Here is a 144,179-nt window from a genome sequence, read left to right as displayed (position 1 = left end):
GGTCCGGGTCCGGGTACTGTTCTGGTACCCAAACCCAAACTTTTTGTAACTGTTCGGCTGAACCCGCCGCACCCGAACATCCAGGTGTCCACCCATCTTTAATGGACATCTATGGTTTGATTTCTTTTCCTGTGTGGATTGGATGAGTTGTTGCAGACGGTGAGAATTTAATGTCAATAAAACCTTTAGAAATATATTTTCTTAAAAAATTGGTGATGTGTTAATACTTATTCCACATGCTATAAGTAAATAGTAATAGAATATGTAAATAACATTAGTTAACGTTATTTTGATCAAAAAAGCATAAAAGCCATCCCATCACAAGGTGTATACATCGGGGACGGTCCTAACCTGTCTAGTATTAAAACCTCTCCATGTGTCATATGACATTAACGTGAATAAGAGCAGAGGACAGGGCCCCAACTGAAACACCCTTACAAGGGAAGCTATATAGATTAATTACTTACCTCAGAAAGGGTGGGCCACGCCACTGTTTGTACAAAGTACAAGACATTACTGCAAAACCAAATAAATCAGCCGGACTATACATACAATGAGAATGGGCACATTCACACTTTGGCCATTTCACAGACTAAACCATTTGTACATAGTGGTTCCACTATTACTCTCCAGCAACATGCCCGCTGTCTTGGGGTCATACTTGACTCCGGGCTTTCCTTTGCCCCCCACAGCCGATCACTGGCTCGCTCTTGTTATCTGCACCTCAAAAACATTTCTAGAATTCGACCTTTTCTTACTTTTGACTCCACAAAAACTCTTACTGTTTCTCTTATTCATTCTTGTCTCTTCTAATCGGTCTCCCTCTTACCAAAATCTCCCCTCTCCAATCTGTCTTGAAAGCTGCAGCCAGGATCATATTCCTCACCAATCGTTACACCGATGCCTCTACCTTGTGCCAGTCATTACACTGGCTACCCATCCACTCCAGAATCCAGTACAAACTTATTACCCTCACCCACAAAGCTCTCCATGGCTCAGCACCACCCTACATCTCCTCCCTTGTTTCAGTATACCACCCTACCCGCACCCTCCGTTCTGCTGATGACCTGAGGTTAGCATCCTCAATAATCAGAACCTCCCACTCCCGTCTCCAAGACTATACATGTGCTGCGCCAATTCTTTGGAATGCACATCCCAGGTCAATACGATTAGTCCCCAATCCCTACAATTTTAAGCGTGCCCTGAAAACGCATTTATTCAGACTGGTCTACCGACTCAACACATTAACCTAATCTATCCCTGTGTGGCACAGTCAAGTTTTATCATAACCAGGTTCCCCGCATCATGTTCCCACATGCTTTATGCATCCATTAGCCCTCTGTGTCTGTATTGTTACACACCAATCAGGGCAATTGTTACCACCCACCTTTCGTGTCTACCTTTTTCCTCATAGATTGTAAGCTTGCAAGCAGGGCCCTCATTCCTCTTGGTATCTGTTATGATCTATGTGATTATTGTTATGCTGTAATGTCTATTGTCTGTACAAATCCCCTCTGAACTGTAAAGTGCTGCGGAATATGTCGGCGCTACAGAAATAAAAATTATTACTATTATTATATACCAGTTTATAGTCTGGCTGATTTATTGGGGTTATAGCCCACTCTGTGACAGGCAGTCCTAACAGCTAGGAACATGGCCGTGGACTTATAGCACCAGTCTGTGTCAGGCAGTCCTGACCGCTAGGACCATGGCTGGGGGGTTATAGCTCCAGTCTGTGGCAGGCAGTCCTGACAGCTAGGACCATGGCTGGGGGGTTATAGCACCAGTCTGTGACAGGCAGTCGTGACAGCTAGGACCATGGCCGGAGGGTTATAGCCCCAGTCTGTGACAGGTAGTCCTGACAGCTAGGACCATGGCCGGGGACTTAAAGCACCAGTCTGTGTCAGGCAGCCCTCACAGCTAGGACCATGGCTGGGGGGTTATAGCTCCAGTCTGTGAAAGGCAGTCCTGACAGCTAGGACCATGGCTGGGGAGTTACAGCATCAGTCTGTGACAGGAAGCCCTGACAGCTAGGACCATAGCTGGGGGGTTGTAGCGCACCAGTCTGTGACAGGCAGTCCTGACAGCTAGGACCATGGCATGGCCGGGGACTTATAGCACCAGTCTGTGTTAGGCAGCACTGACCGCTAGGACCATGGCTGGGGGGTTATAGCACCAGTCTGTGACAGGCAGCCCTGACAGGTAGGACCATGGCTGGGGGGTTATAGCACCAGTCTGTGACAGGCAGCCCTGACAGGTAGGACCATGGCCGGAGACTTATAGCACCAGTCTGTGTCAGGCAGCCCTGATAGCTAGGACCATGGCTGGGGGGTTATAGCTCCAATCCGTGGCAGGCAGCCCTGACAACTAGGACCATGGCTGGGGGGTTATAGCACCAGTCTTTGACAGGCAGCCCTGACAGGTAGGATCATGGCCGGGGACTTATAGCACCAGTCTGTGTCAGGCAGCCCTGATAGCTAGGACTATGGCTGGGGGGTTATAGCACCAGTCTGCGACAGGCAGCCCTGACAGGTAGGATCATGGCCGGGGACTTATAGCACCAGTCTGTGTCAGGCAGCCCTGACAGCTAGGACTATGGCTGGGGGGTTATAGCACCAGTCTGCGACAGGCAGCCCTGACAGCTAGGACCATTGCTGGGGGGTATAGCACCAGTCTGTGACATGCAGCCCTGACAGCTAGGACCATGGCTGGGGGATTATTGCACCAGTCTGTCACAGGCAGCCCTGACAGCTAGGACCATGGCTGGGGGGTTATAGCACCAGTCTGTGACAAGCAGTCCAGCCAGCTAGGACCATGGCTAGGGGGTTATAGCTCCAGTCTGTGGTAGGCAGCCCTGACTGCTAGGACCATATGCTGGGGAGATAAAGCACCAGTCTGTGACTAGCAGTCCTGACAGCTAGGATCATGGCTGGGGGGTTATAGCTCCAGTGGCTGGGGGGTTATAGCACCAGTCTGTGGCAGGCAGCTCTGACAGCTAGGACCATGGCTGGGGGGTTACAGCACCAGTCTGTGATAGGCAGCCCTGACAGCTAGGACCATGGCTGGGGGGTTATAGCTGCAGCCCTGACAGGAAGGACCATGGCTGGGGGGGAGGCTATAGAACCCGTCTGTGACAGGCAGCCCTGACAGCTAGGACCATGGATGGGGGTTTATAGCACCAGTCAGTGGCAGGCAGCCCTGACAGCTAGGACCATGGCTGGGGGGATACAGCACCAGTCTGTGATAGGCAGCCCTGACAGCTAGGACCATGGCTGGGGGATTATAGCACCAGTCTGTGACAGGCAGCCCTGACAGCTAGGACCATGGCTGGGGGGGCTATAGCATCAGTCTGTGACAAGTATTCCAGCCAGCTAGGACCATGTCCAGGGGGTTATATTACCAGTCTGTGGCAGGCAGCTCTGACAGCTAGGACCATAGCTGGGTGGTTATAGCACCAGTCTGTGACAGGCAGTCCAGCCACCAAGGAGAATGGCCGGGGACTTATAGCACCAGTCTGTGTCAGGCAGCCCTGACAGCTAGGACCATGGCTGGGGGGTTATAACACCAGTCTGTGGTAGGCAGCCCTGACTGCTAGGACCATATGCTGGGGAGTTAAAGCACCAGTCTGTGACAGGCAGTCCTGACAGCTAGGATCATGGCTGGGGGGTTATAGCACCAGTCTGTGGCAGGGAGTACTGACAGCTAGGACCATGGCTGGGGGGTTACAGCACCAGTCTGTGACAGGCAGCCCTGACAGCTAGGACCATAGCTGGGGGGTTATAGCGCAGGAGTCTGTGACAGGCAGTCCTGACAGCTAGGACCATTGCCGGGGACTTATAGCACCAGTCTGTGACAGGCAGCCCTGACAAGTAGGACCATGGCTGGGGGGTTATAGCTCCAGTCTGTGTCAGGCAGCCCTGATAGCTAGGACCATGGCTGGGGGGTTATAGCGCTAGTCCGTGGCAGGCAGCCCTGACAGCTAGGACCATGGCAGGGGGGTTATAGCTCCAGTCTGTGTCAGGCAGCCCTGATAGCTAGGACCATGGCTGGGGGGTTATAGCGCTAGTCCGTGGCAGGCAGCCCTGACAGCTAGGACCATGGCCGGGGGGTTATAGCACCAGTCTGTGACAGCTAGGACCATGGCTGGGGGGTTATAGCGCTAGTCCGTGGCAGGCAGCCCTGACAGCTAGGACCATAGCTGGGGGGTTGTAGCGCACCAGTCTGTGACAGGCAGTCCTGACAGCTAGGACCATGGCATGGCCGGGGACTTATAGCACCAGTCTGTGTTAGGCAGCACTGACCGCTAGGACCATGGCTGGGGGGTTATAGCACCAGTCTGTGACAGGCAGCCCTGACAGGTAGGACCATGGCTGGGGGGTTATAGCACCAGTCTGTGACAGGCAGCCCTGACAGGTAGGACCATGGCCGGAGACTTATAGCACCAGTCTGTGTCAGGCAGCCCTGATAGCTAGGACCATGGCTGGGGGGTTATAGCTCCAATCCGTGGCAGGCAGCCCTGACAACTAGGACCATGGCTGGGGGGTTATAGCACCAGTCTTTGACAGGCAGCCCTGACAGGTAGGATCATGGCCGGGGACTTATAGCACCAGTCTGTGTCAGGCAGCCCTGATAGCTAGGACTATGGCTGGGGGGTTATAGCACCAGTCTGCGACAGGCAGCCCTGACAGGTAGGATCATGGCCGGGGACTTATAGCACCAGTCTGTGTCAGGCAGCCCTGACAGCTAGGACTATGGCTGGGGGGTTATAGCACCAGTCTGCGACAGGCAGCCCTGACAGCTAGGACCATTGCTGGGGGGTATAGCACCAGTCTGTGACATGCAGCCCTGACAGCTAGGACCATGGCTGGGGGATTATTGCACCAGTCTGTCACAGGCAGCCCTGACAGCTAGGACCATGGCTGGGGGGTTATAGCACCAGTCTGTGACAAGCAGTCCAGCCAGCTAGGACCTTGGCTAGGGGGTTATAGCTCCAGTCTGTGGTAGGCAGCCCTGACTGCTAGGACCATATGCTGGGGAGATAAAGCACCAGTCTGTGACTAGCAGTCCTGACAGCTAGGATCATGGCTGGGGGGTTATAGCTCCAGTGGCTGGGGGGTTATAGCACCAGTCTGTGGCAGGCAGCTCTGACAGCTAGGACCATGGCTGGGGGGTTACAGCACCAGTCTGTGATAGGCAGCCCTGACAGCTAGGACCATGGCTGGGGGGTTATAGCTGCAGCCCTGACAGGAAGGACCATGGCTGGGGGGGAGGCTATAGAACCCGTCTGTGACAGGCAGCCCTGACAGCTAGGACCATGGATGGGGGTTTATAGCACCAGTCAGTGGCAGGCAGCCCTGACAGCTAGGACCATGGCTGGGGGGATACAGCACCAGTCTGTGATAGGCAGCCCTGACAGCTAGGACCATGGCTGGGGGATTATAGCACCAGTCTGTGACAGGCAGCCCTGACAGCTAGGACCATGGCTGGGGGGGCTATAGCATCAGTCTGTGACAAGTATTCCAGTCAGCTAGGACCATGTCCAGGGGGTTATATTACCAGTCTGTGGCAGGCAGCTCTGACAGCTAGGACCATAGCTGGGTGGTTATAGCACCAGTCTGTGACAGGCAGTCCAGCCACCAAGGAGAATGGCCGGGGACTTATAGCACCAGTCTGTGTCAGGCAGCCCTGACAGCTAGGACCATGGCTGGGGGGTTATAACACCAGTCTGTGGTAGGCAGCCCTGACTGCTAGGACCATATGCTGGGGAGTTAAAGCACCAGTCTGTGACAGGCAGTCCTGACAGCTAGGATCATGGCTGGGGGGTTATAGCACCAGTCTGTGGCAGGGAGTACTGACAGCTAGGACCATGGCTGGGGGGTTACAGCACCAGTCTGTGACAGGCAGCCCTGACAGCTAGGACCATAGCTGGGGGGTTATAGCGCAGGAGTCTGTGACAGGCAGTCCTGACAGCTAGGACCATGGCCGGGGACTTATAGCACCAGTCTGTGACAGGCAGCCCTGACAAGTAGGACCATGGCTGGGGGGTTATAGCTCCAGTCTGTGTCAGGCAGCCCTGATAGCTAGGACCATGGCTGGGGGGTTATAGCGCTAGTCCGTGGCAGGCAGCCCTGACAGCTAGGACCATGGCAGGGGGGTTATAGCTCCAGTCTGTGTCAGGCAGCCCTGATAGCTAGGACCATGGCTGGGGGGTTATAGCGCTAGTCCGTGGCAGGCAGCCCTGACAGCTAGGACCATGGCCGGGGGGTTATAGCACCAGTCTGTGACAGCTAGGACCATGGCTGGGGGGGTTATAGCCCACTCTGTGACAGGCAGTCCTAACAGCTGGACCATGGCTGGGGGGTTATAGCCCAGTCTGTGGCAGGCAGTCTTGACAGCTATGACCATGGCTGGGGGGTTATAGCACCAGTCTGTGACAGGCAGTCCTGACAGCTAGGACCATGGCTGGGGGGTTATAGCACCAGTCTGTGACAGGCAGTCCTGACAGCTAGAACCATGGCTGGGTGGTTATAGCACCAGTCTGTGACAGGCTGTCCTGACCGCTAGGACCATGGCTGGAGGGGATATAGCACCAGTCTGTGGTAGGCAGCCCTGACAGCTAGGACCATGGCTGGGGGGCTATAGAACCAGTCTGTGACAGGCAGCCCTGACAGCTAGGACCAAGGTTGGGGGGTTATAGAACCAGTCTGTGACAGGCAGCCCTGACAGCTAGGACCATGGCTGGGGGGTTATAGCACCAGTCTGTGACAGGCAGCCCTGACAGCTAGGACCATGGCTGGGGGGTTATAGCACCAGTCTGTGACAGGCAGCACTGACCATGGCTGGGGGGTTATAGCCCCACTCTGTGGCAGGCAGTCCTGACAGCTAGGACCATGGCTGGGGGGTTATAGCCCCAGTCTGTGGCAGGCAGCCCTGACAGCTAGAACCATGGCTGGGGGGTTATAGCACCAGTCTGTGGCAGGCAGTCCCGACAGCTAGGACCATGGCTGGGGGGTTATAGCACCAGTCAGTGACAAGCAGTCCAGAGAGCTAGGACCATGGCCGGGGGGTTATAGCCCCGGCCTGTGACAGGCAGCCCTGACAGCTAGGACCATGGCTGGGGGGTTTATAACTTCAGTCTGTGTCAGGCAGTCCTGACAGCTAGAACCATGGCTGGGGGTTATAGCACCAGTCTGTGTCAGGCAGTCCTGACAGCTAGAACCATGGCTGGGGGGTTATAGCACCAGTCTGTGGCATGCAGTACTGACAGCTAGGACCATAGCCGGGGGGGTTATAGCACCAGTCTGTGGCAGGCAGTCCTGACAGCTAGGACCATGGCCGGGGGGTTATAGCCCCAGTCTGTGACAGGCAACCCTGACCGCTAGGACCATGGCTGGAGGGTTATAGCACCAGTCTGTGACAGGCAGCACTGAAAGCTAGGACCGTGGCCGGGGACTTATAGCACCAGTCTGTGTCAGGCAGCACTGACAGCTAGGACCATGGCTGGAAGGTTATAGCACCAGTCTGTTACAGGCAGTCCTGACAGCTAGAACCATGGCTGTGGGGGTTTAGCACCAGTCTGTGACAGGAAGCCCTGAGAGCTAGGACCATGGCTGGGAGGTTATAGCAGGAGTCTGTGGCAGGCAGCCCTGACAGCTAGGACCATTGCTGGGGGGTTATAGCACCAGTCTGTGACAGGCAGCCCTGACAGCTAGGACCATGGCTGGGGGGGTTATAGAACCAGTCTGTGACAGGCAGTCCTGACAGCTAGGACCATGGCTGGGGGGTTATAGCGCACCAGTCTGTGACAGGCAGCCCTGACAGCTAGGACCATGGCTGGGGGGGTTATAGCACCACTCTGTGTCAGGTAGTCCTGACAGCTAGAACCATGGCTGGGGTTATAGCACCACTCTGTGTCAGGTAGTCCTGACAGCTAGGACCATGGCTGGGGGGTTATAGCACCACTCTGTGTCAGGTAGTCCTGACAGCTAGGACCATGGCTGGGGGGTTATAGCCCAGTCTCTGACAGGCAGCAGGGTATAAGTAGCTGGAGGTAGGACTTCCCGAGATTGTGGCTTTGTGATGCTGCTCTAGGTCACCTGCAACATGACACCAGATGCAATAAAAGGAAGGAACGAGACAAAGCAGGGCATCAGACTGGAGCCGGTGCCAGGGGGTATCTGTGCCGGGGCTGGAGGTGCCTGTGCCGGGGGTATCTGTGCCGGGGCTGGAGGTGCCTGTGCCGGGGCTGGAGGTGCCTGTGCAGGGGGTATCTGTGCCGGGGCTGGAGGTGCCTGTGCAGGGGGTATCTGTGCCGGGGCTGGAGGTGCCTGTGCCGGGGGTATCTGTGCCGGGGCTGGAGGTGCCTGTGCCGGGGGTGGAGGTGCCTGTGCCGGGGGTGGAGGTGCCTGTGCCGGGGGTGGAGGTGCCTGTGCCGGGGGTGGAGGTGCCTGTGCCGGGGGTATCTGTGCCGGGGGTGGAGGTGCCTGTGCCGGGGGTATCTGTGCCGGGGGTGGAGGTGCCTGTGCCGGGGGTATCTGTGCCGGGGGTATCTGTGCCGGGGCTGGAGGTGCCTGTGCAGGGGGTATCTGTGCCGGGGGTGGAGGTGCCTGTGCAGGGGGTATCTGTGCCGGGGCTGGAGGTGCCTGTGCCGGGGGTATCTGTGCCGGGGCTGGAGGTGCCTGTGCCGGGGGTGGAGGTGCCTGTGCCGGGGGTATCTGTGCCGGGGGTGGAGGTGCCGGGGCTATCTGTGCCGGGGCTATCTGTGCCGGGGCTATCTGTGCCGGGGCTATCTGTGCCGGGGGTGGAGGTGCCTGTGCAGGGGGTATCTGTGCCGGGGCTGGAGGTGCCTGTGCCGGGGGTATCTGTGCCGGGGGTGGAGGTGCCTGTGCAGGGGGTATCTGTGCCGGGGGTGGAGGTGCCTGTGCCGGGGGTATCTGTGCCGGGGGTGGAGGTGCCTGTGCCGGGGGTATCTGTGCCGGGGGTGGAGGTGCCTGTGCCGGGGGTATCTGTGCCGGGGGTGGAGGTGCCTGTGCCGGGGGTATCTGTGCCGGGGGTGGAGGTGCCTGTGCCGGGGGTATCTGTGCCGGGGGTGGAGGTGCCTGTGCCGGGGGTATCTGTGCCGGGGGTGGAGGTGCCTGTGCCGGGGGTATCTGTGCCGGGGGTGGAGGTGCCTGTGCAGGGGGTATCTGTGCCGGGGCTGGAGGTGCCTGTGCCGGGGGTATCTGTGCCGGGGCTGGAGGTGCCTGTGCTGGGGGTGGAGGTGCCTGTGCAGGGGGGTATCTGTGCCGGGGGTGGAGGTGCCTGTGCAGGGGGGTATCTGTGCCGGGGGTGGAGGTGCCTGTGCAGGGGGGTATCTGTGCGGGGGGTGGAGGTGCCTGTGCAGGGGGGTATCTGTGCCGGGGGTGGAGGTGCCTGTGCTGGGGGTGGAGGTGCCTGTGCAGGGGGTATCTGTGCCGGGGGTGGAGGTGCCTGTGCCGGGGGTATCTGTGCCGGGGCTGGAGGTGCCTGTGCTGGGGGTGGAGGTGCCTGTGCAGGGGGTATCTGTGCCGGGGGTGGAGGTGCCTGTGCAGGGGGGTATCTGTGCCGGGGGTGGAGGTGCCTGTGCAGGGGGGTATCTGTGCCGGGGGTGGAGGTGCCTGTGCAGGGGGGTATCTGTGCGGGGGGGTGGAGGTGCCTGTGCAGGGGGTATCTGTGCGGGGGGGTGGAGGTGCCTGTGCAGGGGGTATCTGTGCGGGGGGGTGGAGGTGCCTGTGCAGGGGGTATCTGTGCCGGGGGTGGAGGTGCCTGTGCAGGGGGTATCTGTGCCGGGGCTGGAGGTGCCTGTGCCGGGGGTATCTGTGCCGGGGCTGGAGGTGCCTGTGCTGGGGGTGGAGGTGCCTGTGCAGGGGGTATCTGTGCCGGGGGTGGAGGTGCCTGTGCAGGGGGGTATCTGTGCCGGGGGTGGAGGTGCCTGTGCAGGGGGTATCTGTGCCGGGGGTGGAGGTGCCTGTGCAGGGGGGTATCTGTGCCGGGGGTGGAGGTGCCTGTGCAGGGGGGTATCTGTGCCGGGGGTGGAGGTGCCTGTGCAGGGGGGTATCTGTGCCGGGGGTGGAGGTGCCTGTGCAGGGGGGTATCTGTGCGGGGGGTGGAGGTGCCTGTGCAGGGGGGTATCTGTGCCGGGGGTGGAGGTGCCTGTGCTGGGGGTGGAGGTGCCTGTGCAGGGGGTATCTGTGCCGGGGGTGGAGGTGCCTGTGCAGGGGGTATCTGTGCCGGGGGTGGAGGTGCCTGTGCTGGGGGTGGAGGTGCCTGTGCAGGGGGTATCTGTGCGGGGGGGTGGAGGTGCCTGTGCGGGGGGGTGGAGGTGCCTGTGCAGGGGGTATCTGTGCGGGGGGGTGGAGGTGCCTGTGCGGGGGGGTGGAGGTGCCTGTGCAGGGGGTATCTGTGCAGGGGGGTGGAGGTGCCTGTGCAGGGGGTATCTGTGCGGGGGGGTGGAGGTGCCTGTGCAGGGGGTATCTGTGCGGGGGGGTGGAGGTGCCTGTGCAGGGGGTATCTGTGCGGGGGGGTGGAGGTGCCTGTGCCGGGGGTGGAGGTGCCTGTGCCGGGGGTATCTGTGCCGGGGGTGGAGGTGCCTGTGCCGGGGGTATCTGTGCCGGGGGTGGAGGTGCCTGTGCCGGGGGTATCTGTGCCGGGGGTGGAGGTGCCTGTGCCGGGGGTATCTGTGCCGGGGGTGGAGGTGCCTGTGCCGGGGGTATCTGTGCCGGGGGTGGAGGTGCCTGTGCCGGGGGTATCTGTGCCGGGGGTGGAGGTGCCTGTGCCGGGGGTATCTGTGCCGGGGGTGGAGGTGCCTGTGCAGGGGGTATCTGTGCCGGGGGTGGAGGTGCCTGTGCAGGGGGTATCTGTGCCGGGGCTGGAGGTGCCTGTGCCGGGGGTATCTGTGCCGGGGCTGGAGGTGCCTGTGCTGGGGGTGGAGGTGCCTGTGCAGGGGGTATCTGTGCCGGGGGTGGAGGTGCCTGTGCAGGGGGGTATCTGTGCCGGGGGTGGAGGTGCCTGTGCAGGGGGGTATCTGTGCCGGGGGTGGAGGTGCCTGTGCAGGGGGGTATCTGTGCGGGGGGTGGAGGTGCCTGTGCAGGGGGGTATCTGTGCCGGGGGTGGAGGTGCCTGTGCTGGGGGTGGAGGTGCCTGTGCAGGGGGGTATCTGTGCCGGGGGTGGAGGTGCCTGTGCTGGGGGTGGAGGTGCCTGTGCAGGGGGTATCTGTGCCGGGGGTGGAGGTGCCTGTGCCGGGGGTATCTGTGCCGGGGCTGGAGGTGCCTGTGCTGGGGGTGGAGGTGCCTGTGCAGGGGGTATCTGTGCCGGGGGTGGAGGTGCCTGTGCAGGGGGGTATCTGTGCCGGGGGTGGAGGTGCCTGTGCAGGGGGGTATCTGTGCCGGGGGTGGAGGTGCCTGTGCAGGGGGGTATCTGTGCCGGGGGTGGAGGTGCCTGTGCAGGGGGGTATCTGTGCGGGGGGTGGAGGTGCCTGTGCAGGGGGGTATCTGTGCCGGGGGTGGAGGTGCCTGTGCTGGGGGTGGAGGTGCCTGTGCAGGGGGTATCTGTGCCGGGGGTGGAGGTGCCTGTGCAGGGGGTATCTGTGCCGGGGGTGGAGGTGCCTGTGCTGGGGGTGGAGGTGCCTGTGCAGGGGGTATCTGTGCGGGGGGGTGGAGGTGCCTGTGCGGGGGGGTGGAGGTGCCTGTGCAGGGGGTATCTGTGCGGGGGGGTGGAGGTGCCTGTGCGGGGGGGTGGAGGTGCCTGTGCAGGGGGTATCTGTGCAGGGGGGTGGAGGTGCCTGTGCAGGGGGTATCTGTGCGGGGGGGTGGAGGTGCCTGTGCAGGGGGTATCTGTGCGGGGGGGTGGAGGTGCCTGTGCAGGGGGTATCTGTGCGGGGGGGTGGAGGTGCCTGTGCAGGGGGTATCTGTGCGGGGGGGTGGAGGTGCCTGTGCCGGGGGGTGGAGGTGCCTGTGCAGGGGGTATCTGTGCGGGGGGGTGGAGGTGCCTGTGCAGGGGGTATCTGTGCGGGGGGGTGGAGGTGCCTGTGCAGGGGGTATCTGTGCGGGGGGGTGGAGGTGCCTGTGCAGGGGGTATCTGTGCGGGGGGGTGGAGGTGCCTGTGCAGGGGGTATCTGTGCGGGGGGGTGGAGGTGCCTGTGCCGGGGGGTGGAGGTGCCTGTGCAGGGGGTATCTGTGCGGGGGGGTGGAGGTGCCTGTGCAGGGGGTATCTGTGCGGGGGGGTGGAGGTGCCTGTGCAGGGGGTATCTGTGCGGGGGGGTGGAGGTGCCTGTGCAGGGGGTATCTGTGCGGGGGGGTGGAGGTGCCTGTGCCGGGGGGTGGAGGTGCCTGTGCAGGGGGTATCTGTGCCGGGGGTGGAGGTGCCTGTGCAGGGGGTATCTGTGCCGGGGGTGGAGGTGCCTGTGCAGGGGGGTATCTGTGCCGGGGGTGGAGGTGCCTGTGCAGGGGGGTATCTGTGCGGGGGGTGGAGGTGCCTGTGCAGGGGGGTATCTGTGCGGGGGGTGGAGGTGCCTGTGCAGGGGGGTATCTGTGCCAGGGGTGGAGGTGCCTGTGCTGGGGGTGGAGGTGCCTGTGCAGGGGGTATCTGTGCCGGGGGTGGAGGTGCCTGTGCAGGGGGTATCTGTGCCGGGGGTGGAGGTGCCTGTGCTGGGGGTGGAGGTGCCTGTGCAGGGGGTATCTGTGCGGGGGGGTGGAGGTGCCTGTGCAGGGGGTATCTGTGCGGGGGGGGTGGAGGTGCCTGTGCAGGGGGTATCTGTGCGGGGGGGTGGAGGTGCCTGTGCAGGGGGTATCTGTGCGGGGGGGTGGAGGTGCCTGTGCAGGGGGTATCTGTGCCGGGGGTGGGCTTCCTCTGACTACTGTCCACACGAGGAGGGGCGCTGGATGCGGCGCCGGGTCCCGCTCCGGACTGAGGCACGGGGCATCACTATGCGGCTCTGACACCGGGCAGTATGGGCAGGAACCAGGGCGCCTGGCGGCGGCAGGTGGTCCGAGCCCGGGTGAAGGCTCCCGCGGTGGCCATCTCCCAGCCCCTGCCGCTATGGATGAGGCTGTATTTCTACGGCATGCACGGCCTGACCCTGGACGTGCTGAGCTCCTGCATCCGGCGCTTCCCTCACCGCCAGGACTACCAGCTGCTGGGCTTCTCCTCCCCGTACCGCTGCTTGCTGCATGCCCTTGCCCACCTGGCCCTGGAGAAGCTCTACCTGCAGCGGAAGAGCTTCCCGGACAATGCCCTGGCTTTCCACTTCGTCTTCTACCCCTCGGTGTTCGTGGGCCTGCAGATCCTGCTCCGGAGGACGCTGCTGCAGTGCTGCCCCCAGGAGCGGGCGCTGAGTGCGGCGGAGCTGGGGCTGCAGTACGCGCTGGCCCTCTACTACTCGCAGGTGCTGCTCCGGAGCGTCCTGAGGCTGCAGTACCAGAGCTGGGGCGGGCCGGGAGGAGAGGGCTGCCCCGCTGCCCACAGCTGGGACGGGCCGGGAGGAGAGGGCTGCCCCGCTGCCCACAGCTGGGACGGGCCGGGAGGAGAGGGCTGCCCCGCTGCTGCCCACCGGCTGCCCCTCAGCCTGCGCTTCCTCTTCTTCGGGATGCATGGCTTCATGGACGAAGTGTTCTTCACGTCCGCCTTCAGCCTGCTGGAGGCGCCGGGCTGCCCGGTGAGCGGCCACACGTCGCTGTGGTCCTTCTTCATGTACGGCAGCTGCAGCCTGATGGTGGAGAGGCTCTTCTTCTACCTGTGCTATGGCCGAGGCTGGGGCGCCTGGAGGAGACTCCCGGTCTACATCCTCTTCGTCTACACCTGGGAGTTCTCCTGGGGTCTGGGGCTCCGCACCTGCAATGCTTGTTCCTGGGACTACTCGCATTACCCTCTGAACTTCATGGGCCTGGTGACCCTGATGTACTTACCAGGGTGGATATTTCTTAGCTTCTACCAGGACCTGCTGTCCAAGGTGCTGCTCCGGATCCGCTATGTGTAACACTGGAGCCTTCTACTACTAGTGCTCCTTCTTTCTGGACTTTCTAGGAGAGATAGAAGGATAGTGACATATTCCTAGAGGAGACCATGTACCTCCTATCAGCCAGGCCAATACAGTTTACAAGCTTTGTGACCTAACAATTCCTATTTTCTTACACTGTGAACCATGCAAACTACTTTAAACAGAACAATGGAAAGGGTTTTCCTTTTGAATTAAAAGTGGACCAATTCTAAACGCTGTTTTATTCCGCGGCATTCAGGTACAATGGGGGTTTGTAGCTTTTATATGGGTATTATGGTGTTAGCCTTCATTATGTAATGGAGTGTGTTACCATTTTCTAATATACTTTTGGTATTAAATCCTTAAAGGGGACCTGTTAGGTCCAATATCATTGATAATCTGTAGACATAGGGTTAATCTGCAGGTGTGGCGCCTGGGACAAAATGAACTTCATTTCTCCTGGGAGCCGCCGACTTTCAGTCATGCCAGTGTTTCCTGCTCAGCACTGACTGACAGCCGGCTCTACGCTGGTCCACTGCTGAGCAGGTTAATAGCGTTATCGGAAATGACATCTTCCCTTTACATTTTTTTAAATCTCTTCTTGCTGTTATTCATCCTTTAGGTCTTAAACTGCATTTACATGCTCAGATCCCCGATCAGTCAGATTAATCTTACAGATTATAAAATTTGTCTAGCTTAAGCTAGTTTCACATTTGCGCTTTTGAGCGCGACGGCCTGCGCACGGCCGCCGCTAAGCCCCGCCCCCTGCTGCGCCTCCGCCGGTAGCTCCGCCTACCGGCGCATGACGCTGCATGCGTCCTGCGTCCCCTATCTTTATCACTGGAGGTGCAGGCCATGCGCAGTATGCGTTTGGCGGCGCATACGTCCTTTTCACGGTGCGCCAAGCGCAGCCAAACTGCAGCAGGTTGCGTTTGGCGCTGGTCGGCGCACCGTGAAAAGGACGCATGCGCCGCCAAATGCATACTGCGCACGGCCTGCTCCCCCAGTGATAAAGATAGGGGACGCAGGACGCATGCAGCGTCATGCGCCGGTAGGCGGAGCTACCGGCGGAGGCGCAGCAGGGGGCAGGGCTTAGCGGCGGGCGTGCGCAGGCCGTCGCTGCGCTCAAAAGCGCAAATGTGAAACTAGCCTTAGGGTCACATGCGCACTGAAGAATCTGTAATAGATGGTTAAGTGTACATAGGCTGCCATTGTTCTCAGCAGCTTGCGTCCTGTTTACACCGGGTGATTTGCTACTGAGAACAATGATCTTCTATGGAGACCAAGAGATCATTTCACCTGATGAACACAAATTTTGCTACTTCGTCAGGTAATTGGTAGCCTGTTAACACAGCATGATCATTGGTAAAGCTGCGTTCCTAGGAACACTTGTTCATGATAATCGTGCAGTGCAAATGGGTCTTCAGCCATTTACACCAACAGATATTCTCTTCTTCCTCATCTGTTGTAATTGTCCTATAAAACAGTCCTATTCCTTATAATGGAGTTGTCTTTCAGATATCAGCTTACGGCTGGGGTCACACTTGCAACTGCAATGCGACAAACTCGCCCGAGTCTCTCGCCTCAATACCCGGCACTGCCGCCAGCACTGGGGACCGGAGTGTGCTGCTGCAAGTATTTCTATGCAGCTGAGCGCTCCGGTCCGAGTGCCGGTGGCAGTGCCGGGTGTTGATGCGCGAGTTTCTCGCATTGCAGTTGCAAGTGTGACCCCGGCCTACCTGTCACAATCATTGTGCTTAACGGACAGTTTTTAAAAGAGAACCTGTCACCATGATCATGCATGTTAAACTAAAACTATGTGCATTAAAGGAACTGTTACAGTGGCATGTAAAAGTTTGGGCACCCCTGGTCAAAATTACTGTTATTGTGAACAGTTAAGCAAGTTGAAATGATCTCTAAAAGGCCTAAAGTTAAAAATGACACAATTCCTTTGTATTTTGCGTAAAAAAAAAAAAATTTCATTTTTTTACATTTCAAAAATTACAAAAAGGAAAATGGGCCGATGCAAGTGTTTAGGCACCCTTGGAGATTTGTGTGCGCACATAATTTTGACTAAAGTTTCTGACCTAAATTAGCCTGTTACGGTTATGGCTTGTTCACTATCACCAATAGGAAAGGCCAGGTAAATGCAAATTTCCCAGCTTTATAAAGACCCAGCCTCCTCTAACACTGTGCCAAAAAGAGCAGTCATGGGGTCTTCTAAGCAGCTGCCTAGCACTCTGAAAAAGAAAATGGTGGAGGCCCACAAAGCAGGAGAAGGCTATAAGAAGATAGCAAAGCGATTTCAAGTTGCCTTTTCCTCTGTTCGAAATGCAATTAAGAAATGGCAGTGACGGTGAAGATTAGGTCTGAAAGACCAGGCAAAATTTCAGTGAGAACCACTCATAGGACTGCTAGAAAGGCAAATCAGAACACCCACTTTACTGCAAAAGGCCTTCAGAAATATGTAGCAGACTCTAGAATTGTGGTACATTGTTCTACTGTTCAGAGACACCTCCACAAATATGGCCTTCATGAAAGAGTCATTAGAAGAAAACCTCTCCTGCATCCTGATCATAAAATTCTGAGTCAGAAGTATGCAAAAGGACAGCTAAACAAACCTGATGCATTTTGGAAACAAGTCCTGTGGACCGATGAGGTTAAAATTAACTCTTTGACCACAATGATCAAAGGTATGTGTGGAGAGAAAAGGGCACAGAATTTCAGGAAAAGAACATCTCGCCAACCATTAAGCATGGAGGTGGATTAATAATGGTTTGGGGTTATGTTGCAGCCAGTGGTACAGGGAACATTTCACAGGTAGAGGGAAGAATAGATTCAATGGAATTTCAACAAATTCTTGATGCACACAGCACCATCTGTAAAAAAGCTGAAGTCAAAACCCACAATAGACTGCCTCAAAAGACTCAGGCTGAAGGTTCTGAATATCACTGAAAATCTGTGACTAGACCTCAAAATAGCAGTGCATGCAAGACGACTCAGGAATCTCACAGAACTGGAAGAATTTTCCAAGGAAGAAAGGATGAAAAATCCCTCAAACAAGAATTGAAAGACTTGTCTGGCCACAGAAAGCGTTTTCAAGCTGTTATACTTGCAAAAAAGGGTGCTACTAGGTAATATCCATGCAGGGTGCTCAAACTTTTGCATTGGCCCATTTTCCTTTTTGGAATTTGTAAAATGTAAAAGATGAAAATATATATTTTTGCCTAAAATACACAGGAAATGTGTCATCTTTACAGTAATTCTGACCAGGGGTGTCCAAATGTTTACATGCCCCTGTATACTGATTTAATAGCTACCTTCAGTGTAGAAATCTGCTGCCTGGTTGTTGTTTCATTATCATTACAGGTTTTTGTGCAATAAGCGCTTTGTATATCGGGATGGGACTGTGGCTCACTCACTGCTCTCGGATTACTCTGGCGTTGTATTATCTTATTGTTTTACATTTCATGAATGCTGGCTCTGTACTAAGCATGGGCGGCATTTGTGCACATTGATCACCAGTGGTATTCTGCAAAAATGGCGCCGGTGGTCACACATGCACAGGCTGAGATCTCGGCTCGTCATTGTGCCAAGATCTAAATGTGCACATGCACCGAAACAGACGCCATTTTCCTGAAGCCCACTGCGAGATCAGTGCACAAGAGTCGCCCACGGTTAGGACAGCGCCAGCATGAAATGTAAAACAATAAGGAGATAAAGACACCAGAGGCATCAGAGGGCAGTGAGTGAGCCAAAGACCCTACCCACAGTCCCATTCCGATGTATGAAGAGCTTATGGGCAAAAAAAAACTTGTAATGACAATTAACAACCTGGCTGCAGATTTCTACACTGAAGGCAGCTATTAAATCACTATAACAGTGCCTTTATGCCAATAGCGCTAGTTTAATATGCATGATCCTGATGACAGGTTCTCTTTATGCACATCCAATAAATTTCCCAACAGATAAGACAGATTTCAATCAGATCAAATGTACATCTACACACCAATTTTGGACTGATTGGACCTAAATTAGTCTATACCAGTAAGTGCACCTGTAAGACGGCCATACACATTAGATGGCTGTTAGCCAGATGTTTTGGCCAACAGACATCTCAGCCGACTCTCCCACACACTAGCTCTCTTTTGGCTATGCGCTTCTGTGTTCTCTAAGAGAACAATGTGATCCGCAGTCTGAAATCAGGCATGTCTGAGCGTCATCTCTCCCCACTCTGTGTCGGCCAAAGTCTTCTTTTGGGTGACCTTATGCCACTCCTGGTACAAAAATGTAAGCAGTTCTTTGTTTGATGGCTTGTAACTATCCATCATCCTCATGATTACATTCCAGGGGTTTTCAATGGGGTTCAGGTCTGGAGATTGGGCTGGCCATGACAGGGATTTGATGTGGTGGTCCTTCATCCACACATTGATTGACCTAGCTGTGTGGCATGGCGCATTTTCCTGCTGGAAAAACCAGTCCTCAGAGTTGGGGAACATTGCCTGAGCAGAAGGAATCAACTGTTTCCAGGATAACCTTGTATGCTGCTTGCTTCATACGTCCTTCACAAAGATTAACCTGCCCAATTCCAGCCTTGCTGAAGCATCCCCAGATCATCATCGATCCTCCACCAAATTTCACAGTGGGTGCAAGACACTGTAGCTTGTACGTCTCTCCAGGTCTCTGTCTAACCATTAGACGACCAAAACTGAAAATTAGACTCATCCGAGATTACCTTACTCCAGTCCTCTATGGTCCCGTCCTTATGGTCTTTGGCAAACTTCAGCCTGGCTCTCCTTTGCTTATCATTGATGAAAGGCTTTTTTCTAGCTTTACATGACTTGAGCCCTACCTCTAGGAGCCTGTTACAAACTGTTCTTGCTGTGCACTTCACCCCAGCTGCCATTTGCCATTCCTTTTGTAGGTCACTTGATGTCATCCTGCGGTTGCTGAGTGACATGACGGTCATCCTGGTCAGTGGAGAGTCATTTTTGCCCTCTGCCAGTCTGTAGCTGTGTTGTCCCCAATATCTGCTGCTTGACCTTGTTGTAATGGACTGCCGTCTTAGAAATTTTAAGGATGGAGGCAACATGACGCTCACTGTATCCCTCTGCTAGTAAAGCCAGAATTGAGCCCTTCTTTTGCTCACTCAATACTTCTCTTTTCAACTCCTTTGGCACAGTTAAAAATTATTTTTTTTTCATTCCTATTAATTTTGGGATATTACAAGCACTTGTTTTACCATCCAGCTTGTCCTATTGCAAGAGGATTGTGAATACCACAGCAGAGTTTTTTTAATAATTTCCTTCGTTAAATAAGATTTGGTTCAGGTGATCACCTAATCAGAAGCACATTAAGTAGAATGAGGTGTACTCTGGTTGGAATTCAACTGACACTGGATGGAATGGCTGTCAGACCTGTAGAGAAGCTGATTTTTTTAAAACTGTGCAGTGGTCTCTTAATTTTTGCCAGAGCTCTATATGATAGAATCTACAACATAGTCTCTGATACTGATGTTACTTTAAAGGGGTTGTCCAGACTGCGTCTGATATTACAACTCTCTCCTAACTCAGTTGAAGTGATGAAGCTAAACTGCAATATCATGCACAACCCATAGTTTGGGGTAGTCCTGTCTCTGAAGCAGCCATGTTTTTAATCCTAGACAATCCCTTAAATTTAAAAGACATTTGCAACTGACTTCCGACAGTATCACTTACTGGGCTTCTTGCTGTAGCTTTGATAAAATCATTGTTTTATTTGCTGCAGCTTTGCTAGTTCTCTCAAAGATGAGCTCCTTTTAATCATCATTAATTGATAACTTTCACCAACTCTAGGAATAGGCAGAAAGCTGCCAATTAACATTGAGAGCAGGAATTTTCAAAAGCTCATGAGTATAAAGGACTACATAGAAGAATCTCATCATCGAGAGGACCAGTATACAGTAGCTGCAACAGATAACACTGTGTTTTATGAAAACTACAGGAAAAAGCCCAGTAATTGTCGCACCACTGGAATGAGGGTCTCTGCCCCTACATTATGCTGCTGTCAAATGGGGCAGTATAAACCTGGTGACAGATTTTCTTCAACCCCTTCCCGATGTGCCGTATATGTATGGCGCTGTAGGAGTAGCGTTCCCACAAACTGCCTTATATATACTTCTTCACGATTGCACAGTCTCATGCTGAGCGCTGCCTTGAACCAATGCGTCGTGTCAGCTCTATATGAGAGCTGACACACTGCAGCAAAGATCACGCTAGCACCGATCGCAGGCGTTTAACCTCTCCTATGCTGCTGTCAATAGTGACAGCGACATTGATGGGCATCGCAGTGGGAGGGAACTCCCTCTCTGCTCCCATCGGCATTCTGATTACGCTGTGCTAATGGTCTGTATGGTGACCCCAGGCCGAAAGATGGCTGCGGGGTCACTGAGGGATAGTGGCCTGTCAGCTCCTGCTCAGAGCAGGAGCTGACATGCTTCCTCCCTGCTTGCAATGCACAAATCTAAGGCTCTGCAATGGAAAAGCATTTCAGAGAATTAGATCAGCGATTAGGCCAGAAAAAGTTGATGTCCCATCCAGGGACAATGTTAAAAAAAGTTATAATAATAAATTTTAAAAATATTTTTAAAAAAAAAAATCACAAAATAACAAAAAAATGAAAAAATAAGAATCAAATAAATATATTTATGCAAATGCAAAAATAAACAAAAAAAAAGTACACGTATTTCATTTTTCTGCGTCCGGAACGACCCGACCTATAAAACTGTCCCACTAGTTAACCCCTTCAATTAACACCGTAAAAAAATAAATACAAAGCGAGGCAAAAAACTATGCTTTATCAACATACCGCCGAACAAAAAATGGAATAAAATGCAGTCAAAAAGACAAATGTAAATAACAATGGTATCTGTGAAATGTCATCTTGTCCTGCAAAAAACAAGCCGCCATACAGTTCGTGATCGAAAAAATAAAAAAGTTATAGCTCTCAGAATAAAGCGCAAAAATAATTGTTTTTTTTGTAGAAAATAGTTTTTAGTGTGTAAAAGTGGCAAAACATTAAATATAGTATCACTGTAATCGTACTGACCCGAAGAATAAAGCTGCCTTATCAATTTTACCACATGCAGAACAGCATAAAAAGCAAAAAACAATCCCTGAATTGCTCGTTTTGTTCATTCTGCCTCCAAAAAGTCGAAAAAGAAATTGATAAAAAAATGTGATGCACCTGAAAATGGTACCAATAAAATAATAAATAATAATAACAATAATAATCTTTATATAGCGCCAACATATTCCGCAGCGCTTTACAATTTAACAGTTTCAAACACAACAGTCAAAAGTAACAATTTTAACAATAATACAATCATTAAAGCATAATAAAACGACCCTGCTAGTGAGAGCTTACAATCTACAATGAGGTGGGGGAGATGCAAGTACAGGTGTGTATTTACAATGATGGTCCAGCCATCTTGAGGGAGTGGGGGATAGATAGAGATAGTGAATGGGCTATTCACGCACACTTACACACAAAATTACTAATTAGGGAACTTGATAGGCCGCTCTGAACAAATGTGTTTGAGGGAGTGCCTAAAACTGCAAGTTGTGGCTGGTCCTAATTTCTTGAGGTAGAGCATTCCAGAGGATTGGCGCAACACGGAAGAAGTCTTGGAGTCGGGAGTGGGAGGTACGGATTAGTGCAGAGGTTAGTCGAAAGTCATTTGCAGAGTGCAGGGATCGGCTAGGCCAATAGACAGAAATGAGGGAAGAGATGTAATGGGGTGCCGCTCAATGGAGAGCTTTGTGGGTGAGAACAAGTACTTTGAATTGGATCATAATGAATGGGCAGCCAGTGTAACGACTGTCGAAGAGCGTACGCATCCGAGTAGCGATTAGCCAGATGGATGATCCTGGCTGCTGCATTAAGGATGGACTGGAGAGGCGAAAGTCGAGTGATGGGGAAGCCAATTAATACTGTAGAGCATTACAGTAGTCCAGGCGGTAGTGGATCAGGGCGACAGTGAGGGTTCTTTTGTTTCCATGGTGAGAAAAGGGTGGATTCTAGAGATGTTCTTTAAATGTAAACGGCAAGAGCAGGCAAGAGATTGTATGTGGGAGGTGAAGGAGAGATTGATGTCAAACAAAACACCCAGACAGCGCGCCTGCTGCCGGGGTGTTATTATGGTGCCATCCACGGAGAGAGAAATGTCAGATTTATGGAGGTTGGTAGACAGCGGGAGTAGAAGAAGTTCAGTTTTGGAAAGGTTGAGTTTCAGAGAGAAAGCGGACACGATGTTGGAGACTGCGGACAGTCACTGGCGTTCTGTAGTACAGCGGGATTAAGGTCAGGGGATGACATATAGTTGTGTGTCATCAGCATAAAGATGGTGCTGAAAGCCAAATTTGCTGATGGTCTGTCCAATTGAGGCCGTGTAGAGGAAGAAGAGAAGGGGGCCAAGGAATGAGCCCTGAGGTACCCCAACAGAGAGGAAGAGGAGATGAAGTGGAGCCAGCGAACAAGAAGCTGAAGGAGTGGTCAGAAAGATAGGAAGAGAACCAGGAGAGAGCAGTGTCCTTAATCCCTAGTGACTGGAGCCTAGAGAGTAGGAGATGGTGGTCAACAGTGTTGAAGGCTGCAGAAAGGTCGAGAAGAATGAGCAGAGAATGGTCACCGTTACATTTAGCTCTCAGAAGGTCGTTGGTCATTTTGAAGACTGCTGTTTCTGTCGAATAAGGAGCGGAAACCGGACTGTGATGGCTCTAGGAGGGACTGAGTGGAGAGATAACGGGTAAGGTGGGAGTAAACCAGTCGCTCCAAGGTTATAGAGATGAAGGGGAGATTGGAGACTGGTCTGTAGTTGTTTGTGCAGGATGGGTCGAGAGCGGGTTTCTTTAATAATGGAGTAATGATATAGTGTTTGAAGGAGAAGGGGAAAATGCCCGAGGAGATGGAGAGATTAAAGATTGTAGTTAGGCGAGTTGTGACGACTGGAGAGACTGGAGGAGATGTGAGGGAATGGGGTTTAATTTTTTAAGGGAATGGGGTTAGTAGTGCATGTAGTCTTCTTCTGTGATGGGAAATGTGGAGAGTGAGACAGGGGAGATGTAGAAAGGGATGGGGGTCACGGCACCTGGTGACTGGGAGCGGATTTCCTGACGGATATTATCTATTTTCTCTATAAAGTGGGAGGCCAGGATGTCAGGACAAATGTCTGTGATAGGGGCTTGTGTTTTCGGCTTGAGGAGGGAGTGAAATGTGTCAAAGAGTTTTTTGGGGTTATTGGATAGTGAGGAGATCAGGGTGGTGAAGTAGTTCTGTTTGGCAAGGTGAAGGGCAGAATTATAGGTTTTTAACATGAATTTGAAATGGATGAAGTCTTCTGGTGTGCGAGTTTTCCTTCATAAGCCTTCAGCACTCCTAGAGCATCGCTGGAGAAGTCGAGTTTGCGATGTGAGCCAGGGCTGTTTTACTCTGTGCTTGGAGGTTCAGCAGGTGAGGGGAGCTACTTGGTCAAGGGTGCTTGTAAGAGTGTCATTGTAGTGATGTACAGCCAGATCAGGACAGAAAAAAGAGGAGATTGGGGACAATGATGAGTGTAGGGAGTTTGAAAGTGTATGAGGGTTAAAGGGGTTGTCCGGGCTTTTCACATAATCTCAGTACATATCTGGGCTGCAGAATTATGACAATAAGTAATTTACTTTCTGTCACTAGTTTGCACGGTTATCTAGATATTCTGAACAGAACGTCCAAGGGGGGTGTGTTATGGCATTGAAATGAGAACTAGTCGTAACCTCCTACTCTACTCCAAACATGCCGTCTATAGCAAAAACCCCACCCTCCATAGCAACAGGCCCTCCCCATCCACATGAAGAAGCTCTCAACACAGTAACAAATCCTCCCCCTCTAGCAGCCTCACTGCAGAGAGCTGCTCCTCCCCAACACACATGCTGAACACTGATCTATGGAAAGTGAAACCAGTGAGGAGGGAAAATCGTCCTGTATTCTGGGCCACTCCATGATTACAATACTCATTATCAGTAATTCCTTCCCTCACTGTCCCAGGCTGCTGGCAGCAGTGAGAACAGACTGTGTGATGGCCAGTGATGGGGGTCTGCAGCTTCTAATCTGCACAGGGGATGGCAGTCACTGATGTAATCTGTTCTGTGACAAAGCCTCTGCTGTGTGAATGAGACAGCTCTGTGTCACTGATGTCTTCACACAGCAGCAGATTTGGTGCAGTGTATGTGTGAGCACTGTGTCTCTAATGACACAAATACTGATGGGAGCAGCCTGTCCAATCAGCAGTGAGGCTGCTAGAGGGGGAAGATTTGTTACTGTGTTGAGAGCTTCTTCATGTGGATGGGGAGGGCCTGTAGCTATGGAGGGTGGGGTTGTTGCTATAGAGGGCATGTTTGAAGTAGAGTAGGAGGTTACGACCAGTTCTCATTTCAATGCCATAACACCCCCACCCCCTTGGACGTTCTGTTCAGAATTTCTAGAAAACCGTGCAAACTAGTGACAGAAAGTAAATTACTTATTGTCATAATTCTGCAGCCCAGATATGTACTGAGATTATGTGAAAAGTCCGGATAGCCCCTTTAATGGCTTGTAGATTTCTGAATGTGTGGTAGGTAGGAGTGTGCTGGGGTGGGCGAGGATTTGTGAGCATGACGGAGAGAATGTTGTGGTCAGAGAGGGGAAGCGGTGAGTTATCTAGGTAGGAGATTGAACAGAGCTGGACAAAGATCAGGTCAAGGGTGTTACCGTCTTTGTGTGTTTCAGAGGTTGATAGCTGTGAGAGGCCGAGAGAAGTGGTTACAGATAGAAGCTGGGATGCAGCTGTGGAAGTGGGGCTGTTAATGAGGATGTTGAAGTCTCCCAGGATAAGGGTTGGGAGTTCTGAGGACATGAAGTGCGGCAGCCAGACTAAGAAATGGTCAAGGAATTGGGTGGGTGAGCCTGGGGGCCGGTATATGACCACTATTCTGAGGGAGAGGGGACGGAAGAGGCTGATGGTGTGGACCTCAAAAGAAGGGAATGAGAGTGATGGAGCTGGGGGGATGACCTGGAAAGTGCATTGTGGGGACAGGAGTATGCCGACTCCACCACCAAGTCAGCTTGTTGGTCTCGGGGAATGGGAGAATTGTAAGCCACCATGGGAGATCGCAGAAGGGGAGACAGTGTCAGAATCCTGAATCCAGGTTTAGATTATCAAAGACACTAGACTTGGCTTCATCTATATGCTACAGAACCTTCCACCAGATAACATCTAGAGCGATCCCAGTCATGAATATAAAGCAGTAAGTATTAAATACAATGCAACAAATGAATTATACCAGAGATTTAGCAGGCACATTAAACTATGTTGCAACATGCTAAAGCAGCAGATGACAGACAGCAAGCAGAGGTGGGAGTTGTACCATTAGAGTATATTACAGCAAATGAGACAGCAAGCAGAGGTGCGGAGTTGTACCATTAGAGTATATTGCAACACGTGAGACAGCAAGCAGAGGTGGGGAGTTGTACCATTAGAGTATATTGCAGCACATGAGACAGCAAGCAGAGGTGGGGAGTTGTACCTGTGTGAAGAGAGAAGAGGGATGTTAATTCTTTGCCATGGAATAACTGCTTCTTCTGGATGCTTAGCTAATGGGATGCTTTGCTGATGGGATGCGCGTGCAAGCACCCCACACTGCGTGCACCCCTTAGAATGCTACTAAATATATAAAAACGGAGCTACTAAATATATAAAAAAATATTAAAAAAATATATCAAAATAAAACCGTCAGCTCGATCTTCAAAAAAGAACACCTCATGTGACTCGGTCAAAATATGGAAAAATTATAGCTCTTAAAATATGGGGATGCAAAAACTTGTATTTGCAATAAAAAGCGTCTTTTAGTGTGTGACAGCAGCCAAACATAAAAACCCACTATAAATCTGGTATCGCTGTAATCACACCGACCTGAAGAATAAAGTCGCCTAGTCACTTATACCGCACGAGAAACAGCATAAAAAAGAAATAAAGCCAATTCTTCACCTCCTGTATATTTTTCCACGCTGCCTCCCAAAGATTGCAGTAAGGCTCAACACACATTTATCCTGCGCTCTGCGCAGAGCGATAACATCTGTGTTTCTGTGTAATTCTCTGAAATACGTCATTTAGACGTAAGGTTCACTATGACAAGGCAGATGGAGGCACTGTGGACGCAGTCTGGCCTGTGATCTGGCGGTGTCTGCTCAGGCAAGCATAAAAGCACGTTCCGCACCAGTTTTGTGCACTTTTGAGAAGAGCAACGCTGATTAGAAGCCAGACGGAGTCCAGAGTAACTCTTCTGCCTCATTAGTGAGTGGCTCACCCGGCGGTCACGTGCACTAGTTCTCTCGATCAACTGATCGCGAGAAGTGAAGTGCACATGACCACCGGGGACGGGGTTATCTCTGGTCACCAACATCGGTTTCAAGTTCAGCTGTGATCTGGATGTCAGGCTAAAGGGCGACATCATGCCACCGCTCAGCCAAAGGCATCCAGATGTAGAAGAGCTGGACTCGTTGTGGGACAGTATGTATATCTTCTCGGCAGACAGGTAAGGAATATTGTTGTTTGTTATTTTAATTATCTTGCAGGAAAGGATGGTGTCACTGAAATCGGAGATGAAGCATGTATAGTTTAATGAAGATTTATTAAAAGGAGTGTGTCATTATTTCTAATAAAAGACTTTATTCTAGCTGTGTTTATTTACAATACAACTATAGGATTAGTAATGGATAGGTGCCTTATAGAGATCTCTCCATTACTAAGCCGTGGGCTTTATGTCACCAGACAATACAAAGATATCAACCCCACAAACATTAACCCCACTTGCCACCGCTACAGGGCAAATGGGAAGAGCCGGGCCCCTGTTTTTAGGTTGGTGAGGGCCCAAATCCATGGGCCTTGCCAGTCCGAAAATACCAGGCCACAGCTTTCTGCTTTTTCCTTGGATGGTTAACAAAAGTAGGGGGATCCCCCTATTTTTGCTAACTATCCAAGGTAAGCAGACTGCTGCGGCCTGGTATTATCAGGCTGGTAAGGTTCATGAATATTGGATCCTCACAAGCCTGAAACACCAGTCCCAGTAGTCGGTTTTACTCTGGCTGGTTAGCAAATATGGGAGGCCCCTACGCTATTTTTTTACAATTACTATTTATTTATTAAAAAAAAAGTAGAGGAGGGGAGGATATTACACTCAACTGACCTCTCTCTGTGCTTTCCTCAACTTCCTGTGTCATGTACTTTTGGCTGTCACAAGAGTCACCATTTTTTTGAATTAGTACACGTAGTAAGGTGCATAAATGCACTTTAACCCCTTAATGACCGCCGATACGCCTTTTAAAGGCGGTAATTAAGGGTACTTAAACCACAGAAAGACGCGCGCACGTCCATCTTCGCAGGTGAGCCGCAGGCATCTCTGGACGCATAGTGGGCATGGGATTTCTAGAAATCTCATCCACTATGCTGTAACATCTGGCCGCTGCGGGTTAGACGCTGCTTAAGTACGCAGTGTCCAACTCATAGCGTTTACTGATTGTCTGCACATACCCTGAAGGTTTTGTCACTAGGACATTGTTATTGTTGGTACTACCTGCCTCATGCCAAGTCGTCCGACCACGCCCCCTCCTCTGATAAGCAGCTCACTGTCACGAGACAATGTACATAGACTTGGTGTGGGCGGAGTTAGCTTTCTCAGCTCTGCTGCATTTTACATTTAAAAACTCTGATTGTGTCACAACTGCGGCACCCAGTAAACTAAGTGATATATATTGATGGAATCTGGGTCTCTTTGCCTACATTATGCTGCTTTCAGATGAGGTAGCCAAAAGCTCGCTAACACATTCTCTTTAATAATATTTACCCTATGTCTGCTTCATGTTGGCAAACATTTTCAATTCTTCTTTTACAGTATTGAAAATAACACACATTTTTGTTTTCATGAAATTTGCATTAACTCTAGATTGCTATGTAGAGTGAGCAGATGATTTGCAGTGAAAACTGCAGTTTTTCCTATAGATGTGCCATCTCAGCATCCCGTCTGTGGCACTGTGCGTAAAAAAAGTTTGCAAATTTTTATGCTCTTTCTTGGTTTTAGAAACACCCTACAGATAGCACTAATATTTCAGCTGGACATGACAGGTGAAAAGGCACCATTTTCCACTTGAAATCTAATTTGTAGATTTACATAACACTGTTGGGCAATTTCAGATATTGGATAAAAAAAAATGAAATAAATCTTTGAAGTGACCGCATTTTGCAAACTAAACTTCTCAATGCTTTCTTTCAAGGTATGAAGCCCAACAGGTAATTTTCCAGAAATTAGTAAAGAATGGATTTTGCAGAGTGGAAATTGCAATTATCCCATAGATATACCATTTCAGAGTTTAATTTGTTGAGCCCAGTTTGGACAGTTTGAGCCATATTTATAAAAGCTGGAAAAACAGCTTGTTAGGCCAGGGTCACACTTGCGAGTGCAATGCGAGAAACTCGTGCCTCAATACCCGGCAGTGCCGCTTGGGACCGGAGCATTCAGCTACAAAGAAATACATGCAGCCGCACACTCCGGTGCCGAGTGCCGGCGGCACTGCCAGGTATTGAGGCACGAGTTTCTCGCATTGCACTCGCAAGTGTGACCCCGGACTAACAAGCGGTTTTTCCAGCTTTTATAAATATGCTACATATGGCTCTATTGGTTTAGCTGGATATACAACAGAGCTGAAGAGTGGAAGAGTTCCAGTGCGGTTATAGGGTGCGCAGCATAAGGTAAAAAGTGAATATTAACATTCTTCACCAGTAAGGGTTTACTTTATTTAGGAATAATTTAGCATTTCCTTTATTTTGATTTGGTCCTTATCCTTTGGTACAGGTGACATACTAAACTTATTCTTTGGGCGAGTACAATTATGGACATACCACATTTACATAGTGTTATAATATTTTGTTATTTTTACACAATATTCTCTTGAATAAGAGCAGACCAATATTTGATCTGCCAACTGGCAGCATTCGGCAGTCTTCGCTATGCATTGATCGGACCTGCACAGTGCTGTTCAGTGTTTACATCCAGCTACAGATGATCAGTTGGGATGATGGGTGTCAGCCCTCCAACTATTTGATATTTGACAGGAAACAGTGGGTGAAATAAGTATTGAACACGTTCACCAATTTCCTAAGTAAATATATTTCTAAAGGTGCTATTGACATGAAATTCAAACCTTGTCAGTATCAACTCATCCAATCCAAACAGGGAAAGAGATCAAACCATATATGTCCATAAAGTAAGTTATTTATAATAATGAAAAATGATACCAGAAAAAAAGTGTTGGACGCGCTTACTGAAATTTCATTAATACTTCATACAAAAGTCTTTGTTGGACAGCTTCAAAATGCCTCCTGTAAGGAGAAACTAGTCGCATGCATTGCTCTGGTGTGATTTTGGCCAATTCTTCCACACCAAAACTCTTCAAATCCTGAAGGTTTTTGTGGGCTCCTTCTATGAACGCAGAGCTTTAGTTCCTTCCTCATTGAATTCAGATCTATTTCCTTTCTTTGAAACAAATTGAGTTTCCTTGGCTGTGTGTTTTGGATTATTGTCTTGTTGAAATGTCCATTCTCGTTTCATCTTCATCATCTTGGTAGATGGCAGCAGATTTTTATCAAGAATTTTTCAGTAAATTTATTCATTCATCTTTCCTTGACTTATGTGACATTTGCCAGTGCCGTACAGTGAAAAACAGTCTCACACCATGATGCTCCGACCTCCAAACTTCACTGTTGGTAAGGTATTTTGGGGGTAATATGCAATGCTTTTTGGCCTTCAAACATGTATTATTAAGAGTAGAAAATGACCAGCCCATCCAAACTAGTGTGAACACGTGCCAACTAAAAAAATATAACTCTAGAAAAAGATTACGTTTCACCCTGAATTGCTAAGAATGATAACTAGAGATGGGCGAACCCGAACAGTAAAGTCTGATTGTGAGTATAGGTGTTTTTATCTCAACAGGGGTAAACATTCAAAGTGAGAAGCGGTTCTCCTAGTGGGGGACAACCCCTTTAACTCATTCAGCCCAAGCCTGTTTTCAAATTCATGACTGTTAAAATTTGTCCCAATTTTGACCACTGTCACTTTATGTGGTAATAACTCTAGAACGCTTCAACAGATCGCACTGGTTTTGAGACTGTTTTCTTATGACATATTGTATTTCATGATAGTGGTAAAATTTCTTCGGCATGACTTGTGTTTATGTGTGAAAAAAAAAACGGAAATTTGAAAAAAAAACAAACCTGAAAAGCAGGGCTTTGTGCAGCGCTGACGTTTGTCTGCAGTCGGCAGTTTTGTGCAGATCGGGACCCCCACATACCTTATAACGAGGAGATCCCGGCGCACAACGCTTCCTGTGACCACCAACCTCATCGAGACCTGATTGGTTCAGGTCCTGATGACATCAGCGTTACACCAGCCAATGAGAGAGATCCCTGGGAAAGTTTGTTGTATCAGCTAACTTTCCCGGCGATCTGCCTCATAAAAATGCTGTTTCACCTCTGATCTCCTGTCACTGAGAGATTAGAGAAGAAATAGTGTGACAAGTGCTGTTGGCAACAGCTGTGCCATTCGGCAATCTTGTTATAAAGTAAAAAAAAAAAAAAAAAATACCAGACAAGGCAGGTTAGGGTTGGTGCTATACTTAGGGTTAGGTTAAAGTTAGGCTAAAGTTAGGGTTATTGTAGGCTAAAGTTGGGGTTGGGGCTAAAGTTAGGGATGGGGCTAGGGGTGTGTTATGGTTAGGGTTGGGATTAGGGTTATGGTTGGGATTAGGGGTGTGTTGGTGTTAGGGCTGTAGTTAGGGTTGGGATTAGGGGTGTGTTGGGATTAGAGTTGGAGTTAGAATTAGGGGGTTTCCACTGTTTAGGCACATCAGGGGCTCTCCAAATGCGATATGGCGTCTGATCTCAATTCTAGCCACTTCTGTGTTGAAAAAGAGTCAAACGGTGCTCCTTCCCTTCTGAGCTCTGCTGTGCGCCCAAACAGTGGTTTACCCCCACATATGGGGTATCAGCATACTCAGGACAAATTGCACAACAACTTTGGGGTCTAATTTCTCCTGTTACCCTTGGGGAAAAAAAATTGGAGGGGGGGAAATTGGGGGGCAAAAAGATTTTTGTGGAAAAAAAATTATTTATTTTCACAGCTCTACATTATAAACTTTAGTGAAACACTTGGGGGTTCGAAGTGCTCACCACACATCTAGATAAGTTCCTTGTGTGGTCTAGCTTCCAAAATGGTGTCACATGTGGGGGGGTTTCCACTGTTTAGGCACATCAGGAGCTCTCCAAAACGCGACATGGCGTCCGATCTCAATTCCAGCCAGCTCTGCATTGCAAAAGTCAAACTGTGCTCCTTCCCTTCCGAGCTCTGACATGCGCCCAAACAGTGGTTTACCCCCACATATAGGGTATCGGCGTATTCATGAGAAATTGCACCAACAAAAGATTGTGGTTCATTTTCGCTTTTTACACTTGTGAAAATAAAAAAACATTGGTTCTGAAGTAAAAGGTTTGTGAAAAACAGTTAAATGTTCATTTTTTCCTTCAACATTGCTTCAGTTCCTGTGAAGCACGTAAAGGGTTAATAACTTTTTGAATGTGCTTTTGAGCACTTTGAGGGGGGTGCAGTTTTTAGAATGGTGTCACTTTTGGGTATTTTCTGTCATATTGACCCCTCCAAACTCACTTTGGTCCCTTAAAAAAATGGTTTTGTAAATTTGGTTGGGAAAAAAAAAAAAAAATAGCTGGTCAACTTTTAACCCTTATAACTTCCTAGCAAAAAAAAAAATGGTTTCAAAAATTGTGCTGATGTAAAGTAGACATGTGAAATGTTATTTATTAACTATTTTATGCAATATGACTCACTGATTTAAGGGCATAAAAATTAAAAGTTTTAAAAATGCGAAATTTTCAAAAAATTTCCACCAAATTTCCATTTTTAAAAAAATAAAGGCAAGTCATATCAAAGAAATGTTACCACTATCATAAAGTACAATATGTCAAAAAAAAACCAAAATCTCAATCACCGGGATAGATTGAAGCATTCTAGAGTTATGACCTCATAAATGGACACTGGTCGGAATTGAAAAAATTGGCCCGGTCAAAAAGGCAAAAACGGGCTCTGGCGTGAAAAGGTTAGAAAAGAGAGTTAGATCAACAAAAAAATATTTAATAAATAACATTTCCCACATGTCAACTTTACATCAGCACAATTTTTGAAACAAATTTTTTCTGTTACTGTATTTTGCGGATTATAAAACACCCCAAATTTTGAGGAGAAAAATAGGAAAAAAATTAATAAAATGGTGGTGCCTCATCCATGCGTCTTATTGCTTACCGAGGATGGTGGCTGCGGTGAAGTGGGGTCCCAGGGTCGCTGCTGGAGGAGGCAAGAGTGTCGCGTTGCTGCAGGCTGGAAGGGGGTGTTCCGATGTGCACCGCTGCCGGTGAAAATGGCTGTGGTGCAGGGGGGCTCGGACGGCATTTCTCGGGTACCGTGATCTTGTCTACCGAGATCTCGTTGCCGAAATCTCAATCTGAGCATGCATTGCCCCTGGTGAACATTTTCCCGGAGGCCGCCGCATCGCCGTAATGGCCCCACAGAGCACCGCAGCCATTTTCACATGCAGCGGCGCACATCGGAACACCCCCTCATCGCAGCCTGCAACCTACAGCAACGCGCCACTCTTGCCTTCTCCAGCAGCGACCCTGCTCCACCTCGGCCGGTAAAGTATATCCGCATTATGAGACACACCCCCATTTTCCCCCCAAATTTGGGGGAAAAACAGTGCACCTCATAATCTGAAAAATACAGTATAAGGGTTAAAAAAAAAAAAAAAGAAAGTTGTCCAGCAATTTCTCATTTTTCCAACAAAATTTACAAAACCATGTTTTTAGGGACCACATAACATTTAAAGTGACTTTGAGGGTTCTATATGACAGAAAATACTAAAAACTGCACCTCTCAAGGTGCTCAAAACCATATTCAAGAAGTTTATTAACCCTTCAAGTGCTTCAGATGAATTTTTTGGAATGTGGAAGGAAAAAAATAACATTTAACTTTTTGTCACAAAAATTTTAACTTTAGACCCAACATTTTCTATTTTCGCAAGGGTAAAAGGAAAAAATGGACCCCAAAATTTGTTGTGCGATTTCTCCTGAGCATGGGGAAACACCACGGTTTGGGCACACGCCAGAGCTTGGAAGGGAAGGAGCACCATATGCCTTTCGGAATGCAATATTTGTGGGAATAATTATGTTGAATTTGGAGAGCCACTGATGTGCCTAAACAGTGGAAACCCTCACAATTTTAGAAACTAGACCCCTAAGGGAACTTATCTAGATGTGTGGTGAGTGCCTTGAACCACAGAAGTTTATTGCGTTGAGCCATGACAATAACAGAAATTGCATTTTCCCCACCAAAATGTTTTTTACCTCCAAAGTTTAAATTTTCACAAGGGTAACAGGAGAAATTGCACAATACAGTTTGTTGTGCAATTTCTCCTGAGTACTCTGATACCCAATATGTGGAGGAAAACTACTGTTTGGGCGCACAGCAGGGCTTGGAAGGGAAGGAGCACCATTTGCATTTTTGAATGCAAAATTTACTGGAATAAATAGCTGACACCTTGTCAGGTTTGGAGAACCCCTGATGTGCCTAAACAGTGGAAACCACCCAGGGAACTTATCTACAGTAGATGTGTGGTGAGCACCTTAAACCCCCAGGTGCTTCACAGAACTTTATAACATTGAACCATGAAAATAGAAAAATCTAATTTTCCCCACAAAAAAGAAAAGTGTTTTGCAAGCCCAAAATTTGGCACTTTCACAAGGGTGAAAGGAGAATTTGCACAATGCAATTTGTTGTGCAACTTCTCCTTAGTACACAGATACCTATATGGGGTAAAACGTGGTTGAAAACTGAATTGCCGGCTTTTCTAAAGGACACCGATGCGTATTTCTCGCAAGTCATACGCATGGTCGGTGTAATCCGTTTTTTTCTCGCACCCATAGACTTGCATTGGCGAGTCTCAGGTATAATACGAGCTAGAAAAAAAAAACCAAAAAAAAAAAAACGGATGATGGTAGCTGCCCCATAGATTAACATTGATCCGAGCGCTATGCGATTTTTCCTCGCATAGCACTCGTCCATATTTCCATATTAGTGCGACTCCGGCCTTACAAGGAAACACCCATGTAAGCGCTCAGCGTAGAGCACAGGATAAATGTGAGCAGAGCATTACTGCGATCTTTGGGATGCAGAATGAACAAATCAACAGCATGAAAATTGGTTTTATTTATTTTTTACACTGTTCCTGTGCAGTATAAATGATTAAGCGACTTTATTCTTCAGGCTGGTGCGATTAGAGCAATACCAAATTTATATAAGCCTTTTATTTTTGGCTGCTCTCACACCTTAAAAGACGCATTTGTTTTCCAAAACAAGTTTTTTGGCGCGCCCTATTTTGAAAAGTATAATTTTTCTATATTTTGACCAACAGAGTCATGTGACAGCTTGTTTTTTTGTGGGACAAGTTGATGTTTTTATTAGTACCATTTTTGGGTTCATGACATTTTTTGATCGCCTTCTATTCCGCTTTTTGGGAGGCATAATAAAGAAAAACCAACAATACAGAAAACGGAGATTAGACCTACCGGTAATGTTATTTCCAGGAGTCCATCCTGACAGCACCATGGGGTTGACCTTTCATCCTTACAGGGACAGGAAATACACGAGAGGTTAAAAGGTCCCCTCCCACACCACACTCCAGTGATTTTCCAAGTACCACACCAGTATGGATGCAATTAAAATTTATTGAGATTTAGTACAAGCATATTGACACCAATACAAATCCTAGGGAGGGAACTACCAGTGCGGTCAGGATGGACTCCTGGAAATAACATTACCGGTAGGTCTAATCTCCGTTTTCCAGGACATCCTATCCTGACAGCACCATGGGGAATACCAAAGTAGGAATTCGCTTAGGGTGGGACTACTGCTTGTAGCACTCTATGACCGAAGGTCGACTGGCTAGCTGTCCAAGTGTCCAACTTATAGTGTCTACAGAAAGTGTTCGGTGTAGACCAGGTGGCGGCCCTGCATATTTGATCTACTGAGGCCCCCGCCCTCTCTGCCCATGATGTCGCTATTGCCCTAGTGGAATGGGCACTAAGTACTACCGGTATAGGAAAACCTTCGGCCTCGTACACCGAGGTGATAATTGTCTTAATCCACCTTGCCAGGGTCTGTGTAGCTGCGCTTTTACCCTTATTTTTACCGCCGTACTGGATAGTTTTGTGTCCTGTCGCCAATCCCGGGTGACCTCTAGGTAGCGGATGACTGCACGTCTAACATCCAGGGAATGGAACAGTTTTTCTTTATCATTTTTTGGGTCTGGACAAAATAAGGGTAGGATTATCTCCTGGTTTAGATTTTGCGGAGATGCTACTTTCGAGAGGAACCTCGGTTCTAGCTTGAGCACTATGTGATCCTCAAAGATCTGAATGTAGGGGTTCTGGACTGAGAGGGCCTGGATCTCCCCTAAGCGCTTGGCTGAGGTGATCGCTACCAGAAATACTTTTTTTGTGTGAGCTTTGCAATGTCTATCTCTGATATTGGCTCATAAGGGGGTCTACACAGAGAGTTGAGGACTAGATTTAGGTCCCAGGGGGGGACCGTCCTTCATAATGTGGGTCTTAACCTCTGGGTGGCTTTGGTAAATCGCGCTATCCATGGATGGGAGGATAGGGAGAAATTGAAGAAAGTACTTAAGGCCGCTATCTGGACCTTGAAAGTGCTCGGGGTTAGGCCCTTATCAAATCCTGCTTGTAGGAAATCTAGGATTTGATTGATATTGGGCCGAGACAGGTCTAAAGGGGCACTACCACTTTCTGAGCAGAACCTCTTCCAGATCTTACGATATATTGCCCGCGTGACAGGTTTACGGCTGGCCTGTAATGTAGAGATCACTTGGTCCGAGAGGCCACTGGACTTCAGGATGTCCCTCTCAGGATCCATGCTGCTAGTTGCAAGCTTCCTAGGTTTGGGTGTTGAACTGGGCCCTGGGAAAGTAGGTCCGACGACGTTGGTAGATGGAGTGGTCCCTTCTGAGCCATTTTCTTGAGGAGGGGAAACCAACTCCGCCGGGGCCAAAAGGGTACGATTAGCATCACCCGAGCTCCCTCCTCCTGGATCTTTCTGAGAACCCTTGGTATTATGACGATAGGGGGGAACCCGTATAGTAGTCCCCCTCTCCAGCTCTGGTTCAGGGCGTCGATCTCTTCCGGATGGTCCGCCGGATTGAGGGAGTAGAACCTCTCCAGTTTGGCGTTTCTTCTTGTCGCAAAGAGGTCCAGTTGGGGTGTCCCCCAGCGATGGCACAAGACCCTGAAGATCTCTCTTTTAGCTCCCACTCGGTGGCCCGGACTTCTTGCCTGCTTAAGTAGTCGGCTATATTGTTTTGGGAGCCTTCCAGGTGTATTGCTGACAAGGAGCGGGTGTTGTTTTCTGCCCAGGTGAGGATGCGAGCCGCTAGGTCCTGAAGCTTCCCGTGCCTTGGACCCCCTTGGTGGCGTAGGAAGGCCACTGTGGTCACGTTGTCCGACATGATCTTTATATGCTGGTTCTGTAGGCATGACTTGTTTCTCTTCAGCGTTTCCCAAACTGCTCGTAATTCTCGGTAGTTTGAGGACTGTAAGGCTACTTTCACACATCAGGTTTTCGGCGTCAGGCGCGATCCGGCGTCGTGCCGGAACGCCGGATCCAGCAAATGTTTCGTAAAACCGGATGTGACGGATCCGGTTTTCTGCCGGATCCGTCTTTTTCTTGACAGACAAAACCGGATCCGTCTGATCCGGTTCATCCGTTTTTCTATCCGTTTTTCGACGGATTACGCCGGATCCGGTTTTTAAAATTGACCCTTGTGGCCTTCCGAACGGGATTGGCTACTGGAAAACTATATATAGCATGTTCCTACAGCCCTTCTTTGACAGGTTGTAGAGGAGAAAGTGCAGGTTGGAGAGAAGAGCAAGTTACTGGCGAAGATGGATGTTGTCATTGAAAATATTTTGAAGAATTTGGCGGATTTTATAGCGGAGGCGAATCGTTTGAGGGTGATTGTTCTGGAGAAGGAGAGAGCGAGACAGCAGCGCATCAGTCATCGTAGACGACGTTTGTGGATCCACCCTATCACAGCCAAGAGAATGACGCGTGGGGTCTATTCTACACTCTGTTTGGACCTTCGACGAAACCCGGATAAATTTTTTGGATATGTTAGGATGAAAATGGAGAATTTTGATTACTTGGTGGAGCGCATTGCACACCTCATAAGAAAAGCGGACACCTATTGCCGCTTCTCTGTTTCACCCGCAGAGCGTCTGATGGTGACTTTAAGGTAAGCCACATTTATTGGATATGCTCGCATCAGAGCACACTTTCACTGCAATCTTGTTGGTGGTAGTTTGTATCTCCAAGTGTTATAGGTCAGTTTTGGTATGTAATGCTGTGATTTAAAACTAATTTATTGTTTTTTAATTCCCCACAGATTTCTTGCAACTGGAGAATCCCTTTCGTCACTGCATTTCCAGTACAGACTCGGGATTTCCACCATATCTGGAATTGTGAAGTACACATGCCGTGCACTGTGGGACTCCTTAGCTGAAGAGTTTTTACCAGAGCCCACAACAGAGAGGTGGATTGAAATTGCTGACAAGTTTCAACAGATATGTCAGTTTCCAAACTGCTTGGGCGCTGTGGACGGGAAACATATCCGCATTGTAAAGCCAGCTGGATCGGGATTGGAATATTTCAATTACAAGAAATATTTTTCAATTGTCCTCATGGCTATCGCTGACGCGGAATACAAATTTATTGCGGTTGATATTGGGGCCTATGGCCACTCCAATGACTCTCAAGTTTTCAAACTGTCTGCCATGGGGCGTAAACTGTATGGAAACACCTTCCAGTTCCCACCACCTAGACCGCTGCCGCAAACATCTGGTCCACCTATGCCATTTGTCTGTGTAGGGGATGAAGCCTTCCAGCTGTCAGAACACCTTTTGAAACCGTACTCTAGCAGAGGATTGACAAGACCAAAACGCATTTTTAATTACCGCCTCACAAGAGCAAGAAGAATGGTTGAATGTACCTTTGGTATTCTGACAGCCAAATGGCGGGTCCTATTGACTGCGATCAACCTCAAGACAAACTGTGGACGAGGTGATCAAAGCGTGCGTGGTACTCCACAATTTTGTTATCTGCAAGGAACCCATTTCCATTGAGGACACCTCTGAAGAAACCACCTTGCAAGATTACCATGACATTACCACTAGAAGTTCTGTGACGGTTTCAGTAATGAGGGACAATTTTGCAATATACTTTATGTCACCTCAAGGCAGAGTACACTGGCAGGATGACAGAGTGTGAAAGATTTGTGCCCTAACCAAACTTGTGTACCTTCTGGACCAACAGTATATACCTTTGCCAACCAAAGTTGGCTATCTTGTCATGGTCTTACTATTTTTAGCTTTAGGCCACAGGTGTGTACCTGGTTGTGTTTTATGCAAAGTATTTCACCTTTTAACAAAAGTTGTGTACATTGTTAGGAAATCACCAACAATAAACACAACTTTTTAGGTGAAATACTTTGCTTCAAACACAACCAGGAACACAACTGTGGCAAAAAGCTAAAATTTACCCACAGTTATATACCTAGTTTTGAATACCATTTCACCTTTTAAATACCCTGTATTTAACCTTTTTCGCCGCAGAAAGAAATGACAGACAACCAGTGTAAAATAATTTAACTTTTATTGAAAAATGTTTTTTTTAGTAAACTTTTTTAAAATTTTAATAAACTTGTTTAATAAAGCTTTGAAACCATAAAACTGGTCATTTTTATTTAAATACACACATTATAAATCTGTGTAGTGTGTGGTGGAAATACTGCTGGAGGGGCTGCGGGACACTTCGACACTGGGAGTGTGGAGAGAGGACTGGGATCGTGGTGGGGAAGGAACAGTTAGAGGTGAAGGTGTGGAAAAAACTACAGAATGGGTGGACATGTGGGAAGCAGAAGAGGTGGTGGGTGGTGGAGTGGAGGGTTGGGCAGGGACTGTAGGAGCAGATGATGTTGATGGCAAGTTGTATGGGGAAGGAGTTTGGTACGGGGCAGGTTGCTGGAAGTGGGGAGATGTCTGGTACGGGGCAGGTTGCTGGAAGTGGGGAGATGTCTGGTACGGGGCAGGTTGCTGGTACTGGGGAGTTTGCAGGTACTGGGGAGGTTGCTGGTGCTGGGGAGGTTGCTGGTGCTGGGGAGGTGGATGGTGCTGGGGAGGTGGATGGTGCTGGGGAGGTGGATGGTGCTGGGGAGGTGGATGGTGCTGGGGAGGTGGATGGTGCTGGGGAGGTGGATGGTGCTGGGGAGGTGGATGGTGCTGGGGAGGTGGATGGTATGTAATAGGAGGGGGAGTTTGGAAAGTGGCTGAAGGGGGTGTAGATGTAATAGGAGGGGGAGGATGGAAAGTGGCTGGAGGGGGTGTAGATGTAATAGGAGGGGGAGGATGGAAAGTGGCTGGAGGGGGTGCAGGTGGAGGAACTACTGTGGTGGGAGGAGGAGGTTGGGAGGTAACTTGCTGGAGAGCAGCGTGGCATGAATGCATTACATGCATCTGCTGGGCAGGAGAGAGCGTTTCCATGCGCTCCACAACAGACCTGAAAAAGGTGTGGTTTGGCGAAGATCTTGCTTCTGAATGCATGGTTTGCAGAAGTGTCTTCACCTCTAGAATGCTGGAGTTGATCTGCTGATGCGGAGATTTGCTCTGACAAGACTTTTAGACAGTTATGGAAAGATGCATTCAGATGCAAGAACTCTGGCGCATAAGTCTTTTCCTGACCCCTCTGCCGCTGCCGCCCAGTACCCGCAGGTGTACTAGAGGTGGCAGGGGCAGAAGGGTGTGGTAAAGGGAAAGCGATCTCCTCACCAGCAGCTTCATGTAATGTAGGCGGCCACGATGCTCCTGTGCTGGTGGATGGGACAGATGGGTCGAATGTGTGGGAAGGCTGGGAAGGTGCAGATGTACCGGGGCGGTCGAAGTGTCCCTCGGTGCCGGTCTCCTCAGGGATCGCCTCAGAAGGGTCCAATCGTGCAGGCTCCCAAGTGCTGCTCACCGTGCTGTGGAATAAAGAGAAAAAAAAAAACAATTAAAATACTGACATGGTATGGCCCTGGCTGAAAAAAAAAAGTTACATCTAACATTTTTTTTCACATGTGGTGTGTAATATTTACCTTCTAGTGACCATTGTTTCCCGGAGGAACGACAGGGCTTCTGCGTACTTGTACTTGCTCCTGCGTCCTCCAGATCCACTCGGGGCCCGCATCTCTTTATTGAACTCCTTCTTGAAACGATCCCTCACAGACCGCCACCGATTCACAATTCTGTTCCCTGAAACGAGAAAGGACAAAGTGGTTAGTATAAAACATCAGTGTTTCCCAAACTCCAGTCCTCATGGTCCCCAGGGGTCATGTTTTCAGGATTTCCATAGTAAATAGAAATCCTGAACACATGATCCGTGGGGACCACGAGGACTGGAGTTCGGGAAACACTGGTTTACATCAAGCAACCGGTACTGTATATACTTACGCTCTTTAATCTGGGCCCGAACATCGAGGTCCTCCCAGCGGCCCACAAGGAGCGAACAGATTTCCTCCCAGAGTCGTCGGGTAACGATAAGGTCAGCGTGGCGGCGGTCAGCCATATTCCAGAGCGGCTCCCTTTCTCTGACGAGATCGATGAGGTGGTCCACATCGAGTCCTCCATCCTCACCGTCAGATTCAGGAGCACGCTGTGAAGGCTGTTAAAGAAAAAGACAAAAATAACATAATTAGCCTCCACAAAAGAAATGAAATAAAAAGTGCAAAAAAACAAAGCAAAAATATTTATACTTACACGCTGGTGACCGCCGCGTTGCTGTCGCCGACGACCCTGGGAGGCACTGCGAGGACCTCTTGGCCGAGCACCAGATTGGGAAGACTAGAGAAGAAAACAAAAAATGTTATGTCTTTGGATGTAGGCATTTGTTTGCTGTGTGTGGTCTGCAGAACATTGTTTTCTATGTGTTGTGTGTAGTGTGATGTTGTGTTTCTGCGTTTGATGCAAAAAACTTACCAATTGTGAGCCCACTCCAAGTGTCTGTCCACCCCTTCCTTCTTCTTCTGGGAGCTCCTCTTCATCTTGTGAATCCTGTTTTGAAATAAAAGGCAATGAATAGACATATATTACAGAGATGATGGATTTTGGAAATAAAAACTTACCGTCAAACGCTGACGATGCGAGGGAGGGCTCCCAGAAGATGATGTGCTGTCTTCCTGGTGGCCACACTCCATGCCTGTGGGTGGTGTTCCACCTGCTGCCATTGCTGCTGCTGCTGCTGCATCATCTATTGGGCGGCTGTTGAATAAAGAGAAACAAAGGGCCAATGAATATCTTGATATTCAATAGCCCTAGTTTGGAGGAATGGGGGATTTGATAATTACCGTCTCTCATCTGCTGCTGGCCTCCCCTCCTCAGCATGTTCCATTTGCTGCTCCATTTGGGGTGGTGGTGGTGCTGATGGTGCTGCAGTGGTCTCCTGCCTTCTCCTGCTGCGCTTGGTTGCTTTCTTGGGTGGCATGTTGGGTGTGGCTGTGGGTCCCACTGTCTTGCTTTTATATATGTCTTGTGGGCAGAGCTACTGAGCATGCTCAGACCAAAAAAAACCGGATCCGGCCACCGGATCCGGCTTTCGCCGGATGCGGCGCATTGCGGCGCTCATAGGCTTTCATTGTGTGAAAAAGCCGGACGCGCCGGATCCGGCGTGTCCGGCTTTTTCGCCGGAGACAAAAAACGTTACAGTCTCCGTTTTTTCCAGACGCCGGATCGTGACACATTGCCGGATCCGGCGAAAACCGGATGAAACGCATGGCCATCCGGCGCGATCCGGCGCAAATGCAAGTCAATGGGGGGGAAACCGGATCCGGCATTGCATTTCGCCGGATCCGGTTTCTGTCAAAAGCACCGGATCGCGCCTGACGGCGAAAACCTGATGTGTGAAAGAGGCCTAAGCTGATGTTCTTGGGCCATGTTCCTTGCAGGTATCTTCCCTCTAGTTGAGCTCCCCATCCTTCTCTGCTGCATCCGTGGTGATGGTCACACATGGAGATAGGAACCAAGGAACCCCCTGGCTAATATTTCTGTGGTTGGTCCACCACTTCAGGGATGATCTTAAAGCTGGAGACGGCCGGAACTTCTTGTCCAGTGAGGACTGTCGTCTGTCCCATCTTGACAGGATCTCCCTCTGCAGGATTCTTGTGTGGGCCTGGCTCCACATAACGCAGGGTATGCATGCGGTTAGGGTGCCCAGAATCTTCATCGCGGTCCTTATTGAAACCTGGTGCTGACCGAGCTGACGAACCTTGTCCATGATGGGCCCTTTCTTTTCTTCGGGTAAGAGTGAGATTCTTCTTCTGGAGTCCAATATGACCCCCAGGAATTTTTTATGAGAACTGGGCCGAAGATCTGACTTTTCTCTGTTCAGGATTCAACCTAGGCTCTCGAGCCTGGAAATTACTGAAATGAGTTGTTCCTTCAACTCCTCCGCTGTACGGGATACCGCTAAAAAGTCGTCTAAGTAAGGCACGATGATTATGCCCTCCTGTCTTAAATTTGCCACGACTTCGGTGACCAGTTTCGTAAAAACTCGAGGTGCTGACGCCAAGCCGAACGGAAGGGCCTGGAACTGAAAGTGGTAGTATCTGCCGCCTTTCTTTAGGGCGAAACGTAGGAACCTCTGAGATTGAGGATGGATGGGCACGTGATAATATGCACTTTTTAAGTCTATAGTGCACATGGAAGCGTTCTGGTCTATCAGCGGGATGGCGGTTTTCAGGGATTCCATTCGGAATCTCTTGTACCGAACCCATTGATTTAATGGTTTTAAATTTATGATGGTTCGGCTTTCTCCCGACGGTTTTTTTTATCGTGAAGAGAGTTGAATAGTGCCCCTGACATCTCTCCGCTTCTGGGACGGGAACCCAAAGCCCCCGCAAAGTGTCTGAGACGCCCCCCTACCGGTATGGCGTCATTGCCTTCTGCTTCTGGAACTTTGCCTGGAACGAGATGGGGGAGCCCTACTTTTCCCCCCCTTCGAATATTCCCAGCGAGGAGATTTCCCCTTCCCTCTATACTCCTGCCTTTGGTAAGGACGGAATCTCTGAAAGGAAGACTGCTTTCTAGGTTTCTCTTCTGGAAACCCTTTTTTGTCGTCAGAGGCACTCTAGAATCTTAACTAAAGCCGGCCCAAATACTTCCCCCCCCCCCCCCGAGAAGGGTATGGAACATAATTTATTTTTAGACTGATAGTCCCCCGACCAGGTTTTCAACCATATGGCTCAACGGGCCGCGTTGGATAAAGTGTTATTCCTGGCCGCAAATCTTACAGATTCCGCCGAAGCATCCGCCAGAAAACCAATTGCGATCTTTAATAGAGGAATGCTCTCAAGGATATCGCCCCTAGGGGCTTTTTCCTTTAATTGTTGTTCCATCTGGTCGATCCATAGATGCATGGACCTAGCGACTGAAGTGGCGGCTATGTTTGCTTTCATCACCGCCGCTGAGGCCTCCCAAGCCCTCTTCAAGAGCACGTCGGCCTTTTTGTCCATGGGTTCTTTGAGACTGGAAGAGTCCTCAAAGGGAATTGAGGTCTTCCTCGACACCTTAGCCACCTGGGAATCGATTTTAGGCACCTCATCCCAAGTGTTGATGTCTTCCGGGTTAAATGGAAGTCGCAGATTAAAGTCTCGCGGCACAATCAGTCTTTCCTCGGCATCCTCCCATTCTTCCAGGATCATCGCCCGGATATGGTCATTGACTGGGAAGACCTGATGGACCTTGGTTCTTAGCCCCCCGAACATCGCGTCCTGGATGGATTGCTCCTTCGGGGCTTCCTCGATCTGCATCGTACTCCTCACTGCCCTGAGGAGCTCGTCCGTATTCTCTGATGCGAAGAGGTACATTTTCCCTGTCTCCAGGGGTTCAGAGGTGATCTCACCTTCTTCCTCCGAGTCCGTACCCCGTATCTCCTCCTCTGAAGACTGGTCGGACTCCCATCTTGGTCTTTTGGATTGGGACCGGTCGGCCGACTGCGTGGGTCGCCATGCAGAGACGGAGGCCTGGACCTCCTCTCTGACCACTGTGCGCATCTCCGTGAGGAACGTTGCCTGCTCTCCTCTGATGATCCACAGGGTACAGTCCTCGCATAAGGGTTTCTTCCATGTGCTCGGCAGCTTGCTGGCACAGATGGGGCATTTGGGCTTGCTTGATCCCCTAGATGCTGCTGCCGCCGGGGTCTGCGCCGACTTGACCTAACAAAGAACAGGAGACCGTTTTACTAACAGCTCCTGTCTTTGAACTCACAGCCCACCCTGCCTCCTACTCACGGACGCTGGGTCTGGCTCGCTCCTGTTCTCCGTCCATGATGTCCGCTGAAGGTGACCAGTCTGTACCGCTGCCCGCTTTCCCCCCCCGCTCTTATCCTACCTTATCTTGCGCTGGAAACGCTTCTCCCGTCCATGACGCTTCCTCCTGACGACGCAGGCCCAAACCGGAAGTAGTCATACCCGGCAACCGGAAGTGACGCGGCCGCCGGCTCTCGCGGGAGTCGCGCTGGGGGGGGGGGGGGGGAGCGATACATCGTCCCGGAGCGACGCTCCACGGGACCGCAGGCGGTAAACCCCCCTTAGGGGGGTGCCGCGCGCACCGTCCGACCGGAGGAGTTGGCGGTTGGGACCCCGAACCTCCTGGCCCCGGTAAGTCCTGCTGCTCTCCTGCCGCCACCGCCGCGGCGCTCTCGTGCCTGTCCTTACAGGGACAGGAAAAACACTGGTGTGGTGTGGGAGGGGACCTTTTAACCTCTCGTGTATTTCCTGTCCCTGTAAGGATGAAAGGTCACCCCCATGGTGCTGTCAGGATAGGACGTCCTGGAAATTGTATTTTGGGCTTTGTTTAATGCCATTCCGCTTTTGGTAAAATTGATAAGGCAGCTTTATTCTTTAGGTCAGTACGATTACAGCAAAACCACATATATATTTTTTTATGCTTTGGCGCTTTTACACAATAAAAAAATTATTTTTGTATCGCTTTGTTCTGAGAGCTATAACTTATTTTTAGCTGATGGAGCTGTATAGCAGCTTGATTTTTGTGGGGCAAGATGACCGTTTTAGCAGTACAATTTTTATTTATATTAGTCTTATTGATCGCGGTTTATTCCACTTTTTGTTCGGTGTTATGATAAAGCATCCTTTTTTGCCTTGTTTTTATGGTGTTCACTAAAGGGGTTAACAAGTGGGACAGTTTTATAGGTCATGTCGTTCCAGAAGTGGCAATACCAAATGTGTACTTTTGCTTTTTTTTTTTTCATAATATTTATTTATGAGTATACATATACTTATTTTGTGACTGTTTAAAAAAAAATATATATATATTTATAACCTTTTTTAACTTTGTGCAACTATGGGACTTTCACTTGCTGCAGTCTGATCGTAGTTATAAGGTATAGCAACGCAGGAGCATTGCTATACCTCAGCAATGCAGGAGCATTGCTATACCTCAGCCTGTCAGCCCTGCAGACACAAGTTAGTTAGATCATGCACTGCGCATGATCTAACTAACTTCCTAGTACCTGGTGCCCCAGATGTCATCATGATGACATGGGGTCACCATGGCAACAATCGGGACCCCGCAATGACGTTGCTGGGTCTCCGATCCGAGGGTAGAGAGGCTTTCTTCCCTCTGCTTGCTCTTTAAATGCTGCGATGTCACAGATTGCAGCACTTAGGGGGTTAAAGTGCCGGGAGCAGTGCGGGCACCGCTCTTGGAACTGAGAACCGGGTGTCGGCTGTCAGAATCAACTGACACCCGGCAGCAATTGCCTGTGTGTGGGCGATCGTCATGACGTACATGTACTGCATTGGTCGGCAATTCCTTCCTGATCATGACGTACATGTACTGAAAATGTCGGGAAGGGGTTAATATTGAATAAACTTGCCAATTTTGGCCAAGCTTAGCGTACATGTGTATGTGCATGGCGGGTATTCAGGTTTTGGATCTCTTTTACAGCAAGATGTATTATTGCAATACTTATTCAGCTAAAAGGATCAACCATGTTGGAAGAATGTTTAGAATTGAGAGTCCTCAGTGGTTGATACCTTTTAAGGACTAAGGGCCCCGTCACACATAGCGACTCACCAGCGATTTCGACAACAATATCAACATGCTTCACCAGCGATCAGCACCAGCGACGCCGCGTGCACAGCGTCACTGTGTACTTTAGTTACCAGCGCGCTGATGCAGGGAGCTGGTAACTAAGGTACACATCGGGTTTCTAAGTGACGCACGTCCCTTAGATACCCGATGTGTACCTTAGTTACCAGCTGATCGCTGGTCTCCTGCCTGTCACACGCAGCGATGCGTGCTGGCCAGCGGGAGACCAGCGATCAAAGAAATGTCCAGGGCTTTCCAAGAGCGATCAGCGATACCGGCAGGGGGGCGGGCGCTGTCACACACAGCGATCTCGCTGGTGAGATCGCTGTTGTGTCACAAAACTTGTGACTCCACAGCGATCTCGCTAGCGAGATCGCCATGTGTGACCGGGCCCTAACTGAAAAGATGGTAACACATTGCAAGCTTTCAAGACTACTCAGGTCTCTTCATCAGGCTAGACTAATACAACATCTGAAGAATCACATTTATACACAAGACAGCAAAGAAATAACGCAATAGATAAGACAAGTGACGTGAAGCAGAATTGTCATTATGGGAGAGGGCTAAACAAATATTGGAATAGTTCATAGATAAGCAGTGTGAAGGTTTTATTGTCCTCTAATTGGGGTCTAGTTCTGTGTTGAGTGATGACCCCAGAAGGTCTGAAGAGCAAATTCCTTAATTGATGTAAAAAGATATAAATCCATGAGACACATTAATACCTGCACTGAGTGTGTCAAAAGTCTTCATAAATTTGTACTCAGATTCTTCTCTCTCTCTGAGACTTGAAGTTACCTTTTAATACAAGTAATTTAATGTCCATCATGCTATGACCAGGGATACAAAAATGTTTTGCCACAGGTAGATCCATTTTTTCTTTTATTGTGCAACGATGAGAATTCATCCTTGTTCTCTGTTTTTGCCCTGTCTCCCCCACATACAGACCCCCAGTTGGACATTTAGTACAAATGATTAGGTACACCACATTAGTTGTGATGCAGCTGAAAGTACCTGGGATCTTGTAGTCCTGATGTGAATTGGGGATCTTTATCTTGTCCGTGGTCATTATAAATGGACAGGTTTTACATTTTTTCTGGTTGCAAGGAGAGGTTCCAGCAACTGTTGAGCAGGACAGGGAGCTTCTGACAATGATGCTTCTTAGATTAGGGGGCTGCCTAAAAGACAGCAGAGGGGGGTGGGGGTTCTAAACAATCTTCTATCTACTGGCTAACAGGGTACAAAGATATATATCTTTCCTATCAACCATGTTGGGAAATTGCTATTAATACTAGTCCTTAATGTATTCTTGCAGATATACCCAGGATTACTATTAGTCCTATTAGCTGCCTGATATTTTTGTGGCAGAAATCATGTGTGTGTGAGCATAAATTTTTAAAACTATAAATATTAGGTTTATCTTAATCTATAATGTGTTGTTCTTAAAAAAAAAAAAAAACACATTACAAGCGCTGTTCCCCGGCACAGAGTGCTGAATGCAGCTCTCATCATTCTCCCCCTGTTCTGAGAGTTTTTCACAGTGATCTGCTGTTAAGACACTGAGCTTGAACTGTGGTGACATCAACACTAGCTTTGTTCCCCCCACGGTGCCAAGGTCACCGCAGTTCAGCCCTGCTGGGAATGCAGCCTCACTGACCGGCGGTGACCACGATGATGTCACCTCCGGTCACTGACACTGCACTCGCAGCAGCTCATTCACTCAGTGGTTCTCAGCCTGGACGCTCGCATCTTGGCACCATCCAGGTTGAAAACTATTTATCCCCCAGACATGGATTACGGCGTGACACAGAACGACGGAGAGGTGGAGGATATTGTTGTTTTATTTTAGCTTTATTACAGAAGACGAAGAGGGCTTCAGTGAAATTAGGAGAGTATAACGTTGTTTCTTATTTTTAAAAAAAAATGGAAAACTGTTTTATTTCTAATAAAATACTTTATTCTGGCTGTGTGTCTTATAGACACCTCTCCATTACTAAGCCATGGGCTTGAGGTCACCTGACAATACAAAGGTGACATCGCCAAGAATATGAACCCCATTTGCCACTGCTACACGGCAAATGGGAAGAGCCGGGCAAATCTATGGATGTGCTAACTGTGGGGCGGCAGCGGACTGCATCTAATCGATGCACCTTTTCCAGGCAACTGTGGGCTGTTATTTCTAGGCTGAGGGAGGGGCAATATCCATGGCCCCTTACCAGCCAGAGAATACCAGACCCAGCTGTCTGCTTTGCCAAGGATCTTTGTCAAAAATGGTAGGGGGAGACCCCACACCACTTTTTTAAATTATTTAAAACTAAAAAAACACAAAAAAAAAAAACCCTCGATTCTTGATAACCAACCTTGCTGAAGCTGACGGCTGAGGGTTGCAGCTCCCAGCTGTGAGTTTTGCCTGGCTGGTTATAGAAAATACGGGGGAACCCATGCCAGATTTCGATTTATTTTTAGTGCAGTAAGTGGGTAATGAATACTCCCATCAGCTGCTCCTGCTGTCACAGTTAATAGTAGCAGCAGGTGTAGGCTAATAGGAGTAAAAGTCCCATCAGCCGTCGCCTGTGGTCATTGTTCTGACTTGAATATAACTCACCATTCTCCCCTGCTCGCGCTGATTGTCGGCAGAGCAGGGGAGAAAGACGAGAGCGGTCTTCAGCACCCGGCGCCGGGCAACAGCGCTTACTGTAGCGCTTCTTCCCTGGGGCGCGTCCATATGGTACTGATGCGGCACATGGTTGCCACACGTGTGCCACAAGTATTACGGACACTTATCTCCAGTACCGGAAATAACAGGAACTGTGAAACTGGCCTAACAGCGCGCATTTTAAGTAGGACGATCATCGCCCAGTTCTCAGACCTGTGGGAAGTGTTTGCCATCACTGCACACGCTTCCCAGCATTCTGTGAGCGCAGGGAGTGTCTCACATACATTGCGCACATGGGAGGTGGAGGAACTTTTTTTTTCTTTTTTATGATGATAGGAACTGCACATATGCGGCCAGTTGATCGGCCACTAGGATGTACAGATAAAGCTCGCAGATGGAATAACACCAGGAGGGCCATGTCAGATGATAGTTTTGTTAGTTTGTAAATCGCAAAAACATTTATTTTCACATTTTCCGCTTAAAGGGGTTGTGCCACCATAAAGCATAAGCAGAAAGATGCCATTCAATGGTGGGAGTAGGGATACACAGAGCTCATGAATATGAAAGACTACATGGCAGTAGTTTTACTAGTCCTCTAGTGATAAAATCACTTATCAGTTGCAAATTATCACAACTATAGCAAGCAACTCAGTAAGTGACATTACTGGAATCATGGTCTGTTTGCCTACATTATGATGCTTTCAGATTAGGTGGCAAAAATCTGGTGATAAACTCCTTTTGAATAGCATTTAAGTGTAGTAACACAAACAGAAGAAGTATCTCTAGGGATTCACAGAAACTCTCCACCTTTTTTATTGAAACAAAGTTCATCCAAATGTAACAATTGATGGCTGTTTACATGCGTGGACAAACATCAATACTTAATAGAGATTCTTCATAATTTATTACCATGGTATAATAGAGTTGTGTTTTGTGCCTCAGGGCAGCTTGTTACAGAGCGGCAAGTTCTAGGCACGGACAATCATTTTCACCACATTCACATACTGTACTACAACAGCAAAGCCACAAATAAGAAACTAAAGGATGCACGGTCTTATATTTATTTCCAGGGTCCATATTAATTTGTTCCTGGAGAACGGAGGGGGGAAAGAAACACAACCCTCGTAAAGTGCTTATTCCATGATGGTGGCCTGTCCAGTGACCCGGCACAAGTTTGTCACCTGGTGTAGTCGATACATGTTTGTGTTAGAATTCCGTACAAACCTCTTCACAAGAGTGACAAGTGATTTACATTGCTAAAACATTGGGGCGAAAAAAAAAAAAAAAAAAAAAAAACGAGTAAGGGAAAAAAGAAAAAAAAAAAAAACGGGTGGTGATGTCATGAATAAGGGTTCTCTAAGTGCACAGCTGTGAAGTTAGCAAGAAAGGACATCGTGGGAACGTTTGCATAGCGTATAAAAAGTAGTAAATCCAACATCACACATGCAATACATTTTTGTTTTTACATTTCATTAAAGAAATGCAAGTTACATTGGAAAGAGATACTAAGTAGGCTGTAAATTCAGTTTACTGAATTACCACTGATTGAACATGTTAAGAAAATACCTTTGGCAGACACACAACATTATGCATATTATATTTAAGGCAACCCTGATGAGTCCTAGTGATATTTACAGCAACTTAATTAAAAAGTATCCAAGGCAAATACGTACACATTCATGTTCATCTCATTTTTCGCTATAAAGTTAGATATGGATTTGATGAAGCAAAGCAATGCCACGTACAGCTCATCTAAGCAATACAGAAATCCAATACATGGCTGTGATAGAGCAGTAATTGCACAAAAGGTAAATCAAGTTTGCGCTGGCAGGAGGATGCACATCTGTGTTGACCCATCTGGTGAAGGGCCCTTTTACCATCTCTATATTATGGAACAAAATGTATAGGGCTAAATTTAACTGTACATCAAATACCAAGTAGGAATCCAATGAAATGGCATCCTATACGCAAGTGCTAAAATGGTCAGAAATGCGGAGTATGACGAGATCAAACCACATTCCCAGTTTTGTAAAGAGAAACGAAAAAACAAAAAGCATCGAAAACCAGCAGTTGAACCTTCCATAAACTCCAAACGATAGGTGAATTCCAGTAGCAGCAGTCTCGAAATCCTCTTCTGCCAATGTATAACAGGCAGAACAGAGAAGGTATTGGGAAAGATCGCTTGGTGGGCAGTCAGTAATGTCTGGACTTGGAATGCTGAATAAGCCACTGCAATGTGATGTCTGAAATACAAAGGCACACTCGTGGTCAGTGCAGCACTTCATATAGGAGACCTCAGTCATTAAACCAAATCCTTTACAAACTGTATGGTGTGAGAAGGCTGGATCTGTCACCGGTCTGAACATAAACTCTGCAGATTAACCCCTTCTTCTACATTTTTATTTTTTTGCCTTTGCTTCTTATAAGGCCCATAAACTTTATGTTTCCATCAATATAGCCATATGCAGGCTTGTTTATTTTTGGTGGACAAGTTATACTTTTGAATGATACCATCCAATTAACCATGTAATTAACTTGAGAACAGGACAAAAAAAGTCTAGTGTGCTGAAATGGCAAAAAAAAAAAAAAAAAAAAAAAAAAAAAAAAAACCTTCCTTCCCACCAAACACCACTTTTATTTCCACATTTTTACCTTGTTAGTCCACTTAGGCACTAATATTAAATACAGGTTAACTCCTGTCAGCAGAGTTCAGCTCCACCCGCGGCTGTTAGAGGTAGATGATGGCCTAATGACAGCCATCATTACCGGGAAAGATGCAAATGCCGCAACTGAAGCCAGATCAAAAACAGGGAGCAGGCATTGAACAAACTAGTAGGCTCAATGTTGGTAAGGGCTTGGGGAAAAAAAAAAAAGTATCTGATCTTTAGATAGAATGTTATAGAGCAGGAGGAGCTGATTAGACTGATACACAATTGATGGGGTAAGTTTCAGCGAGCCTTGCACTTTATTTATGAGTCCACTGGGTGGTGCTTCTAAGTGACTGACAGCCATCTCTACATACACAGTAAATAAAGGAAAGACTGTCAGAGTATGATTAAGTAAATTCACCAGCCTCATTGGGTCTAATATTATATGCAGGTTGTATTATCAGATCTGGTGACAGATCCACTTTAGAGAGAATCTCATCAGGTTTGTTACTCCATCTGACAGTAGCATTATATAGGAGTAGAGACCACGAGTTTAACCATTTATTACTTAGAAGGCTTCTTACTGCAGTTGTGATACAATCACTGTTCTATATGCTGCAGATCGAACAGTTCTCGGATTGCTGACCCCTGCCCACACCACTGATTGTACACTGTATAGGCAGAAAGCTGCCAAAGTTACACAGAGCTCATGAATATGCAATATGTAAAAAGGTAATGTATTGGTATGTTTCTATTAAAAAAGTACTAAAAATAAAATTACCTATATTATCTTTTTCTTTACAGGAAATGGAATAACAACAGATTTCTCGATCTTGAATTGCTGAAAGGTTTCTGTAATGAAAACATAAAACAGAAAAAAACAAAAACAAACAGAAAGAGTAAGAATCCCAGGTAAAAGCAGATGCAGATTTAATGACAGCAACTCTTGTCTGTGGCATTATTATATCTAATTACAAACACTGGATTACAGGTTTATACAAGGCGTCCAGGTCTGGTGTGGCTGAAACCACTGCTAAATAAGAATGCTTTAAAACATAGATGTTACTAGTTGGATTTAGATTTACCTTTTGTTCCATCACACTAAATTCTGTAAATGATAAACATAAATCAATATTTGACGTCACAATCCTTTGCTTTAAAAATCGAGTCAATTCTTCTAGGTACTTGCACAGAGTTTTTGAAGGAAGTCAGCAGGTAGGTTGTTCCAGACATCTTGGAGAATTAACCACAGATCTTCTGTGCATGTAAACTTGCAAAAATTCTTGTGTCTCTTGTAATCCCACACAAATTTGATGTTCAGATCAAAGCTCTCTATATAATTACAGGGCTCCTTGCTCTTCTTTACATTGAAGATCATTCTTAAGGACATTGGCTGTACGTATGTTTCATTGTCCAGTCACAGAATAAATTTGGAGCCAGACACCACCCTGATGTCACTGCATGATGGATAAGCATCTCTGCACTTCTCAACATCATGGACACCATGAACGTTGGCCAAATCTCCAGCTGAAATGCAGCCCCAAAGTTCAAAGGAACCTGCACCATGCCTCACAGGCTGCAGACACTCACTGTACCGCTCTCCAGCCAGTCGGTGACAAACTGCCTTCTGTTACAGCCAAATATTACCCATTATTCCAGAGCACCTGATACTAGTTTTCTGCCCCCCAATTCCTATGCTTCTGATCAGGTTTGGCCCTTGGCTGCAATTCTTCCACGAAAAACACGTTTGACCAAGCTTCCACAAACAGATGGGTTTAGCTGGGTCCCACTGGTTGCTGACAGTTCAGAGTTGATTTACTTTTTTTTTTTTTTTTAAATAAGACAGTTCCGTACAGTTACGAAACAAAGTCATGCAGCTATCGGCCACTATTAACTGTCATATAATTGAGGCTTATTTTTCCTGTAACGGTGGCCATTTTCCTATCAGTGGCCAATTACTGAAAGACAGAACATCCCTTTCCTAGTGCGGTCCACAAAGGTCATGAAAAGCCAGCTCAATTATAAAGTATACAGTTTGGTTCAGTATTGATGCTGAACATGAACTTACAGTTTTTCAATAAGTTGTTTCTCGTCCAGTGCACCCGCAAGGTCCCTCTTGTTTCCTAGAACCAAGACCTATTAGAGAGGGGAGTTGGGAGGGGGAAAGAAAAAAAAAAAAAAAAAAGAGCAAATAAGGATTTAACAATTTACAGGGAATCTTTCAGCAGGATTTCACACCATGAACTATTTATATGCACATGTAGCTTTATAAAAAAAAAAAAAAAAAAAAAAGGCCAGCAATACCTTTACGTGGTCAGGCCATTACTGAAAAATCAGCGTTTGAATTGATATGCAAATTGCTATGCTAGATCTGAAACTTCTGTCATTCCAGCTCTATTCTGCACCCATTGCCACCTCCTCCTGCTTGAATGACTGCTCCTTTAAATTGAAGTGAAGTGACACAGTATGGAGGCTGTCAGTCAAGCAGGAGGAAGTGGCTAGTGGCCGCTTGTCAAGCAGCAGGAGGTGGCACTGGGTGGGGAACAGAGTTGGAGTGACAGAGGCTTCAGATCTCCAGTTTCATTTGCTTATCAAGTCACACATGGATCTCATAAGGCTACTTTCACACATCAGGTTTTCGGCGTCAGGCGCGATCCGGCGTCGTGCCGGAATGCCGGATCCGGCAAATGTTTTGTAAAACCTGATGTGCCGGATCCGGTTTTCTGCCGGATCCGTCTTGTTCTTGACAGACAAAACCGGATCCGTCTCATCCGGTTCATCCGTTTTTTCTATCCGTTTTTCGACGGATTACGCCGGATCCGGTTTTTAAAATTGACCCTTGTGGCCTTCCGAACGGGATTGGCTACTGGAAAACTATATATAGCATGTTCCTACAGCCCTTCTTTGACAGGTTGTAGAGAAGAAAGTGCAGGTTGGAGAGAAGAGCAAGTTACTGGCGAAGATGGATGTTGTCATTGGAAATATTACCACTAGAAGTTCTGTGACGGTTTCAGTAATGAGGGACAATTTTGCACTATACTTTATGTCACCTCAAGGCAGAGTACACTGGCAGGATGACAGAGTGTGAAAGATTTGTGCCCTAACCAAACTTGTGTATCTTCTGGACCAACAGTATATACCTTTGCCAACCAAAGTTGGCTATCTTGTCATGGTCTTACTATTTTTACCTTTAGGCCACAGGTGTGTACCTGGTTGTGTTTTATGCAAAGTATTTCACCTTTTAACAAAAGTTGTGTACATTGGTAGGAAAGCACCAACAATAAACACAACTTTTTAGGTGAAATACTTTGCTTCAAACACAACCAGGAACACAACTGTGGCAAAAAGCTAAAATTTACCCACAGTTATATACCTGGTTTTGAATACCTTTTCACCTTTGAAATACCCTGTATTTAACCTTTTTTTTAAACATAGTTCGCCGCAGAAAGAAATGACAGACAACCATTGTGAAACGATAATTTAACTTTTATTTAAAAATTTTTTTGTAAAATGTTTTTAAAGTGCAAAAAACTTTTTTAATAAAGGTTTTAAACCCAATGGGCATTTTTATTACAAAAAACACATTACAAATCTGTGTACTGTGGGGTGGAAATACTGCTGGAGGGGCTGCGGGACACTTCGACACTGGGTGTGTGGAGAGAGGACTGGGATCGTGGTGGGGAAGGAACAGTTAGAGGTGAAGGTGTGGAAAAAGCTACAGAATGGGTGGACATGTGGGAGGCAGAAGAGGTGGTGGGCGGTGGAGTGGAGGGTTGGGCAGGGACTGTAGGAGCAGATGATGGGGAAGGAGTTTGGTACGGGGAAGGAGTTTGGTACGGGGAAGGAGTTTGGTACGGGGAAGGAGTTTGGTACGGGGAAGGAGTTTGGTACGGGGAAGGAGTTTGGTACGGGGAAGGAGTTTGGTACGGGGAAGGAGTTTGGTACGGGGAAGGAGTTTGGTACGGGGAAGGAGTTTGGTACGGGGCAGGTTGCTGGAAGTGGGGAGATGTCTGGTACTGGGGAGGTTGCTGGTACTGGTGAGGTTGCTGGTATGTAATAGGAGGGGGAGGATGGAAAGTGGCTGGAGGGGGTGCAGATGTAATAGGAGGGGGAGGATGGAAAGTGGCTGGAGGGGGTGCAGATGTAATAGGAGGGGGAGGATGGAAAGTGGCTGGAGGGGGTGCAGGTGGAGGAACTACAGTGGTGGGAGGTGGAGGTTGGGAGGTAACCTGCTGTAGAGCACCGTGGCACGAATGCATTACATGCATCTGCTGGGTAGGAGATAGTATTGCCATGCGCTCCACAACAGACCTGAAAAAGGTGTGGTTTGGCAAAGATCTTGCTTCTGAATGCATGGTTTGCAGAAGTGTCTTCACCTCCAGAATGCTGGAGTTGATCTGCTGAAAGCCTGCGGAGATTTGCTCTGACAAGACTTTTAGACAGTTCTGGAAAGATGCATTCAGATGCAAGAACTCTTGCGCATAACTCTTTTCCTGACCCCTCTGCCGCTGCCGCCCAGTACCCGCAGGTGTACTAGAGGTGGCAGGGGCAGAAGGGTGTGGTAAAGGGAAAGCGATCTCCTCACCAGCAGCTTCAATGTAGGCGGCCACGATGCTCCTGTGCTGGTGGATGGGACAGATGGGTCGAATGTGTGGGAAGGCTGGGAAGGTGCAGATGTACCGGGGCGGTCGAAGTGTCCCTCGGTGCCGGTCTCCTCAGGGATCGCCTCAGAAGGGTCCAATCGTGCAGGCTCCCGAGTGCTGCTCACCGTGCTGAGGAATAAAGAGAAAAAAAAACTATTAAAATACTGACATGGTATGGCCCTGGCTGAAAAAAAAAAGTTACATCTAACATTTTTTTCACATGTGGTGTGTAATATTTACCTTCTGGTGAGCATTGTTTCCCGGAGGAACGACAGGGCTTGTGCGTACTTGTACTTGCTCCTGCGTCCTCCAGATCCACTCGGGGCCCGCATCTCTTTATTGAACTCCTTCTTGAAACGATCCCTCACAGACCGCCACCGATTCACAATTCTGTTCCCTGAAACGAGAAAGGAGTGGTTAGTATACAACATCAGTGTTTCACAAACTCCAGTCCTCATGGTCCCCAGGGGTCATGTTTTCAGGATTTCCATAGTAAATAGAAATCCTGAACACATGATCCGTGGGGACCACGAGGACTGGAGTTCGGGAAACACTGGTTTACATCAAGCAACCGGTACTGTATATACTTACGCTCTTTAATCTGGGCCCGAACATCGAGGTCCTCCCAGCGGCCCACAAGGAGCGAACAGATTTCCTCCCAGAGTCGTCGGGTAACGATCAGGTCAGCGTGGCGGCGGTCAGCCATATTCCAGAGCGGCTCCCTTTCTCTGACGAGATCGATGAGGCGGTCCACATCAATCCCTCCATCCTCACCGTCAGAGTCGGGAGCACGCTGTGAAGGCTGTTAAAGAAAGACAAAAATAACATAATTAGCCTCCACAAAAGAAATGAAATAAAAAGTGCAAAAAAACAAAGCAAAAATATTTATACTTACACGCTGGTGACCGCCGCGTTGCTGTCGCCGACGACCCTGGGAGGCACTGCGAGGACCTCTTGGCCGAGCACCAGATTGGGAAGACTAGAGAAGAAAACAAAAAATGTTATGTCTTTGGATGTAGGCATTTGTTTGCTGTGTGTGGTCTGCAGAACATTGTTTTCTATGTGTTGTGTGTAGTGTGATGTTGTGTTTCTGCGTTTGATGCAAAAAACTTACCAATTGTGAGCCCACTCCAGGTGTCTGTCCACCCCTTCCTTCTTCTTCTGGGAGCTCCTCTTCATCTTGTGATTCCTGTTTTGAAATAAAAGGCAATGAATAGACATATATTACAGAGATGATGGATTTTGGAAATAAAAACTTACCGTCAAACGCTGACGATGCGAGGGAGGGCTCCCAGAAGAAGATGTGCTGTCCTGTTGATGGCCAGACTCCATGGCTGTGGGTATTGCTGCTGCTGTTGCTGCTGCCAGTGATGCCATTTCTGCTGCATCTCTTTGGCGGCTGTTGAATAAAGAGAAACAAAGGGCCAATGAATATCTTGATATTCCATGGCCCTAGTTTGGAGGAATGGGGGATTTGATAATTACCGTCTCTCATCTGCTGCTGGACTCCCCTCCTCAGCATGTTCCATTTGCTGCTCCATTTGGGGTGGTGCTGATGGTGCTGCTGCTGCAGATGTCTGCTGCCTTCTCCTGCTCCTGGTTCTTGGCTTGGGTGGCATGTTGGGTGTGGCTGAGGGTCCCATTGTCTTGCTTTTATATATCTCCTGTGGGCAGAGCTACTGAGCATGCTCAGACCAAAAAACCGGATCCGGCGCATTGCGGCGCTCATAGGCTTTCATTGTGTGAAAAAGCCGGACGCGCCGGATCCGCCGTGTCCGGCTTTTTCGCCGGAGACAAAAAACGTTACAGTAGCCGTTTTTTCCAGACGCCGGATCGCGACACATTGCCGGATCCGGCGAAAACCGGATGAAACGCATGGCGATCCGGCGCAAATGCAAGTCAATGGGGGGGAAACCGGATCCGGCATTGCATTTCGCCGGATCCGGTTTCTGTCAAAAGCGCCGGGTCGCGCCTGACGGCGAAAACCTGATGTGTGAAAGAGGCCTAAGAATGGAAGAAGGAGCTGGCTATGTAAAGGTCCCCCCCAAGCCTGTTTGCACCTTCATGACCAGGCCAAATTATACAATTTGACCACTGTCACTTTGAGACATTACAACTCTGGAACGCGTCAAATATTCGTGATTCGGAGAATGTTTTTTCGTGACATATTTGTACCTTATGATAGTGGTAAAAATTCTTCAATATGACTTGCGTTTATTTTAAAAAAAAAAAAAAAAAAAAAAACACACCACAAACGAAAAGTTTGCAATTTTCAAACTTGATTTATATGCCCTTTGTTCTGCCCATTTTGTGCAGCTAGATATTTTTAAGTGCTGTTCCAGCTATCGCCAGTAGGTGTCATAAGTTAACCTTTTATTCCTGTGTTTGGAATTTTCTGTTCCCCGAATGGTTAATTGTTCAGAAACAACCCTTCTTCTAGCCTTGGTCCACAACATGTAACCATTCTCCAGCCATCTCCCAAGCAGCGCACATGTGTTTAGCTCAGCTCTTTGCAAAACCATTGCTATAACAAGCAGATTCCAGTAAGGATAATGCAGTTATGAGTTATGCATCTCTGTTAGTAGCCATAATGCAGCCCCCTATGATGTTTGCATTGCATGCTCAGCTCCTGCAATGTTATTTCTCTGCATGTTTGTTATAAGCATTCTCTAGTTATGCATCCTCTGTTCAGTGAGTGTAAAGCTGACAGCCACTAGTTGTGTTAGATATTTCTTTCTCCTTTGCTGCTGTGTATGTTATGTTGCCCAGCTCTTATATAATGCATGATAACAGCATCCTGTATCATTGCTACTGTTGTGATGGTACCCTGCATTGCTATTACCTGCCAGTATTTGTGTATTGTATACTGTCTACTAGTACTGACATGCTGTATTATCTGTCTTTTGTAGTTTTTACCTGAATCATCCACATTTTGTACAACAATCTGCTGAATTATCCATCTGTTGTTATCTCCCATCGTTGTCCATATCATCCCAATAAATAATAGACTTAAGCACCCATATAGTCTTGCTTCTGGGAGTGCATGAAAGGTTAAGCCGTATGCTGGAATCCACACAGCATCATACGTGGAAGGCAGAACAGTAAAAACTGATCCGCCGGTCGTAACCCAGGCTATACAGCACTGCTGCCAGCCAAACTGCTCCGCATACGGGTACTACAGCAGCCGCCACCGAGCCGCAGAGACAAGAGCATTGGGCTCAGTAAAAACGGAACTACTTGTCGCACGCGGTGGCTACATAGGCTGTACGGAGCTGCTATCACTCAAACTGCTCCGCATATGGGTACCACAGCAGCCGCCGTACAGCCGCAGAGACAAGAGCACAGGGCTCAGTAAAAACGGACCGCTGGTTGCAAGTGGTGATTGCATAGACTGTACGGGGCCCCTAACAATCACACTGCTCCGCATACGGGTATCACAGCAGCCGCCATACAGCCGCAGAACGCTACTGCAGCCTGCCAAGAAGTGCTACATCTTTCCTGCCACGCGGAAGCTACCGCGCCTAGACTGTTTCCCTCCAATATACTCAGCTAAACGCACAATGCCTTGGAAAAGCACATCCTCACTCAAAACGAGGTCACAAGCAAACTTCAGCAAATCATCATTAGCAGAGTTAGTTGCCATCGCTCGTGCCGAGGCAGCCAAAGCAAGATCTTTCTTCGCCGAACGAGAGATGCATCTAAAGCTGATACAAGCAGCTCACGATACCGAAAGTGCACGCCTGCAAGCCGAGACCGTACGTTAGCAGGCGGAGAGAGGCCAAAACCGCACGTCTGCAGGCAGAACTAGAAAGATTTTCTGCAGACAGAGACAGAAGCTGCAATAGCTAAAGCAGAGTATTTGGTAACTATGAAAGATCCTGATTATGAGAGACGCAGCAACATTCTCGAACCAGATCTAGAGCAACAAGATTCAGCGCAGCGCGTCGCAGAGTACATCAGTCAACATTCCGGCGTGGATGACAGCACTGAAGCATCATATCGATCAGCCCATGCCGATTACCAGCGATCCAACCCCGAGCTTCACTACCATAGGCGAGGAGACATCCAGCACAGATATATCGACCACAGCTACCGTTCCACTGCGAAGGTACAGTTCCCATCCTGCCTTAAAGAGACACCTTCACCGACAAGGTACCGCACAGACTATCCGGAGTCAGAAGCGTCTTACAGGTATGGTGATGCACCACACACTAGACATGACCATTACACACCGGCTCATGCCAGCACTGACAGAGCCACCATGGACCTTGCAAAGTTCCTTGCCCGCCGAGTTCTGGTTACAAAGGGACTTGTAAAGTTCACTGATAAACCCGATAACTATCGGTCATGGTGAGCCTTGTTCCGGAACACCATTCATGGTCTGGACCTTTCTTGTAGTGAGGAGTTAGATCTGCTGGTAAAGTGGCTCAGAAGTGAGTCAGTCAAGCATGCCAAAAGACTGAGAGACATTAATGTATAGCATCCTCGCACAGCCCTACATAAAGTGTGGGAAAGACTTGATGAATGCTATGGGACAGTAGAAGTCAGAATGCTTTATATAAAAGAATTGATGATTTTCCTAAGATAGGACCTAAAGGTTATCTAAAGCTTAGAGAACTGAGAGATTTATTGAATGAGTTGCAGGTTGCCCAGAAGGAAGGAGACTTGCCCGGATTGGCATTCTTAGACACTGCTAAGGGTGTCAATCCGATAGTACTGAAACCTCCTTACAACCTACAAGTGAAGTGGATTACATGTGGTTCACAGTATAAAGAAAATCATAATGTACCATTCCCTCCTTTCACTGTGTTTGTTGATTTTGTCACCAAACAATCTAGGATGAGAAATGACCCTAGTTTTGACTTTATCTGTCATTGTCCATTGCCTCCGGTGCCAAACCCAGTAGGACACCCGTGGCAGTCCACAAAACTAATATTGATTCCACAGGCCTTCCTCACAAGGTGAATAAACCCCCTCCAGATGAGTGTAAAGGTACTGTCACACTTAGCGATGTACCAGCGATCCCGACCAGCGATATGACGCGGTCAGGATCGCTGGTACATCGCTAAGTGGTCGCTAGTGAGCTGCCAAACAGGCAGATCTCACCAGCGACATCTCGGGGGACGGGGGTCGCTACTTACCTGTCACACCAGGCGATCCTGCGTCCTCCCGCCCGGCTCCATGCATCGCTCGTCTTCACAGCAGGAAGCTAACGACGACAAACAGTCCTGAACGTTCTCGCGCGATCAGCGATAACCAGCGGGGGAGCCGGTCGTAGGTAAGTATCAGACACAGCGATATCGCTAGCAATATCGCTATAACGTCACCAGTTATAGCGATATTGCTAGCGATATCTCTTAGTGTGACAGGCCCTTAAGCCTCAGGATGTCAGTAAATATTGCCCTCTACACGAGAAACCACATCCTCTACTAAAATGCAGAGCCTTCAGGGAGAAGACTTTGGAGGATCGCAAAGGTTTCCTCAAGGAGAACATCTGCTTCAAATGTTGTGCCACAACCTCTCACTTCGCCAGGAACTGTGAAGCTAGCGTGAATTGTGCAGAATGCAGCAGCACGGATCACAATAGTCTTGCACCCTGGATCACCTTCATGAGTGTTGTCGCAAGCAGGGGAGCACGATGAGAAGCAGGACACTGATGAAGACACCCCTGTGATCAGCTCTCAATGTATGAGGATCTGTATGTGACTCACAGGAAATGGCCCTGTTCAAAAATCTGCCTTGTCTGAGACTATCCTGGAGGCCGCAAGGACAAAGCCTTCAAAATTTATGCAATCCTAGATGACCAAAGTAACAGGTCTCTAGCCAGGTCCATCTTCTTTGACAACTTCTACATTGTAGGCCCTGGTTCTCCCTACATCCTGAGGACGTGTTCAGGTACCGTTGAGACAGTAGAGAGAAAAGCAACCGGATACAAAGTGGAGTCCATAGATGGCCAAACCTGCCTATCATTACTGACCATCCTGGAGGGCAACCAGATTCCGGACAACAGGTCAGAAATACCTTCATGAGGGGTGGCGAGACCCCATCTAAAGCATATAGCCCACCTGATAGCTGAGATGGATCCAGGAACCCCAATAGCGCTACTCCTGGGAAGAGATATACTACAAGTTCACAAGACTAGAGAATGTATAAACGGCTCTGGGAACGCTCCGTACGCACAGAGGCTCGACCTTGGTTGGGTCATCATAGGAGACGTCTGTCTAGGAGGAGCACACAAGCCGGCCTCAGTCAACAGTATGCTTACCAGCACACTAGAAAGCGGACGTCCATCTCTCTTCCGGCCATGTCACAATAATCTGCTGGTAAAAAAATTGCCAAACAGCACTCCACTACCTTGCCCTTTCTCAGCACCTACCAATGAAGACCACACCTGTGAAGGTGAACAAGACCACATGGGAGGTACGGTCTTCCACAGGACAAAGGAGGACAACAAGGTAGCAACGTCCATAGAAGATAGGATGTTCCTGGACATCCTGGATACATAAATAGTCAAAGACAACCTCAACAAGGGACAACATATTCCTGGAGACAGCATGCTAAAGAAGCTCAATCCAATTGTTGATCAAGACGGGCTGCTGAGAGTTGGTGTCCATCTTCAAGAAGCCGAGGTAGAAGTTTCAGAGAAACACCTGGTAATAATCCCTGGACGTCATCACGTCACAACCCTGATCATTCAGCATCATCATGATTTAGTGAGACACAAAGGTCGTTTGTTCGCCGAAGGGAATCTGCAGGTGGCTGATCTATGGATAGTCGGCGCAAAGAAGCATTAGCAAACTCCTCTTCAACCGTAAATGGTAAAAAGAAAAGAAAAAACAATCCAGCTCACCGTACTGCCCTGCCGGCAGAATCTAAATCCTTGCGCACGGACTTGACCAGGCAGTCAATCAACAGTGAAAAAGAGAGAAGAGAAATTCCTGCGCCAGAAATGAAAAATTAAAAATCCATTTTATTGTGCCAATGCATATTAAAATTCCAGCAGGTACAGCATACTAGGCGGATGAACAGGATTAAGACCTGAGGCGTCGAAACGCGTTGTTCTGCACAATAAAATGGATTTTTAATTTTTTATTTCTGGCGCTGGAATTTCTCTTCCACCTTCAACCGTGTTACGTGTCGCAAACTCTGTGGCTCGTTCCAAAATCCGAAGATGGACACAGTCTTCCATCCGACAGAAACGGTACCGAACCCCCCCCCCCTTCACCAACGTTGGACTAGACATATTCGGTCCCTGGTCCGTGGCTACTCGACGAACAAGGAAATCCAATACTGAAGCAAAGTGTTGTGCAGTTCTATTCACTTGTCTGTCCATCAGAGCTGTTCATATCGAAGTAAATCGAATCTATGGACACCAAGTTTCATAAATGCGCTTCGACGCTTCACCGCAATCAGAGGCCATGTGAAGCATATTCGCTCCGACAGAGGTACGAATTTCATTGGAGCGGCAAGAGAACTCCAAATCCCTTCTAATTTGGACATTGCTAATGTTGAAAGGTATCTAGGCGAGCAAGGATGCACCTGGACTTTCAATCCGCCACACTCTTTGCACATGGGAGGTGCCTGGGAGAGAATGATGGGCATAGCACGCAAGATACTAGACTATCTTCTTGCAAACGAACACCAAACTCACACTTGAGAGTTTAACTACGTTCTTGGCCGAGGTATCGGCTATCATGAACGCCAGGCCACTGTCAGTACTCTCCAGCGATTCCGGAGACCCGACAGTTCTTACTCCGGCAATGCTACTCACGCAGAAAACCTGTGTCCCGAGAGCTCCACTCGGAGAATTCAACGATAAAGCTCTCTTCAAACACCAATGGAGGCAAGTACAAAGCGTGTCCAATGTCTTCTGAGACAGATGACAGAAAAACAATATCTCTCCACTCTACAAACCAGGACAAAGTGGCACAAAGACCACCCAAACATCCAACAAGGCGATGGGGTACTTGTCAAGGACAGTCAATCACATCGAAATGAATGGCCACTCGGCCTAGTCAGCAAGCCTCATCCCAGCAAAGACAGGAAAGTGCGCAAAGTAGAGGTGAAAGTGAGCAACTTGGGGAGAACAAACTGTTTCTCAGACCAGTTACTGAACTCTTGTTATTATCCACAAAAGAGCAAAATAGTGGCATCTGTTGATGCCAAGCAGAGAGTTATGCCCATTTTGTCCAGCTAGATATTTTTAAGTGCTGTTCCAGCTATCGCCAGTAGGTGTCATAAGTTGCCCTTCTCCTTTTATTTCGGTATTTGGAATTTTCTGTTCCCCGAATGGTTAATTGTTCAGAAACGCCCCTTCTTCTAGCCTTGGTCAACAACATGTAACCATTCTCCAGCCATCTCCCGAGCAGCCCATATGTGTTTAGCTCAGCACTTTGCAAAACCATTGATATAACAAGCGGATTCCGGTAAGAGGTGTTTCACACTTCCGTTTTTGTGTCCGCCAAACGGATCCGTTTCCGTTTTTTTGACGGAAACTGATGCAAACGGATCCGTTTTTAAAAAACGGATCCGTTTTTTTGACGGATCCGCGGTAACCGCTAATGGAAGTCTATGGGACAGAAAAACGGATCCTGCAAAAAAATGGCGGATCCGTTTTTTTACGGAAACCAACGGATTTTGACGAATTTGAAAAAACGGAAGTGTGAAACAGGCCTAAGGATAATGCAATTATGAGCTCCTGTGATGTTATTTCACTGCATGTTTGTTATAAGCATTGTCTAGTGCGACCACACTTAGAATACTGTGTACAGTTCTGGTCTCCGGTGTATAAGAAAGACATAGCTGAACTGGAGCGGGTGCAGAGAAGAGCGACCAAGGTTATTAGGGATCTAGGGGGTCTGCAATACCAAGACAGGTTATTACACTTGGGGTTATTTAGTTTGGAGAATCGAAGGCTTAGGGGTGATCTTATTACAATGTATATGCGGGGACAGTACAAAGACATTTCTAATGATCTTTTTACTCTTAGACCTGAGAGGGGGACAAGGGGGCATCCTCTATGTCTGGAGGAAAGAAGGTTAAGGATGTGTGCACACGCTGCGGATTGGGGTGCGGATTCATCCGCGCGGATTTTGTAAAATCCGCAGGTGAAACCGCAGGTCAAAAGACCTGCGGTTTTACCTGGGAATTGCTCTGCGGTTTTTCATCTCAATGGAGGAGATGGCAAACCGCAGCGGAATCCGCAGAAAGAATTAACGTGTCAATTCTTTATGCGGATTGAAAAACGCAGATATTCCGCGCGGAAAATTCCGCACCATCTGCACAGCGTTTTTTTATTCCCATAGGGAATCATGGTACTGTACACCGCAGCAAGAACTGCTGCGGGTCCACAGCGGCCAAATCCGCTGCGGAACCGCAACAAAATCCGCAGCGTGTGCACATACCCTTAAGCATAATCACAGAAGCGGATTCTTTACTGTAAGAGCAGTAAGACTATGGAACTCTTTGCCATATGATGTTGTAATGAGCGATTGCCTACTAAAATTTAAGGGGGGGTCTGGATGCCTTTCTTGAAAAGTATAATATTATAGGTTATTACACTAGTTTCCTTAATATTGTGTTGATCCAGGGAGCTAGTCTGATTACCGTATGTGGAGTCGGGAAGGAATTTTTTTCCCCAATGTGAAGCTTACTGTTTGCCACATGGGTTTTTTTTTTGCCTTCCTCTGGATCAACATGTTAGGGCAAGTTAGGATATGGGTTGAACGAGATGGACTTAAAGTCTTCCTTCAACCTTAATAACTATGTTACTATGTTACTAGTTACGCATCCTCTGTTCAGTGAGTGTAAAGTTGGCAGCCACTAGTTGTGTTAGATATTTCTTTGTCCTTTGCTGCTGTGTATGTTATATTGCCCAGAACTTATATAATGCATGATAACAGCATCCTGAATCATTGCTACTGTTGTGATAATACCCTGCATTGCTATTACCTCCTAGTATTCGTGTATTGAATACAGTCTACTACTACTGACATGCTGTATTATCTGTCTTTTGTAGTTTTTACCTGAATCATCCACATTTTGTACAACAATCTGCCAAATTATCCATCTGTTGTTATCTCCCATCGTTGTCCATATCATCCCAATAAATAATAGACTTAAGCACCCATAGTCTTGTTTATGCGGGTGGATGAAAGGTTAAGCCGTATGCTGGAATCTACACAGCGTGATACGTGGAAGAAGGCAGAACACCCTTAATTCAGAGTTATGTCACACAAAATCATTAATAAACAGCATTTCCCATGTGTCTACTTCAACAAAAATAATTGTTTCAAAAATTTTGCTGGTGTATTGTTTTTTTAACCCCCTTTAGGGACCACTTTACATTTGAAGTGATTTTGAGGGGTCTATATGACAGAAAATACCCAAAAGTGACACCACATTCAGAAAGCTTATTAACCCTTCAGGTGCTCCACAGGAATTTTTAGAGTTTAGAAAGGGGAAAAAAAAAAAAAATGAACACTTAATTTTTTTTTTTTACTTTAGAACTCCTTTTTTTTTTAGGGTAACAGGAAAAAAAAAAAAAAAAAAATGGACCTGAAATTTGTTGTGCAATTTCTCATGAGCATGCCGATACACCATATGTGGGGGCAAAGCACTGTTTAGGAACATGGCAGGGCTCGGAATGCAAAATTTGTTGGAATAATTAGCGGATGCCATACCGTGTTTGGAAAGCCACTGATGTGCCTAAAAAGTGGAACTTCCCCCACAGGTGACACCATTTTGGAAACTAAACTCGTGAGGGAACGTACTGTATCTACATGCGCAGTGAGCACCTTGAACTCCCAGGTGCTTCTCAGAAGTTTAACACTGAGCCGTGAAAAAAAAAAAAAAAAAAAATTCCCACACAAAAAAAAAAAAAATTTAGCCCAAAATTTTACATTTACACAAGGGTAATATGAGAAATTGCACCATACAATTGGTTGTGCAAGATCTCCTGAGTACGCAGATACCCCACATGCAGGGGAAAACTACTGTTTGGAGACACGGCACTGCTCAGAAAGGAAGGGATGACGTTTTAGAACACAGACTTTGATGGAATTGTGTGTAGGTTTCAAATTATGTTTGGAGAGCCGCTGGTGTGCCTAAACAGTGGAAATCCCCCAAGCGACCCCATTTTGGAAAATAGATCCCTCTAGGAATTTATCTAGACATGTCGTGAGCACCTTGAACCCCAAGGTGCTTCACAGAATTTTACAACGTTGCGCTGTGAAAATGAAAATTTGTTTCAACCCCAAATGTTTTTCATTTGCACAAGGATATCAGGAGAAAGTGGAACCCAAAGTTTGTTTGCAATTTCTTCTAAGTAAAACGATACCCCATATGTGATCGAAAACTACTTCTGAGGCACAGTGCAAAATTCAGAATGGAAGAAGCGCCATATTGGAGTTAAGATTTTGCTGGAATGGTTTGAGGGTGCCATGTCACATTGGCAGAACTCCTGAGGTGCCAAAACAGAAGAACCCCCCCCAAATATATGACCACACTTTATAAACTACACTCCCAAATTCATTCATTCATTCACAGATTTTTAGACTATTGGGCAATGAAGAAAAAAAAAATAATTAAATCTTTACCACTAAAATGTTGTTTTAGCCCCAAGTTTTAATTTTCCTAAGGGTTAATAGGAAAAAAAAAAAATGGACCTTTGTTGTAAAAATTTCACTTGAGTGCACCAATACCCTACACGTAAACAGGAATTACTTTTCAGGCACAGTGCAAAGCTCAGAAGGGAATGAACGCCATATTATAGTGCAGATTTTACTGCTATGGTTTGCAGGTGCCAAGACCCACTGGTGGAGCCCCTGAGGTGCCAGAACAGCAGAACTTTTCATAAGTGACCGCATTTTACAAAATACACCTCTAGAGAAATTAACCTAGGGGTTCAGTGGTCATATTGACACCCCCAGGTGTGTCACAGACATTTTACCTTTGGTCTGTGGAAAAAAAAAATATATAGTTTTAGCTCCAAATGTTACATTTTTGTAGTGACCCAGTCCAGAGTGTGTCTGTCCCTTTAAGCAATACTGAATTGTGAGTAGCTTCTGTACACTATTGCTCACTCTCTAACTGGCTCTCTACATTTCTTTCTAATTCTCCATTTCTAGTCACCTTCATTTTAGATGCAATGCATTTCTCGTTTGCTGTGTTCTGTCGCCATCTGATGGTGAAAGTGTACAATGACTGAATTATTGTTTTTTAAGGATCTGAGATGTGAATTCGGTCTCCTATTGGCCAGCTCCTACTCACATGGTCAATAGGAGGAGCTGCTTTCTAGAATGTTTTTTAGTCTGAGGGATGTCTCCAGGGACAGCAGAAAACACGTGGAGGAGGTTTTACCTCAAGATCTCCTGCAGGCGAAAAAGCCCGAGTTCCCTCAAACCTGTACAGACATCATTCTATTGCTGACAGGATTCACCACATGTACAGTATTTCTGACAGGATTCACCAGTTTCTACATTCACCTATAAGTACTTGTGCATGTACCGTGACACACTGTGGAGATAACCCCAAGTACAAGTCTGTAACCTCTAATTGCTGAGTCTACCTCCCTCTGTAAAATACCAAAATACATTGTCCAGTGCTCTTAAAGCTCCAGACCCCAATCACACCTCAGCATCCAAGTGTGAACTGTAATTGCCATGGACTTCCCATGAGAGACTGTTCCTTAATTGTTCCAAGTTATAATTCCCGTTCCTGCTGAAGTAAAAGCAACTGTTATCCCCGAGACCGGTGTGTGTGTGTCATAATTCCTTCGGATGCGGACACCGTGTGGGGGTGGATAGCAGAGAACGTTCGGCCTGGTCATTACATTTTCACGAGGAGAAATTGGTAAAAAAATGGCATCAAAATTTGTCGATTTTTTTTAAATGTAGAAATACCCCATATGTGGCTGTACAGTAATGCTTAGCCATACGGAGAGACTCGGGAGGGATATTTGCCTCCAGGAGCCCAAATTTTCCTAGAATAGTTTGTGGACTTCATATACAGAGCCCCAAGTGCTAGAAGAGCAGAATACCCCCTCAAGTGACCCCATTTTGGAAATTATACCCCTTTGGGAATTTATCTACAGGTGTAAGGACGATTTTGACTCCATGGGAGTTTTCTCGCAACAAGAACAGTGGATGTTATTGAGTAAATTGTAAACTGTCGTTGTAGTGACCAGTACGTTGCGGTTTCCAGCTCATGCTACTGGAGACACACACCAATAAAACAGGCAGGCTGTCATCGCTACAGAAATGCCAAACATGTGGATGCTAAATGTAGTTAAGGAACACTGTGGGTGTCAGAATAGAGAAGGGCATTTGGATTTGACAGCACAGAATTAGCTTTTCTTTTGGGTGGCGAGGAGTCATACTGCTTTTCCAGAGCCTTTGTACTACCAGTAATGTGGAAGCCCCTTATACAGTTAGGTCCATATATATTTGGACAGAGACAACATTTTTCTAATTTTGGTTCTAGACATTACCACAATGAATTTTAAACAAAACAATTCAGATGCAGTTGAAGTTCAGACTTTCAGCTTTCATTTCAGGGTATCCACATTAAAATTGGATGAAGGGTTTAAGAGTTTCAGCTCCTTAACATGTGCCACCCTGCTTTTAAAGGGACCAAAAGTAATTGGACAGATTAATTGTAAATAAAATGTTCATTTCTAGTACTTGGTTGAAAACCCTTTGTTGGCAATGACTGCCTGAAGTCTTGAACTTATGGACATCTCGGGGTGCCGTTTTTCCTCCTCTTTGATGCTCTGCCAGGCCTTCACTGCGGTGCATTTCAGTTGCTGTTTGTTTGTGGGCCTTTCTGTCTGAAGTTTAGTCATTAACAAGTGAAATGCATGCTCAATTGGGTTGCGATCAGGTGACTGACTTGGCCATTCAAGAATATTCCACTTCTTTGCTTTAATAAACTCCTGGGTTGCTTTGGCTTTATGTTTTGGGTTATTGTCCATCTGTAGTATGAAACGACGACCAATCAGTTTGGCTGCATTTGGCTGGATCTGAGCACACAGTACGGGTCTGAATACCTTAGAATTCATTCGGCTGCTTCTGTCCTTTGTCACATCATCAATAAACACTAGTGACCCAGTTCCACTGGAAGCCATGCATGCCCAACCCATCACACGGCCTCCGCCGTGTTTTACAGATTATGTGGTATACTTTGGATCATGAGCTGTACCATGCCTTTGCCATACTTTTCTCTTTCCATCATTCTGGTAGAGGTTGATCTTGGTGTCATCTGTCCAAAGAATGTTCTTCCAGAACTGTGCTGGCTTTTTTTTTTTTTTTTTTAAGATATTTTTTTAGCAAAGTCCAGTCTAGCCTTTTGATTCTTGATGCTTATGAGTGGCTTGCACCGTGCAGTGAACCCTCTGCATTTACTTTCATGCAGTCTTCTCTTTATGGTAGATTTGGATATTGATACGCCTACCTCCTGGAGAGTGTTGTTCACTTGGTTGGCTGTTGTGAAGGGGTTTCTCTTCACCATGGAGATTATTCTGCGATCATCCACCACTGTTGTCTTCCGCAGGCGCCCAGGTCTTTTTGCATCGATGAGTTCACCAGTGCTTTTTCTTTCTTTCTCAGGATGTACCAAAATGTAGATTTTGCCACTAACGTTGTTGCAATTTCTCGGAAGGGTTTTTTCTGTTTTTGCAGCTTAAGGATGGCTTGTTTGACCTGCATGGAGAGCGCCTTTGACTGCATGTTTCCTTCACAGCAAAACCTTCCAAATGCAAGCACCACACCTCAAATCAACTCCAGGCCTTTTATCTGCTTAATTGAGAATGACATAACGAAGGGATTGCCCACACCTGTCCATGAAATAGCCTTGGAGTCAATTGTCCAATTACTTTTGGTCCCTTTAAACACAGGGTGGCACATGTTAAGGAGCTGAAACTCCTAAACCCTTCATCCAATTTTAATGTGGATACCCTCAAATGAAAGCTGAAAGTCTGAACTTCAACTGCATCTGAATTGTTTTGTTTAAAATTCATTGTGGTAGTGTCTAGAACCATAATTAGAAAAATGTTGTCTGTCCAAATATATATGGACCTAACTGTATTTCCATTGACAGATGATGGACCCGAGTGGGGACTGTTGATTTGTTCATTCTACCTCTCAAAGATTGCAGCAAAGCTCATCGCACATTTATCCTTGCACTGAGCGCTTACAACAGGTTTCCGTGTAATTCTCTGAAATACACGATTCAGATGGAACCCCTGGTGGAAGATCCCCTATAATGAGGCAGATGGAGGCACTTTGGACACAGTCTGGCTGATGATCCAGTGGTGTCCGTGTTTTTTGGCACACATAGAGGTGTGATCCGCCAGAATTTTGTGCACTTCTGAAATGAAGGAAAAAGCTGAACAGAGGGCAGGTGGAGTCTAGAGTAACTCTGCTGTCTCATTATAGTGAATGGCCCCTTTCGGGGGGGGGGGGTTTCATTTGAATCACGTCACTCATATTTAGATGGAAACACCAAATTATGTGCTCACCACAGAGCACAAGATAAATGTGATCCCAAATGTTATGTAAAATGTTCCTAACAGCTTTATAATGGCCTTTTCTTAATCCTTTCACGGCTGCGGTTATCCTGGTTGCATGTGCACCTTTTTCTACCACGCGTTTTCCTTCTACTCAACTTTCCATTAATATGCTTGGATACAGCACTCTGTGAACAGCCAACTTCTTTATCAATGACTTTTTGTGGCTTACCCTCCTTGTGGAGTGTGTCAGTGACTGCCTTCTGGACATCTGTCAAGTCAGCAGTCTTCCCCATGATTGTGGAGCCTACTGAAACAGACTAAAAGGAAGCTTTACACATAGAGATATCGCTAAAGCGTCACCGATTTTGTGACGCAGCAGCGATATCGCTACATGTGATACTTGCTTCCGACTGGCTCCCCCGCTGGCCATCGCTGATCGCGCGAGATCCTCCACGTCCATTTCGCGTCGTCGGCTTCCTGCTGGCACCGACGAGCAAACTATGGACGCGGGCGGAAGACGGTGGTCATCACTTCGTCTGAAAGGTAAGTACGACCGCCGAGCATCGCCGGTAAGATCTGCCTGTGTGGCAGCTCACTAGCGACCATTTAGCGATGCACCAGCGATCCTGACCAGGTCGTATCGTGGTTGGGATCGTTGGTGCATCGCTAAATGTAAAGGGGCCCCAAGGGGCCTTTTTAAATCCTTAGGAAGCCTTTGCAGGTGTTGTGTGTTAATTATTCTAAAATTACTGAGATAATGACTTTTGGGTTTTTATTGGCTGTAAGCCATACTCATCAACATTAACCCCTTCATGACCGGGCCAATTTTTTAAATTCTGACCAATGTCACTTTATGTGGTCATAGCTCTGGAATGCTTCAACAAATCCCAGTGATTGAGATTTTTTTTTTCGTGGCACATTATAATTTATGATAGTGGTAAATTTAGATTGATATATTTTGTGTTTGTTTATAAAAAATATCAGAAACTTGACAAAAATGTAAAAAAAACTGCAATTTTCAAACTTTGAATGATTATCCCTTTAATCCAGATAGTCATACCACAGAAAAACATTAATAAATAACATTTCCCACATGCCTGCTTTACATCAGCACCATTTTTAAAACGCTAATTTATTTTGTTAGCCTTTTAGGAGGTTTAAAAATGTAGCAATGATTTTTCATTTTTTCAAGGAAATTTACAAAATTTATTTTTTTTGAGGGACCTATCCAAGTTTGAAGTGACTTTAGGAGTGCTATATATTGGAAAACCCCAAACATGATTCTATTTTAAGAACTGCACCCCCTGACATATTGAAAACTGCTGTTAGGTAGTTTATTAACCCTTCAGGTGATTTTCAGGAATTAATGCAAAGTGGTATAGCTGGAATTAAAAAGTGTTTACCACCTAGATGTCACTAACTTCTGAACTGACCGCTGTAGCCGGGAGACTCTAAGGCTGCAATTTGGCCATGAACTGCTATGGCAAACATCAGGACCACACAATCATGATCTCGGTGTGTCAATTAGATTAAAGTGCAAGCCCCCACAATCTATTAACCATTTATTTGATGTAGTCACTTTTGACAGCAGCAACTAAGGGGTTAAACAGATATGGATGGTGCCAACACCGATCATTTGTGATACAGCAAGTTGTCAGATATAGTGGACAGCCGACAGCTGCTGGATTGTCACCTGTATGGGGAGGATATTCCCTTATATCTCAGGTCAGTAAATATACGTATTGGCGGTCATGAAGGGGTTTTAACAGAAATAAACACTTGAAATAGATCATTCTGTAGTGACCAATTTAGAAGTCTCACTTTTTGATTTGAAGAACTGAAATAAATTAATTTTTTGATGATATTCTAATTTTGTGAGAAGCACCTGTATGTCCCACTGACCTTTGAGTGCCACTGGCTTCTTTCTTCCTCCCTGCATTTCCCACCTTCTCCCTCTCCCCAGGTAGTCAAGGCTATACCGAACGTGTTTTTTTTTTGTTTTGTTTTTTTACATAAATTTCTATCAGTACAATATATTTTATTATTTTCGGTTCATAAAAAAAAATAAATAAAAAAAACCCACTAATTTTACTTTGTCCCACTATGGGACTTTCACTTTCAGCAGTCTAATTGCTTTTATAATTCATTGCATGCATGAGCATTGCAATGTATTAGGACTGTCAGTGCTGCACTGACAAGCCTCTGAGAACGTGCTCTTTGCATGGTCCAAAGGGTTTACCATAGCCTGGTGACCTGGACGACATCAGGTCAATATGGCAATGATTGGACCCTGCGATGACGTCGCTGGGTCTCAGATGCAAGGGCAAAGGCGATTTCTTCCTTCTGCCTATTCGGTAAATGCTGCAATAGCAGCATTTAGAAGGTTAAAGAGCTGAGAGCAGTGCCGGCACCTCTCCTGGCACAGAGTCGGGTGTCACCTGTCTGAATCTGTTGACACCCAGCAGTGATCGAATGCAAAAATCGCCAGGACGTACTCAGTATGTCTAAGGTTGCGAAGTACCATCCGACCATGACGTACTGAGTACATCCAAGGTCGGAAAGGGGTTAAAGAATCTGGGAATGTTTAGCTTGCAAAAAGGCCAAATTAGACTTAATTGTGGTCTACAAATATTTGATGGGATGTCACAGTGTCGAGGGATCATCCTTATTCTCATTTTTACATGGAAACACAACAAGCAAAGGAATGAAACTGAAAGGGAAAAGATAGAGATTAGAAAAAAAACTTTGACAGTGAGGGTGATCAATGAGTGGAACAGGCTGCCATGAGAGGTGGGGAGTTCTCCAATGGAAGTCTTCAAACAATGGCTGGACAGACATCTGTCCGAGATGGTTTAGTGAATGCAGGGGGTTGGACACGATGACCCTGGAGGAACATTTTATGATTCTATGAAATCACATGAAAGTCTCTAATCAGAAGGAGTGTAAACATTTTATATCCATTAGAGCAAAAATGTAAATACAGTAATGCTTTATTACTAGCATAAAAACTATTTCAAGCATAAAACAGAACATTGTTACTTCTGGTAATGCTTTGTGCAGTCCTCTAATTTAGGAGTAATAACAGGTTTTACTTGAAGAGAAAAGACAATACAGTATGATCACCAAAAGAAGAACTTGTTCATTTATAGGGTCTAAAAGGGCCCCTAACTTATGAAATGGGAAACTTCCTTGCTTATCCCCTTCTTACTGTCACACCCATGTCTGGGTCTTCATATACGGAACATGCTCAGTAGCTGAGCCTGCACTATATGCATATTTGGTGTTATTGGATCTGTAGAAGTCTGACCCATCAATATATGAAATTAATTATTCCATATGGTCAACAGAAAGTTAGTGCAATGGGGAAAGATGGTGGAGATGAAGGTAAAATTGAAATGAAAGAATTGTTTTATCCCTCCCCAAAAAATACTGCAATAAAAAAGGTGAAAAAAAAGTTGCGTAGACAACAAACTTGAGAAAATAAATCCCTCACACAGCTCCAACGAGAAAATTAAAAAATGTTGCAGGTCACTGAAAGAGGATTTAAAAAAAAAAAAAATAAAAATATATAAAACCCACCACAAGCTTCACCGCTCTTTTTCTCCATCTTTTTCAGTACATTATATGGGAACGTGGATGGAGGCATACCAAACTACCGTATTTTTCGGACTATAAGACACACCACAATTTTCAGAAAGAAAATACGGAAAAAAAATAATGTGTCAAATGGGGGTCCGTCTTACAGTCCAAATTCAGCTTACTTGGGAAGGGATCCGGCACAGGTGGAGGAGTGGTCACAGGGGTCATTCAGTGGTCCAGACTGCTAGAGCCCTGCAAAATGACCTCCAGCAGGCCACAAATGTGCACGTCTGCACAAACAGTTAGAAACCAACTCCATGAGGATGTTCTGAGCGCTCGATGTCCACAGATGGGGGTTGTGCTCACAGTCCAACACCGTGCAGGACGCTTGGCATTTGCCACAGAACATCAGGATTGGCAAATTCGCCACTGGCTCCCTGTGCGCTTCACAGATGAAAGCAGGTTCACACTGAGCACACGTGACGGAGTCGGGAGATGCCGTGGAGAGCGATCTGCTGCCTGCAACATCCTTCAGCATGACCGGTTTGGAAGTGGGTCAGTAATGGTGTGGAGTGGCATTTCTTTGGAGGGCCGCATAGCCCACCATGTGCTTGCCAGAGGTAGCCTGACTGCCATTCGGTACCAACAGGAGATCCTCAGACCCCTTGTGAGACCATATGCTGGTGAGGTTGGCCCTGGGTTCCTCCTAATGCAGGACAATGCCAGACCTCATGTGGCTGGAGTGTGTCAGCAGTTCCTGAAAGATGAAGGCATTGAAGATATGGACTGGCCCACCCATTCCCCAGACCGGAATCCGATTAAACACATTTGGGACATCATATGTCGCTCCATCCACCAACGTCATGTTGCACCACAGACTGCTCAGGAGTTGGCGGATGCTTTAGTCTAGGTCTTGGAGGCGATACCTCATGACAACATCCACCACCTCATGAGGAGCATGCCCAGGTATTGTAGGGAGGCCAAAAAAGGAACGTGGAGGCCACACACAATACTGAGCATCTTTTCCTTGTCTTGAGGCATTCCCACTGAAGTTGGATCAGCCTGTAATTTGATTTTCCACTTTGATTTTGAGTACCCTTCCAAATCCAGACCTCCATGGGATATTAACTTTGATTTACATTGATCATTTTTATGTTTTCTTGTTCTCAATGCATGCCACTATGTAATGAATAAAGATTTGCAGCTGCAATATTTCATTCAGTGTTCCCTTTATTTTTTGAGGTGTGTGTGTATATATTAGTGTTAGTCTGTTGCACAATAGTTATTGCTGCATATCATTTCTGTATGTTGCACTCCTGTCAGTGGTGTAATTTTCAGGTTACAATGGACTTCCCTGCCTCTCATTATTTCAATTGCTGGTTACCACATACTAATTTATTCTGTGAGCGCAAAACAGAATGTATTGAAGAATATTGCAATCAAGTCACAGAAGAGCCCCACCTTAACCTGAACAATGTCTCTTGGACACTTGGGCCAGGACATGCACTCACTTATTATAAATGAGCTTTAAACTCTCAGAGATAGGGCTGTGACACCAGAGACAGGGCTGGTCAGTGGTCATCTGTCAAGTGTCAAAATGGATCATTTCTCCCTGACGGAGGTGCAGGCCAGCACTGGAGTTGTTACCAGGAAAGTACGGTATATTCAGTAAAAGAATAAAAAAGCCCCCAAAAGCTGCAGACGATGTTGACACGTAGTGCTTTTTATGCAAATTGAAAGCTGTGTTTTCCCTGACCGAATTGGAAAATTGCTTCTTTTTTTTTTTTAAAACCACAACAACATGTCACTTTCCGCTTTTTTTCACCCATAGAAAGCAATAAGTAAGCTGTGTATGTACACACACACTTTTTTTTTGCAGCTTTTTGTTCCTGCACCCAAAACTGGATCTCTTTGCAGAAAAAAGGTTGCAGGAAAATGCAGCTTTTATTTCTAAAAAATGGATTTATTTGGGGGAATATTTTTTTTTTTTTCCTAATTTATTTGGCGATTTTTTTTAAATTTATTTTAAACACTTTTTATTTTTTTTTTCACTTTATTAAATAGTCCCAGGTGGGACATCACTGTCCTGTGACAGATCGCTGATCTGTCACATCACAGATCACTGTGACAGATCAGCAATCTGTCACAGGCACTGCAGAAGGCTTCCTCATGCCTGCGCTTTGCAGGCACTGAGGAAGCCAGCTTCCTGCAGGCCCCCGAAGGCCCCCGTCGCCATCTTGGATTCGGGGGCCTGCAGGAAAGGAGCCCCCCGCAGCAGTGCTGCACATTTCGCTGCCGTGGGGGGCTCAGGGAAGCAAGGAGGGAGCCCCCTCCCTGCCGATGCTTCCCTTTAACCCCCAGTACACCGCGATCATCTTTGATCGCGGTGTGCAAGGGGTTAACGTGTCAGGGGCGGTCCCATGGACGGGATAGTACGTCTCATGTCAGGAAGGGGTTAAGCTCCTCCTACTTCTGCATGCATCCTGCGTACCCATCTTTAACATTGGGTACACAGGACATGCGGATGCGTTGTTTTGACGTGCCCGCCGACCACACTGGAACGCAACAAGTTGCGTTATGTGCGGACGGTGGGCGCGTTAAAACGACGCATCTGCATACATCTGCATGTCCTGCGTACCCAATGTTAAAGATAGATACGCAGGACGCATGCAGAAGTAGGAGGAGCTTAAAGTAGGAAGTACGCAGCCTCTGCAAAGCCCCCGAACTCTAATGTGAACCTGGCCTAAGACATTGGCACTGCAATTTGTAGGGCAGACACTTAACTTTCATACATTGGTCAGAGCTATTGAATTGAACAGGCAATGTTTTCTTTATCACGTCAATATTTAAATAACCCCATAACGCCTGCTGATACGCCTTTTAACGTCAGAAGTTAAGGGTACTTAGGCTGTGTGCACACGATGCAGATTTGCAGCGGATCCGCAGCGGATTTTACCGCGCAGAAACGTTGCATTTCTGCATTGTGATGTACAGTAGCCTTAAAATCAATGTTAAAAAAAAAACAAAAAACCGCTGTGCAGACGATGCAGATTTTTCTGTTTTCCGCGCGGTTTTCCTGCGGTACAAAATCCGCAGCATTTGCTTCTTTTGTGCAGTTTTCCATCTCCCCTGTCACCAAATCCGCAGGGGGAAAACCGCGATGGAAAACCGCACAAAAACCGCATGAAAAATGGAAGAAATCCGCAGGAAAAATGCAGGTCATTTGACCTGCGGATTTCTTCCATTCTGCGCGGAAAAATCCGCAGGGCCAAAAAGTACGTCTGCACTCAGCCTTAGTCTTCAGCGCCACTTTTTAATGGCGCTGAGAAATAAGAGTATAGTGCCCCCCCCCCCCAGTGTCGGAAAAATCACAAGGTTGTCGTCTAAAGGGGGTAGCGGAGACCCCGGAGAACATGATTCAGGTCTGTTTTAACTGTCTCCAGTCACGTGATCGCCATTCTTCAAATACCGGCGATTACAAAAAAACAAAAACAAAAAAAAAAAAACACACGTCTTCTTCCGCCGAGATCTACCGGCCGGTACCAGAAAACAATGGGAGATTTTTCCTATTGGTTCATTTTGATCACTGTGATAGACCCTATCAGTACAATTAAATTAGTGTTTAAACAATTTCCTGAGCAATTCAATGGTAGACCTATATATAAAACTAAACATTGCCTGACCAATGTGTGGAATTCAACAATATCGGACCGACTCAATAGCCACCATGACCAATGTGTGAAAGAAAACAGTGTCTGCCCTACAAAATGCTCTGCCAATTTCTTAGGTAAACTATTCCAGACCAATTCAACTCCCTGTAACATTTGTAAATATGTTTTTTTTTTTTTCATTAACTCTTTTTGTTCAGAATAGTCAGTATTTAAATTTTTTTTGCACTAAATAATTTGATCAATTTTATGGTGTCACATCTTGCATTGTTGGCCTAACACCTTGTATTGTTCAAACTTGTAGAGTGGAAGCATGGCTGAACTTGGGGATCGCAGCAAGAAATGCCAGCAAAACCTGATTTTTGTCTGCAGCTTTTTTTTACTGCCAAGAGATCAGGTTTCGGCTGCAGCAAAAAAGCAACAAGTGAACATAGCCTTAAAGAACCATTCAGCAGAATTAGCGCTGTAAACTAAAGGCACAGCCATAATGGCACTATCATGCGGATTAATATGATACCTGATGTGAAAGTGTCAGCTCAGTGGTCACTTAATTCTTACCTATGAAGTTTTCATAAAATGACATCTTGTGTGCGTCGGGGGGGTGGGACAAGGTCTTCTCGTTCTCCGCTCCCACCCACCAGCTTTCTCTGCTTCTTGTGCAGGTCACTGATTAGTTTTTAAAATTCCGCACTGCCATCATTGTGTGTGGCGCGTACGCAGTGGGAGTCAGTCTCCTGTGTGCAGCGCAAGCACAGATCGAAAGGTCGGCTCAGTTCAGCGCAGAATGTTAAAAAGGAGGCAGGTCACTGAATAACACAGGTCAACGAAAAAAAATTTTTTTTCTGGTGTCCAAAATATTTTAATGAATTTGGGGTATTTTTGGGGTGCTGATTCTGAATATGTCATCAGTTTTGCCAGATTGGCTCAAGTTTTTGAGATTTTTGGTATCTTATTTATAGCACTTGTTGGTAAATGCGACGCATCATCTCATTAATTTCTTTGGATTAGTACTTGAACTGAGCAGTTCTCAATATAGTTTTGTGTTAATTAGTGTTCTAAAAGTTTGTTCATAGCTTGATTTTTGCACTAACTTTATGTTGTTGTCTGTTTTCCAGTGAAAAGCATGAACTCATCATGAAGAAGTTGTCTTAACGATCCAGACTCATTCTGTTACATTTGTGGTGAATATACACTGCCAAAACATAGAAGAAACATAACAGACTTCGTAAAAAAAGTGTATTTTGCCTATTTTGGGGTTATGCTTGGGGACCAAGACAAGTTTTGGGCACCACACATAGTGTGCAAAGCATGTATCGAATTATTACGAAAATGGAGCAAAGGACAAAGAAAAAGCTTCAAATTTGGTGTTCCAATGGTGTGGAGAGAGCCAAAAAATCATCATGATGACTGTTATTTCTGTGCAGTGCAAGTGCAAGGATTCAATAAGCATAAGAAACGAAAATGGGAGTAACATGGAATCTGCAAGAAGGCCTGTCCCTCATTGTGAAGATGTGCCTGTACCTGTGTTTACCATAAATAACAGTCATCATGATGATTTTTTGGCTCTCTCCACACCATTGGAACACCAAATTTGAAGCTTTTTCTTTGTCCTTTGCTCCATTTTCGTAATAATTCGATACATGCTTTGCACACTATGTGTGGTGCCCAAAACTTGTCTTGGTCCCCAAGCATAACCCCAAAATAGGCAAAATACACTTTTTTTACGAAGTCTGTTATGTTTCTTCTATGTTTTGGCAGTGTGTATTCACCACAAATGTAACAGAATGAGTCTGGATCGTTAAGACAACTTCTTCTTGATGAGTTCATGCTTTTCACTGGAAAACAGACAACAACATAAAGTTAGTGCAAAAATCAAGCTATGAACAAACTTTTAGAACACTAATTAACTCAAAACTATATTGAGAACTGCTCAGTTCAAGTACTAATCCAAAGAAATTAATGAGATGATGCGTCGCATTTACCAACAAGTGCTATAAATAAGATACCAAAAATCTCAAAAACTTGAGCCAATCTGGCAAAACTGATGACATATTCAGAATCAGCACCCCAAAAATACCCTAAATTCGATGAAATATCTTTGGCACCAAAAATGCTGTTGACCAGTGTAATCAGTGACCTGCACAAGAAGCAGAGGAAGCTGGTGGGTGGACGAGAAGAAGACCTTGCCCCAACTCGAAGTACAGAAGACGTTAATTTTATGAAAACTTCATAAGGGGCATATTACACAACCACTGAGCGGATCCTTTCACATCAGGGACCATATTAATCAGCACCACAGTGACATTATGGTCTTGCGCTTTAAACTAAAAAGATATGGGCAGAATGGCGCTGTCATACTAATTTTATACATACCTTCAGGGTAAAAATCAGCAGCCTGGTTTTTGTTAAATCAACATGATGACTTTCGATCTCCTCTCTTCGTGCTTCGGGGCGGGACTGCGGGTATGGTCTTCGGCTCACAGGGATCAGCCACAGCCACTCCGCTGCATTCATTATCTTTGCAGTTTAAATTTTGGGTTGGTGCCAACCTAGTTGTGGGCGGCATTCTTGCAGATTCGGCTGGTGGTGACCTTCCATAAAAATGGTGCTGGAGCATGCGCAGGATGAGATCTCTGCTAGGCATCGAGCCAAGATCTCATTCTGTGCATGTGCCATTTTCCTGAAGACTGCTGGAGGACGATCTGCGCATGCGCCGTTTTCATGAAGACCACCACCAGCCCAATCTACAAGAGTGTCGCCCACAGCTAGGACAGCACCTGCCCAAAATTTAAATTACCAAAATGAGGGGCCCGAGGCTGAGCCCTATGAGCCGAAGACCCTACCCACAGTCCCGCCTCAAAGAACAAAGATGAGGAAACCGAAATTTATCATGACAGCGCCATTTTGCCCATACCTTTAGTTTAACATGGACATTCCTTCTGAGAGGTTCTCTTTAGAACTAAATGCGAAAAACTTGCAATAAGATAGTCCAAAATATGCCAAATTTATAGAAGCACGCACCGTTTAATACATTTGGAGCAATATACTCCAAATGTAAAACCCTAGTGATGAGCGAACGTGCTATATGAGCATGCTTGGGTGCTAAGCGAGCGTCTTCGGCGTGCTCGAAAAATGTGTTCCGGGTGCCCGCACCTGCATGTCTCACTGCTGTTCCGACAGCTGCAGCACATGCAGCCGCGGGGACCAACATATTTTTCGAGTATGCGAGTATTTAGCAGCACACTACCACTGAACAACATTTATGATACACTGCATACATAAATAGCCCACAGTGCGAAAAACAAACGTTTCAAGAATTCATTATTTATGCAAAAGCAACAGATGTAACAAATATTGTTTTAGACCTGCAAGCAAAACGAAATACCTGGAAATGAACGTGGTTTTGTTCTCTAGAAATCTGCCTGTGGCCATTCACTACAACCTCTGATACAAGAGAGTTCAATTCAACTTTACCCTCACCCCATGAACAGTATAGAAGACTTCCTGACCATATAGGGGCCAACCGCTGGGACCACCGCCAACCCCAAGAGCGGTGCTCTAAAGAGACTGGGCATGTGCAACTCCACTCCATTCATTATAAATGGGATCACCGGAGACAGAAATCCCATTTAAAAAAAAAAAAAAAAAAAAATTAATTGAGCATGTACACTTCCATTCTGATCAATACAGGACCCTGCAGAGCCCTGTTGTAAGGATCACTGGGGAGCGAGTGGCGACATCGTCACATGGTATGGACCATTTAAAAAGAGTCCTTTCTGCTGCCTCAGTTTACACACTGAGAGCAACAACCCTTTTTTGACTAGAAGTGTAAGAGCCATGCAAAACTTGCAAGTAGCCCAAGGGTTATTCTCATGATATGAAATGGTTATAGCTCAGCTGCATTTACACTGAAAGATTATCGTGAACAAGCATTCTCTCGGCTTTTTCTATTTACGGTCATTATCCTGTGAAAGAGCATTTTCTTACTTACAAAATGGACAGCTTGCTAGCACAGATCGACCACAAGAGTGAAGAGTTAACTCATAAGATCCTAGTCAGCTCTACAGGCCATTGATTTTTTTTCTACACCAGTTAGCTGCTCACTTTCCTCCACTTCCTGGTCAGCTCTTGACTGACCTAATCACTTGTCTTCCATAGTCATGATCCCCTGATGACCAGCATCTGCAGTTTGCAGAGGAGATCGCCTAACCACACCTCTCACTTTCCTATTCCATGTGCTTCTCTCTATATGAAGAGACAGTGAGAACAGTGTAGACTTCAGAACAAGCTCTGGTAAACTGTTAAATAAATACAGTGTAAATACAGTGGAAAAAAGTACATATGTTATAAGCAAGCGAGCATTCGGAATCTAAGGAGGCAGAATAGACTCATAACTGCAGTCTGTGATTGGCAGCCGTGATCACATGATCACATAAAAAAAAAACCTGTTATTTATTGAAACCAGCATGGAACCTGTGCACCACCATGTAGGCTTTTTTGTCTTTTTCTAGTAATAGATTCTCTTTAAGGAAATTAAGCTTTATATCAGCACGATCTCAAACTATTTATGCGCATGTAGGTCTTTTAAAAAAGACAAGTCCAGCGATACCAATTAATTATTGACATTAACAGGTGGCACTTCATTTTTAACAGAAGGGTGAAAAATAGGGTATGTGAGTACATAATTGACAATGGCCCATATTGAGCACAAAAACTGTAGATAAATGTAATGTTAAGAACTTGCTATTTATGCATAAAAACACCTATATACCTTATAATAAGGTTATGTGCACACGTGCGGAGTTGCCGTGGAAATTTCTGTGGTAATTCCACAACTCCCTGCCGCAGGAAATTCGCATGCTTATTTCCCAAGAAAAACTAGCGCTTTGCAAGCGTAATTAGCTTGCAGAATTGCTAGCGTTTTCCAAGCGATCTGTAGCATCGCTTGGAAAACTGATTAACAGGTTGGTCACACTCGTCAAACATAGTGTTTGACTTGTGTGACCAATTTTTTACTATTGAGGCTGCCTATGCGGCATCAGTAGTAAAAGATATAATCTCTATATAAAAATCAGAGTGTGTGTGTGTCACCAACCAATCACGAAGCATCTATCATTTCACCAGAGGTGTTCAAAAGAAGCTAAGCGGTGATTGGATGCTATGACCAACAGTTTTCCTTGCAACCAATCACTAAGCATCTCTCATTTCACCAGAGCTGGTTAAAAGTAGCTGAGCTGTGATTGGTTGCTATGCGCAAGATTTCCCACTTGACAACACCTCAGCAGACACTGACATGGTGGGAGAAATCTAGCATCCCCAGGAACATAAGCTCCAGCCATCGTCTGTCCCCCAGAAAGGAGCAGTGAGTACATGATAGAAATTAATCCCCCCCCTCCCGTGTGGTATCATTAAGTGACACATGAATGTAGGAAAGTGCACATATTTTAAATCCACATGACATTTAATTTTCTCACAGACACTTTTATGCATTATTGATGTGTTACTGTGCTCTGATGCTGTGAGTTTTTTTAAAGTGCTACTTTCCCCATAATTCACCTGAATATACCCATATAACACGTAATGCTTTTCCCATAGCAACTCATTAAATATGATACTATACTGCATACAGATGCTGTACATCCATGAGCAACTCAGCCGGACAAATTACAAGTTGATGGTGCATGAAAATGTGTGGGAATGTCTCTCTACTGTACTAATGTATAAGGTTTGTGCCTGTCCATTGGTGAAAAGCATGACTGATATTTATGGTGGCAGATAAGTGAGAATATCAGCCTGATCAGTAGAAAACCTGGGATCTTAGTGAACCATGTTTCTGTGCAATTTCACTATTCTACTTTTACTGGCTCTTACGGGATGATGTGGGATATCAGAGGTAGTAGTCCGGTAAGCTCTGGCTGATGGGATGATGTGGGATATTATAGTGAATGTGGCTATGCGGAGTGGGCGGGGCTATACACAGCTTTATATATAGATATAATCATTATAATTTGTTATAATTAACCGTAGTTAGTTACTATGCAGCGCCGGGCTCTTCAGCTAGTGTTAAAAAAAAAAAAAAAAAAAAGATATTCTCTCCTTCCGGCGTCCCCTGCAGCATTCCCAGGCCTCAGCGATGCACCCGGCAACTCCCGTTCCCAGCGATGCCTTTCGACAATGACCTGTGATGATGTAGCATCACACGAGACCACTACGCCATCACAGGTCATTGTTGCAAGGCATCACTGGGAACGGGAGTTGCCGGGAGCATCACTGAGGCCTGCTGACGCTGCGGTGGCCACCAGAAGGTGAGAATATCACGATTTATTTAATTCTTTGTTTTAACAGGGATATGATACCCAGAGCCTGGAGGAGAGTATCCTCTCCTCCAGACCCTGGGTACCATCCGCACATTTTCCGCTTACTTTGCGCATGGTGGGCATAGCCACATGCAGAAAGTAAGTGGAACAATACATTCCTAGGTGTGCGGAATCCCCGCGATTCTGCAAAAAGAATGAGCATGTTGCATATTTTTCCACGATGCGATTCCGCCGTGGAAAAATACACAGCATTGCGGAATGCCATTGAATTCAATGGGTTGCAGATTTTTTGCGTTTACGCAGCGCAAAAACGCTGAAAATCCGCAACGTGTGCACATAGCCTAATGCTTCCATGAACAGAAGAGAGTCTAAACCAATATTGCATTGTATAATTAGAAAATACAGTGGACTCCATTGTAAGCACCGATATTCACGGTCCCATGTAGTGATGGTCATTGCCGTATATAATACGATACAATGCTAGCAGGCAAAGTGTTCTCATAATCTAGGGACTCAGATTAGGGAGAATTGGCCATCAAAATTCACTAGACCCTATAATTAGGAAACTACAAATCAAACATTTTTTAAGAGAGGTTGTACTAAGTTTCAAAGTTATCCCCTGTCCATAGGATAGGGTATAATCTCTCAATCACAGGCAGTCAGCTACTGTGACCCACAGACATCCGAGAACTGGTGCTCTGAAGAGCATGTGTGAATAGAGAGACGATGGATTACGCAAACCGCCAAACCATTCATCATCTTTGTGACCACTGAAGATAGCCAAGCACTGCACTTAGCTGATCTTTGGCAATCCCCTTAAAAATGAACGGAGGGGGCAGGGAGCATGATCAACCACATTGCCCACTCTCAGTTTATGGGACTACCACAACCAGCAGATTGCTGTGGGAACCAATTGTAGCCAGGTACATCTTTTCAGAAATGCTAGAGCATTTAAGAGACAATATACTTTAAAAGTACTAGCCTGAGAGACTTGCAATCACCAGGAGCAGTGCTGGGAAGACCCGGACTAGTCTGGTCAGCAATCGTCTAGCCAGGTTCTGGTCCATGCTACCCGTGGTTTGAGCAGCATGGATCAGCTGATTGGTTCCTTATGGGCTTGGCAGTCTCATGCTTCATACCCAATCCTGACTGTCATAGCAATCAAGGATTCCAGGCAGGATTCATGCATCATAATTAACCACTTATCCATTAAAATAAATAATATAGAGGTTTACACCTGACAAGCGTATTTCAAATATGCACAGAGATTTGTAATCGATCAGTGAACATAAGCTGCCATTGTTCTTCACAACGTAGAGCCTTTTTATACAGGGTGATGCGCTACCGAGAACCATGATTTTTTGCACAGCACAAAAAGCAATTTATTCATAATTGTGCAAAATCGCACTTAATTCAGACCTTAACTCGGTACTGCCCGGACTGCCTGCGGCTCTCCTGCTCCGCATTTCAGGAGAAGCAGTCAGTCCATGCATCAGGATCTGTACTCGGACATCTGAGTTCGGCTGAAGACTGATTTTTAAGGAACGGATTTCCTCTTTAATTAAAACAAATGAAAGAGGCCAACCCCTTTAATAAATTTTTGTAAGGCGATGATGACCAGCACGTTGTGTGCTTAGTGCTGTGTGACAGTATCAATTGACGACTTTTGTAGAAAAAGGTCCACTGTCTCGTTCAATGACGAGGCATCTGTTCATCACAGGTGCCCATTGTAGAAAGCAAAGAAAAATAAATCAATATGCACGGTAGATATTTATTTGCAACGCAGCTGGCTAATCATTCCTATACAATTAAACTACACTGCTCAGAAAACATAAGAGGGAAAACTAGAATACCACACCCTAGATATCACTGAAGGATATATACCCATCTTTATGCTTTACATAGTGGAATGAGTGGACCATAATAAAAACATAAAAATGGTCAATGTAAATTAAAATTAATATCCCGTGAGGTCTAGATTTGGAATGATACTTCAAAGTGGAACTTCAAATTATAGGCTGATCCAACTTCAGCAGAAATGCTTGAAGAGAAGATTTAAAAAAAAACAAAAAAAAAAAACGTACTGTTGTACAAAGAGGCGTTGGTGGATGGAACAAGACACAATGTCCCAGATAGCTTGATTTGATTCAGGTCTGGGGAACGGGCAGGCCAGTCCATAGCATTAATACCTTCATCCTGAAGGAACTGCTGACACACTTCAGCCACATGAGGACTAGCATTGACATGCATCAGAAGGAACCCAGGGCCCACTGCACCTGCATATGGTCTCACTATGGGTCTGAGGATCTCATCCCAGGGCCTACTGGCAGTCAGGGTACCTCTAGCTAGCACATGGAGGCCTGTGCGGCCCTCCACTGAAATTCCTCCCCACACCATTACTGACCCACTACCAAATAGGTCATGCTGGAATATGTTGCATGCAGCAGAACAAGGTACACGGCGTCTCCAGACTGTCACATGTGCTCAATGTGAACCTGCTCTCATCCATGAAGATCACAGGAATGTCCAATCTGTCAATCTCGGTGTTCGTTGGCAAATGCCAATCACACTGCACGGTATTGGGCTGTAATCACAACATCCATTTGTTGATGTCTGGCTTTTATACCCCCCTCATGGTGTCAGTTTCTGACAGTTTGAGCAGACACATGGATGTAAGTGACACTAGTTTTGCTCAGGTAGTGCACTCTTATGTGGGTTGTACTTTAGACACTGTCTCATGCTACTGTACCTCTAGGGGTGAGAAATGATAAAATGTAAAAGTGAACAAAACAGCCAGAAAAGGATGAGCACAGAGTAATGGTCTGTGGTCACCTCCTGCAGAAGCACTCCTTTATAGAGGTTGCCTTGCTAATTGCCTATCATTTCTACCTGTCGTCTGTTCCATTTGCACGACAGGAGAAAGTGATTCAATCGGTGTTGATTCATAAATGGACAGGCTGATTTCACTGAAGTGTGATTGACTTGGAGATAAACAACACAATGTAAGTGTTGAATTTATCTTTTTGAGCAGTCTATATGACAGGCGCATATCTGCCAGACAGAGGCCGAAACACCACACTTTCGGTGTACACCTGGTTTATCTGATTAATGGAGACCCATGTGCACATCACAGTATACATTAGGAGAAACTCCTGACGTTTACTGTAGGCTAGAAGCACAGCAGTGTATCTGCGCCTAACCTTATTTGACATGAAAACATGTTCATGTACCGAATTAATATGGTTTACTTTCAAGAGATCTTGAGGAAAGTTCAACTTTACAACCCACTTTGTAATTTCAAGCTTAACTGGGGACTAGCACATTTCAGTTTACTAGAACAAATGAACAGTATTTTCAGACATCATCTTGACTAGGTAATGCTGTAAAAGGTTACTGGCACCCTTGCATACCCCAAAGCTACATGAATACGGTTGGTTGCCTAAGACTGTAATTGGAGAAGATGTTTATAGCATATCTGATGGACATGCCAGAAGCGTCTAACATGGAAACAGCTCTTCAGAATTCCTAAGCTGTGAATTTGATTGTGGAGGGAAGCTCTGCATCTGTCCCATTCACCTAAAACAGTGCCATTAATCTGAACTATACACTTGCAGTCAAATGGGGGCAACTTTCTGTGAGGAGTATGAAACATTAGCCCTTATTTTGTAAGTTTTGGTGCGGATCATTGTGCTGTGCCCCAAAGTGACCAAACAGATGGTACATCTAAACAATGTATCTATAAATGGAGTCTGTCAGCTCCCGACTAACTACATAATCTTAGAGATTTAGACCCTATCAAACAGTTTGCTTCTTTTCCTGTTTAGTTACATATAAAAATGAAGGTGCTCCGTGCACTCTTACTATGACTGGGAGACTCCATGCACCGTTTCGCCCCTTTATTTGCAATATATTAGGAGGATACAAACTTTGATGGGAGGGCTTCTTTAACCCCTTCATGCCGCAGCATTTTTTTTTGTTTCTGATTTTGGCTCCCCTTCTTCCCAGAGCCATAACTTCTTTATTTTTCCGTCAATATGGCCATGTGAGAGTTGGGTTTTTTTGCGGGACGAGTTGTACTTTTGAACGACATCATTTGTTTTACCATAGCGTGCATTCAAAAATAGGAAAAAAAATTCCAAGTGTGGTGAAATTGCAAAAAAAGTGCAATTTACAACTGTTTTTTGGATTTTTTTTTTTATCATGTTCACCAAATGCTAAAACTGACCTGCCATTATGATTCTCTGGGTCATTACAAGTTCATAGACACCAAACATGTCCAAGTTCTTTTTATTATTTAAGTGGTAAAAAAAAATTCCAAAGTTTGCTTCAGAGACCCGTAACGTCTCCATTTTTTGTGATCTCGGGTTGGGTGAGCGCTTATTTTTTGCATGCTGGGCTGATGTTTTTAATGATAACATATTGGTGCAGATACGATCTTTTGATCAACCGTTAAAGCATTTTAACACAAAGATGCCGCGACCAAAAAACATAATTGTGGTGTTTAATTTTTTTCTCTTTACGCCGTTTAGCGATTGGGTTAACTTTTTTTTTTTTTTTTTTATATTGATCGGGTGATTCTGAACGAGACGATACCAAATATGTGCATGTTTGATATCTTTTTATTGTTTTATTTTGAATGGGGTAAAAAGGGGGGTGATTTTTACTTTTTTTTTTTTACTTTTTGCATGCTTCAATAGTCTCCATGGGAGGCTAGAAGCTGCCATAACCTGATCGGCTCTGCTACATACAATTGATGAGCAGATCGCCTATATGTAGCAGAATTGCTGACATGTTATGAGCGACAACCATAGAGGAATAGAGGTTGTTATGCCGACTCATCAGTGATCCGGGATCACATGATGGCGGTTACAGATGGGTGGATTTCTGGCACCGTTGCCAGAAGGGGCACATTAAGTGCCACTGACTTTGACAGCAGCACTTAACGTGTTGACAGCCGTGGGAGAATTGCATTTCCACCTAGGGCTGTTCCGGGCACATGTCAGCTTTTGAAAACAGCTGGCATGTGCCAGAAAAGATGTGGGCTCAGCACCGGAACCCACAAAGGGGGATACACTACATGCGCAGTTCTAGTATGGCGCATGTCGTGAAGGGGTTAAGAAAACCAGACGATAAGATCAATGTAAAGCCATCTACTGTACATAGTCATTGTAAAATATACAGGATCAAGTTGCACTTTTATGTGGATGTTCATGAGAACATAACACGAGATAGATCTCTCCCGATCGGAGCTGAAGCAAGGTGTCGACAAAGGAGTGACTTGGGTGTACTGTTTTCTCTATTGAGACAGTGGTTTTACAAGTTAGAGTGATAATTCGACTGGATGAAACTGTAGATGGATCAGGATCTGATCATGCATATTTTACAGTATGTATACATAACTATAATGCAAAAGTGCATTCTTCTACATATATTTTGGAGTGGCCTCATAGCTGCATACACACCAGATGAGAACACACATATGCCGACCATTGTTTCTACTGCACACACTTACCGGGATACCATGCAACTGTGGCTTGTCAAGCAGGTTGTGCAATTCATATTTCGATGCTTCCACTTTATCCAAGTCTGCTGCATCTACCATGTACCTACAGAGGGGAAAGGAGAAGGGAAGAGAGAAAATAAAGATTATGGTAATTCTCATACATCTTTTGACTTCATCATCAGTAGTTTGACAAGAACTTTGATAGGTTGGCTAATCCATTAGTGTCAATTTTGACCTTCATCAACGAGCTCCATTCTTCGCATCTGTCATGTGTGACTCTGTGACAATAATACTGGGAAGTTTCTACATACCCCAGCGAGTCCAATGATATTTCTCCTGGCACACTGTGCTCTATGTTAGTAGTAAAGTTGGGTCTATTATTTTTATATAAAAGCAAAATGTATCTGAAATTTTACATACATGTTGGAAAATAAGCAAGTTTCAAAATAGGAATATTTGTGTCTTTAGACCAGTTGGTCATAAGCACAATGTAATGCTAAATACGGACTGCACACTGATGCCATCCGTGAGCGCTCCATGATTTTCACGGACCCATATTGGCACTTCCCATCAGTGCTGCCTAAGAAAAGAAAAAAAAAAAAAATGGACACACTTCGTGTCCTTTGGATCAGCACACGGTCCACGAAAAACATGGACATGAGAATAATTGCATCAATTTTAATGGAAATGTGTTCTAGCTGTGAAAAACCCCATGCCCATCTGATTTTCCATCTCCTCCTCCCTCCCCTTCTTCCAAAATCCATAACATTTTTACATCAATATAGCTGTGTGAGGACTTGATTTTTTGTGGGATGAGTTGTACTTTTGAATGACACCATTTATTTTACAATGTGATGTACTGGAAAACCAGAAAAAAAAAAAAAATTCCAAGTGTGGTGAAATTGCAAAAGAGCAATTCCATTAATAGTTTTTCATTTGCCATGTTCACTATATGGGAAAGCTGACCTGGCAATGGGATTCTCCAGGTCACTACAAGTACGCAGATACTAAAACGTGTATAGTTTTGTATTTTTTTCCCACTGTATTTAATAGTCCCCTCAGGGGCTTGAAGCAGCTATGGTCCGATCGCTTGCTCTATAGATGGCTGTACATCAGCAGACCCCCAGCTGTTATGACAACCCAACGTCGCCCTGCGATCACGTTAGGGGCGTGCCATTCAGAGCGTGGATTGACGTGCGTTCCTGTTGGCACATGTTAGATGCCACCGTCATAGATTGGCAACAGGATTTAACACGTTAAAAGCTACGGGCAGAGCACCGCTCCACCAGTGTTTTTTTAAAGGCACATAATGGCTGATTAATACATTGTCATGTGCGAGTTCAGCGTGTGAGCCTGCATCAAAGGCATGGACACCACTTATGACATAAATATACAGTACGCCATAGGTCATGAAGAGGTTAAGGATACACTAGAGTTCCCCTTTCCGAGGAGTAAACTTTCAGCCATAGTACACTGAAGAATACACTCCTACATATACTGTACATTTTCTATAACTTTTGCTGATCCACTATGTGCAGAGCTCCTACAAAGTATGATGGGCCCTGTAGACCGAGGGACCGTTATAACTAAACCTACATCAATCACTGCTTGTATAAATGAAGAATTCTCCCCTTCTCCCACAGTTATAGCATCTTACAATAAAGCAGATTCACTTTGACTGGCAGCATCTTTATTAGAGACTAGATGGTGGCCCAATTCTAACACATCGGGTATTCTAGAATATGTATGTAGCTGCGCAGGCGGACAGCACCTGTCGCTGATTGGTCGTGCCCGGCCGGGCACGACCAATCAGGCTAGCGCCGGTCATCTCCCAGCTGACCTCCGTGCGGCAGGAGATGACCCGTGGCAACCGTCAGGAGATCAGTGGCTAGCTCCGCAGATCTCCCGATGGTAGGGGTGGCGTGCGTCGTTCGAATTCCGCGTCAATTCGTGGCCAGACTGCGACAGGTGCAGTCCGCCTGCGAAACCCTATACATATTCTAGAATACCTGATGTGATAGAATCGGGCAACCATCTAGTTTTAGATATTCTCCACTGCTTCTATAATATAAATATTTATATATATATATATATATATATATATATATATATATATATATATATATATATATATATATATACACACACATACACACACACACACGGCAGTGCAAGTCATATTAGGATACAAAAGGCAGGGCACACAGGGCAGCATGAAGCGGCCACACTGGCCAGGCAAAGATAGCCACATAGCGCAAGCGGTGATGCATAACGTGTCCCATACGCCAGCGCTGCAGTGACAGCCGCCTCTACCCACAGTCCCCCTGTACCACCCCCTCGCCTGTCTCTGCCCCCCGTGCCCAGCCGCCCACACACCAGTCGCCGTCCCCCTCACAGAATGCAGGATACGGTCCAGGTAGAAGTTGTCTGTCTCCCTCCATAGCTGCGCTGCTAGGTTGTTGGAGTCAGTGCGTTGCCAGGTAACCACAGCCGATGCCTAAAGGGGGTTTTACACATAGCGATATCGCTAGCAATATCGCTAAAGCATCACCGATTTGGTGATGCAGCAGCGATATTGCTAGCGATATCGCCATGTGTGATACTTACCTCCGACCGGCTCCCCCGCTGTCTGTCGCTGATCGCGCAGCTCCATTTCTCGTTGGGCGCTTCTTGCTGGCGCCGACGAGCGACGCGGACGACGTCAGGATCGCCGCGTCTGAAAGGTAAGTAACGACCGCTGTATCGCTGTTGCATCACTGGTGAGATCTGCCTCTTTGGCAGCTCACTAGCGACCATTTAGCGATGCACCAGCGATTCTGACCGGGTCGTATCGTGGTCGGGATCACTGGTGCATCGTTAAATGTAAAGGGGCCTTAACTCACCACGAGAGCAGGCGGCATATCACAAGACTTCCCGCAGCGGACGACACGCCGGCCTCATACACGGGAGTGCGCGGTACTGCATCACGGATGCGTCCACATTACAGTTGTTCCTGTGAAGGCCTCATTCCTACAACTGAGTCCTACACGATTCTGTCCGTCTGTTTGTAACGAAATTCCCGCGTCGCTAATTGGTCGCGCCCAATCAGCGACGCGGGAATTCTGTTACAAAGAGAGAGACAGAATTTGACGATTTTATAGTAGATGAGCGAATTTGTTTGGATATTGTCCCTGAATCTGATTTTGACATATTGGTGCCATATACAAACACTATTCGTGCCGAATGTATGTCTTATAATCGGTTCTAAACATATTGGCCAATTTCTACTCCCATTGACTAATGACGTTCAGCTGTGTTGAACTAATATTGCAAAAATAATATTCAATTCAGATCATGTTCAGAACCGAACAAATTCGCTCATCTCGAATCTTTATGTAATGCTTGAAATTAAAACAAAAACAAAAAAAAAACCCCACCACAAGTCAAGATGTTTGAGCTTTCAGGTGTTTTGTTCAAAAGGCTTAAATGAAAAAATTAAAATACCCCATCGCAAAAAAGGAGGAGAAAAAAAAATACAACATTGACATATTAAATATTATAGAAATAAAGGTCTTACTTACACAACTGCATTAACACCTCTACAGTAGCGCTCCCACATACTCCGAAACCTTGGCTGACCTCCAATGTCCCAAACCTACAAATGAATGAATACAGCAATAAGGAATTTTATAGGTACAATATATTTATTTCACTTATAAAGCCTTTCTAAGACCGGGGTCAACCAGCTTTTCACATCCGATGCAATATGCTAATGACTCAGCTCCTGCTCTGTTGCAAGCGTGATCCGAGTGTCAGTGCTCTGTGCGCCGAGCTTCTTGCATGACAGAATCGCAGCACAACTGCAGAGTCGGTTGGAATCGCACTGCACTCAAATGATATCCAAGTGCAGTGCGATGTTCCACATGCACCCATAGACTTATATGGGTGCATAGGTTCCAAATTTGGCATGTAATCGCAGCATGTTGCATTTTTTTCCTGTCCGATCAGAAATCGGGAGCAGAAAAAAAACAAACAAAAAAAAAGCCATTGAGAACAGAATAGAGTTAGATTGGTAGAAATGCAATCCAATTTTTAATCAGGTGGGTACTATCCAAACCCTCGTTTCTGTCTGTGGCATTGACCCACCCCCCTCCCAATCAGTAGACCAAGCTTTAAAGCTCTGTATGCAATGTCCGTTATACGGTACTTACAGTCTACACAATGTTCTAAACGCCTGGATTAGAAGGATGGCACAAAATATACTACACCCCAGAATAGCATGATTGGTCCACCATGTGAAATTATCCAAGCAGAACGCATCAAGTGATATACCACGATTGGCACATTACAGGCAGGGTCATGTCTGACTAAGCATATTAGAGTGAGCAACTAATAAACCATCTTTCAGTGCATTGTTGGGGGAAAAAAAAAAAAAAAAAAAGTAAATTCGTGTGAAATAAATGCAAATGCACTAGTGTTTTTTGGGTTCATTTTCATCGCATTCACCTAGCGGTAAAAATTAACTAACAACATGATGTCCGGTAGGCATTTACTCTATTAGTCAAATAACATAGGTATATATTTTCATATATTAGACTTTTGTGGAAGTTGAGATACCAAATAACAAAATTTTTCAAACTATAAGATGCACTTTTTTCCCTCCAAAAATGCAAAGGAAAAAGGGGGTGCGTCTTATACTTCAGATGTATCTGATCAGGCTGTGGATGGGGAGGAGGGGGAAGCGTCAGCAATGGTTAACCCCTTCACGACTTGTGACAGCGTATGCGTCATGAAAGTCGGTGCCAATCCGACCCATGACGCATATCCTGTGTCATGACTTCAAAGCCCCCCTGCGAGTCGGGTGACCGGGGTCAATGAAAGGTCACCTGACCCGCAGATACAGGGAGCTTTGTAATTCACCACAGGGGGAGTGGCTTCGCCCCCACGTGGCTATGATCGCTCTGATTGGCTGTTAAAAGTGAAACCGCCAATCAGAGCGATAGTAATATTTCATCAATTAAAATTGATGAAATATTACAATCCAGCCATGGCCGATGCTGCTGTAGCATCGGCCATGGCTGGAGACACCGATCCGACCCCCCCCGCCACTGAATGACAGTGGCGATCTACCGCCGCTGTCATCATCTGCCCCCCCTCCCATTCCCTCCGCTCCCCGCCAGCTTCCGATCCCCCCCCCCCTGGTACCTCCTGAGTCCCCCTGTCGCTCCCGGTGTCCCGCAGGTCCGGAATGTGGGCGCCGCGATCTTGGAAAATGGCGGGTGCATGTGCATGCGCAGTGCGCCCGCCCGAATCTGCCGGCTGCAGATTCCATTCTTTCATTTTGATCACTCTCATAGTGATCAAAATGAAATAAAAAGTAAATAAACTCCCCGATCTTCACCCCCATAGGTAGGCACAACTAATAAAATAAAGAAAATATTTTTATTTTTCCATTAGGGTTAGGGGTGTGTTGGGGTTAGGGTTGGGATTAGGGATGTGTTGGGGTTAGGGCTGTGGTTAGGGGTGTGTTAGGGTTAGTGTTGAAGTTAGAATTGATGGGTTTCCACTGTTTAGGCACATCAGGGGGTCTCCAAACGCGACATGGTGCAACCAATGATTCCAGCCAATTTTGCGTTCAAAAAGTCAAACGGTGCTCCCTCCCTTCCAAGCCCCGACGTGTGCCCAAACAGTGGTTTACCCCAACATATGGGGTATTAGCGTACTCAGGAAAAATTGCACAACAACTTTTGGGGACTAATTTCTCTTGTTACCCTTGGAAAAATAAAAAATTGGGGGCTAAAAATTATTTTTGTGGAAAAAAAAAAAAAAAAAAAAAAAGATTTTTTCTTCATTTTCACGTCTCTACATTATAAACTTCTGTGAAGCAATTGGGGGTTCTAGTTTCCAAAATGAGGCCACATGTGGGGAGTTTCTACTGTTTAGGCACACAGGAGCTCTGCAAATGTAACATGACGCCCGCAGACCATGCCATCAAAGTCAGCATTTCAAAATGTCACCACTTCCCTGCTGAGCCCCGACGTGTGCCCAAACAGTGGTTCCCCCCCACACATGGGGTACCAGCGTACTCAGGACAAACTGTACAACAACTTTTGGGGTCCAATTTCTCCTGTTACCCTTGTGAAAATAAAAAATTGCGGACTAAAAAAATATATTTTTTTTAGGAAAAAAAAATATTTTTTATTTTCACGGCTCTGCATTATAAACTTCTATGAAGCACCTGGGGGTTCAAAGTGCTCACTATGCATCTAGATAAGTTCCTTAGGGGGTTTAATTTCCAAAATGGGGTCATTTGTGGGGGAGCTCCAAAGTTTAGGTACACAGGGGATCTCCAAACACGACATGGTGTCCGCTAACGATTGGAGCTAATTTTCATTTCAAAAAGTCAAATGGTGCTCCTTCCCTTGAGCCCTGCCGTGCGCCCAAACAGTGGTTCCCCCTCACATATGGGGTACCAGCGTACTCAGGACAAACTGGACAACAACTTTTGTGGTCCAATTTCTCCTGTTACCCTTGTAAAAATAAAAAATCGCGTGCTAAAAAAATCATTTTTGAGGGAAAAATGATTTTTTATTTTCACTGCTCTACGTTATAAACTTGTGAAGCACTTGGGGGTTCAAAGTGCTCACTACACATCTAGATAAGTTCCTTAAGGGGTCTAGTTTCCAAAATGGGGTCACTTGTGGGGGAGCTCCAATGTTTAGATGCACAGGGGCTCTCCAAACGCGACATGGTGTCCGATAACGATTGGAGCTAATTTTCCATTCAAAAAGTCAAATGGTGCTTCTTCCCTTCCGGGCCCTGCCGTGCACCCAAACAGTGGTTTATGACCACATATGAGGTATCGGTGTGCTCTGGAGAAATTGCCCAACAAATTTTAAGATCCATTTTATCCTGTTGCCCATGTGAAAATGAAAAAACTGAGGCTAAAAGATATTTTTTGTGAAAAAAAAAAAAAAAAGTACTTTTTATTTTTTACGGATCAATTTGTGAAGCACCTTGGGGTTCAAAGTGATCACTATGCATCTAGATAAGTTCCTTGGGGGGGTCTAGTTTCCAAAATGGGGTCACTTGTGGGGATGCTCCAGTGTTTAGGCACACAGGGACTCTCCAAATGCAACATGGCAAGCGCTAAATATTCCAGCATATTTTCCATTCAAAAAGTCAACTGTGCTCCTTCCCTTCTGAGCCCTGCCGTGCGCCGAAACAGTGGTTTATGACCACATATGAGGTATCGGTGTGCTCAGGAGAAATTGCCCAAAAAATTTTAGGATCCATTTTATCCTGCTGCCCATGTGAAAATGGGAAAAAAAAAAAAAAAAAGATGCTAAAAGAAAATTTGTGCTGGAAAAATTAAAATGTCCATTTTTTCCTTCCACGTTGCTTTAGTTCCTGTGAGCACCTGAAGGGTTAATAATCTTCTGGAATGTAGTTTTGAGTAGCTTGAGGGGTGCAGTTTTTACAATGGTGTCACTTTTGGGTATTTTCTGCCATATAGACCCCTCAAAGTGACTTCAAATGCGAGGTGGTCCCTAAAAAAAATGGTTTCGTAAATTTTGTTGTAAAAATGAGAAATCGCTGGTCAACTTTTAACCCTTATAACTTCCTAACAAAAAAAAGAAAAAAAATATTGGTTTCCAAAACTGTGCTGATGTAAAGTAGACATGTGGGAAATCTTATTTAGTAGCTATTTTTGTGTCACATAACTCTCTGGTTTAACAGAATAACAATTCAAAATTTGAAAATTGCGAAATTTTCAAAATTTTTGCCAAATTTCTGATTTTTTCACAAATAAGACGCAAAAATTATCGACCTAAATTTACCACTAACATGAAGCCCAATATGTCATGAAAAAAAAAAAACAATCTCAGAATCGCTGGGATGCGTTGAAGAGTTCCTGAGTTATTACCTCATAAAGGGACACTGGTCAGAATTGCAAAAAATGGCCAGGTCATTAAGGTTAAAATAGGCTGGGTCATGAAGGGGTTAAAGGAGGCAGGAGCCAGCTGCTGCGGCTAACTCATGTGTCCGCTACTAAAAGAGAAATGAATATTCACTGTCCTCCATGCCCATGGGCGTGGAGGGCAGTGAATATTCATTTCTTTTTAATACCGGACACCGTTAACAGCAGCCGCAAGGTGTTCACGCGTGCCTGCTACTTAAAGGAATGAATATTCACTGCTCTCCACTTCCATAAGCATGGAGAGAAGTGAAAATTCACTGATCTTTAATAGCGGTAATAGGAGCAGCAGCCGCCGGCTCCTGCAGCTGCCGGGCGATCACGTGTGCCCGCTATTAAAGAGAATGAATATTCACTTCTCTCAGTGAATATTCATACCCTTTAGTAGCAGGCACATGTGAATGCCCAGCAGCTGCAGGAAGCCGGCAGTTGCAGCTAACACGGTGCCAGATATTAAAGATCAGTGAATATTCACTGCTCCACACACCTATAGTCCCGCGTGGGGAGCAGTGAGTATTCTGGCAGCTGTCCTCTGCTAGTAGGGAGCGTATGACGTCACTGCTATGAGCTGCTTTCAAGCATAAATCAGCTGCTTTCATCGGAACAGGAAGCTGCGAGAGAGCGCAGGAAGGCAAGTCAAATATTTTTTTTTTTTTATGTTTTTCTGAAAGGGACCATGTCTACCAGGATAGGGATGAGGGGGACCAAGTATACCCAGATTGGGGAGACTGTACGTATACCAGGTTAGGGGATATTAGTACAGGACTTACCACATTTTTTGATGCAATTTTTTTTCTAATTTCCTCCTCTAAAACCTAGGTGAATCTTATGGTCCGCTGCGTCTTATAGTCCGAAAAATACGGTAAATATTAATGACCTATTAATGAAGCCCAGTTAAGGCAAAGTTGGCTGTAACAGAGGCCTTTGGTAGTGCCTTGGCTACAGTGGGAAGCCCACTAGTATTCTGGAAATGTGTGGAGAGTATGTGCTACAACGGACTCTTTGTGTAGTTTGCTCAGCTCCAAAGGCTCAGCCGTATGACCGCATTAAACCGGTGATGCACTGGTTGGAAAGGGGGTTATCCACTTAAAAATAATAGGGGTGGGTAAATATCACAGCAGTGACTGGACAGAAATTACATATCCAGTACATAAGCAGAAAAATTTCAAACGGAACACCTGCCTTTTTCGTAGAAATCCACATTGCAAGGTGAGTCACTAGAGTTCGGGACCATCCTGAAAGGGTACTTGGTTTACTTTTTTGGTTTTTAAAAAAAAAAAAAAAAAAAAAAAACCACAACACACCTCAAAATCCATCCTAGTGCGCCAATTTTGTTTAGATCTTACCATTTACTTACTGCAGGGTGCCTGCACATTATGTCTGTATTCAAGACTACGTTTGCTAACAGTCACAGTGTACATGGACTCCTGCAAATTAACCAAATGACAGCAAGTGTGCTGGCCCTTGTTTTTGGATTTACACATAGTAGTTTATGCTGGTGGGTTTTTCGAAACACTGCATTCTCTGGTTATGGAGCACAATCTGATAATTTCCTTTTAGGTTTCTCAATAGGGGTCAGACAAAAAAAAAAATGTTTTAAAATGTATTCACAAAAAAAAAAAAAAAAAAAAAAAAAAGTAAGAAATAAAACAAACAAAATTTAGGGAGACTTGGGCCCCATGGATATCATATAGAGACTGATGAATATTACAGACTTCTGTAAAGATAGTAAGGTGAAAGATGCAAGAAAATGGTCTTCATCTTAAGGGGGCTTTACACATAGCGATATCGGTAGCAATATCGCTAAAGTATCACCGATTTTGTGACGCAGCAGCGATATCACTAGCGATATCGCTACATGTGACACTCACCTCCGACCGGCTCCCCCGCTGGCTATCGCTGATCGCGTGAGATCGGCCTGGTACATTTCTCGTCGTCGGCTTCCTGCTGGCGCCGACAAGCGAGTCATGGACGTGGGCGGAAGAAGACATCATCGCTGCGTCTGACGGTAAGTGTGACCGCCGACCGCTGCTGCATGGCTGGTGAGATCTGCCTGTTTGGCAGCTCACTAGTGACCATTTAGTGATGCACCAGCGATCCTGACCGGGTCGTATCGTGGTCGGGATCGCTGGTGCATCGCTAAATGTAACGGGATCTTTATACTAAAACTAGACCAGATACTAAGGCAATGATAACACTATCCCTGAAATCCTTCTGGGATAGTCTGAATTTAGGCGTCACTCCTCCCCCCTCCCCAGGCTTGGAAACTTTTCTATCAATCCATTCCTATCTTCTGTTTATTCTTTTTGTATCTGTATTTTATACTGTTTAGCTTTTAGAAATGTATGTAAAATAATTAATTTCCTAGAGGATAATTGTATAGGAGACCAAACTACATGGCTTTACAGTAGGATAATGGATTTCTGCTGAGGAATTATTACGGTATATATGAACGAATATGATTAAGGTCATGCTTTGCATACTTACCTATGATTAATCAACAAAAGACTTTCAATACTCCATTGTAACACTAAATACATTTCAAAAGAATGTTCTTGCCTTTAAAACTCAATATATTTAAAAAAATAAATAAAACAAAACCAATGTTTGTGCAGCCTGAAAATCAAGGATCAGGCATGTAGAAACACAGGAGATGTGTGTTTCAGAATATGTATAGATTTTTTTGCAATAAACTGTCTATAGCAAAAACTGACATTGCGTGTATACTGTACTTCCTAAAATAATGTGCACGTTCATTAACTGAGCCAGCTATCTGATGCAAGAGACATCTGAACCTCGCACATGATCAGAAATCACCATCATATGACTGACTTGACGTTGAGCTCGGAGCTTAATAACTTACACCCCGCTAGGAATTCTTACTCATTGCAAAGAACAAATCAGATAAGGAAGGGGAAATGCCAGATACAATGCTGTTCAGAGGTTTCCAAGCAAAACAAGACTGGACAATGGAAATATTAGGCCTACCCATACATGCACATCTATCTTTACTAAAGCCTAAAGATTAAGTGCATTAATACATGTATCTTTAAAAATTAGCTCCGTTCAGATAAAATGAGAAATGACTTGGGGGGGAACCACAACAACATGTGTGACTTCAATTTACCCTCCACATTCTGAAGAGAGGGAATGGGTAATGTTATAGTGTACAGCTTGGTACCTAGGTTAATCTGCAGACAGAGTGGTTGTTACTTATGGAATTTGGCAGGGCGGGGGACACCCTTGAATTGACTGCAAACCTAAACTCTAATTTCTGTAATAATGGAACTTCCACACTTGTTATGTAAAATAGGTTACTTGCGCCTTTTCACTACGCGGTTGACTCTGCATATTTGTGTCTCCGGTGTGTCATGCATCAAATAAAGTTGCTTTGTTTTTTAAACTTCCTGGTCTTTGACATTCTCAGGAGCAGATTAAGGCTGTGTGCCCACGCAAGCGTTTGTCCCAGTCAAAACGCATCAAAAACGCATACAAGAAGCATCCCATTCATTTTAAATGAATTCTGCACTTTTTGGGCATATTGATGCGTTTTTTTCCGCGAAAAAACGCATCGGGGTAAAAAAAAAACGCAGCATGCTCCTTAATTTTGCGGAAAATCCTAAGGCTATGTGCCCATGTATGCAGAAAATTTCTGCATGAAAACCGGACTCCTTCCCAGAAAACGCGCGTTTCCGCGCGTCTTCTGCATGTTTTCTGCACAAAAACGCGCGTTTATGCGTTTTTTTCCGTGCGTCTCCAGTCTCAAAGAAAATAGCTAAAAACACAAAATTTTCCGCAAAACTAATGCGCATGCTGCGTCTTTTACCGCGATGCGTTTTTCGCGGGAAAAAAAACGCATCAATATGCACAAAAAGAGCAGAATGCATTAAAATGAATGGGATGCTTCTTGTATGCGTTTTTGCCGGTAAAAGCGCAAAAAAAACGCTTGCGTGGGCACACAGCCTTAATGCGTTTTTTTGACGAGTTTCCGCAGCAGAAATACAAAACAAAAAAAAAAAAAAAAGTGTATTTTTATTTGCAGATTTTCCGCATCTGATGCAAGTTAATGGACAAAAACAGTACAGAAAAGCCAGTGTACTCGCATGAGAAATGGACATGCTGCAGATTGGAAAATACGTGATTTTAAGCAGGAAACAAACAAAAAAAAAAAAAAAAGTGGGCATGAGATTTCTATAAGTCCTACCCACTTTGCTGGCACTTTAAAACGCTGCATTTTTGAGGATGCAAAAAACACAGCAAAAACACAATAACAGCTCATCGTGGGATCCAACTGATCTTTGCCGGTTTTGTTTATCTTAACATTAGAGTCAACGGATCTGTTAATGCGACATCTGTTGTCCATTTCTCACGGATCTGGCAAAAATGCTTTTCTTGAAACCATTAAATCAAATGTTAAAAGAACGAATCCAGCTAATGAACAAAATAACACATCTTAAGACTAGGTTCACACAAGCGTATATTCTTTCATAGGAGAGAATTGGTCAATTGTGTAAGTTACTCTCTTGAAGTGTTTGGTCAGAGTGCGATCTAACCGATTCTCTCGAATGAGGAAAAAAAAAGCCTATCTTCTTCATTTTGTGGGAATCGAACTGCACTCAAATGTCATCCGAGTGCAGTCCAATATTTTTCCATGGACAAATTGACTTGCATGGCCGAGTGTAATCTGAAAATTGAATCAAATGCTGACATGCAGTCCAAGGAATAAATGTGGCACGTGCATGGCCTGATAGGCTAACATTACTCCGAGTGCCATCCGATTTGTAGGATCACACTCGGACCGAAAATACAGCCATGTGCACGAGCACTTAGTGCTAGTGGCCGTAAAAAGCAGGGCTGTGGAGTCGGAGTCGGAGTTAGTTTTGGGTGGAGTAGGAGTCGGTAGAAATGTACCGACTCCAGCTTTAAAAAAAAAAAAAAATGTATTAATATTTCATAATTGAACTTTCATATGAATTTTATAAATGTTACTCAAATATATATGTTCTATCAAACTATGAACAACAGTGATAAGCAGTTCTTCTGGAGATAGAGACATTTCTTACTTCTTGTGTGTCACTGTTCTCCACTGCCCTTATCTAATCTTATACTTGGTTAACCTCATGCTGCCCCAACCCCCCTACTTACAATGTATGAAACTGAAAGTGAAAATGTGTTGCAAATTCTTAGTAGTAAAGCTCCTCCTCTAGACTAGATCATACTAGGTGTGCGTCTTCCAAGCATCTCACAGCTGCCTGCTACTCAGAAGAGGAAGACTGTAAGAAGTATTATCCTTTCAACAAACTTTGCATCAGTTAACTGTGAGTACATGAGGAATAATAACAGTATTACTGACCACTATATCAGTTGTACGACCTGGCAATAATTTTGTACAATTGTTTTTAGGAAAAACAATTGTCATTTGGATTGTGAATGCAGAATTAAAAACCTGAGAATGTCAAAGAAGCATCACATTAAATCAGCTGTATTTGAACATTTCACCATCACTCAAGATAGAAAACATTATGTCTGTCAGTGTATGACAAATGATCCAGATGAAAACAAATGCTGTGAAGCCAAGATGAGTGCATATTCAGGCAAAGATAAAAATGCTCCTACCAGAGCTTCTAATCTAAAGAGACATTTACAGCGCTTTCATCCAGAAGTACTGAAAGCAGTGGATGAGAAAGACTGCATCCAAACCAATGAACCAGTGCCCAGCTCTTCCAGCCAAACAAAGGAGCAGAGAACTTTGCAGCCATCAGTTGCAAGATATTTTGTCAGTGACAAAGTTACTGTGACAATGACAGTAGATACATTTAAAAAACAGATCATAGAGCTTGTTGTAAAGGATAGTGTGCCTATTTCATGATTTTCACGACCAGCTTTTATGTGTCTGAATGGGGAAATGTCCCGCAAGCTTGGTGTTTCTCTGGAGAGAGAGAGAGTGTATTAGAAAATTAGTAATCGAAGAAGCTTTTAAACAAAAGGAAGAACTTAAAAAAAACTCTCAAGGGACGCTTTCTGTTTCTTAAAATGGATGCCTGCACACGTCACAGAGCGAACTATTTTGCCATCAATGTCCGATTTGTTTGTGACAAAAATGAAATAGTTACCAAGACATTGGCAGTAAAAGACACCAAAGCTCATCACACCAGTGAGTTTCTCCAAGTCTTGGTGGAAAAGGTTCTGCAAGACTATGAACTTAAAAAAGAGCAAGTTCTTTCTGTCGTAACTGACATTGCTTCAAATATAAGTACTATTAAGCTAATGAATGAGAGTAATGATGGTGACCAGCAGCTAAAACATTCTGGGTCCAGACACAGAAATGTTTGAAATAGAGGAACACAGTATTGTAACTGAGGAGCAAACTGAAGTTGCTTCAGATGAACAGCAACATGATAGTTTAGATGATCTTGTTGAAACTGTGCCAATATGTTCTTTCATTCATCACATGCGCTTTGTTGTGCATACGCTACAGCTGGCTATAAGACAGTCTGCAAGAAGGACATGCTGCTGCACTGATTGGCAAGGTGAGAAAATTGGCTACTGTTGCCAGAACCCCTAAAGTTGACTCAATTTTGAAGAGACGTGCTGGAAAAGGGGCAATTATTGATCAAGCCACACGATGGGGCAGTACTTACTTAATGATTCAGCGCTTGGTTGAACTGAAAACCTTTCTTGTAGACATGGCTAACCCTCAACTGACGCTAAATGAAAGTCAGTGGAATCAGGTGACTGAGCTGGAAAAATTGCTAGAGCACCCATTTACAGTGACTAAAAAATTACAAGCAGAGGACTAAACTCCAGGTATTTTCTTAAAGGAGTGGAAGAAACCTGATGTTTCGCCTGTCCCAAAGAGGAGGGTTAATTGCAAGTGGCATTGCTACATCAATGAAACGGAGAGAGGAGCTACTATTACAAAATAACATTCTTTTGGCAGCTGTTTATGTAGACCCAATGCATCGGATTCTTCTAGATGATCAACAGCTAAGTAAAGGAAAAGAAGCTCTGTTTGAAATAGCAGTAAGGATGAAAGGGTTGCAGAACAGTCAGGAGGAACAAGAAGAATTTGGTCGTCCTGCCACATCTTCACCCTCATCATCAACTGATGAAGAATTTAATTTAGAAAAATATTTGGATCACAAGGACCGTGCAAAGCGTTCCCGCATAGAAGAAGAGTCATCCCCATCAAGGAACACAGCCAGTACATTTCAGCAGAATTTTTCATGTGCACTAAAAGAAATTGAGAAATTTGACCGTTCATCAAAAATAACAGTGCAACAAGCGATTCCTCTGTATCCTGACATTGTCAGAGATGTTGCCCGAGTGGTTACTGCTTTGCCACCAACACAAGTTAGTGTAGAGAGGTTGTTCTCTGCTCTCAAAATAATTAGATCAGATTTTAGGGCATCCATGAAGGAGGATCTGACAGAGGCAATACTTTTTCTGAGGACAAATTTATAGATTTCTTCTTATTAACTGCATAAAAGTGTTTATTGCATATTTACTTACAGTTTATAAAAGTTATTTGCTATATTCTAATTGTATTCTAATAAATGTAGTTTTTGCTCTAAGTGGTCTGATTACTTATATGATGGTGAGAAACTGAATAAGCACGATGTTTAATATTTTACAACAGTAAATTTGTTGTTATGAATTGGCCATTTATGAAGGAGTCGGAGCCTGATAAAATCCAGGAGTCGGAGTCGCAACTGTGGCTTACCGACTCCACAGCCCTGGTAAAAAGGAGCAATAAGAAGCTTTGACACACAGCTGGGGGTCCCGCGCTCATCAAGTGAACAGGGATCCAGCTAGTCATCATTTTCAAATCCAAGGCGGCTGAACACAGAAGGAAACACAGGACAAGATGCCACATCAATGATACTACCTCACTTACTGGAAGTGACATGGTTAGTCAGATCCTGTACATACGTTAGGCCAAAACACTCCATAAAGGTGATCTCCCGACAACTGGTAAGAAGTGTTGAATGCTTAGCAGCCCCATCTCACAGACAATTTAAAGAAAAAAGGCAATATCCGCTCACCAGAAAAGGAGGAATTCCATGGGGGTGGCGGTACATGGATAGCTCTGAGCCAGCTCCTGGGTGAGCCTAGGCAGATAAACGGGTAATCCAGCACGCGCAGACTTAAAGAAAAGAGTAGCTAAGATTAACCCTCTATTTGACAAGGTTTAGAACCAGGATGTAGCTAAAACAAACATATGCACCCAGATACCTTCGAATGAAAGCTTGTAAGTGTGGCATGATGTCTTGGTGCTTGTCTGTCTTTACTCACATGCTGGTTTTTAAATCTTTTCAAATAAATTAAGTGTTAAATATCTTTATCCTTGACCCTGTGGATGCTGGATGACCTATTTTCTCCCCCCTACAATGAGCCCATTATCACTAGAACAGGACAGGAGTCTGGGGGCACCTGGTTTGTCCCCACTGTCCAGTTACAGCTGTGAGTGGAGAGATGGCCAAGCATGCACCATGCCACTCCATGTATATAGGGCCGACGAAAGCCAAGAAGTGTTCTCAGCTGTCTGGCCATCCGGACGATGGCAAGTAGAGCTGCAGAGCTCAGCTAGACCCCGGCTCCAATCAACTTCTAATGATGAAAAACACTAATTTTAACAGTTATTAACATTGGAAATAAGGATCAAAAACAAGCCAGATAGGATCAGTCAACAGCTTTCACAACACAAATTGCATTCATTACTAAATATATCCATAGACCTGGAAGGAGGCTGTACCAGCTTTGAAATCCATGACAGAACGGCTGCATAATCATTTATGTTTAACTCATTCTGCACCTACCTAGCCTTACTGGCAGCTGCTCAGTGTCCCTCCTTCCTGCTGGGATTTCACACTGCACAGTACAAGTTGCTGCCGTCAGACTGGTGGAGGAGATTGCATACACTTGGATTCATGAACCATTTTATTCTATATAGCAGCAAAGTGGCTCAGTGGTTACCAGCGCTGGGGCCTTCAGTTCAAATCCCACCAAAAACAACATCTGCAAGGAGTTTGTATGGGTTTCCTCCAGGTTCTCCGGTTTCTTCCCACACTCCACAGACAAACTAATAGGGAACGTAGATTTTGAGCCCCATTGGGGACAGCGATGATAATGTCTATACAGCACATGATGGGGCCATGTGAGCAAACAAATATTGATTCTGACATTGCTTTTCAGAGTAAGTATGTCAGCTTCATCAGTTCCAAGATCTACTTAATAATGTGTGAAAGCTATCAATCAAATTTATTATAGCCAAGTACATATTACATATATACAAGGAATTCTTTGTGGCAAAGAGACAACATAATATATAACAACAGATACAACAAGTAACATCTAACAAGACAGATACAGTATATAGTCTACACATGACGATTTAATTGTTGAACAGAGAGTGGATAGAAGCTGTTCATATGGCGGTTGGTGCTGCATTTGGGGACTCTGAAGCCACGTCCTGAAGGGAGTAGTTGGAATGAGGAGTGTCCCGGGTGAGAGGGATCGGATGAAATTTTCAATGCGTGGGATCGAATACTCATCATAAAGATCCTGGATTTTAGGCAGGGGGGAACCTATAATTCTCTCTGCTGTTCTGAAAGTCCTTTGTAAGCGGAGTTTGTCATGCGCAGTGGCTCCCCCATACCAGACTATCAGAGAGGAACAAATCACAGATCTGATGACAGCATTAAAGATAAGAACAATCGTTCTTATCACCAAAATTTGAGAAAATGATTCGTCTGCCGGAAGTATGATGTTAAATTGGACAAATCACTAAAGGGAGTTTTACACTAAGCAATATCGCTAGCAATATCGCTAAAACGTCACTGGTTTTGTGACGTTATAGCGATATTGCTAGCGATATCACTATGTGTGATACTTACCTCCGACCGGCTCCCCCGCTGCTCATCGCTGATCGCGCGAGAATGTCCGGCTCCATTTCTCGTCGGGCGCTTCCTGCTGAGACTTCCTGCTGTGACGTCCAGCGACGCGTGGAGGCGGGCGGGAGGACGCAGGATTGCTGTGTGTGAATGGTAAGTATCGTGCGCTGCGTCGCTGCTGCATCGCTGTGAGATCTTTCTGTATGAAAGCTCACTAGCGATCATTTAGCGATGCACCAGCGATCCTGACCGGGTCGGATCGCTGGTGCATCGCTAAATGTAAAAGGGCCTTAAGTCTTGGATTCTAGATATACTCAGCTAAAATGCAGCTTTTAACAGAAAATGGGAACATTATTTTGTCACAAGGAGTATGAGGGGAGAAAAAAAAAACAGAACTACCTAGCTAAAATAAAAAAAAAATAAAAGCATTTCAATATAATTATAAACTCTGCGCAACAAGGTAATCTTACCCTTTAATAAAAAAAAAAAAAAAAAAAACAACAATGTCCACCCCTCCCCCCCAACGGACTAAGTAGTAGAAAAAGAAAAAGGCCCCCTATGTGCATTGAATCACTGCACGTGAATCATCAAGCGTAATTAGAAACATCACGCTCAGGCAGTCTGCACCGACATAATGCTGTCTCAGGGTTTCTGCAAGACAGTAAGGGTATGTGTACACACTGCGGATCTGCAGCGGTTTTGGCCCTGTGGATCAGTACCATTAAAATCTATGAAAAACAAAAACGCCGTGAACATGCTGCGGATTTGCTGCGGTTTCAAAACCGCAGCATGTCACTTCTTTGTGCGGAATCCGCAGCGGTTTTACACCTGCTTCATTGTCCAGGTGTCAAACTGCAGGTCTTTTGACCTGCAGATTTTGCCAAATCCGCAGCACAATCCGTAACGTGTGCACTTACCCTCACGGTCTCAAAAGTGACCGCAGTCTCCGTACTGTCCAGCGCCCTGAGCAGACCAGACTCTTGTGGATGCCTATATATTCTATGGCAGACATGTCACAAGCTGCTGCCCTGAGGCGGGGAGGAAACACACGGAGGGACATGTCTGAGGCGTGACAAGTGATGGTGAGTATGTACTCTATGTTGTATGTCTATATGTATGTATTGTATGTAGTATGTATATATGCATGTATGTTGTATGAATGTAGTATGTATGTTTTGTTTTTTTACATTCAACACATTAGCCGGATGATGGGACTACTACTGTCCCATCATTGGCTAATGTGTCAATCACTGTCATTTTAGCAGGCATAGCCCAATGGGGCTTGTAGTCCCATCGGACGATGACCACACACACACACACACACACACACACACACAACCCCCCGGCAGTCCCGCATAGACCCCCAGCAGGCCCGCACAGTGTCCGCCCACGCACCGCCCACACTCTTCCCCCCTCCCAAACTGGATATGCAAGGAAAGAAAGGGTTTATTTTCATTCCGATAATTGTGCCCCATTGACTTGCATGGGTTTCCGGTATCGGAATCGGCGATACCCGATATTTTTGGGGTATCGGTCCGATCCAATCCGATACTGGAGGGTATCGCTCAACACTAGTCAGAGTCAAACCATCATTCCCACTCGTGGGCGGTGGACGGACAGCGGAATCCCCCACTATTACAGCCCGGAGTTACCTTGATGGTGACGTTTCCTTTAGTAACTTTTCTCATATTGAAGCCCACCGTAGGGATCATGTCTTCCGTGAACTGGCCGGACTGCAAGAAAAGAGGAAGGGACAGAGACGATCATTGCTGGGCGGCTGCGATCACAGGTCACTGCCTGCGGGAAAGGCAGCACCCCGGGGCCACACACAGCCCGGCAGCTCACCGCTATCACGTTCACGAAGGTGGTCTTCCCGGAGTACTGCAGCCCGACCAGCGTCAGCTCCATCTCCTCCTTCCAGAACAGGGACTTGAACCAGTCGAGCAGCTTGTTGATGAGGGCCAGCATGGTGCCGCGGCTACACAGCGGTGCACTGACGAGGAGAGCAGGACGCAGCCCAACCGCTCCGACTCCCGGAACCCGACGGCTACTGCACAAAGCTGCGCGGCCGCAAGTCATATGACACGCGTGACGTCACAGCCCCGGCTTCGTAATGGGAAGTTAGGAGAGCGGGGAGGCACATGACGCAGTCACGTGATTGCACCATCACATGATGCCAGGCGTGCTAAAGGGCGGGATTACAGTGACGTAAAGTGTCTATTATTCATGTGAGAGGATTGTGAGGGAAGCTAGTTCGGATGAGGTGGCTGATGGCTCCTTGCCTTGTGGTTAAGTGAAGAGACAGCGGATAGTTTGTGCCGCACTGTACCAGAGTCTTGGGGTCTCTCACTTTGTTGAAGGGATGCCCTCCAGAGTCTCTTAGGTTACACTTGGATGTTCTTAGGTATCTTAGGTTACACTTGGAGGGATGGTATGGGTCTCTTAGTTTGCACTTGGAGAAGTGATGGTCCTGGGTCTCTTAGGTTACACTTGGAGGGATGCACCTGGGTCTCTTAGGTTACACTTGGAGGTATGCTCCTGGTCTCTTAGTTTATACTTGGAGAGATGCTCCTGGGTCTCTTAGTTTACACTTGGAGAAGTGATGGTCCTGGGTCTCTTAGGTTACACTTGGAGGGATGCACCTGGGTCTCTTAGGTTACACTTGGAGGTATGCTCCTGGTCTCTTAGTTTATACTTGGAGAGATGCTCCTGGGTCTCTTAGTTTACACTTGGAGGGATGCTCCTGTGTCTCTCACTTTACACTTGGAGGGATGCTCCTTGGTCTCATAGTTTACACTTGGAGGGATGCTCATGGGTCTCTTAGTTTACACTTGGAGGGATGCTCATGGGTCTCTTAGTTTATACTTGGAGAGATGTTCCTGGTCTCTTAATTTATACTTGGAGAGATGTTCCTGGTCTCTTAGTTTATACTTGGAGGGATGCTCCTGGGTCTCTCACTTTACACTTGGAGAAATGGTCCTGGGTCAAAGTTTACACTTGGAGGGATACTTCTGGGTCTCTCACTTTACATTTGTAGAGATGGTTACTAAGTAGTAGTCTCAACAGTTTCTAAAAGGATTATAAAATTGGCTGTAAATTGTTTGTTGAAGCCTTGACTCTGGGCTTTTACATTGTGGCCGCCACATGTAGCTATAAAAATCGCTGCGTGTGGTGGCTGATAGTAATACCACGTGCCAAATCATGCAGCTGCTAGTTTCTTCATGTGTTTTTGGGTGAAGCCACAACATAAATCCCTCATATTTATTTCAAAGGCCAATGTGACTTTCACGATTGAGCAGTGCTTGTACCACTTGTTGCTCAAGCCTAAAAAATGCGTGTACAAACCCATTGTCTTTTTAGTACAGAATCCAAATGTTGCTGTATGAAATCTGAACAAAAAGAACTCATTATAAAAGAGGAAAAAAGCAGTAATCACTGCTATTATGTACCATGCTATGTAATCTGTAGATTTCTGTAAGCAAGAACACAATTGAATAACTTTTCATATGTGGGTACATGTCTTAAGGTCACATATTGATCTCCTGCCATAAAGCTTATTTCCCATCTACCGTGTAACAAAAAATACTGAGGTTGAAACTGATGTGGGAACTGATCCCATAGCTTTTTATCAGGTGTTGCGCTGGATCCATCCATTCTCCTGACCATAAAACTATACACAGTGGGGAAGTTTTATCAACACTGGGTAACTCTCGGACACTGCAAACTTAGATTACATAGTCTTAAAATTTGTCAGATTTATCACAGTGGTTCATGTTGCTTGATAAATCTGTTCAGTCTAAGTTTTCACCCCCTATTAGTTGGCTTACTTTGAGTCAGAAACTTAACAGCTTTTTGTCGTTATTCCTGGCCAGCTTGGTCAAAGTGGTAGGAGTTTGGATGTGGCATGGTGAGGCTAGTCCGGCAAACCTAAAATTTGTGCCACTTTCCTGTGTCCCTGACTGATGTAACATTTCTGGTGGAGGTGCACGCTGTAAAATACACCAAAGTTATTAAGTGGCTATCCCTTCTTAATTAGGTGCATCTTACTCCAGCGCTCCCTTAGTTAAGACTGGAGAACAAAATCGGGCCAATATTGTGCATGACTTTCTTTATAATGCTCTTTTCCTTTATACAGGTGCTTCTCACAAAATTAGAATATCATTAAAAAAAAAAACAGTTCATAACATAACTACTGCATGAGTGAGGTGGGTGTAGTAAGACATGATGTAAGGCGATCAAATTCACAGTCTTTGCTCACTGTCAACAAGTGAAGAAAAACAAAATAAATACGTATGAGCTAATTAGAAATAAAATGTGCTGCATAATTAATAGGTCACCACATTGCTAGAAGGTAGGACACACTAATAAACAGGGTTAACTAGAATGTAACATAACATATTTATCAGAGTAAGTTAGCTGGCCTTCCATTTATCTGTGGCTTCAGGGTCAGTTTTCTTGAAACATCATATACAGGTGCTTCTCACGAAATTAGAATATCATCAAAAAGTTAATTTATTTCAGTTCTTCAGTACAAAAAGTGAAAATCATATTATATAGATTCATTACAAACAGAGTGATCTTGTGATGGGGTTACCGCGACAGAACAGAGCCAGAAGACCGCAGCATCTGATGGCTCCTGCTTTGCCGCTGAGAAGAAGCACTTCTGCGTATTAAAGGTGTTTGTTTTCTTTCAGCAGGACATGTGGAAATCCCTGCTTTTAGCTGTGTTGGTTATCCACTCTTCTCTCCTATAAAAACTAGGTCTGCAGGCCAGATCATTGTCTGAGATAGCATTTTAGAGAGAGAAAGATAGCATTTACTACAATGATCTGGAGAGAGAGCGATGAGCTAGTGTTTGGAGTGCTGGAGGAGTTTATTGTGGGATGGTTGCCTGGTTTGTACCGCTTGGAAATTCCTCATCCATTCCTGCTTTGTTTTCTTCCCCCGTCCTTCACACCCTGATGTATACCTCTGTTGCTTGTGAGAGTATTATTTGTGAGTGTAATTTTGTTTTACCCTTGTCTCGTTCCCCTGTCTGTTGGGTTGGTGTACTTCGGTACACGGTAGCGCCTCTCTTCCCTGGGAGTGGGGAAGGGGACAGACGCAGGGCTAAAGCTAGGAGACAGGGCTAGGGCGGAGGCCCCGGCATCCTCGCCATCTGAGGTATCCCAAGGAACAGGGCGAGTTAGGGTGCCCCCTAGTGTCAGGGCCAGGAAAGGTGCCCCCTGGTCCCAGTTTACTCGCCAGCCCAATTGTGACATCTCAGACCGAAAACCTTTTTCTGATCCATGATGGATCCCATCACAGCACTGACAGGGAAGTTGCAGCAGCTCAGTTTGGAGGTGGCGGATTTACGCACGGTGGTTTCACAGCCCCCTGTTACATCTGGTGTGGGGATTGCGTCATCCAGACAAATCATTGTTGAGCCCAAGGTCGCGCTGCCAGACAGGTTCTCTGGTGGGCGGGACAAGTTTGTTGTGTTCCGTGAGGCCTGTAAACTATATTTCCGGCTGCGTCCGGTATCCTCCGGTACGGAGGAGCAACAGGTGGGGATTGTTATCTCGCTCCTGCAGGGGAACCCACAAGCTTGGGCATTTTCTCTCCCATCTGACTCACACTCCAGACAGTAGAGGGTTTCTGTCAGGCTTTGGGCTTGGTGTATGATGATCCTGATCGCGTCTCCTTGGCTGAGTCATCTCTGTGCCAACTTCAGCAAGGAGACCATCTGGCGGAGGAACACTGCTCTGAGTTCCGGCGGTGGGCCTCCGACACTAGATGCAATGACCCGGCCCTCCGTAGTCAGTTCTGTGAGGGTCTCTCTGAGAGGGTAAGAGATGCATTAGCTCTCTATGAGACTCCTCACTCCCTAGAGGCGGCCATGTCTCTGGTGATCCGAGTTGATCACCGTCTTCGCCAGAGAAAAAAGGAGTCACCCCTGGGGATGGGAGGTCCAAGTTTGAGCGTGGTCTGTACAGATCCCACTGTGGAAACCATGCAGGTGGGTGCGGCGTCTCAACCTAGCAAACGTACAGTAGTTTGGTGTAAGGGGGGAGTGTGTTTCTGTTGTGGCAAAAGGGTCATTTTGTGAACACATGTCCTACCCGTCATTTGTTTAAACACCCGCCGGAATACTAGAGGGCCCGGGTTGTGGGGAGGTTGTCAACTCTGGTGTACTCGTAACCTCGATGGGAAAGACTCAGTTTTTTCTTCCAGCCATTTTGTATATGGGTGAAAATAAGGTGGACGTATCCACCTTCTTGGACAGTGGGGCAGGGTTTAATTTGATAGACGCCAAGTTTGTCCAGGGCCAAGGTCTCGTCCCACATACCTTGTCCAGACCGATACCCATTATAGCCATCGATTCCGGCCATCTAAGGCAGGGGCATTTCGCACAGGTGGTCCATGACTTGCGACTACAGGTGGGAGCCATACATTCTGTGGTGTCAAGCTGTTACGTGCTTGAGGGCCTTCCCTCACCTGTAGTACTGGGACTTCGTTGGCTCGCCGAGCACAATCCGGTAATTGATTGGCAGACACAGGAAGTGGTAAAATGGAGTATATACTGACAAGGACACTGCTTTGGTATCTGGTTGGCAAGGGTGGATACTCAGTCTGTGCCCCATTACCTGTCAGACTTAGAGGATGTGTTTTCAGAGCAGGGGAGCCAAGACCTTCCTCCTCATCGTCCTTATGACTGTGCCATTAATCTGGTTCCTGGTGCCAAGCTGACCAAGAGCAGACTTTATAACATCTCAGGTCCAGAGATGCAGCCATGAAGGACTATATTAAGGAAAGCCTGGCTAAGGGTCATATCAGACCATCCTCTTCTCCCCTTGCTGCAGGGTTCTTTTTTGTCAAGAAGAAGGATGGGGGGTTACATCCTTGCCTGGATTTCCGGGAACTGAATGCTATCACTATCCGTGATCCGTATCCGCTACCTCTGACCCCCGACCTCTTTAATCAAATTGTGGGAGCAAAATGGTTCTCTAAAATGGACCTCAGGGGGGGGGGGGGGCCTACAACCTCATCCACGTTAAGGATGGGGATGAGTGGAAGACTGCGTTCAATACGCCTGAGGGTCACTATGAGTGTCTAGTGATGCCCTTTGGATTGACGAACGCACCCGCCGTATTTATTAATGACATCTTCAGTCACCTAGTAGGTAGGTTTGTGGTTATTTATCTGGATGATATCCTTGTTTATTCACCTGACCTTGAATCACACCAGCAACATGTCAGGCAAGTCCTACACATTCTACATGACAATAAGGGTACCGTTACACTTAGCGATGCACCAGCGATCCCGACAACGATATGGATCGCTGGTGCATCGCTAAGTGGTCGCTAGTGAGCTGCCACACAGGCAGATCTCACCAGCGACATGTCGGGGGTCGCTACTTACCTGACAGAAGCGGCGATCCTGATGTCCGCCCGCCCGCGTCCACGCGTCGCTGGTCGGCGCCACAGGAAGCGCCCGACGAGAAATGGTCCAGGACCTTCTCGCGCGACCAGCGATGAGCAGCAGGGGAGCCAGCCGGAGGTAAGTATCAGACATAGCGATATTGCTAGCAATATCGCTGCTACGTCACAAAATCGGTGATGTTACAGCGATATTGCTAGCGATATCGCTATATGTAACGGGGGCTTAAGTTGTATGTCAAACCAGAGAAGTGTATATTCTCGGTTGAGGAGATCCCTTTTCTTGGATATGTATTATCCTCCACCGGTTTTCGCATGGATCCAGCGAAGGTCTGGGCGGTATTGGAATGGGATCATCCTGAGGACTTGAAGGCCTTTCAAAGGTTTTTAGGTTTCGCCAACTACTACCGAAAATCCATAAAAAAAACTTTTCGGTAGTAGCCAAACCACTCACTGATATGACCAAAAAGGGGACAGACTTTTTCAAGTGGTCCAGTCCTGCCAGGGAGGCGTTTGACACACTGAATGGGTGTTTTTTCTTCTGCGCCGATTCTTATTCAGCCTGATCTCACTCAGCCTTTCATTGTAGAGGTGGATGCATCTGAGGTATTGTCGCAGGGTGCGTCTCCTGGTAAAAGGCAGCCATGCGCATACTTGTCTAAAAAACTTTCGCCAGCTGAGAGAAACTATGATATTAGTAATAGGGAACTCTTGACTATCAAATGGGCATTTGAGGAGTGGCGTCATTTTTTGGAGGGAGCGGTTCACGCTGTGATGGTGATCTCTGATCATAAGAATCTGCTTTACCAGGTTTAACTTTTTTGTTACTTTTAGGCCGGGGAGCAAAAATGTTAAAGCAGATGCTTTGTCCCGTTGCTTTCCTGGGGAGGCGATAAGTGCAAACTGGTACCTATTCTACAAAAAGGGGTAGTGATGGCATCAATATGCTCCGATCTTGAAAGAGAGGTTGCTGATGCTCAGGTGGATGCCCCTGCTACCTGTCCTCTGGGTAAACTGTGCCGCTCAATCTCCGTCTGAGAGTCCTCAGTGAACACCATAACACAGTGCTGGCTGAACATCCGGGGAATAAGGCCACCACGGACCTACTTACTAGGCGTTTTTGGTGGCCAGGTGCTCATAAGGATGTTCGGGAGTATGTGGCCACCTGCAATGTCTGTGCGCGTTCTAAGACTTTGCATACACGTCCATCTGGGGCTCTCCAACCATTGGAGATTCCCAACAGACCTTGGACTCACTTGTCGGTTGATTTTATTACTGACTTACCTGTGTCTGCAGAGAACACTGTAATCTTGGTGGTGGTGAACAGGTTCAGTAAAATGTCTAATTTTATTGCATTACCTGCTTTGCCTAAAGCCAAGACTCTGGCTCAAATCTTCATCAGGGAGATAATCAGACTGCATGGGGTTCCTACCGATATTGTCTCAGATCGGGGGATGCAGTTTGTCTCCAAATTCTGGAGGGCGTTTTGCAGCCGTCTTGGGATCCATTTGTCGCTCTCTTCGGCTTTTCACCCGCAGTCCAACAGGCAGACTGAACATGTTAATCAAAATTTGAAAACTTATCTAAGATGTTTTGTGTCTGAGAATCAGGAGGACTGGGTGACCTACCTACCGTTGGCTGAATTTGCAGTTAATAATCGCTGTCAGGAATCAACCGGTAAGTCCCCATTTTCGGGGCAAATGGGTTCCATCCACAGTTTAGTTCGTTCAATGGTGATCACCGCTCTGGTTTACCGGAGGAGGAATGGTTTTCTTCTTCCATATCTACCATATGGCAGGGGGTGACTAATAATTTGCAAAAGATGCGTTCCAAGTATAAGAGTGTGGCTGATCGGAGACGTATGGTGGGTCCAAACCTGTGTGTTGGTGACTGGGTGTGGTTGTCCTCAAGGAACATTAAGCTGAAGGTTCCATCTTGGAAATTGGTCCCCAGGTTTATTGGTCCCTATAAAATCGTAGCCGTCATCAATCCAGTAGCATTCCGCCTTGCTCTGCCACCAACTTTTAAAATTCATAATATTTTTCACCGTTCACTTCTCAAGAAATACATGACATCGGCTGGACCTTCACCTCTGCCACCTTCTCTTGTCATTGTCGATGGTAATCTGGAGTTCCAAATAGCTAAGATCTTGGACTCTCATTTTGTTCGTCGGTCACTGCAATACTTGGTACATTGGAGGGGGTATGGTCCTGAGGAGAGGATGTGGGTTCCAGCTTCTGACGTCCATGCGGCCAGACTGGTTCAGGCCTTCCATTTAGCACATCTGGATAAACCAGGCCCTGAGGTTCCAGAGGTCCCTCGTAGAAGGGGGGCTGTTATGATTGGGTCACCGAGGAGGAAAGCAAGACCAAGCTAAGCCACAGAAAACCAGAGAGGTTAACCACTCCTCTCTCCTATAAAAACTAGATCTTCAGGCTAGATCATTGTCTGAGATAGCATATGTTGCAAGGATCTGGAGAGAGAGAGGAGCTGGTGTTTGGAGTGCTGGAGGAGTTTATTGTGCGATGGTTGCTTGGTTTGTACGCTTGGAAATTCCCCATCCATTCCTGCTTTGTTTTCTTCCCCCATCCTTCACATCCTGGTGTATACCTCTGTTGCATGTTAGAGTATTATTTGTGAGTGAAATTTTCTTTTACCCTTGTCTCGTTCCTCTGTCTGTTGGGTTGGTGTACTTTGGTACACGGTAGCGCCTCTCTTCCTTGGTAGAGGGGAAGGGGACAGATGAAGGGCTAAAGCTAGGAGACAAGGCTAGGGCGGAGGCCCCGACATCCTCGCCATCTGAGGTATCCCGGGGAGCAGGGCGAGTTAGGGTGTTCCCTAGTGTCAGGGCCCGGAAAGGTGCCCATGGTCCCAGTTTACTCACCAGCCAAATCATGACAGATCTATTTCAAGTGTTTATTTCTGTTAATGTTGATGATTATGGCTTACAGCCAATGATAAGGCAAAAGTCATTATCTCAGTAAATTAGAATATAACACCAGCTTGAAAAATTATTTTAAAATCCAAAATGTTGGCCTCTTGGAATATATGTTCAGTAAATGCCCTCAATACATGGTTGGGCCTCCTTTTGCATCAATTAATGCATCAATAAGGCGTGGCATGGAGGCAATCAGCCTGTGGAACTGCTGAGGTGTCATGGAAGCCCAGGTTGTTTTGATAGCAATCTTCAGCTCGTCTGCATTGTTGGGTACTGGTGTCTCATCTTTCTCTTGACAATACCCCATAGAGAAGTTAAGGTTAGGGAAGTTTGCTGGCCCATCAAGCACAGTGATACTGTTGTTTTTAAACCAGGTATTGGTACTTTTGACAGTATAGACAGGTGCCAAGTCCTGCTGGAGAATGAAATTTCCATCTCCAAAACGCATGTCGGCAGAGGGAAGCATGAAGTGCTCTAAAATTTCCTGGTAGACAGCTGCGCTGACTTTGGTCTTGATGAAACACAGTGGACCTACATCAGCAGATGACATGGCTCCCCAAACCATAAATGATTGTTTAAACTTCACACCAAACCTCAAGCAGCTTGGATTGTGTGCCTCTCCACTCTTCCTCCCGACTCTGGGACCTTGATTTCGAAATGAAATGCAAAATTTTATTTAATCTGAAAACAGCAGCTTGGACCACTGAGTAACAGTCCAGTTCTTTTTCTCCTTGGCCCAAGTAAGACGCTTCTGGTGTTGTCTATTGGTCATGATTGGCTTGACACAAGGAATGTCATACTTGTGGCCTATGTCCTGGATACGTCTGTGTATGGTGGCTCTTGAAACAATGACTCCAGCAGGAGTCCACTCCTTGTGAATTTCCCCCAAATTTTTGAATGGCCTTTTCTTAACAATCCTTTCAAGGCTGCGGTTATCCCGTTGCTTGTGCACCTTTTTCTACCACACTTTTCCCTTCCACTCAACTTTCCATTAATATGCTTGGATACAGCACTCTGTGAACAGTCAGCTTCTTTAGCAATGACCTTTTGTGGCTTACCCTCCTTGTGGAGTGTGTCAATGACTGCCTTCTGGATATCTGTCAGGTCAGCAGTTTTCCCCATGATTATGGAGCCTACTGAAATAGACTAAGGGACCCTTTTAAACACTTAGGAAGTCTTTTCAGGTGTCTTTGTTAATTATTCAAATTTACTAAGATAATGACTTTTGGATTTTCATTTGCTGTAAGCCATAATCATCAACATTAACAGAAATAAACACGTGAAATAGATCACTCTGTTTGTAATGCCTCTATAATATGAGTTTCACTTTTTGTATTGAAGAACTGAAATAAATTAACTTTTTGATGATATTCTAATTTCGTGAGAAGTACCTATATTGGGTGTTTCAAGAAAACTGACCCTGATGCTACGGATAAATGGAAGCCCAGCTAAGTTACTGTGACAAATGTGTTATGTTATATTCTAGTTAACCCTGTTTAATGTGTCTTATCTTCTAACAATGTGATGACCTATTAATTATGCAGCACATTTTAGTTTTAATTAGCTCCTACGTTTTTGTTTTGTTTTTCTTCCCTTCTTGACAGTAAGCAAAGACTGTGAATTTGATGGCCTTACATCATGTCTTACTACACCCACCTCACTCATGCAGTAGTTATGTTATGGTCTCTTTATAGCCTAGTAACAGAGTACCTCCTCCCATGCAAAAATTATCTATAAATATAAGACCTGCTAATGTCCAATTTTGCTAATTGGTGAAAATGATATTCTAGGTTTACTCAGAGCCAAGGGCAGCACATGCCTGCTGAAGCCCTGACATGTACGGTAGGTACGGATAGTATTCAGACCCCTTTAAATTTTTCACTCTTTGTTTCATGCAGCCATTTGGTAAATTCAAAAAAGTTCATTTTTTTCTCATTAATGTACATTCTGCACCCCATCTTGACTGGAAAAAACAGAAATCTGGAAATTTTTGCAAATTTAATAAAAAAGAAAAACTGAAATATCACATGGTCATAAGTATTCAGACCCTTAGACACTCATATTTAAGCCACATGCTGTCCATTTCCTTGTGATCTTCCTTGAGATGGTTCTACTCCTTCATTAGAGTCCAGCTGTGTTTAATTAAACTGATTTGTAAAGGCACACACCTGTCTATATGAGACCTTGCAGCTCACAGTGCATGTCAGACCAAATGAGAATCATGAGGTCAAAGGAACTGGCCAAGGAGCTCAGAGACAGAATTGTGGCAAGGCACAGACCCGGCCAAGGTTACAAAAGAATTTATGCAGTACTCAAGGTTTCTAAGAGCACAGTGGCCTCCATAATCCTAAAATGGAAGGTTTGGGCCCACCAGAAGTCTTGTCCTGGCTTTCCAGCCAAACTCAGCAATCGTTGGAGAAGAGCCTTGGTGAGAGAGGTAAAGAAGAATCCCAAGATCACTGTGGCTGAGCTCCACAGATGCAGTAGGGAGATGGGAGAAAGTTCCAGAAAGTCAACTATCACTGCAGCCGTCCACCAGTCAGGCTTTTATGGCAGAGTGGCCCGACGGAAGACTCTCCTCAGTGCTTGACATGTGAAAGCCCGCTTAGAGTTTGCAAAAAAACACATGAAGGACTCCCAGACTATGAGAAATAAGATTCTTTGATCTGATGAGACAAAGATAGAACTTTTTGGTGATAATTCCAAGCGGTATGTGTGGAGAAAACCAGGCACTGCTCATCACCTGCCCAATACAATCCCAACAGTGAAACATGATAGTGGCAGGATCAAGCTATGGGGGTGTTTTTCAGCTGCAGGGACAGGACGACTGGTTGCAATTGAAGGAAACATGAATGCGGCCATGTACAGCGATATCCTGGATGAAAACCTCTTCCAAAGCCCTCTGGACCTTCACCTTCCAACAAGACAATGACCCTAAGCACCCAGCTAATATAACAAAGGAGTGGCTTCAGAACAATTCTGTGACCATTCTTGACTGGCCCAGTAAGAGCCCTGACCTAAACCCAATTGAGCATCTCTGAAATGGCTGTCCACCAACGTTCACCATGCAACCTGACGGAACTGGAGAGGGAGGATCTGCAAAGAAGAACGGCAGGGAATCCCCAAATCCAAGTGTGATAAACTTGTTTCTTTATGGCTGTACTAGCTCAAAAGGGTGCTTTTGCTCAATACTGAGAAAAGGGTTTGAATACTTATGGCCATCTAATATTTCAGTTTTTCTTTTTTAATAAATTTGCAAAAATTTCTACATTTCTGTTTTTTTAGTCAAGATGGGGTGCAGAGTGTACATTAATGAGAAAAAAATAATTTTTCTGAATTTACCAAATGGCTGCAATGAAACAAAGAGTGAAAAATCTAAAGGGGTCTGAATACTTTCTGTACCCACTGTATATCAGAGACCATGCTGCTATTGTTTTACCTTGGGAGTAGTATTTCGGTATAACGAGGAGCAAAGACTGGTATAATTTTTAATAAGTTTCCAAAGTTTTACATTTGTTTAGATTGGAATAGGTTGGGGTTATTAACACCACCACCTCTTTAGCTGCTTTCTTGTTTTTGGTGCATTGCAGTGGCAGAGTGAGAAAACTGGATGTCGAAATACTATACAGTATAAAACCAGATCTGAGTGTCTTTACTCTAAATACTTTGCCTTATGCCGGGGTCACACTTCCGAGAAACTCGCACAAGCCTCATGTCTCAATACCTGGCACTCGGACCGGAGCGCTCAACTGCATAGAAATACATGCAGCCTCACACTCCGATACCAAGTGCCAGGGGCAGTGCTGGGTATTGAGACTTGTGCGAGTTTCTCGCAAGTGTGACCCCGGCCTTAGGCTGGAATCAGATGAGCATATAGCATCCGATACGAGGGCATTGGATGTGACATACTAATGACAATCGGCTCCAGCTCTGCTGTAAGAGTGAGCCAAGTGTCAGTACTCTGTGTTCCTTTCGCATGACAGAATCGCAGCACAGGAGCGGAGGAGACGGAGAGTCATTTCTCCATCTCCTCCATCATCTGTCTTGGCGTATATTTTACTGCACTGGGATGACATCCGAGTGCAGTCTGATATGTCACACACACACATCTAAAAACTTGAATGGGCGTGTGTGATCTGGTTCTCGCTGCCAATTGCAGAATGCTGCAATTGTTCTCTCATACCGAATCGTCATAAGAAAATAATCGCAGATTTGAGCTGCCCCATAGAATAAAACTGGCCTAAGTGCTATACGATGTTTTATCACATAGCATTTTGCCGTGTTATATACTCGTGTGACCCCGGCCTTAGTAATCCACTCGTGTCCTTTTGATCTCTGGTCTTCTATATATGAACATGTTCACACATTAATGTGATGTATGATATTGGTGAGAAACACTAATACTGTTAAAATGAGAAAAATGTTTTCTTACAAAGTAAAAAAATCACAGATAACAAAAAACACAACCCATTTGCTGCATCCATTGCATGATTCTTACCTCGGCCCTATTAACTTATATAATGGGATCTGTTTGACATCTCAAATTCATATATTCTCAGATTTGAGTGAAATAATAGGAATGTGTGATTATTTTTTTTCCCTTGAATTGACGGACATCTTCAAATGACTATTCAATAAAAGAGGAAGGAGTCATGAAAAGGATTAGTTGCACTTCCTAAATCTTTATTATAAAGGGCCCCCTACTATTTAATATATTTATTAATGATCTAGTGGATGGCTTACACAGTAAAATATCAGTATTTGCAGATGATACAAAACTATGTAAGGTAGTTAACACAAAGGAGGACAGTTTGCAACTACAGACAGATTTGAGTAAATTGGAGAATTGGGCTGAAAAATGGCAAATGAGGTTTAACACAGATACAGTAAGTGTAAGGTTATGCACATGGGAAGGAGAAACAGATGCTACAATTACTTACTAAATGGGAAACTGCTGGGGAAATCAGACATGGAAAAAGACTTAGGCATCTTAGTAAATAAGAAGCTAAATTGGAGTGCCCAGTGTCAGGCAGCTGCCACCAAAGCAAATAGGATCATGGGACGCATTAGAAGAGGTCTGGGGACACGAGATCAAAACATAATTCTCCCTCTGTACAAATCACTCGTCAGACCACACTTGGAGTATTGTGTGCAATTTTGGACGCCGGTGCTCAAGAAAGACATTACTGAACTTGAAAGGGTTCAAAGGCGGGCTACTAAAATGTTAAATGGAGTTGGTTCATTACAATACCCAGAAAGGTTATCAAAATTAGGTCTATTTACTCTAGAAAAGAGAAGACTTAGGGGAGACCTAATATACACTCACTGGCCACTTTATTAGGTACACCTGTCCAACTGTGTGTTAAGACTTAATTTCTAATCAGCCAATCACATGGCGGCAACTCAGTGCATTTAGGCATGTAGACATGGTCAAGACAATCTCCTGCAGTTCAAACCGAGCATCAGTATGGGGAAGAAAGGTGATTTGAGTGCCTTTGAACGTGGCATGATTGTTGGTGCCAGAAGGGCTGGTCTGAGAATTTCAGAAACTGCTGATCTACTGGGATTTTCACGCACAACCATCTCTAGGGTTTACAGAGAATGGTCCGAAAAAGAAAAAAAATCCAGTGAGCGGCAGTTCTGTGGCCGGAAATGCCATGTTGATGCCAGAGGTCAGAGGAGAATGGGCAGACTGGTTCGAGCTGATAGAAAGGCAACAGTGACTCAAATTGCCACCCGTTACAACCAAGGTAGGCAGAAGAGCATCTCTGAACGCACAGTGCGTCGAACTTTGAGGCAGATGGGCTACAGCAGCAGAAGACCACACTGGGTACCACTCCTCTCAGCTAAGAACAGGAAACTGAGGCTACAATTTGCACAAGCTCATCGAAATTGGACAGTAGAAGATTGGAAAAACGTTGCCTGGTCTGATGAGTCTCGATTTCTGCTGCGACATTCGGATGGTAGGGTCAGAATTTGGCGTAAACAACATGAAAGCATTGATCCATCCTGCCTTGTATCAACGGTTCAGGCTGGTGGTGGTGGTGTCATGGTGTGGGGAATTTTTTCTGGGCACTCTTTGGGCCCCTTGGTACCAATTGAGCATCGTTGCAACGCCACAGCCTACCTGAGTATTGTTGCTGACCATGTCCATCCCTTTATGACCACAATGTACCCAACATCTGATGGCTACTTTCAGCAGGATAATGCGCCATGTCATAAAGCTCGAATCATCTCAGATTGGTTTCTTGAACATGACAATGAGTTTACTGTACTCAAATGGCCTCCTCAGTCACCAGATCTCAATCCAATAGAGCATCTTTGGGATGTGGTGGAACGGGAGATTCGCATCAGGGATGTGCAGCCGACAAATCTGCGCCAACTGTGTGATGCCATCATGTCAATATGGTCCAAAATCTCTGAGGAATGCTTCCAGCACCTTGTTGAATCTCTGCCACGAAGAATTGAGGCAGTTCTGAAGGCAAAAGGGGGTCCAACCCCTTACTAGCATGGTGTACCTAATAAAGTGGCCAGTGAGTGTATATGTACAAGTATATCAGAGGGCAATACAGAGATCTCTCCAATGAACTGTTTGTACCAAGGACTGTGACAAGAACAAGGGGGCATTCTCTTTGTTTGGAGGAAAGACAATTTCTGTACCAGCATAGAAGAGGGTTCTTCACGGTAAGAGCAGTGAGGCTCTGGAATTCTCTTCCTGAGGAAGTGGTGATGGCCAACTCACTGAATGAATTTAATAAAGGAATGGATGCTTTTCTTGTGAGTAACAGTATAGAAGGTTACGAATAACATAATATTATAGGTAGATGATTGACCCAGCTTAGGGGAAGGAATTTTTTTCCCTATGGAGAAAATTGGCTTCTACTCTGTGGGTTTTTTGCCTTCCCCAGGATCAACAATGCAGAACAGCTGCGCTAAAAATAGGCTGAACTAAATGGACATAAGGTCTTCCTTCAGCCTTCAAAACTATGTTACTATGTTAAATGGCCCCGAGGAAGCCATTTCTTGTCACACTGGTGGATGGTGGACCTACTGTGTCATGGACCGGTCTTTACCCTGGAGGGGCGTGGATAAGTGGCTACCAAGATTTGGCTAGAGCTACTGATATTGTAGTTAGGCTTGAGCTGCAGGTGGCCACCAGGTACCATGCCATGGGCAGTCCCTTGTACTGAATCAGCTGACCCCAAGGGTCAAGATCACAGTCACAGACTTGGAGTCACTGGCAGGACAGGATTTGAAATCACAGGTAGACTAAATGTCAGAACCTGTGCAGACAACACGGATTCTGTATCACCAAATAGAATGGACATTGGTACTGGTTCAGGTTCAGGTACCGCTGAAGCGGTCTCAATTTCAAGTACCGTCCGAGCTTTTTCAGATTTAGGTACCGCTGAAGTAGTTAAATGTTCGAGTAACAGGAGCAGGTTCTGATTTAGACAATACGACTAACAGGGACATGGCAACAGACTATTTGCACCAACACTAACCAGAGGGAATGCATTACTCAGGCACCTCCCTATATAGGAGTGTGCCTTAAATACCTGATGCCTCCCAGCTATTTGCTGGGTGCATTTCCAGAGTACACGCTCTGCCCCTTTAAGAAGCTGGGATCATGCACTAAGCGCTTCACCGCAAGATCTTGGCTACGTGGGCAGGCCCAGGGGAGCAGGAAGTCAAGGCAGAGAAAGAACACAATGCAGAGCAGCCGGGGCGGTGAGTATATCAGCCCCTCTTTATTCAGCCCTCAAGAAATCACTGCAGAAGAAGTGGGGCTATATAAACCGGGCCCTGGCTAGCATTCGTTGTCATAGCTCCCATTCTCTGGAATTCTTTGCCCCAATACGTCCGACTATCAACCACATTCGGATCCGTCAGATGGAACCTGAAAACCTATCTCTTCAGGAAAGCTTACAGCCTGCAATGATTCCCACTGCCTCCCACCCACTACTGGAGCTGCCGCCTCTCCATCACTGGAGCTGCTGCATCCCCCCAACCTACTGTCTCCTTCCCCGCCATCCTGTAGAATGTAAACCCAAAAGGGCAGGGTCCTCTATCCCCTCTATATCAGTCTGTGATTGTTACTTTGTTTACTGTAAGTGATCTCTGTAATTTGTATGTAACCCCTTCTCATGTACAGCACCATGGAATCAATGGTGCTATATCAATAAATAATAATAATAAAATAGCTAACTTATGCTGCATGGCTGGAGGTGGTTGGTGGTTGTTATTGGTGAAGGCATTTGGTGAATTTATCTGTGACTTTTGCTAGGTTTTAAGTGTGTGATAATTACATTTCTTATCCGACTTTGGTTTAACTCTTTCTTTCACTCCCCGGTGTTTACCTCTGTTGTTTATGTGTGTTTATTTGTATGATTGGTATTTTCCTTTATTCCTGTTCATATTACCTTGCTTGTCTGGTTGGTGTATTACAGTACGATACTACTCCCCTCTTCCCTGGGTGGGGGAAGGGTACAGATTGAGGGCAGATTCAGGAGCTAAGGCAAGGTACGTGGCCCCGACATCGTCACCATCAGAATTAATCCGGGGAACAGGGCAAACTAGGGCGCCCCTATCATTAGACACAGGGAAGGAGCCCCTGGTCCGGGGACACCCAACAACACTCATGACATTAGCTCTGACCGAAACCATTTTTTGAACCATTATGAATTCTATCAGTGCTCTGACATGGCAACTGCAGCAACTCAGCCTGGAGGTGGCAGATCTACGCACAGTTATTTTACCCTAACATATCAGGTTTGGGGACTGTAACTCCAAGGCAAATCTTAGTGGAACCTATGATTGCTTTGACTGAAAGGGTCTCGGGGGGGGTGACAAGTTTGTTGTATTCAGGGAGGCCTGTAAGCTACGCTTCAGTTTATGTTCTTGTTCCTCAGGAACCAAGGTGCAATGGGTGGGGATAATAATCTCTCCCCTTTAGGGTGACCCCCAAGCATGGGCATTCTCTCTCCAATGTGACTCCCAGTCGCTCCAGATGGTGGAGAATTTTTACTGGCACTCGGTCATATATAAGACGACCCCCTGGCTGACTCCACACTACATCAGCTTCAGCAGGTATGCCGGCTGGCAGAGGAGTATTTCTCCGAGTTTCAGAGTTGTTCCACTGACACTAAGTGAAACGACCCCACACTCTGTAGCCAGTTCTGTGAAGGGCTACCAGTAAGGGTGAATGATACCTTAGCCCTGTATGTGTCACAACTCTGTTGGGTGACCTGGGACCTAGCTCATCCTGTTCCCCAGGTCACTTCTAACGGTAAAGATGCCAGGGCCACATACCTTGCCTTATCTCCTGAATCCACCCTCCGTCTGTACCTTTCAACCACCCAAGTAAGAGGGGAGTAGTTGTGCACCGTAGAACACCAACCAGACGAACAAAGCAACACGAACAGGAGAAATGGAAAATATCAGGCATGCAAATATTCACGCACATATAACAGGAATGCACCAGGAAGTGGAGGATGGGGTAAAACCAAAGTAGGAGAAGGAAAGGGAATTATCACACTTACAAAACCAAGCAACAGTCACAGATAAATGCAGCAAACACCTTCTCATGTAACCACCAAGTACTATCCTCCCAACCATGCAGCATAAGCTAGCTCTGATGACATGTGTCAGTCAGGATCCAGATTTTACAGGGGATAGGAGTGGCTAGCAGTGCTTAGCTCAGAGCCCTAGCTTCCAACATGGCCGATTAACCCATGTACTGCCAAAATAAATTAACAGTTTAAAAAGGTGCTTCTTTTCAGGAGTAGGAGCAATCAGACACTGTGCAGTCTTCTAGTTCTTGTCTGATGCGGTATCCCCATGACAGAACACAAGATTGCAGTCATGGATTTGGAGTCACTGCAGGACAGGATTCGAAATCAGAGGTAGACTAGATGTCGGAACCTGTTCAGACAATATGGATTCTAGGTCACCAAACAGGACGGACATTGTTGCTGAATTCAGTTGCAGGATCAAGTGCCGCCCAATGACATATATTCAGGTGCCGCTGCAGTGATTTCAGTTTCAGGTAAAACTGAAGTGGTTACTGTTTAAGGTACTGCCGGAGCAGTTTCAGGTTCAGGTACCACAGGAGCTGTTTCAGGTTTTGCTGAAATGGTTTCAGGCTCATATACCACCGGAGCAGTCTCATGTTCAGGTAACCCTGGAGTGATTACAGGTTCAGTAACGTCAGAGCAGGTTCAGGTACTGCCGAAGCGGTTACAGGTTCAGATACCACCAGAGCGGTTTCAGGTTTAGGCAGGGCCAGCGTTTGGGACAGGCAGACCAGGCAGATGCCTTGGGCCCCCACCTACAAAGGGGGCCCGGCCCCCTGCATCTGCAGCCCATTTATCAAGTGCCCAAAGGGTGTACAGCAGTGAATAATGCTGTGCATTGCTCTGAAGTCTTGGAGTGTCTCTCGCAAAGCCCCTTGAGCCCCCAGTCTCTTTCTCCCTGCAGTCAGGTTAAAAGTTGAGAGTGAGGGGGAGGGGCCGATTATTACAGCACAGTGACAGCCAGGAAGATGCCTGATGCTCTGTATGTCCTGATCATGGCTGCTCCTAGCACTCTCCTGAGAATGGATTTGCGTAAGTGAAGCCACAGAACCTGGTAAGAGCAGCAATAACAGGTCAGAGTGCAGTGATTTACTCACTGTGGTCCGGAGCTCTGTGCCGATTGGTGTAGGATCAAGATTCACAGCCACATACAGCAGCGATCAGCATCAGCTCTGACCACAGTCACTAAATCACTGCTTGTAATGTGACAGGGCGACCTCCTGTCACTACTGTCTGGATGACACAAGACAGAGATATTGTCTGCGGAATCGGGATTTATGACATAGAAATAAATGAATTTCCATGTGAAATAATAAGGGTAAACCATACATATATATAGTAATAGTACAGGTGTGCATTTAAATCAGCGTTTTTGGTGCATTTTTTTTTTGCTGCCAAAGCCTGCTCTCTTGGCAGTTAAAACACTGCTTTCAAAACACCCATTTTTTAGGGTATATGCAGACGATCCGGAAATGGCAGCACTTTGGACGCAGCGCACATGTGCTCCGTCTAAAGTGCTGCCATCTTACGCAGGTGATTCAACATGTGTTCATCCCCTCCACTATGCTGTAACATCTGGCCGCTGCGGGTTGGATGCTGCAGTCAGAGTTTACTGACAGTGGACACAGACCCTTAGAGCTTTTGCTGTTTGTTTGTTTTTTACAGTATTTTTACAGTATTCATTTTGTCTACAGTACATGTTTAATAAAGTTCATTTTATTCACCAAAAACACAGCGAAAAACAATGTTGCGACATTTGCAGCTTTTCTAAAACTTTTTCATTGCTTTCTACGGGTGAAAAAAATTGCTAAAAGAAGTGATACGCTGCAGATTTAAAAAATGCTGCAGTTGTGAAATTCAGGCAGGAGAAAATAAAAGTATGTGCAGGAGATCTCTGAAAATCTCAGTCTTTGCTTGTGCTGTAAAATGCTGTAAACTACTTATTTGCAGAAGAAAAAGCTGCAAAAATTCTGCATATGAACGTGGCAAAAAGCTGCTTTTTAAAGCGCCAGCAAAACATATGAGATTTCCGAAATCTCCTGCATGCGCTTGTTTTTTTCTGACTGAATTTCAGAACTCTAGCACTTTTTAAATCTGCAGCATGTCACTTCTTTCAGTGTGTTTTCACCCGTAGAAAGTAATGAAAGAATATAAGAAAGAAAGCTGCAGATATTGCAACGGCATTTTTCGCTGCAATTTTTGAAGTGATTTTGGTGAATTAAACTATTAAGTGTCGTTTACATGTTTATTGTTAGGAACGGCAGAACGCACTAAATAAATAAATAATAAAGTGCGTTCATCGCTCGGGGTCCACCATGCAGTAGGTGTTAAAACCGCTGCTAGACAATGGCAGACGCGCTATATGGCGGTATAATGCGCACGAGTTCAACGTCACCCGATGTGTTAACTCACAGAGGCGCTGTAACATAAACATAAACACCGAGCCTGTTAGACTCACAGGTCTCAGCGAAATTACACGCACGATATCAGGTCACAGGACACGGGCCCAAGACTGGGGTCGGTGTCCGTCTAGACCTACCGTGTGCGCGGCGTTGCTACCGCGGACGCCGGTAAGTGCTGCTGACTGTAGAGCGGCGGCAGACTCTGCCGCTATGCAATAGTGCCATGAGAGACGTGACACCACCGGACGCTAGTCTAGAGGTGCGGTATGCACTGTGGCCTATGTCTTGCCACTGACTGGTGCTGACTCTTTCTATAGTTCCCTATCCACATGCGTAATATCAGAGGGAGGGGAATCTTAATAAGTCAGTCACCAGAATCATACATCCATCACCATTTGCACATCAGGCAAGAAGAGTCTACACTAGCGCATGGCCGAGCGGCCATGCGGGCCTTCTATAGCCGTGTGCTGCCGGGACCTTCCAGATCTCTAAGATGGACGAATCAGATCTGGAGAAGGACCTGAGCACGTGACTCCCGACCTCCAATGGGAGATCGTCTCTGTTGTGTAGCTGCAGGAATCTGAGGCTTAACATTACCCCCCCTCCTAGGACCCCCTCCCTCCTGAGCCTTCCAACCCACCAAGCAAAGTTTTTTTGCCACGTACCACCTTGTGTCCCACAGAGGCGTAGGCCTCAGGTTCGTCCGAAGACCAGCCTGATGTCCCGGCAGATGACTTGAAAAACCGGGACATGTGAATCGGTTTGAGAAGGGACACATGGAAGGCGTCAGGGATGGCTAAGTCGCCAGGAGCCGAAGTTGGAGCGGGGCGCCGAAGCGTGTCGGTGGGCATCTTCATTCTCATTTTACAGATTTGAGTGACATGCGGGGTGCGACCCAGACTGTAACGGACTCCCATTGCCCGGTCTGCCACCGGCAAGGGAAAAAGTAACCCAGCCGGCCTCTGTTTAGAGGAGCTACTCCGAGCATAAGAGGCGCATGCCTGAATATATTTTTTAGTGTCCCGAGTCCTGTGCGGCCACCAATAAGAGCTAGCCAGGAGTTTTGTGGTCCGCTTTTAACCAAAGTGACCACCCACCCTGGACACGTGTGCCCATGCGAGAACCTTGGACCCCAGGTGAGGAGGGACAAAGGTCTTGCTCGGCGGCACTGGCTGAGGGACGACTGGAACCATGGACTTCAGATTCCCAGTGAGGGGCGTGGAATGATCCGCGGGCACCTCCGCAGAGGCTACTTGGACACTGCCCCCCATGCACCTTCCCACACAGTCCTTGCTCCAGCCCACTATACTCCCCCGAGGACAAATCTATGAGGGGAATGGCAACGGAGCCAGGGGAGTCCGAGAAGCACCGGGTTGATGCCCTTAGGCATAATGAGCAGGGACAACGTCTCGCGATGAGACGGGGAGATTGAGAACCCCAGGGGTGCTGTCTGGTGGGTAACCTGAGACGGTAAGGTAGATCCGTTGACCACTCTAACGGTCACGGGGTGAGGAAGTGGCACCAGTGGAATGGCATGTTTTGGGGTGAAGGCTGAAGACAAAGTTTCCTTCTGCCCCAGAGTCCACTGTGACCTCTACCTCCCAGGTGGAAGCACCGCTATCTAACGTCCCTCGGAATACCGGTTTGGAGGAGAAAGTTTTCATATTAGGTAGATCTCCACCAACTGCCACTGGAGGTGAACGTTTTTTCGACCGCTGCGGACACCTGTTAGCCAGGTGGCCCGACTGTCAACACAGGTAGCATCAAGTGAAGCCCTGTGCCGGACGCGGTTTCGGACTGGTACGAGACACGTCCATGGGCTCAGGAGGTAAAACTTCCAGATCAGGAGGTTCCAGAAATTCAGAGAAGTCGTGAGCCGACCTAAGCTTCTGTCTGGATTGAGTACGCTCCAGCCCGCGCTCCGTAAAACGGAAGTCAATACGGGTGGAGATCGCTATCAACTCTTCCAGGCTTGTGGGAACCTCCCTGGTAGATAAAGCATTTTTGACATGCTCAGCCAACCCTCTCCAGAACACAGGGATGAGTGCTTTATCAGGCCACTCGAGCTCGGAAGCCAGTGTCCGGAAATGGACGGCGTACTGACTGACCGACAGGGATCTGTTATGAATGGGTCACCGAGGAGAAAAAAAGCAAAATAAGCTAAGTCACAGAAAACAGAGAGGTTGGTAACTAAGTGGATTGCAGACCCCTGATCCTATCCACACAACTAGCAGTAGCTGTGGAGCGTGCCTACGATGATCCTAGACGCCTCGGCACAGCCGGAGAGCTAACTAAGCCTGAAGCAAGAAAAGGGAAAACTAACTGCCCCAGAGCAGACCTCTAAGGAATAGATAGCCCCCACACATGTATTGACGGTGAAACAAGATGAAGGCACAAACACAGACAGGAAAATAGGCTGAGCAAATGATGGGGCCCAAACTAACTAGACAGGAAAGGAAAGGAAAGACACTGTCTGCAACCTGCAAAAAACCCTACAAAAATCATGTCCAACACTTCTGATAGCAAAATTAACCCTGAAGTCACTAGACTTTTCCCACTATATCAGCACTCTGAAATATTCTGAGACAGAGCAAAAAGAGACCGAACTAGTAAGGGACAAAAAGCCAATTGGCAAAATACTGATAAATAAGAGTGGAAATTCAGCACAGCCCCCAGCAGGGGCTGGCTGACCACACCAAAAAACTGAATAGACCAACAAAATCAAGTGTGAACATTAGCAGAAAAACTTAGCTTTAGATGACTGGAACAGAGCTGAAAACCAAGAGCTGACAAGCCAGAAGGAATCACCAGCAACTGAATAGGGCGTCGGCTGTCTTAAATCCAATCTGAGACTCCTGAGATCCAATCGTCATCCTCATTCTCAGGTGGCAGATTTCCACCGATCAAATCAGCCTCTCTACCTCCTGTCACCACCAGAGGGAGTCTGGAAGGAGAACTCACAACTGGTGAACCAGAGAATGAACTCACAACAGGGATCCCTGCGTTAACGCAAGTAACTGGAGAGCGGTATTGTGAGTGACCCGGGGCCCCAAAAAGACCGGCTTTAGAGATTTTAGAAACTGAGCCGCCCTCAGTACTACAGGGTCATCACGCTCCCATAGTGGCGCAGCCCACTCAACACCCTGCCCGACAGGAGGGAGACAATAAACCCCACCTTAGCCCGCTCTGTAGGGAATCGCGTGGCCAGTAACTCAAGCTGGATAGTACACTGGCTCACGAAACCCCTACAGGTGGCGCTGTCACCAGAAAACTTATCGGGCAACGGGAGGTGGGAAATTGTCGGCGCAGGCATGGACGTGGACACACGCAAAACAGCCTCTGCGACTGCCTGCGCAGCAGCCTCAGTAACCTTCGCAGCTGAGGCGGAACTCTCGAGAGTCGCCTACCTGCCCTCTAGCTGGCGAATGTACTGCAATAGCTGCTGCTGCTGGTCCGCCATTACTAGCCAGACCCTGGCGCTAGTATAATGTTAGGAACAGCGGAACGCACTAAATAAATAATAAAGTGAGTTCACCTCTCGGGGTCCACCGTGCAGTAGGTGTTAAAACCGCTGCTAGACAATGGCAGACGCGCTATATGGCGGTATAATGCACACGGGTTCAACGTCACCCGTTGTGCGCAGAGCGGATTCTGTTAACTCACAGAGGCGCTGTAACATAAGCATAAACACCGAGCCTGTTAGACTCACAGGTCTCAGCGAAACTGCACGCATGATATCAGGCCACAGGACACGGGCCCAAGACTGGGGTCGGTGTCCGTCTAGACCTACCGTGTGTGCAGTATCGCTACCGTGGACGCCGGTAAGTGCTGCTGACTGCAGTGCGGCAGCAGACTCAGCCGCTATGCGATAGTGCCGTGAGAGATGTGACACCACCGGACGCTAGTGTAGAGGTGCGGTATGCACTGTGGCCTATGGCTTGCCACTGACTGGCGCTGAGTCTTTCTATAGTTCCCTATCCACATGCGTTCAGCCAGAGATTATATGGGATCCATATTTCTCAGCAGAGAAAAAAAAAAAAAACTTATCGGTCAGTTATAATGTCACGGTCCTGTTAGGGTCGGCTTGCAGTCACCGCTGAGCAAGGACTCACCCACACTGCAGAGAGGTCCGGGGTCAGACACGGTCAGATAGTTGAGGCAAACAGGACCTGGAGAAGCTGAAGTCAGTGCGCAGTGAAGGACCTACGGTCATGTGACTGCAAGGGGGCGGGGCTTAGCATCCTGCTGCCAGAGATAGGCAAAATACTATACAGGAATACTCAAAGTCAGACAAACCGGGTCATACACAGAGATAACAGTAAAGTACCAGCGATGAGACAGAACGGATAGTCGGGGACAGGCTGTGGTCAAAGCCAAACAGACATAGAAGGTACCAAGCAGAATCCAACAAGCAGTATCCAGAGAACAGGCCGAGTCGTACACCAAGTAATCAGGCAAACAAGAACACAGCACAAACACACTCAGGGGTCAACACACTCTGCCAAAGGCGAAAGTATAACTGACGGTGATAGGAGCTTCCTGAGGCCATAAGAAGCCTTCCCAGAACCAGGGAAAGGCCACAATAATGAGCCCCAGGTGAGCAGGTAAGCCTGCGCTGGGATCATAACATTTAACCTCAGAAGTGCCAGTCATCAGCACTGGTTCCAGACATTAACCCCACATGTGCGAGTCAAACCCGCACTGAGATCATGACAATCAGAGGGAGGGGTATCTTAGGAAGTCAGTCACCAGAATCATACATCCATCACCATTCACACATCTAGCAAGAAGAGTCTATACTAGCGCATGGCCGAGTGGCCATGCGGGCCTTTTATAGCCGTGCGCTGCCGGGACCTTCCAGATCTCTGAGATGGACCAATCAGATCTGGAGAAGGACCTGAGCACGTGACTCCCGTCCTCCAATGGGAGATCATCTCGTGAGCATGCTCAGTGGAGTGGCAGAGGAACTTAGCCTCAGGAATGACTTGCTGCAGAGCAGCATATGAGGCTCTGGATTCCTGTTGTGTAGCTGCAAGAATCCCACGCCTAACAGTTTAGTATCTGGTCAGTATTTCACATCAGTATTTGTAATGCAGAAACAGCAGTGGAGCAATCAGAGGAAAAATATAGTAGAAACACATCACCACTTCTGGATTTCTCACCCTCCTGGTTTTGACTTGCACATACTGATGTGAAATACTGACCGAATACTCAACGTGTGAACGTGGCCTTAAACATACTGTAGACAAAGCAAACATCCTCACTTTAAAAAAAGCTGAAAAGAGTGTAAAGAACACCAGAAAACAAGCTGAAAAACAGGTGTTTTGAATGCAACATTTTTATTGCCAATAGAACATGTTTTGGCTACTGAAAAAAATGCATGTGAACATAGCTGTAGCTCTTAAGAGTAAGACTAACTGTGGTGTTACATAGGACTGCAGGTGACATCTGACATCTACTACATTACCTGTTCTCAGAGAGTTATCACTGCTATCTCTGGTGTTACATAGGATGAGGTCACAGTCATGTGACTGGTTACGTGAGCCGGGGAGGGCTTCTGTTCTGGAGTGTGCTATGCATAGAGGGAATTTTATGGCGATCGGTACACAGTCCCTTCTGAAATGACAGGTGGGCATGGCGGCTGATTTGAAGTGCGGGAAAACTACAATCCCGCAGGTGGGAGTATCAAAATTGGGACTGTCCCACTGGATCCAGGATGGTTGGGAGCCCTGCTGTGATATCTGCAGTGTTGAAAAAAAATTAAGAGGGGGTTGGGGGACAACACTTTGTCTTGGGGCTTGGGCCCCCCAGTCTTTTCTGACCCTAGCAACGCTCCTGTGTAATGCTAATAGTGGCAGACCCATCGGCAGATATAAGGCCCCTGAATATGGGGGCCACAGTGCCAGTACTGGCTCTAGGCCCCTGTAACAACCCTGCTGGCATCACTGCATGGCCTCCCATCCCCCGCACACCAACTTACTTTCTGCTTCAAGCCATGTTGTGAATTCTGTCTGTTGCCAGCCCTGTGCCTCTGCTCTCCATGTTTCCTGACTGTGTGTATAGGGGGCGGCGCCTGAACTCTCTGGTTCTTATGCAGTCAGGGTGCACCTGTATAATATGTCCCTTACCAATCACCTAGAGCCCTTGACTATTTAATTTTGCCACACCCACTGACCTTTGCCTGAGCAATGTCTAATCTCAGTTAGTATCTTGCTGCTGAGGAAGCCAGGCCCCGTTCTGTGTATTTCCTCCTTCTCTGGAGGAATACTTCTGTCTTGCCTTGTACCTCGTCTGCCTGCCAGGAGGCTGAATATCCTGGACCTTGAGTCTTGGTTCCAGTACCTTATATAACCAAAACAAAATTCCACATGGTCAAGTGGAAGAAAGCCTCTAGACCACAAACATAGAAAACCAAAAAAGGGAGAAGACCATGAAGGTCAAAGGGGAATCAAGGGTAGACGTAGTTATGGTAAAGAGGAAGGATATAAATATCTATGAAAATTATCAGTAATACCTCAAAAATAAATATCCTTCATCTATTAATAACCATAAGTATAGATGTATAATAACATTACTCCTTGATACAGTAGAGGCTCCATATACAGTAAATAATTAACATAAAGAGATTTTTTTATTAATTTTTATTAGACAAAAACTATGAATAGTGACAACATGGAAGCAAGCAGAACACGGGACAGTGAAAATATAAATAGGGTAATCATAAATAACCAAAGCAATGAGAAAAGCATATGTCCTATGTGTACAGCCGTGTGCCAACACACAGCAGATGAATGCACAAAATATTCACGACAAAGTACAGACTTAAATGGCTGATTGTGCATATAGAGGTCAGCAATATAAAAAGGACAAATGTCTCCCTGTGCAAAATAAATAAGGAAGGAGGGGAAACTGTCACACACTGCCTAGCATGATGGCTGCAGCCACTCTCAATAGGGTACAAAACTCCCCTTTTACCATATCTGACGCAGCCACAATGAAAAACCTAGGTAAAGTGATGGCTGTGTAATAGGCAATATAGCATAGGTGGCATAGACGGGAGCAAATAGATAGATATACTATTATGTTAGATACCTTCAGTCATGGTGTAGCAGAGAGTGGGTGCAGCAGGCACGTGTGGGACACCGGGAGCCTCCGTGTATAGGGGGGCGGTGCCTGAACTCTCTGGTTCTTATGCAGTCAGGGTGCACCTGTGTAATATGTCCCTTACCAATCAACTAGAGCCCTTGACTATTTGAAATTGCCACACCCACTGACCTTTGCCTGAGCAATGTCTAATCTCAGTTAGTATCTTGCTGCTGAGGAAGCCAGGCCCCGTTCTGTGTATTTCCTCCTTCTCTGGAGGAATACTTCTGTCTTGCCTTGTACCTCGTCTGCCTGCCAGGAGGCTGAATATCCTGGCCCTTGAGTCTTGGTTCCAGTACCTTGTCTGTACTCTGTCCTACCTTAGTCTCCCTTTCTCCTTGTCCGTGGCTTCCTTCCTTGCTGTATCTTTCCTTGTGTCCTCCCTGTCTGTGCATCTGCACCCTTGCAGCTCTATCTGTGAATCTGCACCCTTGCAGCTCTATCTGTGCATCTGCACCCTTGCAGCTCTATCTGTGCATCTGCACCCTTGCAGCTCTATCTGTGCATCTGCACCCTAGCCGCTCTATCTGTGCATCTGCACCCTAGCCGCTCTGCCTGCACGGCTCTCTAGCCGCTCTGCCTGCACGGCTCTCTAGCCGCTCTGCCTGCACGGCTCTCTAGCAGCTCTGCCTGCACGGCTCTCTAGCTGCCCAGCCTACTCCACACTCCTGCCTATATCCATACCTGCACCTCCTGTGTGAACAGGTCCAAATCCTGTTCCAACATACACCACTCCCTCCTGCCTGCACCTGCTGTGTGAACAGGTCCCTACCTGTCCCTTCTCATACCACGCCAGTCTGTCCTGTGTCTCCAAGCCGTGCCCGCCTGTCCTGTGTCTCCAAGCCGTGCCCGCCTGTCCTGTGTCTCCAAGCCGTGCCCGCCTGTCCTGTGTCTCCAAGCCGTGCCGGCTTGCCCTGTGCCTCAGCTTGCTTGTCACTCGCACCTGTCCAGGTGTCTTGTTCCCGAGTGGGATCAGCAGCCACAGCCAGACACCACCCTGGAGTGGCACCCGGCAGCTACCTGCACACAAGCCTGACCTCACCATCAGAGGCTCCAGTGAAGACCGAGGTAGCTGCCATAGTTACGCCCCTTCCAGGGTAGTCTGGTTTGTAGCACAGTGGGGCCACAACCCCCTGGCTCGCTCCACTCAGCCAAGGCGCGAGCGTGACAGCCCCTCTGCCAACTGTTCATGTAATGTAACCTAAATGTATGATTTTACAATGTTAGCATTTGGGGCCCCACTTTAAACTTTTGCCTAGGGTCCCACTTTGTCTAAAACCAGCCCTGGGTTTAGGTAACAGGAACAGGTTCTGGTTTAGACAATATGTGTCACGGGTGTGTCAGATGCTAGACAGTCGCTCTGCATCTGGCTCCAGCAGGGCTCTGCATTTGGCATTGTAGACGCCTTCTTAATCCTTCTGACTTTTGGACACAGTGGCAACCTCCCTCTGGCTCACACTGGACCTGGGTGTTTATAGACTCTCAGTCTGATTCAGGGAGGCGCTGGTGATATTCACATTTCCCCTTGTGAAGGCTTGGAGCAATACCAGTCTGCTCACTTCCTTTCTGGTGCTGTTGGAGGACGTTTGGTGTTACCTCTCTGAGAATGCACAGGCTAAGTTGCTTACCTCTTGATTGTCTCTCTTCTTGTCCTTAGTGTACAGTGGGGACTGACCAGTGCTTACCCTTTCCCCCCTTTGCAATTCAGGGCCTAGCTCTTGGGATATACCGGGCTTAGGTTCCTGTTCTGTCAATTGGTGTGGAACCAATATAGGGATGGTAGGGGAGGCAGGGTGCTATTAGATCTGCCTAGGGGTCTCCACTCTCCCTTTCCCTAGCATTTGGGATTCCTTCCCCTCTTCCCTTCATGTTGCACTTAGCCTTCCCACAATGTGCGTGACAATATGATTAACTAGAACAGGGACCTGGCAACAGACTGGTTGCACCAACACTAACCAAAGAGGAAGCATTGCTCATGCACCTGCCTACAGGGGAGTCGCCCGAGGAACCCTGATAAACACGGGGAAACGCATCAGGACGATGGACAAATACCCATATATCATCATGGCTGATAAGTATCATTTTTTTCTACATGACTGTGTGATTCCCATATTGATGGGTATTCCGAGTATGTTCCTGGCTAAGGGACACGGAGAGTTTTTTACTACTTGAATTAGCAGAAAAACAGTGTATATATCTGCATGCTTGTTGTCTCATTGAGGATTAGTTCAGTATCAAAGGAATGTGTTATGAGCAATATAATAGTATGTTGGGATTTAAGTTAGTGTATTGCCTCATACCAATGAATCTCCATATCTTGAAGAAAGGTCAAGTCTAAGGTTACATCTCTACATTCTGAGGATATATACTGCTTAAAAAATAAAGGGAACACTAGACACTCTTAATGAGCAGACACATGGATGTTACTGACCTTCCTATCATTTCTACCTGTTGTTTATTCCATTGGCACAACAGCAGGAGAAATTGAATCACAATCAGTGTTGATTTCACAGAAGTGTGACTGGCTTGGAGTTACAATTTGTTATTTAAGTGTTCCCTTTATTTTTTTGAGAAGAATATTTTCTCCAGTTGATACATGTATATGCTATCGCAATAAGATTTTTTTCACTGTTTGTGCTTTTTCTTATTATAGTATAGGTGTGTAACAGGGCATTCAGAGATAACAACATTGGGGGGGGCGCCATATTGCTAACATTAGTGTGCCAACCTCTGCAGTCATGTACGGTGACTGACAGGGATTACTAGGGAATTAATAACCCCCCACATGCTCTTGTTCAATATACCTGTATTCTATGGTTAAACCGGGATGTTTTCAGTGGTAACACCTATATAATCTATTTTAGAGTGTGTTTTTGCTTTTCTTGAGAGTTTTTGCACTTTTAATAATATTAATAAAGGTTATTTTGTAGCGGTCTATTTTCTCTATGGTTCTTTATGGTTCCAATGAGTGTGCCTTAAATACCTGATGCCAACAAGCTATTAGCTGGTGGCCTTTCCAGAGTACATGCGCTATCATTTTGAGAAGCGCTGGAGTGTGCACATGCACTATGCTCATCGCTGGGAGACCTGAGCAATTTGTACAGGCCTAGGGGAGCAGGAAGCCACAGCAAAGGAAGAACACACCGCAGAGCAGTCGGGGAGGTGAGTACTTCTCTGTGTCATTGCCGAAAGGACCATGCAGGGATGCCCGCATTGGTGTTACACCTCCAGCGGCAATATGTATGAGAGCCTCATTTCTATATGACTTTTTCTCTATGAGCCAGTTCACCTGCATGCATAGCTATGCTTATGGCATTTTATAGCAAAGTGTCACTGAATGCTTCTCTCATGCTGACAGACTCCCTTTAATGATTTATAAAGTTTAAGAAATGCAACCGATCTTTCATGTGTATCTTCCTTCTTTTTCAAAATTTTATGTGTTTAACATGTATTTTTGTTAGCACATCACTTGAGATTTGTTGTTGATCTGTTGGCACTAGTAGTATGCATTGTGCAATGGATCTGACAATGTACTATGGGCTGGTGACAGAAAACAGGAGAAACATATCACCTCCTAATGCAGTGTTGCCCAACTCCAGTCCTCAAGAGCCACTAACAGGTCATGTTTTCAGGATTTCATTAGCATTGTCCAGGTGATGGAATTATTGTCTGTGCAGGTACTGCAATTTTCATCTGGGCCATACTAAGGAAATCCTGAAAATATGAACCGTTGGTGGCTCTTGAGGACTGGAGTTGGGGAACACTGTCCTAATGCAATACCTTCAAGACGGGTGTATAACCCCAGGTTAGTACCAACCCGCTGCAGAGCTGCTCATCTTAGGAGATTGTGCAGCGACAAGGCATAAGTCTGGGTGTCACCGTATTGTGAAGAGTAGTGTCAAAAAATTTTGAGGCTGACATTTTTTGTTTTAAAAAAGTTTGCTATTTAGTGTTTTTAGGGCTTTTACTCAGATGTTTTTGTGATATATTGAACTACAATTATAAGCATTTTATAATTTTCTCAGATGCAGACACCTTCAGATTGTTTGGAACATCTGGAGGAATGATTGTCCAGACAAGAAAAGGTGAACCATTAGAATGTGAGGTCAAGCCTGCAAAATGGGTGGACAAAGTATAGAAATTGTGATAAACTCCAGGAACTGACTAGACAAGAATGGGTTGCCAATGCCATTATGTAGAATTTGCTCCAGAAACTGATATCCAGCATGCCGGGCTAAATTGCAGAAGTCTTAAAAAATAAGGTTCAACACTCTAAATATTGGGTCTTTTTGTAAGCGTGATGTATTTATCAATAAAAGTAAAAAAAAACTCATGAAATGGTTGTAACTAGGTAAGCATCTGATTAAAAGACCTAAAAAACATTTAAGCAGCAAACTTTGTGAAAAGCAAAATTTGTGTGAGTCTCAAAACTTTTGATCATGTCTGTAGGTCCTGTTACAACCAGCTGCAGTGGCCACTCAAAAGTGTTTGCGATATCTGATCATCCACACAAATAATTAACATGAAGTTCAGGGAAAAATACTGAACCTTGAGCGCAACATGTTGGGGAAGAAGGACTGTTGAGTCGAAGTCGTGGAGTCAGTTGGAGCCCATTGTGGTAGAGTCGGAGTTGGTATAAAATGGTCCGACTCCGAAAATATATAATAAATTGGGTACAGTAGTTCAATGCAGTTTGTGGGGAAATTTTTTTCATAAGAATTTGGGGAAGTTATGAAAAGTCCTATAAATGTCTGTCCTATTCCTGATCTAACGTCTAGACTTTTAGCTGAGATGAATCTGTGCTGCAATTTATGTTCATGATAAGTAGTGAAGCTCCTCCTCTACAGATAAGGGGAAAAAATTACAAACACATATGGAAGGAATGCCTGCATTCATCTCAGAACTTCTGGAGTGAGCAGGAAACCAGGATTAAGGAAGGTAAGTACTTCTTAAAGCATATCTAAACTTTCTATAAATTGTGCATAAATCAATAGTCCAGTATATCTTGTCTCTGTATGCTTAATGTTTTAATAGAAAAATAATGGGGAAAGCTAGCCAATGCCGTCAGGAAAATGAATATATCAGTAATGCAAAAAGGCTTAAAACAAATTTTCCAAACTTGCAAATTTAACCAACCGATATTTTAGTTTGTTTTTCCTTATATACACGATACATAGAATATAAAGGGAAAAACTGTTTTCTAACATCTCAAATTTGGAAATACAGTAATAGGATCAATGAGGACATATATATTTGTGTGTGTGTGTGTGTTCTGGAATATGATTCAGCACAAACATGATCCCTCTCTCCTCCCCTCTTCATAGACTGTGAAGGAATATGATGTGAAGCATTTAGTGAGCTGTACTCTGAGACAAGCTTGTACAGAGTAAAGCTAGCTAACAACATATTTTACATGTTTTATGTCTCCCAAATGTTCCCTCGTCTACACAATTCCCTCTTGGTTTTTCCTATATAATTACGTGGACAGGAACATGTGGCCATGTAGACTACACCTCGTAGGATGTAGAGCATGCTCGGGTATAATGCATGAAGAAAAACGGCCCTATAGATCTGATCATGCGTACTTCAGAAGTGAGGACGCTGCTTATATGAGCTGTAATATGCTCCTATGTGACTACACTGCATCTATGCAATGATGGATATTGTGGTGACTGTAGCCTGATCATGTGACTCTCCCAGCGTCTAGACACTGAGTGGACATGCGCAATGAAACAATGAGGACACAATGGTATTGGTAGGAAAACATACTGTGTGCCTCTAGCACTGTGTGGGCAGGTGCTGACGTCAGTGTGAGAGCAGCAATTGCTGTGAGCTGATCATGTGACTCCTCTAGCGTCTGGACACTGAATGGACATGTGCAGTGAGAATGTGAGGACACAATCTGCAGGTAAACAGAGTAGGACAGTCCTGTGATAACCAATGTAAGGGGATAAGCATTTTGGCTGCTG

General features: G+C 46.0%; 2 protein-coding genes across 2 annotated transcripts; one reads left to right on the top strand and one right to left on the bottom strand.

The window, feature by feature from the left end:
• The first annotated feature begins 12,848 nt into the window (after positions 1 to 12,848).
• On the top strand, positions 12,849 to 14,275 carry TMEM229A (transmembrane protein 229A). Its single transcript, XM_073573415.1, has one exon. The coding sequence runs from the start codon at positions 12,966 to 12,968 to the stop codon at positions 13,989 to 13,991; it is 1,026 nt and encodes a 341-aa protein (XP_073429516.1). The 5' UTR covers positions 12,849 to 12,965; the 3' UTR covers positions 13,992 to 14,275.
• A 35,532-nt stretch (positions 14,276 to 49,807) lies between these two features.
• Positions 49,808 to 110,868, bottom strand: LOC141087699 (ADP-ribosylation factor-like protein 8B-A). Its single transcript, XM_073573414.1, has 7 exons — positions 110,580 to 110,868; positions 110,387 to 110,467; positions 94,445 to 94,518; positions 90,894 to 90,987; positions 53,735 to 53,802; positions 52,448 to 52,518; positions 49,808 to 51,261 (listed from the first exon to the last, which is right to left on the bottom strand). The coding sequence occupies exons 1-7, from the start codon at positions 110,811 to 110,813 to the stop codon at positions 51,212 to 51,214; spliced, it is 672 nt and encodes a 223-aa protein (XP_073429515.1). The 5' UTR covers positions 110,814 to 110,868; the 3' UTR covers positions 49,808 to 51,211.
• Positions 110,869 to 144,179: the final 33,311 nt, after the last annotated feature.

This window comes from Dendrobates tinctorius, unplaced genomic scaffold (genome assembly GCF_039654945.1).
Source record: "Dendrobates tinctorius isolate UK_male_01 unplaced genomic scaffold, ASM3965494v1 ptg000035l, whole genome shotgun sequence".
In the NCBI taxonomy this organism is placed as follows: domain Eukaryota; kingdom Metazoa; phylum Chordata; class Amphibia; order Anura; family Dendrobatidae; genus Dendrobates; species Dendrobates tinctorius.
This window is presented reverse-complemented; position numbering and strand designations above follow the sequence as displayed.

Coding starts and splice junctions, on each gene's coding strand:
- LOC141087699 (XM_073573414.1), bottom strand. CDS start 110,813: ATGACTTGCGGCCGCGCAGCTTTGTGCAGTAGCCGTCGGGTTCCGGGA. Junction 110,468..110,579: donor CCTTCGTGAACGTGATAGCG/GTGAGCTGCCGG, acceptor CTTTTCTTGCAG/TCCGGCCAGTTCACGGAAGA. Junction 53,803..90,893: donor CACAGTTGCATGGTATCCCG/GTAAGTGTGTGC, acceptor CCTCTCTAATAG/GTCTTGGTTCTAGGAAACAA.
- TMEM229A (XM_073573415.1), top strand. CDS start 12,966: ATGGGCAGGAACCAGGGCGCCTGGCGGCGGCAGGTGGTCCGAGCCCGG.